This window comes from Euphorbia lathyris, chromosome 9 (genome assembly GCF_963576675.1).
Source record: "Euphorbia lathyris chromosome 9, ddEupLath1.1, whole genome shotgun sequence".
Taxonomy (NCBI): domain Eukaryota; kingdom Viridiplantae; phylum Streptophyta; class Magnoliopsida; order Malpighiales; family Euphorbiaceae; genus Euphorbia; species Euphorbia lathyris.
Genome location: NC_088918.1, coordinates 17940482 through 18050766, shown reverse-complemented (window position 1 = coordinate 18050766; position 110285 = coordinate 17940482). Strand labels below are relative to the sequence as shown.

General features: G+C 33.4%; 2 protein-coding genes across 4 annotated transcripts in view; both read left to right on the top strand.

Annotated features, from left to right (window-relative positions):
• The first annotated feature begins 8148 nt into the window (after positions 1–8148).
• LOC136207274 (polyubiquitin-like) lies at positions 8149–95440 on the top strand. Its single transcript, XM_065998564.1, has 7 exons — positions 8149–8553; positions 16050–16061; positions 19225–19669; positions 24250–24266; positions 35051–35509; positions 66820–67275; positions 94769–95440. The coding sequence occupies exons 1-7, from the start codon at positions 8173–8175 to the stop codon at positions 95438–95440; spliced, it is 2442 nt and encodes an 813-aa protein (XP_065854636.1). The 5' UTR covers positions 8149–8172.
• A 9196-nt stretch (positions 95441–104636) lies between these two features.
• The window catches only part of LOC136205508 (uncharacterized), an 8096-nt gene continuing 2447 nt past the window's right edge, over positions 104637–110285 (top strand). For 2 of the 3 annotated variants that reach the window (XR_010675981.1, XM_065996134.1), the window contains exons 1-3: positions 104637–104971; positions 105521–105615; positions 107191–107453. Coding sequence is in view for 2 of the 3 variants with exons in the window: in XM_065996134.1 (XP_065852206.1) it covers positions 104942–104971; positions 105521–105615; positions 107191–107453 (388 nt within the window). In the remaining variant the exon portion in view is untranslated. Of the gene's footprint in view, positions 104972–105520; positions 105616–107164; positions 107454–110285 lie in introns of all 3 variants that reach the window. The other variant, XM_065996135.1, reaches the window with a different exon arrangement.

Below are 110285 nucleotides of genomic sequence, written 5' to 3'. Positions count from 1 at the left end.
CTAAAAAATGCTCAGTCCAGGTCCAGCCAAACCCGCTGTTAATTTAGGGAGGTCCGGGCTCAAAAATTAAATCCCAAGCCCAGTCCATATAAGCCCACCTAATATACATGTATAATTTTTACTAATAAAAATTAAAATTTGTACTTAAAAATGAATATTAGTAATATATAAATATCTAAATTTATTAATTAATATTAATAGATGGACCAGGCTGGGTCGGCCGTGCTATTTTTATAAATCTCAAACTCGTCCAAAATATAAACAGACTTTAGTGGGTTTGGGCCTTAGGATAAATTTTCTTATCCAAATCCGATCTAAGGGACACGGACCTGGATGGAGCCGGGCGGGTACCTGGATCCATGAGCAGGTCTAATTCTGAGCAAGCAAATATGATATTTTTATAATTTTAATATTTTTCTTATATGTTTTTTTTTTGTTTTCCCTAGTGAAGATCTTTTCTTAAAATGATAAATTATAAGATTCAAACCTGAGTTAGATCGAATACATTTGAACCTTCGTATCAGTTTAAACTTGCAAAACGAAATTATCGCCAGAAATTCAACCGATAATAATTATCAATAGTAATTAGCAACATAAAGAAGAGCGACTAGTTAAGATGATATCATATTGACACGTGGTGCATAAGGATGAGACTTCTGGTCTAAGAAAAGCTATGTGAAAGGTTGTTCTATTTCCAACGATGGATAGCTGGAAAACTCCATGGAAACTATGTATGGAGCTTTAATTTTTTTTTTTCTGATAAAACAAAAAGAAATATCAATTTAGTACTTATTGGTCATCAGAAATATTGAATCTGTCACTGTTTGTTAGAATTTATATGACTTTGATATATTGAAGTTATTATATTATGGCCCTATGTTTCATGGAAATTCTTCCTCAACAGTGTTTTCATTTTTGTTTCTATTTTCATTTCATATATATATTTTGAAGATTATATTTTAAGAATAACGTTTTCCAACAGTGGTGTTTACCTGGCTAGTGACTTATTAAATAAATTTAGTTAATCTTAGATTTAGTCTCCTAAAATTCTAGGATGAAGATTAAAATTGTGAGATTCTAATAAACTTGGATTTGTAGTGACTAGACTTATGGACTGTGCTATGCTAGGTCCAACAAACTTTTACAAAAAAAAAAAAAACTGTTACTTCTAGTTCTGTTCGTGATCAGTGGGCCTGTCCACCACCGTTTATTATTGATGTGTTATCTTCTGATTTAAGTAATAAAAGTCACTTTTTGATTCAAAAAAAATAATTTATATCAAGCTAGTAAAATCAGTATTTTTAATATATTTTAAGGATTAGAATTTATAAATTAGAAATCTAAAATATATTTTATTATATAGGGTTTATGATTTATGAATTGGAGTCTACAATTTTTAAATTATGGTGTAAAATCATAATATATAGAGAATAATGGCATATTAAGAATTAAGTTTGGTGATATGACTTAGTTGTAATTTTGTACTTAATTATGATATTCATGTATTTTACCCAAAAAAAAAAAAACTTAGGCAAGGCCCAGTGCAGCCCGTTGTTATTTTAGAAAGGCTTAGTTTCGGACTTAAAAATCAAATCCCAAGTCCATCCCAAATAAAACCACCTATATATATATATATATATATATATATATATATATATATATATATATATATATATATATATATATATATATATAGTTTGTAATAATAAAAATTGAAATTTATACTTAAAAATAAATATTTAATATAAAATATATAAATTTAATAATTAATATTAATAAGGGGGTGGGATGGATCGACCCGTGCTATTTTTATAAAATCCAATTCCGTACTAGACATAACGAGCTCTAACGGACCTATATTTTTATAAAATCCAATCCCGTTCTTAATCCAATCCTGTCTTATAAATTCTATGTAAAATAGTCTTTTATTTTGCTATTTTTTCATATAATCCAAAACACTTAGAAGTCATCAATTTTACTGATTTTTTTTCCCGATTAACAGACAATAAGTTTTATCACTACAAAAAAATCTCTTCCCGGTCAAAGAAATTGATCTGGCCTTCTCCAGCATCGGTTCCACTAAGGCTCCTGGGATTGATGGTATCCCCGCTAGCTTCTATCATAAACACTGGGATACTGTGAAAGAGGGCATTTACAGCTTTGTGTTAGGTGTTTTTGGTGGTTCTAACGATATCAGGTTGGTTAATAAGACCCTCCTTGTTCTGATTCCTAAGGTTGATAAGCCATCTTTCTTTCTTCAGATGAGACCTATCAGCCTTTGTAATGTTTTGTACAAAGCTATTACCAAGATTGTGGCTAATAGAATCCGGAAGATCCTGTCGGATATTATTAGCCAGAATCAAGGGAGCTTTGTTCCTGGTAGACAAATGATGGATAACGTTGTTATTGCCCAGGAGGTTGTCCATTCCATGAAAATTAAAAAAGGAAAGAAAGGGATTGTGGCTCTTAAACTGGATCTGGAGAAAGCCTATGATAGACTTAACTGGAGCTTTCTTCTGGATAGTTTAGCCAAAGCTGGTATCCCGGAAAACTGGAGGAATCTGATTGAGAAATGCATCTCCTCTCATGTGTTCCAGGTTATGATTAATGGGGACATGTCTGATGAGTTCTCCCCCTCTAGGGGTATTCGTCAAGGGGATCCTATGAGCCCCTTCCTTTTTGTTATTGCAATGGAAAGACTGTCTCACCTGATCCAAGAGGCGGTGAGCAAGGGGACTCTCCACCCTGTTTCCATCAGCAGACATTGCCCCCTATTACCCATTTGTTCTTTGCTGATGATGTGATGCTTTTCGTGGAGGGTAATGTGGAGCAAATTAAGGTGGTGATGGATATCCTTAATTGCTTTTGTGATGCTTCTGGTCAGAAGATTAACATCCAAAAGTCCCGTATGCTTTGTTCCAGGAACATGGACAATGGCTTGTGCAGAAGACTTAGTGAGCTCTCTGGCATCCCCCTGACTCAATCGTTGGGGAAGTATCTTGGGGTCCCTCTTCATAGTGACAGAGTCTCCAAAGCCTCCTTTAAAGACATTTTGGATAAAACTAACGGTTTGTGTGCTAGCTGGAAAGCTAGTTCTCTTTCCCTTGCAGGTCGCCTTACCTTAATCCAATCTGTCAACTGCGCGGCTCCGAATCACATCATGCAAGCCTGTAAACTCCCTGAGCCGGTCCTTAACGATCTTGATAAGATTAATCGGCGTTTCCTTTAGGGAGAGTCTGGTGAGGGGAGAAAGGTTCACCTGGTCCCTTGGAAGGAAGCCTGCCAGCCTAAAAGCAGGGGGGGTCTGAGTATAAGGCAAGCTAAGGACAACAATAAAGTCCTTTTAATGAAGCTTCTTTGGAGAATGTGGCAATGCCCCTCCTCTCTTTGGGTTCGTATTCTGTGCGGCCAGTATCGGAAAGATAGAATTTTTGGTGGCCCAAAGGAGAGGGTTGTTAGCTGCTCCTTCCTTTGGAAAGGGCTTAGCGCAGTATTTGCTGAGTTCTGTACGGGGATTGGCCTGGAGGTGGGTAATGGTAAATCCATTAGTTTCTGGGATGACACCTGGATTGGTGATAAACCGCTGATTGAAGTGTGTAGCTCCCCTCCGCCTAATGATATCCGTCCCTGGAAGGTTGCTGATGTGGTGGACTCAGAGGGAGACTGGATCTGGTCTAAGTTCGAATCCTTCCTTAGCCTGGAGATCTTCCTTAAGATTAGAGGAGTTAAGATTAGCAATCAAGAGGAGGATAAAGACAGACACTGCTGGGCCTTGACTATTAATGGCATTTATTCTTGTAAATCGGCCTATGAAGCTTTTTCCCCTAATAGGGCTGATCCTCCCTTGGAGATTTGGAAAACCATTTGGGCCCTTAAAATCCCTTATCGCATTAGAAGTTTCCTGTGGTTGGGGGTCAAGGACAGGCTGCTCACTAATGCGGACAGGCACAGAAGGCACTTGGCTGAGTCAGGAGCATGTAGTAGGTGCAGAGGTCATGTGGAAACCTTGTGCCATGCTCTGAGGGATTGCCCTAATAGTAAAAAGATTTGGGAAGGGATTCTCCCTCACCACACCCTTCCTTCTTTCATGACTTATTCTGTAGTTGACTGGTTCTCTGATGGTGCCAATGGGAAGTTATTGGCCAACATGGAGCATGGTGACATTCTCTTCGCTATTATCTGTCACCAAATTTGGAAATGGAGGAATGAAGATGTAACACCCCTTTTCAAAAACAATAAATATAGAGACAATAATAAAATTTTATTCAACGCATTATCAAATTGATGCTCCCAAACAAACAAAATCCTTTATGAAATAAAAGCAAACACCTAAGAACAGATGACTCCACACACTAGCCGATCGGAACGAGCATTGCTAAGCATTTAATGACATTAACCTGAAAAGAAAACTGGTGGAGGGTGGGGTGAGCTTGGGGGGCTCAGTAAGATAGCTAACTATATACATAGTACAACCACATGCGCAAACAATTCAGTTTACATGCATTTAATATTTATTAATTATCAAGCAAAACATCTCATAATTAATAAATTACTATTAATTATTCAAAGGGCCCTGCTTACTCTAGTCTAGTAATACTCAATGGTTGTGTGGCCATAATATCTATATCATGGGCATACCCTACCGTAACAAATACCCGGTAGCCCAATAATATACTCTCGGTACCCTATCGTAACAAATACCCGGTACCGGACACCCTATCGTAACAAATACCCGGTGTTAATGTTTCATGTAATCACAATATTCACTTTTCTCATTTCAATCGCAACCATTGAATATACTATCCTAGTTTAAGCTCTTATTCTCATATCTCTAACATTTTCTATACTCCAATTTACATTTACCATATATATATATATATATATATATTTCTCATTCTCATGTCATCATCGTCGATATCATTCTCTAATAATTTCCTAAACATGATCATCATCAACGTATCACACACACATACACACACACACACACACACATATATATATATATATATATATATATATATATATATATATATATATATATATATATATATACATATCAAACACATAGATCAAATCAATTAAACAATTTATATCAATTAGCCCGTATAGCACCAAACATACAATCAAATGTATCATATATTTAATTAACTATTCACGTTCATCCTAAATATATCAATCAATTACAATAGACATACAAACAAGCAAACAAAAAACTATGTATGTAATTAACCACTTACTTGTATTTTCGACTCATAGATTAACCGGTAAATGATCCCTCACCGATGACACGCTTAATCATCATATTCTCAGTACATATTTTACCTTTGCAAAACTATATTTTCAGCCGGCGGCTTATTCTCAGATATATGAATAATATTTTCCCCCCTCCCTCTTTCTTAATCTAGGTATATGTATATATCCACTAACTATTTTTGTTTATTATCCATATTTAAAAAAAAAATCGTTGAACAGCCCAACAGTTATTGAAATTGGAATGAGAACAAAATCTTCCAAAATCCATTTCTTTTCCTTTTTTTTAATCAAAATAAAACTTAAATAATAGGTATAAAATCATATCTAAAAAGAAATACACAAAAAATTGAAATAATCACTTATTTTATCCATTTAAAACTAAATTATATTCTTTGGAAAAATGTTACTAATAAATTTTTTTTTCTCCATAGAATTTTAATGCTAGAAAAATTAGTGAAATATTGTAATGCATGAATATAATTAATATTTATATGAATTATTTTACGGGCGTTACAGAAGAGTTATTTGCTGAGAAGACTATCCTTATCCCTGACTTACTTGACTACTTTTCGAAAAAGCTCTCTGTTATTATAAAGAGTTTTGAAGGGGAGCCCCTTGCGAGACCTTCCCCGGATAAATTGGTCCATTTAGTTGGTTGGAGTAAGCCCAGAGAAGGGGTTGTGAAGCTGAATACGGATGGCTCCTGCCTTAGCAATGGCAGAATTGCTGCCGGAGGTGTTCTTCGAGATGCTGGTAGCGCTTGGCTGGCTGGGTTTACCCATAACTTGGGGATGGGCTCGTCCTTTTCTGCGGAGCTCTGGGGTATTCTTTCAGGTATTAAACTTGCCATTCGCATGGGTGTTAAGAGGCTTTCGGTGGAGTCTGACAATTTGGAGGCAATCAACAGGATTTCTGATAGCCAGGCTTTTTGTCTTAATAGCCAGAATCTGATCAAAGCTATTTTGAGGCTTCGTCCTGCCTTTGAGGCTACTAGTTTCTCCCATATTTATAGAGAGCAAAACCGCGTGGCGGATCGCTTGGCAGCTGCTGGGCATGGGGGGATGTTAGGTGTTTCTACCCTTTCTATTTCTCCCTCTTTTCTTTTGTCTACTCTTCTTGAGGATAGGGTTGGGGTCAGCCTTCCTAGACTGATCCCGGGTTAGGTTTTTTGTTCGTTTGTTTTCCTTTCCTTTTCCCACCAAAAAAAAAAATTGGAAAAAAACTCTCCCGTCACATCATTTGTTTTTGCTAACATAGAAAAAACACAAATATCATTTTGTTATAAAAAAAAAATCCATAGTTCTCGAAGTGCCAAAGTACAAAATTACAAGGTATCTTTTTGAACTTTTTCCAAAGTAAAATATTGAAATACAAAAAGTCAAATCCTATTAGAAACCGAAGACTTGTAACCATGGTTGTCAAAACTGGTAGCAGTAAGAAACTATAACATGAATAAAATAATCATTTCTATTAAATTTAAGAACAAAATAATAAAAATTACAATGAACTTGAAATAATAACACTTCAGATGAACGAAAGGAACATAAAAAGAAGATTCCAAGATCTGATGACATTAGTCTCGTTAAGACAGATTTTGCCGCAGTTGGCGATCGTCTCCTAGGATATAATAGAAGCGTAAATCAAACTCTAACCGTGCATCATCAGAGCAATAATATAGAAGAAGAAAGATAGGAAAAATGAAAGTGTAAGGACCAAATAGAATTTCTACAGTCTGATTTTCTCTATGTTTTCGGACCGAGGGAGAAAGTCAAAATGTAGGGAGAGAAGAGAGATATAGAAAACGTATCGTATCATTGATTTTAGAATCAATTTTTTTACTTAACGGGGAATTGATTCCATGAATTAATTTTTATTAATGAGATATAAATCCCAATTGTAACAACTGAAACGTTTTATTCAACTTTCAAGGTGTAGTTTGATAATTAATTAGAGACCTAATTATCTTGTAAGATATATAGGTTAGGGAATAATTAAACTTTAAGTCAATAGTCAAATAAGGAAAAAAAAGTCAAATTGTACGAGAAATTGAAGACATAATTTGAAACTGTATGGAGATACTATAACTTACAAATTGGATTTAATGAAAAAACTTATGCAATTTAAAAAAAAAATAATTAGAGAGTTTCAATATTAAAAAATGTTTATGTTACAACAACTTGAAATTGTAAGGCACGTGATGTGGGATAACTATAAATAAGTGTCCAATCCATTTCTAGGTTGTGATATAAATTGCTATCTATATAGTTCTTCAACAAGTCTCTTATCTCTTTCAGGATTAGTCTCTATTCCACTTCAATTTTCACTTTCATTTATTGAATTGCTCATTGGATTCGTAGATAAATCAAATATTCTATTTGCTACAACGGGGAATTATACCTTAATTTTGATTAGTTATTGGATAATTAGACCAGATCCTTTATGATTTTGTGGATAACTTTTAAAATCTTAAAATTAGATTTTGGAATGTTTACTAGCTCAAAAAGATGATTCACATAATATATATATATATATATATATATATATATATATATATATATATAATTATTTTATTTAAAGAGTTCCTTTGTTTGATGTGAATCGTGTGTTTGTAGAGTTGATTAATGTAGTTATTTTCTCATGTTTTTGTTTGTCATGAGAAATATGTTTGTGGAGCTGATTGATTACTGAAATTCTAGTAGAATCTTATTGTTCTTTGTTGAATGTTGTTTGAAATCATACTAGATTGGTTGGTTATTTTCAGGGATTTTTTTATTTTGATTTGATTTATAATATATATTATTGATTTATATTTGAAATTTAGAGCAATTAGTCTGCATATGATTTCATACTAGTTTGTAGAAGTGAAATTTACACGATTTATAGTAATTCTTATACGTGTTGTTGTATATTTAATCTCAGATGCAAATCTTTGTGAAAACTCTTGACGGAAAGATAATCACTCTTGAGGTGGAAGGCTCGGACACCATTGACAATGTAAACGCTAAGATCCAAGACACACTTGCTAATTATAATATTCAGAAGGAGTCTATGCTCCACCATATTGTTCGTCCCAGAGGTCGTATGCAGATTGTTTTGGTTAACCTGGTTGGTCGCAAAATAACCATGGAAGTTGATATGTTTGACACAATTGATGATTTAAAGGCTAAGATTGCAGACAAGGAATTTGTGCGTGCAGACGAGCAAATTTTATTCTGTGGTGAAGAGCATCTTAAAAATGGAAATATGACTTTAGCCGACTACAATATTAAAAAAGGGACTATTATTCATTGCTATATTAATGTGGAGGGTTCTCTTATACGATGGGTTACGATGAAGACAATTAAGATCCCTGAGGAACGTAATGCAATAATTGAGGCGGCAAATGAAAAAAATGCGTTTTTGACCGCAATGATGGATCTCATGAAAGCACGAGCAAAGAAGCGGGAAAACAAGGCTAGAGCTAAGCGGGAATCGTGCGAGGATGGAGCAGAAACTTCACAGAACTCACCCTTTGACACTGAGGTGGACGATGAGCTCACCCTTCGACTCTGAGATGGATGTTGAGCTTTTTGGCGTGAGATTATTATTAAAGAAAAAGACATGTGATAATATTTGTTAAAAAATTTCATTTAATATGTATTATGATATTAGAATAATGGGTAAATCATAGTCGTGATATCTAAACTTTAGCGAGTTTTACACTTTGATACATGATATTTAATTTTTATACATAAAAATATCAAAATTTAATAGTGACTAAACATTGTGGTACATATATGTCCTACTAATTACTCATACCACATAATCATTTAATCATTTTACAACTTAAAAGTACATGATACACTAAGTGTCGGTTTGGTACATTATAATGGACGTTGTAATTGTTGGATCAAATAAATAATCTTTCAGAGGTACATAGGAAGAGTATAATTGATGGAAGAAACTCTCTTATAATTCTCTTGCCTTACTACTTTGTATTGATAGGTATTTATAGATTACAAATATGACTCTTGGTAAATTATATTAACTCTCTATAAATGCAGATACAGATACAGAAATGACTCTTGGACAATACACTGAACCAAATTAAACACTATTAATTATAAGTTTATTATTTCAACACACCCCTTAAACTTATAATTTTTTTTTATCCCTTAGTAACACCAATAATTTGCTACATTTTCGAACTTCATCGTTATTGACCTCTTCACTCCGGGCTTTCATCATTCCCATTATTATCTCCATTGTTTTCTTCGAATTTGATTGTTATTGACCTTTTCACTGAGTATTCCATCATCGACATTATTATCTCCATCCTTTTCTTCTTCCTCATCATCATCGTCATCCCAATCATCTTTGTCAGTACCATCAACATCACTATTATTATCGTCAACTGGTATTTTGGGGTTTGGATGTGTTGTAGTGCACCTTCTATATGATATTGACATAATACTACTCATGTCAATTACTCCGAGTTCTTTCACTCTTTCCTTTCTCTTTTCAACTTCCTTGACTTCTTTTTCAGATGCTTTTGATGACAATCCTTCATTGAAAAATGTCTCCTTCAATTCCTTCATTAGCTTGACCTCACATTTGTTCTCAGGCACTTGCTTGATTTTATCAAAGGCTTTCTCAATACCTTCCGCACTTGTGTTGTCCTTTACTTTTTCTTCCACAAGCTTCATGTGCTTCTTGCATGATGCTTTGACTTCTTTTTCAAGCCTCTTCCTCTTTTTAGATACTTCAGAATTGTGCACCTTTTCCTTTTCACTAATTATCTTCTGTGCATCTTTATCTTTATCGTCCTCATCAATCTCTCTTTCTAAAGACTCTGAATTCTCATCAGCACATAGAACCACCTCAACAAACAGATTGCCTATATATTTCTTATATGGATCAAGTGCAAATTTATCAAGTCCAAAATCTTCCTCTAAAATTCGACAAAAACTGTTCGTTGTAACTTCCTCACAATTGCCTTTAATGTAAGAATCTTTCTTCAATATGGCTGTGGTAATGCTGCTCTTACTTGGAAGTTCTTTCTTCTTACTGATTGGATCAGTTTCTGGCAAAAGACCCATGACAGGAGAATCTTCCATTTTCTCCTCCTCATCTGATACATGTTCTTGAACCTTAATTTCTTCTAAATCCTCAGAATTCTCATCATCATCATTTTCTAAGGATTCCACCAAACATTGCATGACAAATTTCTTCTGTCCATCCAATGTATATTTCTCCAATCCCAATTCCTTCTCCAACAACCTCCTGATCTCCTCGAAGGTTAAAGAATCAACTTGTTCTTTGATGTGATCTATGCATAAGCGCATAGCTTTCCAAATCTGGGGCTTGGTCTCCCATGAACCAATCATGATTTCTCTTTTCATCATGATTTTCAATTTTTAGGAGAATTTTTGTCTGGCGCTGATACCAATTTGTTGGATCAAATAAATAATCTTTCAGAGGTATAGAGGAAGAGTATAATTGATGGAAGAAACTCTCTTATAATTCTCTTGCCTTACTACTTTGTATTGATAGGTATTTATAGATTACAAATATGACTCTTGGTAAACTATATTAACTCTCTATAAATACAAATACAGATACAGATACAGAAATGACTCTTGGACAATACACTGAACCAAATTAAACACTATTAATTATAAGTTTATTATTTCAACAGTAATGAAATGCCAATTATAATGAAGGCTCATTACCATGTTTGGTTACTCATACCATTTTCATCGTATTATGAACAAAAGATGCATGAATCCTCATTACGATTAACCCTTGTATTTTTATTACTAATGACGAAATATGAAGAAAAAAACATAAAAACTGAAAAAGTGCGAAAAAGAAAAAAAATGTGAAAAAACGGAAAATGAGAAAACATGTATTCAATCTTTATTTTCCATCTTCATTTTTTTTCTAACCCACTAATTCATTTTTTAGAATATTCTCTACTTTATAATTTATTTCATTTCACATAATATTTTTTTTATCAATTTTATCAAAACTTTCAATAATATTTCACCTCAGAAACAATTTAAACTTTTTCATGTTACAATAATAAAATTGTTGAAAAAAATGTATTTTTTTTTGGTAGAAAATGAAAGGAAAGCAAAACAAAACAAGCAACTACACCGGGATTAGTCTAGGAAAGCTAACCCCAATCCTATCTTCTAAAAGAAGAGGAGAAAGAGCGATAGGGGGAACGGTAAGGGTAGAAACACCTAACACCCCCTCATGGCCTGCCGCCGCCAAGTGATCTGCAACACGGTTCTGCTCCCGAAAAATGTGGCTGAACTCAAGGATATCAAATGAGGGGTTAAGCCTCTTAATAGCTTTAATAAGGTTGCGGCTATGAAGACCCATGACATGACTACCCAAAATCATATTGATGGCCTCCAAGTTATCTGACTCCACAGAAAGCCTCTTAACACCCAGCCTAATCGCCAGCTGGATCCCAGAGAGAATGCCCCAGAGCTCCGCAGAGAAGGAAGAACCCAAACCCAAATTCTGGGTAAACCCAGAAAGCCAGGCGCCTCCCGCATCCCTAAGAACACCTCCGGCAGCAATCTTACCATTACTGAGGCAGGAACCATCAGTATTCAGCTTCACAACCCCCTCTCTCGGCCTGCTCCAGCTCACGAGGTGGACATCACTACTCGGGGAAGATCTGGCAAGGGACTCACCTTTGAAACTATCAATAATAGAGGAGAGTTTCTTCAAGAAGAACTCAGCTAAGTTAGGCAAAAGCACAGCTTTATTATCAAAAATCTCCTCGTTCCTCCAATTCCACACTTGATGACAGATAATGGAAAAGAAAATGTCCCCATGCTCCATATAAGACAATAACTTTCCCCTAATACCATCTGAGAACCAGTCGTTCATAGAATGGGACATGAAGGAAGAGAAAGTATGATGAGGGAGAATTTTCTTCCAAACCTCTTCACTCTTAGGGCAATCCCTAAGAGCGTGGCACAACGATTCAACATGGCCTCTACATCTACCGCAAGCTCTAGAGGTCGCCAAATGCCTTCTGTATCTATCTGAGTTAGTAAGTAATCTGTCTTTAACGCCCAGCCACAGGAAGCTCCTCATGCGGTAGGGGATTTTAAGTGACCAAATGGTCTTCCAAATATCCGAGGGATTATCAGTCCTGTTAAGGGAAAAAGCTTCAAAGGAAGATTTGCAAGAATAGACTCCATTGTTAGTCAGCGCCCAGCAATGCTTATCCATGTCTTCCTCTTGATTACTCACCTTCACTCCTCTAATTCTAAGGAGAGTCTCAAGGCTAAAGAAAGAATCAAATTTAGGCCAAACCTAGTCCCCTTTAGAGTCCACCACATCGGCTAACCTCCAGTTTTGGATATCACTAGGCGGGGGGAAGTGCACACATCCACTAAAGGTTTATCCCCAATCCAGGTATCAAACCAGAAGCTTATGGACTTACCATTACCCACATCCAGACCAACCCCCGAGCAAAACTCAGCAAAAACGGCGCTAAGCCCTTTCCAGAGGAAGGAACAATTGATAACTCTCTCTTTCGGGCCCCCAAAGATCTTATCTTTTCGATACTTACCACAAAGAAGGCGAACCCAGAGAGAGGAGGGGCATTTCCACATACGCCAAAGGAGTTTCATTAATAAAACTTTATTATTATCCTTAGCTCTCCTAATGCCCAAACCCCCTGAATCTTTGGGCTGACAAACCTCACTCCAAGGCACCAGGTGGATCTTTCTTCCCTCCGCAGCTTCCCCCCACAGGAACCTTCGGTTAATCTTATCAAGATCATTAAGCACAGGATTCGGAAGCTGACAAGCCTGCATGATGTGGTTGGGAGCAGCGGAATTCACAGATTGAATTAAAGTCAGACGGCCAGCGAGGGAGAGAGTCTTGGCTTTCCACGTGGCACACCTCGTATTGGCTTTGTCCAAAGTATCTTTAAAAGAAACTTTAGACACTCTCTCACTATGGAGAGGAATCCCCAGATACTTCCCAAGAGAATTAGTAAGAGGAATACCAGACAAATCACTTAATCTTTTACAAATTTTCGGATTCATATTCTTAGAGCACATCATCCTAGATTTCTGGATATTAAGTCTCTGACCAGAGGCCGAACAAAAACAATCCAGAATATCCATAATGACACTCAACTGCTCCTCATTACCTTCAAGAAAGATAAGGACATCGTCCGCAAAGAATAAGTGGGTCACCTGGGGACAGAAACTGTTGATGGCCACCGGGTGGAAACTCCCAATATCAATAGCATCTTGAATAAGGTGGGACAGCCTCTCCATAGCAATAACGAAAAGGAAGGGACTCATAGGATCACCCTGACGGATGCCCCGACCCGGAGAGAACTCCTTCGACATATCCCCATTCACCATAACCTGAAACACAGGAGAAGTAATACAAACCTTAATAAGATTTCTCTAACTGTCCGGGATCCTAGCTCTCTCCAGACTCTCCATCAGGAAGTTCCAGTTGATGCGATCATAGGCCTTCTCCAAATCCAGCTTAAGAGCCACAATGCCTTTCTTCCCTTTCCTAATCTTCATAGTGTGCACCATTTCTTGGGCAATCACCACATTATCCATCATTTGTCTACTGGGTACAAAACTACCCTGATTCTGACAAATGATCTCCGGAAGAATGCCACGGATTCTATTAGCCACAATTTTTATAATCGTCTTGTAAAGAACATTACAAAGACTGATGGGTCTCATATGCAAAAAGGAAGAAGGCTTATCAATTTTAGGAATAAGGACCAGGAGAGTTCTATTAACCAGCTCAATATCCTTAGACCCATTGAACACACCTATGATAAACTCATAGATACCCTCCTTCACAACACCCCAGTGCTTGTGGTAGAAGCCAGCTGGAAGACCATCAATACCAGGCGCTTTAGACGCCCCAATACTGAAGATGGCATGGTCAATCTCTTTTTGAGAAATAGGAAGAAAGGCACTCTGACTGATATCCTCACTGATCAAAGGAAATGTAGCAATAGAGTGAGCCCTCTCCAGCTGAACAAGATCCTCTTTGAAAAGCTCCTTATAGAACTCCAGAGCCAAATTCCGAATCACCTCATCTTCATACACCCACTCCCCATCAGAATCTTTGATAGCCTCAATTCTATTCCTCTGCCGCCTGATCATAGTAGACAGATGGAAGTACCTGGTATTACGATCCCCATCCCTAATCCAGGATTTCCTAGACTTCTGGAACCAGAGAAGCTTCTCCTGCCTAAGCACAGCTTCCAACTCCTTCTGAAGGGTTCTAAGGAGGCCATCTAAACTATGATCAAACCTCACATCTAAATTTTTATTATTTTTTTTTGTCAACTTGAGATTTCAATATATAATGGATAAATGGAGTTTAAAATAGCTTAAAAAAATACGTCAATGTATATCATGAGATCTTTTTAACGGTATATTATAAGCTCAAAACGAATAAATGATAAATGAGAAATTGATTCTCAAAGAATGATTTTGAAGAGGATAAAATCACTAAAGCTAAACTACACTTCCCGTTTCTATATAGGAAAAAAAACGAGACTTTTCACTAGTTTATAAATTAAAGGGGTTTACAAGCATTTAACTAATTACTAGAGGAAAATCTCTCTCATGCGTAGAGAATTGAAGCCTCACCGGATTAGGGATACACCCGCACAACGTGAATGTGAACCAAAATGGGGCCCTTGGCCCATTGTACTTTTGTTTCAGCCCATTATTTTTTATCCTCATTATTTTATTTTTTTAAATTAATACACCCTTGTGGTGGGACCCCTCCCTGGACCCTCGCTCAGCGGGGACGCGTAATGCGACCGGGCCGCCCTTTTTAATATATATTAGAACTGACACGTCCCTTCATGAATGGTCGTCTCTATTCGTGAACAATCGTATTCGTTCATGAACAGTCGTCTCCGTACGAGTTCTATTTATGATTTGAACTGTTTAATTCCAGACATTAAAAACGAAAGGGAAAAGTACAAAAATAAACCATGTGGTTTGATCGGTTTGCAAAGACATTTCTCGTGATTTAAAAGTTTGCAAAAAAAAAGTTTGTACTATGTTTATTTTGCAGTTAAAGGATATGTGAGTCAATTTTTCGGTCAAACAACTTGTGGTTTAGTTAATAGGTTAGGCTATGCTTACTTTGTTTTTGACAAAGTTAGACCTTGAATTTTGGATAATTTGCAAGGTCGGTTTTTTTAATTACTGCAAATCGTTCTAAAAGAATAAATGTCATAATAACAATTTTTGAAGGAATGACCAAGTTTGTAAACTGTAATATTCAGTGTATTTTTCGTCCTCCTCTTAAAGTTGTCTAAGAGCTGCTATTTATATACATAATTTTGAGGTTTTTAGGGTTAGGATAGGAAAAAAAAAAGTAAGGGTTAAAAATGTATTTATACCTTTAAGTTTGAAATTCAATAAAGCAAAGGCCTAATACACAAATAACCCCCTGAACTTGTTCAAATGTTGCAACTGTCCCCTCCAACTTTCAATTGTAATAACTTACCCCTCAAACTTGTCCAATTGTAACAACTTACCCCTTAAACTTGTCCAATTGTAAAACACAATCCCAAATTGCTGACATTGACTGCAATTAAAGAAACACGTGAAATACAAAATCTGCAACGCTCGTGGAGTATGATAATCAGATCTTTGGCGTGATACAAATCTGAGAAATTTTTTTTACGGTTGCTTCAAATACGGGGTAAAAAAATTCCCAATTTGGGGTTATGTTTTACAATTGGACAAGTTTAAGGGGTAAGTTGTTACAATTGAAAGTTGAGGGGGGCAGTTGCAACATTTAGACAAGTTCAGGGGGTTATTTGTGTATTAAGCCTAAAGCAAAAGAAGGGAAAGATTGGCCGGTGTCTGGCATGCCGCCTGCCACTTGTTAGGCGTGTGGTTGACGCATGCCAATCAGACGTCGACACGTGCTACCTCTCTTTAAACCTTACACATTTACATTTTAATCCCAAAAACATCTTCTTTACCTGCTATTTTGACGATTTTTCTCACTCGTTTCGATGAAACAGACATTTTTTAATTTCACGATCTAAGGCTAAAAATGACTCTGTCTAAGGTTATTATTGAATTTCATCTGAAATTTTACCTAGTCACAACTTCTTCATTAGACTTCCAAATTGAGCCGAGAAAATGCGTTATGATACTCTGGAGACACACGACTCACTAAGATATCCTGAAATTCAATTTGGTTTTGAATAGGAGATATTGACTTTGACTCTCTAACGAGTAATTTTTTCGCGATCCATTTTTTATCATATTTTCTAAACATCTTTTAAAGGGTTTCATCATAGAACTCTTCCGGTGTCTACAAATATCTATAATAATTTTTTTGCTTCATCGTCTCAACATCACACCAAAATTTTAGATCCATGGAAAATTAGTTATCTAGTCTGATAAAGAATGTGATAATGAGAATAAAGGGTAAATTAGGAATTCATGGCTTAGAGGGAGTTCTGTGGGAAGGATATAGTAGTATAGGTTAGGCAAAAAGCGTTTTGAGGTTTTGGATTTTTTATTTTTTGGTTTATGAAGTCTCTCATTTTTTATTTGGACACATTCAATTAAGTTTTGATATTTTATTTTATGTCACATTAAGTCGTAAAATATGCAAACTAGGTAGACGTTGAAAGTTTGACTCTTCTTTGCTACAAAAATTCCAATTTTAAATTAAATATATGGGTGAAAAGCTAATTGGATAATCTCATTTAACTAGAATGGTTCAAAGGGGTTCATGGTTAATCAGACCTATTTGAATGGTTTTGTTCAGTTTTCCTAGGTAGAGATATAGATATTTAACGTCAACCGAACTAGAATATTAACTGGCTACAATTGCACGGAGTCAAACCAAATAGCCCGTTCTGGCTCTTACTAACATGTCCCTACACAATGAAAAATTTGAACAAACTGAGTTAACTGTTACTTTTATCACATCACATCATCCAAACAAATTTAAATAGTTTTGTACATTTTGGCAGACTGTTTGTAAACGTGTTAATAAAACAGTAAATATTTTGGCCACTTTGACCTTTTTTTTATGACTAACCTATATGATTACATATTTTTTCCTTAATGAAAAAATTAATTCCGTGAATTAATTTTTACTAACGAAACTTCAGATGAACCGAATGAACGAAAGGAGAAGATTATGATAGTAGTGTCCTTAAGTTAAGATAAATTTTACCATAATAGGCAATCGTGTCACAAAATACAACAGAAGCATAAATCAAACTCTAATCATGCATGTCGAATTATCATCGGAGCAAGAATACAGAACGAACAGAAGGATAAAGATAGGAAAATGAAAGTGTATGGACCAAATAAAATTTCTACGATCTGATTTTGCTCTATGTTTTTAGACTGAGGGAGAAAGTCAAAAGAAAGGCAAAGGAGGGAGAATATGGAAAACGTTTTGTACCATTGATTTAGAGTTAATTTTATTATTTAATGAATAATTAATTCCATGAATTAATTTTTTATTAGTGAGAATTAAATCCCAATTGTAATCACTGAAACTGAAACGTTTTATTCGTTAATTAATTGATAATTTTAAAAGGTTAGACATCATTGACTTTCAGAATATCAGTTAGCGAACTAACTAAACTTACATTCAATAACTTAGGTACGGGCTCCTCCTTTACTGCGGAGCTCTGGGGGATCTTGTCTGGCATTAAACTCGCTATTCGCATGGGTGTTAAAAGACTTTCGGTGGAGTCTGACAATTTGGAGGCTATCAACAGGATTTCGGATAGACAGGCTGTTTGTCTTAAGAGTCAGAATCTCATTAAAGCCATTTTGAGGCTTCGTCCTGCCTTCGATTCTCTTACCTTCTCCCATATTTATAGGGAGCAAAACCGCGTGACGGATCGCTTAGCAGCTGCTGGGCATGGGGGATGTTAGGTGTTTCTACCCTTTCCGTTCCTCCTTCTTTTCTGTTACATTCTCTTCTTGAGGATAGGATTGGGGTCAGTCTTCCTAGACTGATCCCGGATTAGGTTTTTGTTTGTTTGTTTTTTTTCTTCCCTTCTTACCAAAAAAAAAAAAAAAACTTACATTCAATACTCAAATGAAGCCAAATCGTACAAGAAATTGAAGGCATGATTTGAAAATGCAGGGAGATTTTAAAACTTACAAATTAGATTTAACGAAGAAAACTTACATAATTAAATAAATTCTAAGTTTAAAGAAAATTTACAACTTACAAAGATTTAATTAAGAAACTTACATAATTGAAGAAATCTTAAGTTACAACAAAGAAAGTTTCAATATTTCTTCAAAGAAATAAATAAATAAGAGAGTTTCAATATTAAAAAATGTTTAAGTTACAACAACTTGAAGTTGCAAGACATTTGAGGCGGGTAAGTATAAATTTCCAACCAGTTTCCAGGTTGAGATATCAAAAATCACTATCTATACAATTCTTCAACAAGTCTCTTATCTCTTTCAGGGTTAGTCTCTATTTCTCTGACATTCTTTATTGAATAACTCCTTGGCTTCGTAGATCAACCAATTGTTCTATTTGCTACAAAGGAAATTTATACCTTAATTCTAAATAGTTATTCAATAGTTAGAAGAGACGCTCTACGATTATGATTAATTAGTAATCCCCTTTGCAGAGCTGATTCATGTGGTTCTTTAGTCATGTTTTTGTCTGTTACCAGAAATATGTTTATATGGCTGATTGATTGTGGAAATCCTAATAGAATCTTATTGTTCTTTGTTGAATGTTGGTGTTGTTGTTGTTGTTGTTCTCCAAAATCACACTAATGTGGCTGGTTATTTCCAGGGCATTTTAATTTTAGCTTGATCTATAATATATGTTATTGGTTTTTATATAAAATTTAGAGAAATTAGTCTGTATATGATTTTATAGAAGTGAAATTTACATGATTTATAATAATTCATGTGTGTGTTGTTGTATATTTAACCTCAGATGCAAATCTTTGTGAAAATTCTTACCGGAAAGATCATCCCTATAGAGGTGGAAAGCTCAGACTCTATTGAAAATGTAAAAGCTAAGGTCTCGCAGAAGGAGAAAAATATCCCCCCAATGCTGCAAAGGTTCGCTTTTGGAGGAGAAGAGCTTAAGGATTATCGCACACTTGCTTACTATAACATTCAAAATAACTATATACTCCACCACATTCTTCGTCCCAGAACTCGTATGCAGATTGTTTTGGTTGCCCCGATTGGCCGCGGATTCGCCATGGAAGTTGATATGTATGAGACAGTTGATGATTTGAAGGCTAAGATTGAAGACAAAGAAGGTGTGCCCGCACGCCTGCAGGTTTTGTTGTGTGGTAAGGAGTATATTAAAGATGGAAAGATGACTTTAGCCGACTACAAGATTAAAGATGGGACTGTCATTCACTTCGATAGTTATCCAGAGGGTAGTGTTATGCACCGGGTTATGATGAGGAAAGCTAAGACCCCCGAGGAACATTATGCACTAACTGAGAGAATGCATAAACAAACGCCATCATTTTGGATTAAAACGAATAATTCCACGGAAATGCGAAAATTGTTCTAGGATGAGGTGGAATGTGCATCCTCATTCTGACCGGTTTGGGGATTTTGGAGTGGTCTTAAATGTTTAGTCATTTTTCTTAACTTTTATTTTTGAACTGTGATTCTGTTTATCAACATTGTTAAGCAAATATCTCACAATTTTTTAAATACGTAAAGAATTGCATATTTATTTATGTTCTTTGAGAAATTAGGGTTGATTATAACATTACATGTATAAAATACTTTATTTTAACAATCATTTTGCTTCAAAAAAAAAAAAAAGAAGAAAAATTCAATATCAAGCTTAAGCTCAAAATTTCTTTAAGAACTCCTTAAGTTAGTTTTCATGATATGGAAAGCTTCAAAAGTTATTACTGTATAGTCAGTAATTAGCGTTAGAGAACAAAAGCAAATTGTGTATCTTGTATAAGGTTTGAGGGAACATTTTTTTTTAGGTATAATACATATTTGACCTCTAAATTAAAAGATTAATATCAATTAGAATTTTAAACTATTAAAATTATCGATTAGATCACTGAATTAAGCAAAAATCATTAATAGAGTTTTCATCCTCTCCTAAAATTAGAAAATGTGACTATTTGACATGGATTAATGTTTTCTGTGTTGGCTCAAAATGAATTTGGGAAAGAGGATTTAAAACTGGTCAGTCAAATGATTTTCGGTGAGAACTCAACTGATAATTTTTGCTAGGATGAGAATCCAATTGATGATTTTTTTTTATTAATTTAGGTATTTAATTGATGATTTTGATAATTTAAAGACCTAATTGACTTCGAAAGTTTAGTTTAGGGAGTCAAACGGGTGTTATGGTTTTTTTATATATAGAACTTTTATAGTCCAAGAACTCTAACAGTATTTTTATTTATTGTTTTAGTTCTTGGACTATAAATATATTTTTATATGTAAAATAATTTAAAATAAATAAATTATACAAGGTATGAAAATAAGTCTACGATTTTTGGGGAGTACCGTTTTAGGCTCCACATATAAAATAACATCAATGTAAGCTTAACGTTTTGTATAAATTAGGTTTTCATAACGAAATGTAACACATCATTCATATTACTCTGTTAACTTCTGATTTCTCTCTCCATGTACAACTGGCAGAATTTAACGCAGTAATATAAATGAAGTGTCACATTATGTTATCGAGTCCTAAATTGGTTATCTTTTATAAATATTAAGCTTACATTGGTGATATTTTATACTAAATTAATACTTCCAAAAAAAACCTTATACCTATTTTAATATATTGTTCCTATTTAAAATAAAAGTCAATCGAATCCAACTCTATTAAGTATTTGTGGGGTTAGACTAATTTTTTCAAGGGTCAAATACATGAATATCATAATTAAGTATAAAATTATAACTAAGTCATATCACTAAACTTAATTCTTAATATGTCATTATTCTCTATATATTATGATTTTACATTCTAATTTAAGAAATTTAGACTCCAATTCATAAATCATAAACCCTAAAAAAATATATTCTAGACTTCTAATTTAAAAATTCTAATCTTTAAAATATATTAAAGGTACTGATTTTACTAGTTTGACATAATCCAAAATTATGATTTGATATAGTTGTAAATAGTTTTTAAAAGATGAATTTCTCTGTAATTTTCCCTTTTTTCAATTCGTTGGTTGTATGAGATGATCCAAATACATCCCTATAGTTTTTATCGAATAGTTTAAGTAAAAATTATACTAAGGTTTTTTTATTATTTTGATTTTGAAAGATTGAGCCTTTGATTTTTTATTCAATAGATCAATATTCTGGTATTTTATTTTTTTGGTCATATTAACTAATTATAATAAAAAAAAAACTTTGAACATAAAATTAGTTCACAAAGTGTTATTTATTTCATTTGCATTTAAAATTTATATTTTTTTTCACCAATTTAAAAAAAAGTTTTTTTTATGTGACGAGACTATAAAAAACTATAAAAACTTTATTTTGAATTGTAAAAAGTATAATTTCGGACACAAATGAATGTGTAACAATATTTTCATTGAATTATATATTCACATTTAACTAACTAGCTTTCATCCCGTACAATATACATATGATTTTTTATAAATCTTATAATATTATTGAATATTTAAGTTGTATTTATATAAAAAAAATCTATAAAAATTTGTCAATATTAAAATATTATAATGTTTTTAACATTGTTAAATGTATATATATATAATGGTTTTTACCTCGTAAATGACGAAATAAATTTGATAATACTTATTAGAATTTCACCTTAAAATAATTTTAATCCAACCATCTAATTCTAATAAGGCTAAATTTAACAGTGAACTCCAGTGAACTCCAATGGCTGAATATATAAATTGAAAATATAGATTTGTACAGCCTAGTGACCAAATTCATTTAGTCAATCATTAACCAAGTGAACAGTGAACTCCACTATTTATTTGTAGATATTTCTAATTGAAGAAAAATAATTAAATTTAATATAATAATCACTAATAATATTTAATACTATTATTATTACTGTTTATATTAATGTACAAATAATCGTATATCAAATAAAATTTAAAATGATTTCCAATAGTTCATAAACAATTGATACATATGTTTCAACACAGTGTAGTTGTAAGACTACCACACATTATCATCAATTACAGTATAAAATGAGTATCGACCCATAAAGAGTTTTGATAGGTATTTGTATTCTATTCAGTTAGATTTAAGAGGAAATAGTAACCAATTAGTGTTTGTAAAATGTTGTTTTGTGAAAACAAATTAAATGCAATAAAACATTAACAAAAGCACATGATAATAAGGGGTTGCTAATTTGGTAAAACGCATGGGTTAGACTGCACAACCAAGGCATAGATAAACTTATACATTTGATGGGGTATTTAATAAGCACCAAAGCAAGATATTCATAAGGCATTATTTCCACATCTATATGGTAAAAAAAATATTCATACCATACTGAAGCCATATCTCTATGTACTTAAGCATTTATCCAACTTAAAATAGCATAGTGAATCAATAAGTCGATAATCTCTTAGTCTACTCATCATCTATTTAGTCTAGGATTAACATCTCCGTTTAATCATTTACTAAACACCACCCTAAGCTCGATTCTAAATGAGTTATCCTTCTCTCGAATGGATAACTCAAGAATAAACAATATTAATGGCCAATTAATATTACTCTAAGCACAACTTAGGATTACTTTAAAAGATAAATACCACATATTAAATGCAAGTTTAGCTTTCCCTGTTGCTAACGTCTAACATATGCAAATGAATATATTCACTTCTTATAACGAAAGGATCATGAAGAACCAGTAGACTGCACAACTTTGTACTCGAAATAGCAAAGCAAAAGGAGCTTCCAACTCCTTCGAGAAGACAAAGATAAAAAAATAGATAATATTATATGGAAGATTCACAGGAAATTGTATATCTAATAAGGCCAAAAGTGCCTCCTTAAATAGCCTTACCTCCATGGTAGGTTAAAACACCTTTATGATTAAGTAAAGGCAAAAATTGTACCGAAATAAACAGACAACAGGTATTACGCTGCAAAACAAGGTGTTGCAGAATTATTCTCTAGTTTACAACTTTTCCTTGTGGTATTTTGTGCCCCTATATGTTCATCCATACTTTGGCCAACTTATTCCTCAAGAAAAGCTCTCCCTCATGGTAAGTTAATCATTAAGGTCGATTCAGAGATTTTGGAGGCATAGGAGCGAAGTACTAAACAATGGCCCTAATAAATAAGTACAAGTTAAAAATAAAGTAAAAAAATCAATTATGTAAAAGAAAAATTACTTATAGCTGACAGTTTTTTATTACACTTAACAAGAATCTAATAAAAAAAATCAAATTTCAAATAAAGAAAACATTTTATTTCACATTAAAAACCTAATTACCCATACAAAACATTATCTACGAACATTTCTAGACGCATAATCACTAATGTTATCTAATATATTTATCTAAATACATAAAATTGCAAAACCATTTAATCTTTCTTGAGACGTTGATGATCTCAAATATTTTTCAATAATTTTAACTCCGAAAAAAATTCTTTCAGCCAATCCAACGGTCACTGACATAGTTAAGAGGATTCGAAATGCATTTGAAATATTTGGATAACAATATGCTGTTTTGAAAAACTCAAGAATTTCAAAAACTGACATTAATAATTTTGGCCAAAGAATTTGCAACACTTTCATTTCTGAAAAAACATCATCTGCATCAATATGCGAAAAATTATTATAAGAAAATATAACCATAAATTTGTGTATTGTAACTGTTTAGGCCGATGAATTATATTGTAATTGCATCTTTTGAGATTTAATTTCTGTATTTTTTTATGAAATTTTATTTTTGAGCCCCTCCATCTATTGTGCCTAGATGTAAAAGGGCAGCCCGGTGCATTACGCGTCCCCGCTAAGCGAGGGTCCGGGGAGGGGTCCCACCACAAGGGTGTAATGGGGGCAAGCCTTCCCTTGCCAATTTTTTTTGGCAAGAGGTCGCCCCTAAGACTCGAACCCGTGACCTTCGGTCACACGACAACAACGTTTTACCATTGCGCCAAGGCTCGCCCTCCTATTGTGCCTAGATGTACGTAGTAAAATTATTTCTGTAACCGTTGCATCTTCTAAATTTTAATTTTTGTATTATTAATTTTTTTAATATTATTTTTGGACCCCTCCAACCATTAGACCCTGGGCAGGCGCCCCTCCTGCCCATGCCCAGGGACGGCCCTGTTAATCATCCATCACCCCTAAGCATGCAATCATGAATTTACAAAATACGTCCATATATTTAATAGTTTTAGCCCATTTAAGCTTGCAAGCACATGTTGTTTCATTGAGTTTATATGCACAATTAGACTCACATCAAAACCCATCAAACTTGAACAATGTTTGCCCTCAATTATTGAAGTTACTCCATCAAGGTTTGTTTAAGGACTATGCATCGTATTTCATACATCCTACTTACTACGCACATTATCAAATAATCAAACCAACATGTCGTATACTTAATATTGAAAACATCAGCAGGGATGTTATAGTATTTCAAGGATTTCCTACTTCCCTAGGTTTCCAAGGTTTTTCACAAACATTGTCTATTCAAACACATCTCTTGGTTAATTAGTCACACGCACAAGTGGTCACTCATTCACTCGAAATAATTCAGTTTGGTGTTTCAAGTTAGGTGTATAACTTTCATCAGTCCAAACTAGACTATTAGTACCATAGGCTTGCACGGGTGTCTAAAATCTCAACTGTCAAAGCTTTCAAATTAATCAAGAGGTCTTTCTTCACAGATGTAACTCGGTTATGGTATATGTATGGAATGGAAGATGTTTAGAGTTTACAAACATTGCTAGCAGAATACTATTGAATTTATTTAAGGGAGAATTACAAAACTAGCATATTTTAAGGGGTTAGTTTTCTTTTCTAACTCCTTTTGAAAAACTCACCAAAACTAACACATTTCAACAAATAACTTCCAAGTTTACCCTCATCTTCTTCCTTAACATAACTGTGTCTTTGTCTTTCCTCCTCTATCTCTTCTCACACTAGAACAGAATAATCTACAGAATGACTTGAATACTACAACAATCAATCCAACTCACAGTTTATATAACAAAATTTCTACAATCATATAAGTTTTTCATTGGGTTTTAGTTTTATTGAAAAGATTTAAAGCTTAGTACATTCATCGTTATGGTGAACGGCGAACGGAAGAGGAGGAAGAAGCGACCATTTTTTTCCGGCAATCTCGTCCCAGTATATATTGTTTCTCTTCCCTTTTCATGTTTTTCCTGGTCGTGCAAATCCAAAAAACAGTGGCATTGTTATCTGAAAATGGATTTGAGTTGGAATATCAATTTCAGATTTTTTCCCCGACAGTGTCGATATCTGTAGATATTTGTCGTATCTACAAATATCTACAAATATCGACACTGTCGGGAAAAAAATCTGAAATTGATATTCCAACGACCAAGAAAAACATGAAAAGGGAAGTGAAACAATATATATTGGGACGAGATTGCCGGAAAAAAATGGTCGCTTCTTCCTCCTCTTCCGTTCGCCGTTCACCATAACGATGAATGGACTAAGCTTTAAATTTTTTCAATAAAACTAAAACCCAATGAAAAACTTATATGATTGTAGAAATTTTGTTATATAAACTGTGGGTTGGATTGATTGTTGTAGTATTCAAGTCGTTCTGTAGATTATTCTGTTCTTTAGAGAGAGAAAGCGTGAGAAAGAGATAGAGGAGGAAAGACAAAGACATAGTTATGTTAAGGAAGAAGATGATGGTAAACTTCGAAGTTACTTGTTGAAATTTGTTAGTTTTGGTGAGTTTTTCAAAAGGAGTTAGAAAAGAAAACTAACACCTTAAAAGGTGCTAGTTTTGTAATTGTCCCTTTATTTAATAGACTTTTTTACACAACATGACCAAAATATAACTTGGGGAACTGAAGGCTTGAGTGCAAACTCTGCTTATTAAAAATGCAAAATAACAAATTTGGTTTTCCAACATAACGCAGAGTTAGAATTTTTTTAAGGAACATGAGCCTTTTTGTGCTAAAATTCGCAAGACTCAATGTTTGTAAGTATTTTTATTTATGATATGATATAAACCAATCTTTGTTTTCTTTTTCTTCTATAAACACGTTGGAAATTGAGACACGGTTAGGTACATTGTGCTCTGATTCTAAGCACAGACTTGTTATCAATTAATAAGACTATCTACGCAGCAGTATTTACAGGGTATTTTGTGGAGGTTCAAAGTGAAGTTGTCTTATAAGTAAAACAATTTCATGACTTATAATATCCCGGTCCAATACCATGTAGATATTGTCCGCTCTGGCCCAAATCCAATACCTTGGGCCTCGCGGCTTTAAAATGCGTCTACATGTATTGGATTCACATCTTACTAATAAGCCTCAATCACTCCCTCTCCATTTCCGATGTGGGATTCAGTTCATTCCTGTCCCCATCGTCATTCCTTAAGGCCGCTCTTTGCTCAGGTCTTCTACCCCGGCGCCACCCACTCCGGACCGGGTCGTTACATGCCCACCAGCTTCTGTCTGGCTCGTCCCCGAACCACACATCGTACGTGGGGAGTCGGCTCTGATACCAATTGTAACACCCTGCCCAATACCATGTAGATATTGTCCGCTCTGGCCCAAGGTCTTGGATTTGGACCAAAGCGGACAATATCTACATGGTATTAGACCAAGGTGTTACAATTGATATCGGAGCCGACTCTCCACGCACGATGTGTGGTTCGGGGACGAACCAGACGGAAGATGGTAGGCCTGTAATGACCCGGTCCGGAGTGGGTGGCGCTAGGGTAGAAGGTCTGAGCAAGGAGTTGCCCTAAGAGATGGCGATGGGGGCAGGAATGAACTGAATCCCACATCGGAAATGGAGAGGGAGTGATTGGGGCTTATTAGTAAGATGTGAATCCAATACATGCAGACGCATTTTAAAACCGTGAGGCCCAAGGTATTGGATTTGGGCCAGAGCGGACAATATCTACATGGTATTGGACCGGGATGTTATATGACTGGCCAAAGAAATTAGGTTGTAACAAGGCTGCAAAATGAAATCTTCAGGAAACAAGATATATCCTATTCTCAAAGCTCGTTGTCTATCAGAATGACTTATTGTTAATTCGCACAATCCTCCATTTAACCAGATTTTCATTCAACACTTTATAAGCATGCATGTTCATTATTTTATAGTAAAACAACTAAGATCAGAGTATGTAGTTCTAATATTAGAAAAGATATGTTTTATAGTTGAGCAAGTAATAACTTCATTTTTAATCTATTTTTGAATTATGTAATAACATTCTAAGATGCGTGGAATACATCTTCCGCGTTTAACATACTTTTTTTTTGCAACCGAATGATCAATTGATTACATTTTACGCAAGTTTAGGGGGCTGACTAAACATTTTATGCAAGTTGAGGGAGTTATCGAGACACTTTGAAAGTTTAGGGGGCCAATCAAGTTTTTTGGACAAGTTCAGGAGGCAAACGATGTATTAAGCCTTTATGTTATTAAGCACAGGTCTATTTTACGACTATTCTCAAAGCTCGTTTTCTATCAGAATGACTTATTGTTAATTCACACAATCCTCCATTTAACCAGATTTTCATTCAACACTTTAGGTTTTAACAACTTACTTGTATCATCATTAATCATTTGATGCTCTAAAAAGGAAAAAATTTAACCAAGATACAAGGTATAAATGTCCCCCATACTTAAATCATGCATTTCCTTCAATGATTTCACCAACAACATATCACATGTGAATATAGACAAATAAGATTGAAACTATTCAAAGCACAAGGAATACTCACTCTTAGGTAGCACAATTGTAAATTTGAGTTTAAAAACATATCGGTCGGATTGAACTTCCTTAAGGTACTTTAGAGGCTAATTCATCCTCTTTTGAATCAATGGAAGAATTAGCATCTCAAACTCATAGGGGGTTTTGCATTTAGGGAAACAAGGGTTGGTTCAGTAGGGTTTTTAATCTCAGGACCGGTCCTGATAATTTACGGATTCTAGGCAGAATAATAAATAAAGCCCCTTTAATAAAAATATTTTACGTAAACAAATTATATTTCAATACATGATAAACAAAAAATATTTTATTAATAATTATACGGTACATATTATTACGTTTACTAAATACAATTGTTTATATTTGAGAATTTTTTTTAAACTCATTATTATTATGGATTAAACTCGTATTTGCCTCATGTGGTATCCAAAATGTTATCATTTGGTTAATGTGGTATTGTTTGATAACGTTTGCCTCTTGGAGTATTTCCATAAATGACATTAATAAAAAAACGAATTGATTTGTTAAATTTTTTGCCAATAATTTTTTTTTACTTTTTTCTACATAGATTTAATACATGGATAAATAAGAAAAAAAATTAATTCCTTATTTATCTATGTGGTAAAAAAATTAAATCAATTACTACGTTTATATATCACGTGTCAAAAATTGTATCATGTGGCAAAAAAATTTAACAAGGAAAAATGTTACCAAATTATATGACAAAATTTTGGATACCACAAAGGCCAAATATACGTTTAATTTTTAAATTAACCCGTAATCTATATTCAAATAAATTTAAAGCTTTTTACATAAATATTACAATTGATTACAAAATTACAATTAAAATCGAACATAAGACATTTCAATAGGAATTGTGTGCTTTAACCAATAGGAAACTTATTAACTTATATAAATTGTTTTTTAGTCCATATATATACCTAATATTAAATTTAGTTCCCTACAACCTTAGGCCCTAGGCTTTGGGTCGACCCTAAGCGTAAGTTCCCAGAATGCTTCCTCTCGAAGTTGGATGAACCTTTCGAAGCCCAACACGTTTAAATTTCTCCCTTACATACTCATTGAACCTGTTCATTCCCAATGGTGGTGTTCCATAATATAAACCTAGATAGATGCTTCACCTTAAATTTTTCAAGAGCCACCCACATGAACCTTTGATTGTCACCCAAGATGTAATCTCCGTCAAGGGCACATCCACATGGTCTGATCATCCGATAGCTCGTTCCGAAGGCTTTTCCATTGGTCAAAAAAATGAACACCAATCCATCTTCGATGTCGAATATGGAAATCAACAATGTAATGGCTCAAAAATATCTGATTTCTCTTGCATCCACGAACAAAAAAGTTAGGCTGAAAACCTCTAAAGAGGCGGTCTAAATTAAAGGAGAGATAGAGAAAAAATGTGAAAGGTTTAAAAGCTGAATTGAAAATCCATAAGGGTCAGCTCAGGAAAAATAAGAGATAGAAAAAAACTATGAGATCGATGTTTAGAAGCTGGATTTAAAACCCATAAGGGCAGTTTAGGCAAAAAGAAAGATAGAGAACAACAAAGAGATCTCGTTGAGTTGATGAAAACCCAAAAGGGGTGACTCGGGCAAAAATTAGGGGAAAATATGAACAAGTTGACACTATCTAGAAAAAGATATGAGCCTCGCCAAGCTAAAACCTTATCCCTAGAGCTTCTCAGGTCAAACCTATATATCCTCATCATTTGCAGATAGTCTAAGCTCTCACAAGCTGGGCATATCGCTGAAACATCATTCCTTGATCCTAAAGGTGTCACATCTCTTGAGTCTAGAAAAGGAAATCTATAATATCATTTCATTCATACATACATACACATCTCTCAATGTATCCCTACAGAGTAAAATACACATGTAGCACACACATACATTCATACATATATATTTATGGGGTAAATTACATACGTGGTGTACAACCTTTACCATTTTCACATTTTGGTGTACAACCAAAAATTTGTCACACTAAAATGTACAAGCTTCAGGTGACCTCCCACGAAAGTGTACAGCCGGTTTTTGTGACCGGTCAACGCTGGTCAACTATGCCACATCAGCATTTGTCATTGTAGAATTAAAAAAGTGGGCTCACTCTTTATGGAATAACTAATATAGCCTTATTCCTAATAAAATTACTAAAATACCCTCATCTTCTTCCTTCAACCCTTCTCTCCCATTTCTCTCTCTACATCTTCTCCCTCACTCCTCTCTCTCTACAATTTCTCTCTCACTCCTCTCTCTACAAATCTAAAATTAGCCCTAATCCCTCTCTGGTACATGAAAGAATACAATTCAATATCAATTCCCTACTTGTATGTTCATTGCATGTGAGAATAGAAACCCTCGCCCATGTCTTCCCTACATATTCATTAGATTGATTATTAGAAAACACAAAATTAAAAAAAGGATTGCCTTTTCAAGTGCTTCACCTGAAAAAGCCTTGGAAATTATAACATCACGAAGACAAACATGGTTTCGACAATTACAACAGCTGTATAAACCAGGACCCACCAATTTCGCCATTAATCAACAAGAAAAATCCCAGTTGGTGAGGATCAGATACTACAAAACCAAGTTTTGCTTCTTAGAATTCTTTTGCTGAGTATATGAGAATTAAAAAATGAATAATAAAGGAAATACCTTTACCTACAAAGAGGTTAATGATGACCCAAAAAGTCTTCTTCCCACAGATTTTTTTTTTAAAATAGAAACTATTTCGTGTAAGATTTAACAAAAAATATAGAAATATATTACAAAGGGGAAGTGTAGATTCCCTTAAATATTAAAAACGAAGGTTGATTGTTGATTGAGACGGGAGGATTAAAGTGGTAGGAGTAGGATAAACAACAAGAATATGGAATACAATGAAAAATGGGATTAGGGCTAATTTTAGGTTTGTAGAGAGAGAAATGGTAGAGAGAGAGAGGAGTGAGAGAGAAGATGTAGAGAGGGAAATGAGAGAGAGAGGGGTTGAAGGAAGAAGATAATGGTATTTTAGTAATTTTTTAAGGAATAAGGCTATATTAGTCATTCCATAGAGAGTGGTCCCACTTTTTTTAATTCTATAATGAAAAATGATGATGTGGCATAGTTGACCAGTGTTGACCGGTCACAAAAACCGGATGTACACTTTAGTGAGAGGTCACCTGAAGCTTGTACAGTTTAGTGTGACAAATTTTTGGTTGTACGCACCAAAGTGTGAAAATGGATAAATGTTGTATACCACGTATGTAATTTACCCTATATTTATGCATACATGTATACACACATATTTGCACATATCACGGATTAGGACACATCAATTTGCATGCATATGCTTACATGCATAACTATATATAGTCATTTATCATTTGATTCAATGTTAATTCCATGATAGAATGGACCTCTTGCTTTAATACAGGGTATACTTGAAACTCCAGTATGATAAAAAGGACAATTGTCACCAAAGGCGAGGGGCAAATACTGTATAAATCAAAAAATGGTTGATGGGATACTCAATCTATTCGTAGAAATAAAGGCAACGATGTCTCAAAAAGCAATGTTCAATACATTTTTCAAGTTGTTTTGCAGAGCATCTCGACTTGAAGGTACACCAAAGAAATGTCTTTTGAAGCAAGAAAACCCAGGGCCATTGAATGAGGTCATCAACTTAAGGTTGTTGAATAAGATCATCAACTGAAGGTCGTTAAATATGATTGTCAAATCAAAGTCATTGAAGAGATGGATAGGGTCAATCCCTCAAAAAATAGATCTCAAATTCGAGAATGCTTGGATAAAGCATGAGCTATGACGAATCTAGAACAACTCTAAAACTCCATATAAGTATTCAATTTTCTTTATAATTTATTTTTAAGACTTCTTTCAGAAGCCGATAGCCTTCCCGAAGGGCAGCTAAGCTAAATATAATTTAACCCCCACGAAGTGGGTCATGGTTTGTTCCCTCTATGCAGAAAATTTAGCCCTGAGCGAAATGACAAAATTGTCAACAGATAGATGGACTTTACTAAATAATGGCTTGGAGAAAAGTCGACTCATATGAAGAGTTCCCATCAATTATTCAACAAAGCGAGATGGCTCTCGAAGGGAGAGTACAGTTTTTAGCTCATAATTGGATCGTTTAACAAAAGCAATCAACTTATATGAGAGGTCACTACAGAGATCTACAATCTGAGATTGCTGAAGGGATCCATAATTATACGTCATTGAAGAGACCTACAATATGAGATTGCTAATATCAGCCACAACAGGTTGTTCAAGAGACATACAAACTAAGATCGTTGAAGAGATTAACCACAACAGGTCATTCAAGAGACTTATAATCTGAGATTGCTGAAGAGATCAATCATTACTGATCGTTGAAGAGACCTACAATCTAAGATCGCTTGATAGGGGTCAAAAACCCCTATATTTTGGTATGGTTTTTAGGGTAATTTTACACATATTTCAGTGAATAAATAGTAATTTCTCATGCTTTATTTCATTTATGTCATTTATTTAATTTTTATTTCCATTTCAACACTTTTATCACTTTTTATGTCATTTTTTATAAAATAACGTCAAGTTAACGTGCACCTAAGCTCTCCCTTAATTATTTTGGCTAATTGATTCACCAAATGTCACTATAAAATGGTTTGGAACTTAAAATCTAAGTTTGGTGAATCAATTCAGTCCTCGAATAACAACTATATCTTTTATTAAAAAGTACTTAATTTGCACATTTATCTAATTCCGCAAATATTTGTATAAGGGTGAAAATTAATAATATTGAGCATATTTTTAATAAGCTAAATATATAATTTTTAAAAGGCTAATAAATACTATTTACCCTCTTCTAGCATTTATATTATCATATCGGGCCAAAAAAAATAGGCAAGCTAGTAGGTAGAGGTGAACGTTTGGTTCTCTTTTGCTACAAAAAATTCCATTTTTAAATTAAATATGGATGAAAAGCTAATTGGATAAAATCGTTCAACTGGAATGGTTCAAGCAGTTCATTGTTATCCAATCGATTTGAATGGTTTTGTTCGGTTTTCTTAGGTAGAGACATTTAACTTCAACCAAACTAGAATAATGACTATAATTGAACTGAGCCAAACCAGCTTGTCCATTCTAGTTCTTACTACCATGCTCCCTATATAACGAAAAATTTGAACAAACTAATTTGACTGTTATTTTTTTATCACGCCATATCTTCCAAACAAATTTGAATAGTTTTGTATATTTTGGCAGACTGTTTGTAAACATGATAATAACATAGTATATATTTTGGACAGTTTGACCTTTTTGGTGACTAACCTATATGTGACATTTTTTTCTTAATGAAAAATTAATCCCATGAATTAATTTTTATTAATTAATGAGACTTAGATGAACTGAATGAATGGAAGAAAAAGATTTTGAGATCTAAAGACATTAATCTCTTTAAGATAAATTTTACCGCAATCAGCAATTGTCTCCTATGATACAACAGAAGAGTAAATTGAAATCTAATTGTGCATGTTGAATTACCGCCCGAGAAAAAATACAGAACGAACAAAAGAAGAAAGATAGGAAAACGAAAATGCAGGGACCAAATATAATTTATACGGTCTGATTTTTTTTGTACCAAGTATTTTAGAGTTAATTTTTTTACTTAATGAAGAATTAATTTCATGAGTTAATTTTTTATTAATGAGACTTAAATCCCAATTGTAATCACTTAAAAGTTTATTTGAAAGTAAAAGTTGATTAATAGATAATTATAATAAGTTAGAGATCTAATATATTTTTTACAGTTTGAAGTAAGGTTTTTACAGTTTTTTTATAGACACGTTACACATCCAAAACTGTACAAATTTCCAGTGCATGTGCAATGAATAACAGTCTGTTAACCGAATTTTATGTTTAAATTTTGTTTTTGTCATCAAGGGCTTAATGAGATAAAAAAAAATGATCAGAGGTTTAATGCATTCAAATAAAAAATCAATGGCTTAATGAACCAAAAAATGAAAGATCAGAGACCTAATAATGCTTTTTACCTTAAAAAATCTTTAAGTTAAGCAAATTTATAACTTACATATTGGATTTAATGAAGAAACTTAAGAAAATTAAATAAATCTTAAGTTAAGAAAATTAATAAGAGAGTTTCAATATTAAAAAAATATTTAAGTTGCAACAACTTGAAATTGCAAGACATGTGAGGCGAGATAACTATCAAAGTCCTACTTGTTTCTAGACTGAGATATCAGAAATCGCTATCTATACACTTCTTCAACAAGTCTCTTATCTCTTTCAAGGTTAGTTTCTATTTCTCTTCGATTTTGACATTCGTTTATCAAATAACTCCTTCGATATTCGTAACCAATTATTCTATTTTCTATAGAGAGAAATTATACCTTAATTCTAAATGGTTATTGGTTAGAAGATACACTCAGTAATTTTGAAATTAACCTTTAAAATTTCAAAATTAGGTTTTGAAATGTTTAATAGGCCACGATGATGATTCACATAATGATTTTCTTTTACATATAATTTTTTTTATTTAAGGAGTTCTATTTGTAGAGTTGATTCATGGAGTTCTTTTGTCATGTTTTTGTCTGTTATCGAAAATATGTTTGTATGGCTGATTGATTGTGGAAATCCTAGTAGAATCTTATTGTTGTTGAATGTTGACATTGATTCTCTGAATCACACTAGTATTGTTGATTATTTTCAGAGCATCTTAATTTTAGCTTGATCTATAATTTATGTTATTGATTTATATATGAAATTTAGAGAAATTAGTCTGCATATTTGTAGAAGCAAAATTTACATGATTTTATAATAATTCATGCACGTGTTGTTGTATATTTAATCTCAGATGCAAATCTTTGTGAAAACTATTCCTGGAAAGATCATCCCTTTGGAGGTGGAAAGCTCAGACACCATTGACAATGTAAAAGCTAAGATCCACGATAAGGAAGGGATCCCCCCAAAACTGCAGAGGTTCATTTTTGCGGGAGAAGAGCTTAAGAATTATCGCACGCTTGCTTACTATAACATTCAGAAGAACGCCATGCTCCACCATATTTTTCGTCCCAAAAGTCCTATACAAATTATTTTGGTTACCCCGGTTGGCTACAAATTCACCATGGAAGTTGATAAGTGTGACACAATTGATGATTTGAAGGCTAAGATTGAACATAAGGAACATGTACCCGTACACGAGCAAGTTTTGTTGTGTGGCAAGGAGCATCTTGAAAATGGAAAGATGACTTTAGTCGACTACAAGATTAAAGAGGGAACTATCATTCACTTCCATAGTTATGTGGAGGTTGGTGTTATGCAACCGATTATGATGAAAGCTAAGACTCATGAGGAACATGATACAATAATTGAGGCAACGAATGAAAAAAATGAACTTCGAATTAAAATGATGAATTACATGAAAATGCGAGAAAACAAGACTAAGTCTAAGGGTGAATTTTTTGAGGATGAGGCGGAAGCTTCATCCTCCTACTGACCGGTGGGGATGTTGGAGCGGTGTTAATGTTAGTCATTTTTCTTGACGTATATTTGTGAATTGTGATTCAGTTTATGGGCATTGTTAAGCAAATGTCTCATAGTTTTTTAAATATGAAAGGAATTACATATTTTTATAGGACTAACCATCAATATAATTTCCTCCGAGATTATGATGCTAAATTCATCACCGAAAATTATATATTTAACAGATTTTTTTTTTTTGTCATTCTATATTTATTTCTGTACATATTTTAAGGATTCTGATCAATTATTTTTCCACATTGAGCCTATGATTATTGATTTTGTTATGGATTTGACATTTATTTAACTTTTCTGTCGAGTTTGGGAAAAGAGAATATCGATTTGGCAATTCTAATGCTGAAAATCATAAAATAGGAGCGGAGAATATCGAGTTTGGAAGAACCTATTAGAAATTAATTTCTGTAATTTCTTGTTATTTTTTACTCTCTATATATCATAGTCAATAAAGTCTCGTTTTTATTTGTCCACGTTAATAAGCCGAATCACCCTAACGATGTGTACCGTCCAAACTCGATAAAAAAAAGTTAAATAAAGATCGAATCCATAACAGAATCAATGATCAAGGGTTCAATGTGGAAAAAAATAATTAATCAGAGACTTGATCTTTAAAATAGATTAAGTTAAGGGGCTTAATTATGCTTTTTGCCGTAAAAAATGATAATAATTTTAAACTTATGCTAATTATGGTGTGGTTCTTATGGTTTCTCCCATATGAAATTATTAAATTGAAAATGTTCAAAACATTATTACAGCATGAGCAAACAATTATGCTCATGTATATCTTAAGTTAACAGGTCATTTTACAGTTTTAATATCTTTTTTACACGGGGATAAATTATAGAGATAAGGTGAAAAAACCGTCTAAATGTTGCTATTCGAAAGCAATTTTATTTTTAATGTATAAAATAGTGCGATTTTACCCAAATGTTGGCAATCAATAGCAATTTTATCATTAACTTATTGAATCATTACTCAAATAAATAAAGTTGTCCGGTCAGAACTCTCATCTATTCAGCGACCTCGCAACAGTTCAAGAATGAATAATCTATGACTCTTTAAATAAGTCTTTATTGTCATAAATTCCTCAGTAATCATCCAAGAAATTTTGTGACTATTTAATAATTTATTAAAGAGTATTTGAATGCTCAAGGGGAGATTATGCTACTTAATGTTCTCTTTAATTGCATTAAAGTTGAAAGTTACGAGGAAGAATTTTACCCTACATTAATCCTCTCTTAATTGCATTAAAGTTGGAAGATACAAGAAACAATTCATAAAGGCATTTGCAACTATAAATATCTATCCCTGGGAAGTATGAAGCCAGATCTCAACACAGATCCGGAACAAACCTCGAACACATGTCACTTGATTCAATCAAATCAATAGCGTAATAATTAATTAATTAATATATATATAATTAATTTAAAATTCTTAATTATATATGTCACTTAAAAATTGAAATTGTTTTTTTTTCCCATTGGAACCTAATAAAATATATTGATTTATTACCACTGTGTTTCATACTAATTACAATAATTTTCACATCAAACTATTATTATTTCAAAGCTAAGTTTTTTTTATTGTTTAGATAGAAAGAAAAAAAGTCAATAAATAAAAGAGACTTAAAATCCAAAGGTTTCCAATATTTTTATTATCTTTTTACCTTTTTCTATTTTAAAAAATAATAAAAAGTCAAGGTCAATTCGGATCCCGGTTGAACCGTCGGGTCTCGAGTCAACGTTGGTTCTTATTGGATAATTAAAGATTAACAAATCTAACATGAACTAAATCGGCCTGTTTTTGGTCCAACGGTCAGACCAATCAGTCCAGGTTTGATCATAGTGTTGTTATTAAGCTTTAAATAAAAATAAGTAATCCCAATTTGAAATATGATTTATTTGTGAAGTATCCAAATTGAAAAAACGTAAGCTTACTTTGTCAAAAACAAAGTAAACATAGCCTCTATTTAACGGACTTGATTCTCCTTTGCTACTAAATTCTATTTTTAAATTAAATATGAGTAAAAGCTAATTGGATCAAATCGTTTAATGTGAACGGTTCAAACAGTTCAAGGTTAATCTCATTGGTTTGAGCAGTTCTATCTAGTTTTCATATGCACATATATTTAATTTCAACTGAACTAGAATAGCGATCGGCTACAATTGAACGGGGTCAAACTGGCTGGTCCGGTCTGGTTTTTACTATCATGCCTCTAACTAATGAAAATGTTAAGTAGGTGTAAATTTATATTGCTTGCAAATGTTATGGTAAAATTTTATAAATTTGAAGGATAAATTGCACCAGTGATCACTAAAGTTTTGGAGTCTGTTTCGCAGGCTTCTTTGTAAACACAATAAATATTTTATACATAATTTATGTTTGAAAGGTCTCATATTACAATCAAATAACATTAAATTAGTTCATCCAATTTTTTTTGTTCAGTATGTATAAAATTGATATAGCTTGAAAATATTTTTGAGTTAAATTTTATAAAATTTGAAGGGTAATTGCATCCGTGACCACTAAAGTTTGGGGTTTATTTTGCAAATGTCACTAAACTTCTTTTACTTTCAATAAAATGACTAATTTTTTTTATTTTAATATTTCAATCAATTCAGACATAAAAAAAATGGATTAGAATAGGGACATAGTAGCCACATGGAAAAGTAAATGAATATTACGTATAATGTGGCAACAACGTTATAATTATAATGAAAAACATATATTTTATTTGATGTTAGATACTTAGGGTTAAGATTAAGAAAATAAAGCATTGCCACATCATACATAACATTCATATATTACCCATGCGATTTTTAAAAAAAATTCAAGTGATTGTTACGTGATCAATTTTTTTTTATGTCTGAATTGATCACTATTAGCATATTATAAATGTAATAGTTAGTAAATTTAATCTTTTAATAAAAATATTATTAATCTTATGACAAGACAAGTGTCTAAATCTGAACCATGAAATAACTCTGATTGAGATAAGTGGTGGTGATTTATTTAGCGTGCGTTTAGTATGACGTAATGCAATGTAATGTAATCAAAGTTGTAATGTAATCAAACTTGTAATGTAATGGAATGGAATGGTGATTCTATTACTATGTTTGGTAAAAAAAATGATGAAATGTAATTAGTATTACAATACTTATGTTTGCTTAGTTAAATGTAATCGCAAAACTTTATTTACATAATTAAAATCAACAAAAAAAACATGAAAATCGTGAAATTAGTATATAATTTTCCGTGTTTTCATAGTATTTTTTTACATTTTTCGTTTGTTCGTTTTCCATTTTCTCCGATTTTTTCTATTTTCTCATTTTCTTATTTTTCATATTTTTTTCGTTTTTAGGTTTTTTAGTTTTTGCATTTTTGAGAATGATGAGAAGTGAGATTTGACAAATGTAAGGTTAGATGGAACTTTAAAGATAAAAATTAGGATTACTTGTTGGATGTAATGAGAATTCAATCCATTTTTTTATGTAATGGGGACTACAATAGTTGTTAAACAAAATTTAATCTATGGATTTCTCATTCCATTACAACAAAATTTTAAAGTGCAACCAAACATGGTAATGACCCTTTAATGTAATGGGCATTCCATTACAAAGCCTATTACATCTACAAACGGGCTCTTAAGGCATTGGTTGAATGAGGGAATGACCATCACAAGGAATGGACTGCTTCTAGAATATACCATCACTGGCGAAATGACCAAGATGCCCTCATTACTGTGCAAGGACGAAAATATCCTTGGCAACTTAAGGGTCAAGTTGGCCTCTCTTTATCATTACGGAAGATAAGATGTTATCTTCATTTGTTAGGCAATCACTTCACCTTTCTTCTGGAAACCCAAAAGTCTTCTTCTTCTTCTTTGCAAAGCTTCATCTTTTCTGTAACTGAACTTCTTCTTTCATGGATATTGTTTCAATAGTTTCAATACCCTCCCTTAAACTATGCTTGGCATAAATTCCTCAAGCCTAGTTTGCTGATTAAAAACCTAAGTTGTGGAGAGTGTTGTGCTTTTGTAAAAAGATCTGCCAACTGCAAGGCAGACGGAATCGGGATCAAACGAACAAGGCTGACTTGGGCACGTTCTCGAATCACATGACAATCAATGTCTATGTGTTTCGTTCGTTCGTGGAAAACTAGATTCTGGGCTATGTGCATGGTCGATGTGTTGTCGTAGAACAAGAGAGAAGCCGTCGATGATGGCGTTTTCATGTCCCGCAAGAGATTTGTGAGCCAATGGAGCTTGCAAAACGTCGAAGCCATGTCCCTATACTCTGATTCTGAGGAAGATCTGGAGATGGTATTTTGTTTCTTCGATCTCTAGGAGATTAAAGCAGATCCGAGGAAAACGGCATATCTGGTGACCAATTTCCGTGTTTCATGACAAGTTGCCCAGTCCGAGTCCGTGAAAGTCTGCAATTGTAGATCGTTGCATGCAGGGAAAAATAGACCCAGGCCAATCGTCCCCTTGAGGTAACGCAATACTCTCTCTGCTCTATTTTGATCTTCCATAGTTGGTTGTATGAGATGCTGGGATAATTGGTTTACTATATATGTGATGTCTAGTCTCGTGTGTGTGAGATAGAGCAATTTTCCTATCAGCTGCCTATATGATGAGTTTTCTGAAAGTGTTTTGTCATTGCGGTTTGGCTTGTAGTTTGGTAAGGCTATGGATGAGGCTGGTTTGCAGACATGAATCCCATATCCTGTAATAATTCTAGTACAGACTTTCTCTGTGACATATGGAGCCCCTGACTACTGCGGGAGAACTCGAAGCCTAGGAAGTAGTGTATAGTTCCGAGATCTTTGATGCTAAATTCATCATTCAGGTGTCTCTTGGCCAAGTTGATGGCTTGCATGTCATTTCCTGCGACAACTAGATCATCAACGTATATCAGCAATATGGTTACCTACTCTGTTTCTCCCTTTGTGAATAAAGATGGGTCAGCAACTGACTGAGTGAAGCCCATCTCCTTAATGGTGGCCGTTAACTTGGCGTTCCACTACTTACCTGCTTGTCGAAGCCCATAAAGGGCTTTGTTGAGTTTGCATACTTGTTGTGGGTTCTGCAGAGTCATCCCTGGCAGCATCGTCATGTAGACATCTTCACTTAATTCCCCATATAAGTACGCGTTGTTGATATCTAATTGGTGTATGTGCCAACCCTTTGCAATAGCCACTGTTAAGAGAGTTCTGATGGTTGTAAATTTTGCTACAGGGGCGAAGGTGGTTGTGAAATCTACTCCTTCTTGCTGGGTGTATCCCTTTGCCACTAGTCTGGCCTTAAACCTTGTAATGCTCCCATCGGCCTTGTGTTTGATTTTGTAGATCCATCGACAGCCTATGGGTCTTTTGCCTACATGCAAAGTAACCAAGTTCCAAGTTTGATAAGTTACCAAAGCAGCTAACTCTTTGTTCATTGCATCTACCCAATTCCTCTATAACTTGGCCTCTTGATATGTTGCAGGTTCCCAGTGGCATGTGAGATTGATTGTGAAGGCCCTTTTTGCTGGAGAGAGCCTATCATAAAAAAGATGTTTGGACAAGGCATGTGGAGAGTTGGTGAGACATGGCAAGGTGGAGCCTTGCACAAACGCTATATGATAATCCCTGAGATAGGTCGAAAGTTTTCTTGTTCTTTGTGGTCTTGTGTTGCCTTGTTGATCTTCATAAATCTCTTCAATTTCTTGTATTTCATCAACATACTGTGTTGTTTCTGGTATTGCTTGTTGTGAATCTGTAATGCATGGCTCATCTTCATCTTCACTCATGCATACTCTGTGAAGTGAGTCCAATTCTTCCTCACTGCAACATGATATTTCCGCCTTTTGATTCCCTTTTGAAAGAGGAAAGAATTCCTCAAAAAATTTCACATGCCTGGAAAAGAAAATAATGTTAGTGTTTAGATTCAAAAGTTTGAAACCTTTGATGTCGTGTCTGTATCCTAGGAATATGCACTTGACCGCTCTTTCTGTGAATTTACTTTTGTGTCTGTCTAGCATTGAGGCATATGCCAGGCATCCGAAAACTTTCAAATCTTCTAAGTTGGTCCTTTCCCCATATATGTGCTCATAAGGTGTTTTCCCCTGAATGGGCGCTGATGGTAATCTGTTTATGAGGTAGACTGCATGACTAACTGCTTCTGGCCAAAAATCCTTAGGTAGTGAGCTTTGGAACATGAGTGCCCTTATGGTATTCATGATATCCTGATGTTTTTGTTCCACTCTGTCGTTTTATTGTGGCGTCTCTGGACATGATGTTTGGCGTGTGATCCCACGGTTTGCATAAAAATCCTTCATGATGAACTCAGGGCCATTGTCTGTCCGTATCGTTTTTACATTTTTATTGAATTGTTGGTTGACATACTTGCAGAATTGTTGTAATGTTGTGCTTGATTCCCCCTTTGTTTGCATTAGTGTGACCCATGTATACCTGCTGTGATCGTCAAACATGGTTAGAAAATATCTTTTATTTGAGTGTGACTCATGTGTTGGACCCCATATGTCTACGTGTATCAAGTCGAAGCATTCTTTTGCTATGTTGTGACTTAATGAAAATGGTAATTTTTTCTATTTAGCCTTTTGACAAATATCATATGGTATTTCTTTAAGGGAATCAAAATCATTACATGATAGATTGAGGCCCTTCAACCTCTCACGAGAGGGATGACCAAAATGTAAATGCCACATACTGGCTTTAATTGAAAAAATAGAAATGGTGTTGGGTAATGGGTATTCCAAGTAATATAGACCTCCATGCTCTCTAGCCTAGCCAATCTTCTTCCAACTTGTTGTGTCTTGTATCACACACATCAATCCCGTTATCACAACACATAGTCCACTAGTATTCAACAGTTTACTAGTTGATATTGTTGAAATACCTTTCCACATGATTTTGATTTGACAAAATTATTTAAGTTAATCCCATGATTAAGACAATTAAATTTAAGTGCTTTGATTTAATTGTACTAATGTGGTTGTTCAATGTTGAGTATATTAATAAATGAGAACAGAAATAAAAAATAAGACAGAATGAAGTCAGCATGAGCCGTAAAAGCTGAGTAGAACACAACTCAAAATCATAGAAGAAAAGTCTTCTTCAGAACAAACGCTTGAAGACGAAGCTGATCGAAGAAGCTGAGTAGAACATAACTCAGCCCCGTCAAAAGAGATTTTAAAGGCAGCGTCAAGCTGAGTGTTCGTCAGGACAGCACCAATGATCCGTTAACTAAAAGACAAAGCCCGAAAAAGGTCTGCACCAATTCAGAAGCCTCGGAATTACGTCTAGAGACCTTTTCGAGACGCATGGATCAACTGGCGTTTAGCAAGAAGACAAACCTGGCGCTAGAAGACGAAACCTGATGCTAGAAGATGAAACTGGCAAGCCTGGCGCCTGCTAAATTCAGACGATAGGATTGGCCTGCAAATCTGAATGCTGACCAATGCATGATGAAAGAAGACCGTTTGAATTCAACGGATATGTCCGAATTCAAATCATTGAAGCTTTAGAGTTTGCTATAAAAGGACAAGTTCATCACTTGGATCCTTTGCCGAATTACAAAAAGAAAAAGCAAGTACAGACAGAAAATAAAATCTTCACAAGAGTGAAAATCCAAAAGAGAAGCTGTCTGATTAGAAAAGCAAGTTCTTACACCCAAATCCAATCTGTGTGTAAAAGTCTAAAGTGAATTTGTATTCATCTAAAGTGTTCTTCATCTAGAAAGAACAAATTTGTATCAATTATAAAGATTGAGAGAATGGTGCTGAGTACTCGGTTTTAGTACTCAGCGGTAGAGAAAATCTGAGTGTTCGGTTATAACGCTCAGTAGGATTGAGTAGACGAATAGAGGACGGTACTCTTGCATACTCAATTGCTTTGTAAACAGTTTGTGCTCTACCTTTAAAGAGCTCAGTAGTGGATTGAAAAAGCCCGGAAGGATTCTGGGGACTGGACGTAAGCGGTGAGGCCGAACCAGGATAAGACTGCTGAGTAATCTCTAACCCTTCTCTTGATATATATATGTATGTGTTGCTTGCTTAAATTACTCAGTATATAAATTGTTTAAGTCGACGCTGAGTAATCAGAGTGTTGAGTTGGAAGCTGACCTAAAGGGTTATTTCCCAACTCGCAGAATTGAAACAGCTCTAGTCAGTGTCTGATTAAAGCTGTCTCACACTTCACTCAGCCTTGCTGACCTAAGCTGAGTTAAATTATTAAATATTCAATTAAGTCAGCATAATTAAGCGAAAAAGTTATATTAGTTTCTAACCCCCCCCCCCCCTTGGAACTAATCCTATTACAGTACACGGGACCAACAAGTGGTATCAGAGCTCAGTAGCTCACTACTCAAAGATAAAAGTATCTTGAGGTGATCCCTGTAAATGGCTGAGAACAGCACTCATTTCCTGCCAGGAAATCAAACAACACAGATACTCCCTGAGGGATTATCTATTAGTCGGCCTCCCTTGTTCTTCGGGTCAAATTATACATTTTGGAAGAACAGGATGAAAAATTTTATTCAGGCAACAAACATGAGTGCATGGCTTGCGATAGTCCAAGGCCCGTTTGTTCCTTACAAAATTGTAAACAACGAGAAAGTTGTTAAAAGTGAGACTGAGTGGTCAGAAGATGACCTTAAGAAATTACAGAATAATGCTTCGGCTATCAATATGATTCACTGTGCTTTAGATGCTGCAAAGTACAACAAAATTTCAGGTTGTGAGTCAGCACAGGAAATATGGAAAAAGCTAGAGGTGACCTATGAAGGTACTAGCAAGGTCAATGAGTCCAAGGTGAATCAACACATGAGACTGTACGAGCTATTTGAGATGAACGAAAATGAAGACATCTCTGAGATGAACTCAAGGTTCACCAATATCATAAATAAGCTTAAGAGACTCGGCAAGAACTTCACAGAAGAAGAACAGGTGAAGAAAATCTTGAGGAGTCTTCCCAAGAGCTGACAAGCTAAGAAGACAGCTGTGGAAGAAGCTCAGGACCTGACCACATACAAATATGATGAGCTCATATGATCTCTGCTGACCCACGAGATCTCCATGAAGAATTTTGAAGCTAAGGAAAAGTCAGAGGACAAGAAGCAAAAATCTCTTATCATGAAAGTTGACTCCACAGAAGCTGACTCATCAGACGATGAGAAGATGGCCATGTTCACCAGAAAGATGAAGAAGCTGTTCAAAAAGAATGACAAGAACAACAAAAGACCATTCAAAAAAAGCGATAAATACAAAGCTGAGTCCAGTGATAGCAGATATAAGAAGGACAGCTCGAAGCCTGTCACTTGCTTTGAATGCCATCAAACTGGGCACATTAAATCAAGCTGTCCCACACTGGAGAAAGAAAAGAAAGGTAGAAGAAAAGCTATGGTGGCAACATGGAGCGATAGTGATGAGTCAACCTCATCAGAAGCTAATGCCACTGAGTCAGCAAACATATGTTTCATGGCTGACGAATCTGCTGACCACTGCCGATCTGAGCAAGCTGACCTCTCAGATGGATCTGACCAAGAGGAACACTCCAATGAGGTAACATCTCTTCTTCTGCTCAGAAATGAAATGGTTAATTCCCTGAGTGATCTCTATACACTGACCAAAAAGTGTAATAAGAAAATAAGAGCACTCAGCAGGCGATGTGATGAGATTGAAGAGGTCAAACTCAGTGACCTCCGACATCTGCTTCAAGACAACACCAGGCAAGATGAAAATATAAAAATCATGCATCGGTTTGTCTTGGAAGTCCAATTAGACTCTAAGAAGCTGAGAAAGGACATCACATCTATACAAAACCAGCTGAGTACATCGGCTAAGAAAAAGGTTCTATCCAAATTCTGAGTATCAAGGTACTGGTCATCATAGACAGTACACTCAGCAGAACAGTCAGTGTGACTGTTGTGGAAAAAGAGGACACGCTATAAATGTGTGTTGGTATGCTCAGCACCATCGTGCTGACCAAAAGAGGAAATACCCTCAAAGGGTAATGTTTTGTGACTATTGTGGTAAAGATGGCCACACCATAAATGTATGCCGTCACAAAATAAAATATGATACTTCACCTGTTCATGCTAACCAACGAGGACCCAAAAACAATTGGGTACCTAAAGATATGAATAGTTTAAATTGCAGGTGAGCCTGAGGTGCGCGGAGAAGTCAAAGCTATGGTACATTGACAGCGCATGCTCGAGGCATGTGACTGGTGATGAAACTCAGTTCATCACACTTGTGCATAAACGAGGTGGAAATGTAAGTTTTGGAGACAATAAAAAGGGTAAGATAGTAGGATCAGGTACTATCGGAGGAAATCCTACTATTGAGTCAGTCTCCCTAGTCAGGGGTCTCAAATATAACCTGTTGAGCGTGGCTCAGCTGTGTGACAGCGGTAGAAAGGTTGTATTTGATGCCACTGAGTGTCGGATACTCGAGGGAAAAACAAATGATTTGATTTTAACTGCCCCTCGCGTAGACAATGTCTTCATATTGAGTTTAGAAAAGAAGTTTTTGAAAAATATATGCTTAGTGTCAAAGGAAGATAATTCCTGGCTATGGCATAGGAGACTTGGTCATGTAAGCATGGACCTCCTTGCCAAATTAGCAAGAAAGCAATTAGTTGAGGGTTTACCTAAACTTAGATTTGAGAAAGATCAATTATGCAATGCTTGTCAGCAAGGTAAACAAACCAAAAAGTCTTTTCAAAGTAAAAATATTGTCTCAACCAAACGACTACTGGAATTACTACACTTGGATCTTTTCGGACCAGTCCAGAGCTTGGGTGGTAAAAGATTTTCCTTGGTCATTGTAGATGATTTCTCTCGGTATACTTGGGTCGTCTTGCTGAATAGCAAGGATGAAGCTTTTGAGATGTTTTCAACACTGATTAGAAAACTTAAAAATGACAAAGACCTAAAATTAGCTCACATCCGAAGTGATAATGGCGGCGAATTCAAAAACCAATAGTTTGATGAATTCTGTGAAGTCAGCGGCATTGACCATAATTTTTCTACTCCTAGAACTCCTCAACAGAATGGGGTAGTTGAGAGGAAAAACAGAACCTTAGTCGAAATAGCTAGAACAATGTTGAGTGAGAATAGGCTTTCAAAGTATTTCTGGGGTGAAGCTGTCAACACAGCATGCTATATACTCAATAGGGCTTTAGTTAGACCTATACTTAAGAAAACCCCTTATGAACTTTGGAAAGGACGAAAACCCAACATTGGATATTTTCGTGCCTTTGGTTGTAAATGTTTTATACTCAATACGAAGGACAACCTTGCTAAGTTTGACTCTAAAGCTGACGAAGCGATCTTTCTAGGGTACTCAACTAACAGTAAAGCATATAGGGTGTTCAATAAACGAACTCAGGTCGTAGAAGAGTCTGTACATGTTGAGTTCGATGAAACTGACCCTGTAGGAAAGTCAAGTCAGTCTGCCGAAGATGACCCATGCTCAGCTTCCGCTGACCAAAATGGAGCCGCTGAGTCATTACCACAAGGACTAACCAAATGTAAAAACGAACCTGAGATTACCTTTGCTGACCAATCTAAAACTGCAGAAATTGTTGAAACACCTATTCCGGAAAACTCAACATTGCCCAAAGAAATCAAAATTCCAAGAGGACACTTGGAGAAGTCCATTCTTGATGCTGCTGAGAACACCCTGATGACCAGAAATCAACTTAGGAGATATCTCAGTAATGTTGCGTTCGTCTCAGTCCATAAACCAAAGAACTTCACCGAAGCTGAGCACGACGAATTCTGGATCAACGCTATGCAGGAAGAGCTTGATCAATTCAAGAGAAATGAGATATGGGATTTAGTGCCAAAACCTAGGAATCAAAAGACCATAGGAACTAAATGGGTCTTTCAAAATAAGCTAGATGAACAAGGTAATGTAGTCAGGAACAAAGCCAGACTCGTAGCTCAGGGCTACAGTCAGCAAGAAGACATTGACTATGGTGAGACCTTTGCACCCGTAGCTAGGTTAGAGGCTATAAGAATATTGTGTGCATATGCTAGCTTCATGAACTTTAAACTATTCCAAATGGATCTCAAGAGTGCATTTCTTAATGGAGTTATAAACGAAGAGGTATATGTTAGTCAGCCTCCAGGGTTTGAAGATCCAAAATTTCCAAACCACGTTTATAAACTTAAAAAGGCCCTGTATGGCCTGAAACAAGCACCACGTGCTTGATATGAAAGGTTGACCAGTTTCCTGCTGACCAGGAACTATGTCAGAGGTAAAGCTGACACAACCTTATTCATTAAGAACAAGGGTAAAGTTACCCTGTTGGCACAAATATACGTAGATGATATTATTTTTGGTGCTACTAATGAATCTATATGCAAGGAATTTAGTAAACAGATGCAAACTGAGTTCGAGATGTCAATGATGGGCGAACTCAACTTCTTCCTTGGACTTCAAATTAAACAAGGGAAAAATGGCATATTCATTAGTCAGTCTAAGTATGCCAAGGAAATATTGAAGAATTTCCATGTGGAAGAATGTAAGCCCATATCTACCCCAATGGGTACTGACACTGTGCTTTGCGCTAACAAGAAAGGTAAGTCAGTAGACAGCAAGTTATATCGAGGTATGATTGGCTCTCTACTCTATCTAACTGCTAGTAGGCCTGACATTCAGTACTCAGTATGTTATTGTGCGAGATATCAAGCTGGCCCCAGGGAATCTCACTATATAGCCGTGAAGAGAATTTTTAGATATTTGCAGAGCTCAGTTAATGCAGGTTTATGGTATCCAAACACAAATGACTTCACACTTATTGGATACACTGACGCTGACTATGGATGAGATAAGCTAGAGCGTAAGAGTACTTTAGGAGGATGTCACTTCCTTGGAAGCTGTCTAGTATCTTGGTTCAGCAAGAAGCAGTCGTCAGTTGCCCTGTCAACAACTAAAGCTGAGTACATTGCCGCTGGAAGCTGTGTGGCACAAGTCCTATGGATTAAGCAACAGCTAGAGGATTGTGGAGTACAAACAGAAACAATCGAAGTCAAATGCGACAACAAGAGTGCCATTGACTTATCCAAAAATCCAATCCAACACAGCAGGATGAAGCATGTCAGCATAAGACATCACTTCATCAGAGATCATGTACTTAAGGGTGAGATTAAACTGACCTATGTTCCAACCGGTGAACAGCTTGCAGATATCTTCACGAAGCCATTGGCTCGTGAGCAGATTAACATACTAAGGGAAGCTATCGGTATGTCTAATCCTCTTCAATAGATTTCTGCGCTTAAATGAATGCTGAGTGATTATTACATGCTGAGTGATTATTGCTTGATATGTAACTAACACATGCTGAGCTAACATGTATGATATATATCACTTCATGCTGAGTAGACATATATGTTGAGTGATTACTATGTGCTGAGTTACTAAGCATGCAAAAAAATTCCTTCTACGCAAAACTGAGCACTCAGAACTTCAAACGTTTAGTATTATAGATGCTGAGTAAAGCCACTTGCACAATAAATGCTAGCACGCGAGTTAAATAGCCACCTAGGATGACGTAAGCGTAATAAATAAAAAAACACATGCACCGAATGTGTCATAAATGCCAGAGATAACGGTCAATTGATCAACTCGAGATGAAACCGCCATTCCGACCTATCGGATCAATTCAAAACGACTATAAATAGTGGATGATTTCCCACTAAACTCTCTTTACACTTGAAATCTTTGGCATTCGATTTCTCTCTCTCTCAAATCCCAAATCCTCTAAACTCTCTCAAGAATCCTCAAGAACACCATGTCTAACGATTCTCAGAACATCTCCGGTGCCGATTACGATGACAATCGCTCTGACCAAAACCCTTCGTCTCCTGCTGAGCAGGACTATGAAGAGACTTCCACTGAGTCTCAAGAACAAGGTCGGCATGACCAATCCAAGGTCAGCACTCCTAGCAAAAACCCCAAAGCTGACCAAGCAACTCCGTCAAGAAAGAAGAAGGAGAAAAAGAACAAGCAGCCTAAGGAGAAGGTATTCCTCCCAGTATACAAAAGCGTAAAGAATTGTAAAGTTTGTCGTTCCCGTTGGTTCTCAAAAGGGTTCGTAGAAGCTGAGAAACCCTTTTGCGAGTGGATCTCCAAAAACGGCTGGACCGAGCTCTACTCTCTCCTCGGTACCACTTATCCACAGTTAGTGAGGGAATTCTATATGAACCTCAGAGTTGTCGAAGATGATGTTGACCACTTAGTGACCAAGGTCAAAAATAAGGACATCACCATCACTCCGTCCTATCTTGCTAAACCGTTAAAGCTGAAGGCCAAAAGATCAGAACTCAGGTGCACGAGTGACTACACGCGCATTGATTATCCCGTTGAGTTCTGTAAACCAAAGAACCACAAAGGCGAAATTGCCAGCACCTGCATGGGTCAGCCTCAGAAGATGGCACACTATATCCTGACCAACTTCCTGTTCCCTAAGATCAACGCCTCCTCCTCAGCTTCTAACTTTGAGCAGTGCTTCATCTGGCACATGCTGAACTATAAGCCGCTCAACATGCCCGTCTTTCTCATCGACGCGTTCCAATGAAGTACCGGGTCACTCAGGATGGGCTCCCTCATCACAAAGATTCTTCAGGATCACCAGGTGAGCTTAGTCGAAGAAATTGAGATTTGGGGTACAGAAATCACAGCAGCGGTGCTATTCGGCTTAGCGTACAACCAACCCATCAAACCCAAGAAGGGAAAAGGGGCTATTGAAGAAGATCCCACTGATGAAAATGAAGAAGGGGATAATATAGTTGAAGAAGCACAAGATGTGCCGACCAAAAAGGGGAAGAAGGAAATGGTTGAAAAGGAACCCGCTGACCGCACTAGACAGGACAAAAAGAGGAAAGCTGACCAAACCTCAACCAAAGATATAAACACAGCTCCGAGGAAGATGAGAATAATATCAAGTGCGAAGAAAGCTGCTGCTGAGCAAGCCCAAGGGGAACCTAAGTCAGTGGAGAAACGGAAAAGGCAAGTTGAGCCTGAGGAAGAAAGTGAGGAAACCCCTGATCAGCCTCTAAAGAGGAAGAAAACCTCTGGGTTGAAGCCGATAGAAGCTGACCCACTTGACTTCGTGATTAAAAAGGAATCACACTTCGCGCGGAGTCAAGAGATTGATCTGGAGAAAATTCCCTCTGGTCAGGAGGAAGAACAAGGCTACACTGAGGGTCAGCCTCAAGCTGACGTGATGGGTCATGCTGAGCAAGGTAAACCAGTTGATGCTGAGCAAGTTGAGCATCTCGCTAAGTCACCAGTGAAGGACAAGGTTGTGGAAGGCCTTAATACTGACCTTAACTCCTCCTCTGAGTCCCTTGAGTCTATTCCTACTGATCCTTCTCCACCAACCAAAACTCCTAAGGACAGTACGGACAAGCGTTTCAAACGCAAAGCTCAAAAGCTCTCCTTCAGGATATTCATCAAACTCACACCGATGCTGTTGGGCCTGTTCCTGCTGAGCCAACTCAAATCTCCTCTATCACTGAACTTCTGACCGAAATCAAGGGTCTCAAAGACTTGATGAGTGTCATGACATCTTTTGTATCTCAACAGCCCAAGCAAGAGTCAATAGTGAAGCTGGCTGAACTCCAGCTGATGATGGTCAATCATATGAACTCCATCCAAGGTCAACTCAATACCTTATCAGCTGTGAACTCAACATATGCAACCTCTGTTGAGGTCAATCAACATTTTTCCCAGCTGACTTCTGAGCTGACTAGAGCTCGTGACCTTATCTCCTCCTCCTCTCAGTGCTCCATCGAACAGATTGGTGAAGCCATTCGCCTACTCAATCTGAGTAAAGAGGAAATGGACACTGACCAAGTGACGACCAACGAGATTCTGCAGTGCACTCAGTCCACACTTGCGCAAGTCCGGCATACAAATGCTCAACGTCAGTTCTATGATACTGCGCTGCTCAAAATGTACCATCAATCCTATGCCCGGACGACAGAATCAATCAATTGGATCGGGAAATCTCAAGAGTATCTGCTAAGTATGCTCAGTGCCAACATTAAAATCCCTTCTTCCAGTATGGCCGATGGCATGCAGGTCTTCCAAGGACTAAGGGAAAGTACGAGTCAACTCCAACTGTATTCCTCAAAAATGACTCGTGCTGTTCAACGGGGAACTTTCTCTGCTCCTTCTCCTCCATCTCATGATGCTGGCAAAACGGGGGAGAAAGAACGAACAAAGCAAGCTGCTAGAACTCAGCAAAAAATGGGGGAGATATCTAAGCCAGCTGCTGGAACTCAGCAAAAGCCTGGTTCAACTTCTGCTGACCCGAGCACCCACACTCAGCAACAACGAACTGCCCAAACCAAACCCAAGTCGAATCAAGTTCAAGCCAATATTAGGAAATATTGTTAGCAATAGTCTATAGTGTTTGTAACTTATAAGCATCTTTTATTCAAACTGACTTTATATATGCGATGCTTACTTGTTGTGCTTATATGCTGATCTGTCATACTTAACTATTCATTGAACAACAAATTAAATCTTGTGAACATAAGGAATATACAAGTAAAATATGCTCAGCACACAACTCTGATACCTATATGCGACACTGAGTAATAAATATATATTCCAAGAAATTGACCAACTTCTGAAAGCTGACCTTAGGCTCATCGAAATTGGATCTTGGAAGGTCTAGAATTGAACTAAGTCAGTAAAGGCATGTCTTGATTTCACTCGATTAAATCTTAGAAGGTTTAGAGTTAATTTAAGTCAATAGATGCAACCCTTACGGGGGAGTAACTTCAGAAGAATAAAAGGTAAATCAATCATGGGGAACCTCAATGCTGAGTTCCATAATTAAATACTTTTGCCAACATCAAAATAGGGGAGTTTGTTGAAATACCTTTCCACGTGATTTTGATTTGATGAAATTATTTAAGTTAATCCCATGATTAAGACAATTAAATTTAAGTGCTTTGATTTAATTGTACTAATGTGGTTGTTCAATGTTGAGTATATTAATAAATGAGAATAAAAATAAAAAGTAAGACAGAATGAAGTCAGCATGAGTCGCAGAAGCTGAATAGAACACAACTCAGCATCATAGAAGAAAAGTCTTCTTCAGAACAAACGCTATATGACGAAACTGACCGAAGAAGCTGAGTAGAACATAACTCAGCCCCGTCAAAAGAGATCTTAAAGGCAACGTCAAGCTGAGTGTTCGTCAGGACAGCACCAATGATCCGTTAACTAAAAGACAAAGCCCGACAAAGGTCTGCACCAATTTAGAAGCCTCGGAATTACGCCCAGAGAGCTTTTCGAGACGCATGGATCAACTGGCGTTTAGCAAGAAGACAAACCTGACACTAGAAAATGAAACCTGACGCTAGAAGACGAAACTGGCAAGCCTGGCGCCTGCTAAATTCAGACGATAGGATTGGCCTGCAAATCTGAATGCTGACCAATGCATGATGAAAGAAGACCGTTTGAATTCAATGGATATGTCCGAATTCAAACCATTGAAGCTTCATAGTTTGCTATAAAAGGACAAGTTCATCACTTGGATCCTTTCCCGAATTACAAAAAGAAAAAGCAAGTACAGACAGAAAAGAAAATCTTCACAAGAGTGAAAATCCAAAAGAGAAGCTGTCTGATTAAAAAACAAGTTCTTACACCCAAATCCAGTCTGTGTGTAAAAGTCTAAAGTGAATTTGTATTCATCTAAAGTGTTCTTCATCTAGAAAGAACAAATTTGTATCAATTGTAAAGATTGAGAGAGTGGTGCTGAGTACTCGGTTTTAGTACTCAGAGGTAGAGAAAATCTGAGTGTTCGGTTATAACGCTCAGTAGGATTGAGTAGACGAATAGAGGACGGTACTCTTTCATACTTAATTGCTTTGTAAACGGTTTGTGCTCTACCTTTAAAGAGCTCAGTAGTGGATTGAAAAAGGCCGGAAGGATTCTGGGGACTGGACGTAGGCGGTGAGGCCGAACTAGGATAAGACTGCTGAGTAATCTCTAACCCTTCTCTTCATATATATATGTATGTGTTGCTTGCTTAAATTACTCAGTATATAAATTGTTTAAGTCAACGCTGAGTAATCAGAGTGTTGAGTTGGAAGCTGACCTAAAGGGTTATTTCCCAACTCGCAGAATTGAAACAACTCTAGTCAGTGTCTGATTAAAGCTGTCTCACACTTCACTTAGCCTTGCTGACCTAAGCTGAGTTAAATTATTAAATATTCAATTAAGTCAGCATAATTAAGCGATCCTAACCCCCCCCCCCTTGGAACTAATCCTATTACAATGTACGGGACCAACAGATATAAGGTTGTAATCAAATGCAGGTATACATAAAACATTATGCAAAACAAGTTGTGGGCTTAAAGTCACAGTGCCAACATATTATGCTTTGACCCTTTCCCCATTTGGCAAGTTTACCCAACATTTTTCTATTTTGTTGTATGAACTGTACATTTGCTTGTCACAAATGATATGATCTGTAGCTCATGTGTCAATTATCCAGCATGATGAGACAAAGTTAGGGTTAAGGCTGTTACTAGAACTGTCTCCTTTTACAAAAGTGCTGACGTTGCTGCCTGAGGTCGGAATCTTCCCTTGATGATTTATTGGCAATAGGGAAACAAGTGTTTGGTACTGGTCTTTGGTTAGAGTAAACGGTTATGTGTTTGCCTGTCTGTTATCTTCCTGTCCTAAGTCTCCGTTCTCTTTGCTTTGATTCACTACTGAGTTTCCCTTGGATTGATTAGTTCTGAAAGGATTCTTGCTTCTGTTTCCGTAGTTGGGTGGATAACCATGCTTCTTGAAGCATATCTCTTCTGTGTGTCATGTGTTGCCACAAAAAGTGCATAAAGATGAGCTTTTGCCATTGTTTTTGCGGTTGTTATACCTTGGATTGTTCTGCCTACTTTGCTTTCCATTTGTATTAGTAAATCCCGCGAACATATTGCCTTCACTTCCTTCATTTCCTTTGACAGGGGCAAGGTCGAGCTGCCTTTCATGTTGTATAGATAGAGCGTGCGTTTTGTTCAAGGAAGGTATTGGCTCAATCAGCAAGATCTGCAAACAGACGGTGGAGTATGATTCATTGAGCCCTTGAAGAAAAATGATGACCTGATCCGCGTCTTGCTGATCACGCAAAACTTTGAAAGCATTACAACTGCATGCCTGCCTGCAAACGCATTTTGGCATTGGCCTAAGGTTCATCAACCCATCATGTAAGATTTTCAAGTTGGTATAATATTCAGTGACACTTCCATTTCCCTGCTTCATGTTGTGTATCTCCCTTCGCAGCTCCAATATCCTCAACGAATCTGTCTGTGTGAAACGCTCCTTCAGATCTTCCCAGACATGTTCCGCCTTGTCAAGCCACATTATGCTCCTTGCGATAAAAGGTGAGATAGCATGATGTAGCCAAGACATAACCATGTTATTACATCTCTCCCATTGATTGTACATGTTGCCATCTATTGCAGGTGCAGTGATGGTGCCATCCACAAAGGAAATTTTGTTTTTGGACATTAAAGCTACCTTGACAGCCCTAGACCATTGGTGGTAGTTTGGCCCGGTGAGGACCTGCAAGACCAGAGATAGTGCTGGTGTTTCCTTTTGGGGAAGATGGTACGGACTGCTGGACGTGATCATCGTTCCAGTCATGCCGAGTGAATAAAAGGATAGCCTTTTAGGTTAGTGTATTCTCTGATACCATAATAATTTGAATGAGTGAATCACAAGATTAATAATATTCTCATTAAAAGATAAAGTTTCCTAACTATTACATCTATACTATACTAGGTGTGATGGTCAAGCAAACTTCTTAGCTAAGGAAATAAAGGACAGGACAAGTATCTAAATCTGAACCATGGAATAACTCTGATTGAGATGAGTGGTGATTCATTTAGGGCATTGGTTGAATGGGGGAATGACCATCACAAGAAATGGACTGCTTCTAGAATATACCATCACTGGCGAAATGACCAAGATGCCCTCATTGCTGTGCAAGGACGAAAATATCCTTAGCAACTTAAGGGTCAAGTTGGCCTCTCTTTATTATTACGGAAGATAAGATGTTATCTTCATTTGTCTTCTTTTGTCGGGCAATCACTTCACCTTTCTTCTTTCTCCTGGAAACCCAAAAGTCTTCTTCTTCTTCTTTGCAAAGCTTCATCTTTTCTGTAACTGAACTTCTTCTTTCATGGATATTGTTTCAATAGTTTCAATAATTTTTTATGTCTGAATTGATCATAATGATTTTATTGAAATAAAAAGAAAAGTTAAATGGTTTTATTAAAAGGAGATAAATTTTAATGATCTTTACGTAACAACCACAAAACTTTAATAACCACTCATGCAATTTACCCAAATTTCGATTTTATCCCATATACAAATAATATAGAGAAATTTACACATGAATTCAGATTTGAAAATTTATTTACAACTATGTCAAGTACTAATTTAAATAATGTCGACTTAAGAAAATCATTGATTTTCATATATTTTAAGAACTATGTTTTATAAATTAGGGGTTTAAGATATATTTTTTAGGGTTTAAGATTTATGAATTGAGGTCTAAAATTTATAAATCATGACATAAAATTGTACTTTATTTGTGATATATAGGAAATGATGACGTACAGTATTAAGAATTAAGTTTTGTAATATAATTTAATTATAATTTTATAATAGATATGATTTTCAATGTAAATAGCCCAATAATATACACTTGATAACAAGCATTTAGTTCTTTCTTGGGAGGTCATGAGTTCGAATCACATCCGGATTTGGTGGGGATTTTTCTTTCTTCTTTAATGTAAGCGCACTGCGTAAATTTTTTTTAAAAAAACAAGCATATAGTTCTTTTATATAAAATTGTAATTATGCCTCTTTATATTTTACATTTAATTTTTACGTTTATATTATGAAATCATACCATTGTAAAACATGTGTATATATATATATATATATATATATATATATATATATTAAAAAGACATTTTTGTATTATGCACATGTTGAATAAAAAATTAAAATCCAAATATTTTATCGAATTAAAAAATATTTCATCTTCAAATCTAGTATGAAATTATAAAAAGTGCAATTTTTTTTTTCAAAACCAACTGATATGCAACTAGGATAAAACATGAAAAAAAAATATGCATGTTTTTAATAATATCTAAAATTAGTTTAACTTATCAATATTGCATTAGAATAAAATTACATCATTTTAAACGTTAAAAGTAAAATTGTTTTTTGCCTTAATAGTATAGCTACTCTTATAGCTTAACCAGGGGTGGATACAGGGGGGTTCGGGCCCTCCGGCCGCCGGAACTACAATGGTCACGAGTAGTTTCGTCCCCCCCCCCCTCTCTAATCTTAGTCTATATAGACTATATGTAATAATATTTCATTGTTTAAAAGTAAATGAGATGGTTAAAACACTTGCTTGTTTTTAAAAGATCCTAGGCTCAATTCCTCAAACCTCAATTTATTTTAGAAAGTGTTTATTTATTTAAATTTTATTTTTAAATAATTATAAAACTATGTTACCATTATTAATTAATTTATTTATTTTTATAACACTTTTGAACTCATTTTTATTATGTCTTTTCCATTAAAAAAAATTAATTTCTTATTTTTGAGACTCAAACAACTTAATTTCTAAATAAAATTTTAAAATTTTAAAACTAAAAATAAAAAAATGTAAAAATGTTATAGTTTTTTTAGAAACTAGTATTGAACTAATAAAAAAATTAAATATATCCCATTACGTGTTAGGCTTGTCCAAAATTTAAAATTTCAATATTTTGGACCTATTCCCTAAATCCAAATTTCTAATTTTTTTTTTGCCTATTAAACTTTTCTAAATCCAAATTTCTAATTTTTTTAGGGGTTCTTTACATGAAATTCATAAATATAATAGTATGTATTGTTTAATCAATATTTATAATTTAATTAGTATAATATCAAAATATGAATCTTTTTTCTGTAAATGTCAATTCTTTAAATGCTTTAGTTGGTGAACTTACGGTAGAAATTCCGTTAACTGCCAACTTGACACAATTCAAATTTTTTATTGACAAAACTTTAAATAATTTTTAAAATTTGAATTTCCATGTAAATTCCCCTTTTTTTAGTCCGTTAGGCCTCCATAAATCCAAGCCTCTTAAGCCTCCTTAAATCCAAATTATTAATTTTTTGGGCCTGGTAGGCCATCTAAAATCAAAATTTTTAATTTTTTTACATGTTTAGCCCTTCCTGAATCCATTTTTTTACATGTTAGGACTATAAACGATATCTAGCTTAATTTTGAGAAATTGTACATTAATACTTAAAATTGGTTCTTGACCATTCAAATTATAACACACATATATATAAAAAAAAAATTAAACAAGTTCGATTTAGCAAAAAACAATTTCCCGAACGCACGTGTAAAATCGGCTCCCCCAACTGAGTAATCTTGTATTCGCTACTGAGCTTAAAACCTAAGTATATAATATATGTTAATCATCCAATGAGAGGTAATTATGGGCCTGAGATGATTAAAGGGTTAGTTACATTAAGCACATAATTTATCTTAAAAAAATACAAATGTCTCATAACTGTATAATTTATTCTAAATTTGTTAAGTTTACTGAATTCACAGTGTTTATATCACGAAATATATTCTTCTCATATTCTTCAGTCATAGTATCATATTTTTTTTTATGATTTATCGCCTGAGATTTTAATTAATTGGAATCATAAGAAAACTAGATATGAAATCATGACATAATCAGAAATTATATATATTTATACAAGATTCTGCTCTAATTTTTAGGATATGTAAATATCCATAGAATAAGAAACAGAAATTCATGCATAAGACACTGCGATGATGAGAAAATTTAATGGTTTTGTGAAAAGTGAAAACTTGAAAGTGGAAAAGTGAAAAGTTAATGGTTGGAATCACTCTTGCCATGGTGGAAGATGAAGAAATAAATAAATTTTAAATTATTTCAAAACTCTTGCAATGGTAGAAGATGAAGAAATAATAAATTTTAAATTATTTTAAAACGGTTTTGTGAAAAGTGACAAAAGTAAGATAAATACATGTGCTGTTGATAAAGAGCAGAAGAAAACCATTATTATTAATTGTAATATTTAATTGATACACGATATTCCATGTAATTTTTTCATGATTAAATGGGCTAATAATATGAAGCAACAGAAATAAAAAGAATGGTTGAATCGTGCATGATTTCTGATTAAATCTTCGAAATTCAACAAGAATTTTGTTCTTAGTCTTCAAAATTGCTCCCCTCTTAACTGAATACTTTGCTAGTGCTTCCCTAAACTCATAAACATCCTTAAAAACCATCCCAATCTCAAAAACTGGCATGTCCGTGTTAGGATCATAGTGAACTCTTCTCCCTCTTCTCCTCTGTGGACCGTCTTCATTTTCACTATCAGAATCAAAGCTATCTACGTCTGAGGAGCCAATATATTCCTCATCACCTCCCAATAGACCTTCCCTATTTTGCACAGGGACATAATCCCTCCCATCAGCTCCTTTGTCAGTTCCTAGAGGACCTAGTTGAACTTCTGCTGGAGGTTCAGGCCTTTTCCTTTTAGATCTGTCCCTCTTCTCAACTAAGATCTTGGCCCTAACCTGTGCTAGTTCTTCATCGAAATCACTCGCATTAGAATCCTCATTTGGCTCAATGTAGTTTTCATCCTCATCTGAATCTGACTCTCCTTCAAAGCTTGAACCCGAGTCATCTAGATCTTCTCGGTTTGAATATGTACTTTCCCCCTTCCCTGGGTCTGCGTTGCTCTGTTTTGCTTTTATTTCCTCATTTAAGTCTTCAGTAGATATAGGTGTTGTGTTAATACACATGTTTGCCACACTGTCAATCCCACCCATCTCAATTTGCTCATGGGTCCCACCCTCTTTTGCATCCACAGTTTTATCCACAAATATCTCGATTTCATCACTTACCCCCTTACAATTAACCAATTTCATCAACTCTAAGTCATTACTCACAACAACTAACTCCCCAGACAACCCATTCTTAACGTAGATAGAACCACAATTCTCATAACCCAGATATCTCACACTCCACAGTATTTCAAGCCTACTAAATTTATCTTCATCTACATCTTCATCCGAAATACTCCCACCTACGTATTTCAGACAACTTCCTTCTTTCACAACCCTCCCATCATGATGCAATCTTATATAAAGATATCCCATCTGAAAAGTACACAAAGGAACAAGCATTACAGTAAGATTCTCATTTCTGAAAAGGCAATAAAGTAATAGCTATACAAGTAGTAACAGCTATACAAGTAATGCACATGCTATTATTCCATAGCTACACAAATTCCAACTCAGAAAGGAAATAAACGGACCCTAAATTTTATCAGCCAACCAACTAATAAAGTGAATGAAACACATTATATCAGCAAACATCAAGCATGCAGAGCTAACGTATCATCATACATAAATGGCAACCAACCTCAATCATTCCAACAGAGAAATTCCATAAAAAAAACCTAACTTTCATCAACCAACCAACTGATAAAGTGAATGAAACACATTTTATCACCAAACATCAAGCAACTAAGAGATAACGTATCAAAAACAGGAAAGGAAACCAACCTCAATGTCGTAAGTTCTGCACGGGATGAGTTGATACTGAAATTCGCGATGAACTCTACATGAACCCTAATTCGTTTTCCACAGAAGCTGATCGAGAGAAAGAAGTTGAGGAGATGAAGAACTTTGTGAATGATTCGACTGAATATGGAGAAGAGCAACGAACTGAAGAGTTTGTTGGTGGGAAATGAAGAGACTTTCGAGTTTCACAGGTTCAATCGTCTTTTCACCCTAAATGGACGAGGGTATTTTAGACTTTTCAGTTCCCATGCTGGCGTGGAAAAATCGTTTGCCAGTTGTCTAGCGCGTGTCGTTCAATCCTATGAGATCAACTCATAGTTTCGATTATTGTGGCCAATGATAGCGTTTTTATTGAGTTAAGGGGGCTAAAAGGATGTCCCTTAAGTTGAGGGGGTTAAATGAATAAAATGGACAACTTAAGGGGGCTGCGTATGTATTAAGCCTATGATAAACTATCTAATAGATCTGAATTACGGCTGTATATAGTAAACCCTAAAATTTAGTGTACAAAAGGAAAGAAAATAATAAAATTATATAAAAGGCTCAAAAATAGTAATTTGCATTTTTTTAGGTCCTAAATGATGGATTTTGACCAAAAGCGAAGAAAGTCACAGCAAAGCGGTGAGTTTGAATCGTTGGCTCATTTTCAATCGAGATAGTCTTCGAAAACATAAAAAACTGAAAGTCACAGAGTCATCATTGAATCGTTTTTTTTCATATTTATCCAAAAACTTGCAAGCCAATTCCTCCACTTCATCATAATGTCTTGAGTTGAGAAAAGTTTTTGAGCTTTTACATGAATATCATAATTGACAACAAAATTAGAACTAAATCATATCATCAAACTTAATTCTCAATATGTCATTTTTTTATCAAATAAAATATGCTTTTACACATAATTTAAAAAGTTTAAACCCCAATTCATAAATCCTAAACTCTTGATAATATATTTTAGACCTCTAATTTATAAAATTTAATCTTTAAAAATAATTATTTTATTAGTTTAACATAATTTAAAATTACAACTTTGTAAATAGTTTTCCAAAAATAAAGTTTTATGTAAATTTCCCAAAGTTGGGCTTTAAGTGCGCAGTTAGAAGGACAAGGTTTAGTCGGCCTTGTTTGCCGATTAATCCAGGCCCAATTTGAAGCCTAGAGGAACAGAAGCCATGCGAATTGGCGTTTATCTAGAAAATAAAAGAGAAAAGATTAAAAAGAAATCCTCCAACGCTTGTAATTTTCAATGTTAATAGAAAAATGATTTTTTTTCAGTAATCTATACTATATATAATTCTAGAAGCAGAGAGAATTTGCAAGAAAAGTTTTAGAGGTTTTTTTGGCTTAGTTGACATCGTAGGAGCAAAGAGAATAAATGAGTTAATGAGTTCTAATTGTCTATATATAATTAGTACTATATTAATACATTATTTATTTTCAATTAATAGTCCATCAAGTAATAAAATAAAGTAAGAGTTACAGGAAGATGAAAAAACATAAAGCAAAGGAAATCCAAAAGTCCACAAATAAACCTATATATAAAGCATGATAGATAGCATTCTATCATTATATTCATTGGCCACCGAAAATCAAAGTCATCATCGACCTTTATTTTTTTTATTATGTATTAGTTTTGTTCTTAATCATATAAATTTTTTTATATAATTTTGTTCTGATTTCATTAAGAGATTCATATTTATTTAAGAGCGATTTCCATTGATTAACTGTATTAATAGTATTTTCTTCAAGAATTGTCAAAATTTAGACTTTGGTATCTCCAATTGAAGAAATCTGATGGAAATAAAAGAGACATGGACAACTGAAATCGCAAAAGAGTAAAAATTCACAGGAAATCGTTATGTTTCCCAAGGAAATATTCTATCATTATATTCATTGGCCACCGAAAATTAAAGTCATCATCGCCCTTTATTTTTTTATTATGTATTAGTTTTGTTCTTAATCATATAAGTTTTTTTATAATTTTGTTCTGATTTCATTAAGAGATTCAGATTTATTTAGGAGCGATTTCCATTGATAAACTATATTAATAGCATTTTCTTAAGAATTGTCAGAATTTAGAATTTGATATCTCCAAATGAAGAAATCTGATTGAAATAAAAGAGGCATGGACAACTGAAATCGGAAAAAACAAAAGAGTAAAAAATTACAGGAAATCGTGATGTTTCCGAAGGTAATATTCTATCATTATATTCATTGGCCACCGAAAATCAAAGTCATCATCAACCTTTACTTTTTATTATATATTAGTTTTTTTCTTAATCATATAATTTTTTTTATATAATTTTGTTCTGATTTCATTGAGAGATGCATATTTATTTAGGAGCGATTTCCATTGATAAACTATATTGATAGTATTTTCTTCAAGAATTGTCAGAATTTAGACTTTGGTATCTCCAATTGAAGAAATCTGATGGAAATAAAAGAGACATGGACAACTGAAATCGGGAAAAGCAAAAGAGTAAAAAATTACAGGAAATCGTTATGTTTCCCAAGGTAATATTCTATCATTATATTCATTGGCCACTGAAAATCAAAGTCATCATCGACCTTTATTTTTTTATTAGGTATTAGTTTTGTTCTTAATCATGTAATTTTTTTTTTACTTTTGTTCTGATTTCATTAAGAGACTCGGATTATTTAGGAGTGATTCCATTGATAAACTGTATTAATAGCATTTTCTTCAAGAATTGTCAGAATTTAGACTTTGATATCTCCAATTGAAGAAATCTGATGGAAATAAAAGAGACATGGACAACTAAAATCGGGAAAAGCAAAAGAGTAAAAAATTACAGGAAATCGTTATGTTTCCGAAGGTAATATTCTATCATTATATTCATTGGCCACTGAAAATCAAAGTCATCATCGACCTTTACTTTTTTATTATATATTAGTTGTTCTTAATCATATAATTTTATTTATATTTTTTTTCCTGATTTCATTAAGAGATTCAGATTTATTTAAGAGCAATTTCTATTGATAAACTGTATTAATAGCATTTTCTTTAAGAATTGTCAGAATTTAGACTTTGATATCTCCAATTGAAGAAATCTTATGGAAATAAAAGAGGCATGAACAACTGAAATCGGGAAAAGCAAAAGAGTAAAAAATTACAGGAAATCGTTATGTTTCCAATGTAATTATTCGATTTTTTATATTTAATAATTAGTTTGTTCTCAATTGATGTTTTCTCATGATTACTATTCTAAGTTTCTTTCTCATTTTAGTAATGGATTCTATGTCACGTCCGTGTCTAAATTTCTAGAATTTATACCTTGATAATAATACGTTATCATGTTTTCCGTTCATACCCGATGCTGTTTGGGGTCGGGTGTGACATTCTATATATATATATATATATATATATATATATATATATATATATATATATATATATATATATATAATAGTGGAATATATATATTTTTTATATAATAGTGGAAGTAGAGAGAAATTGTTGAGGAGAGTTTTAAAATTAATATAACTAAAAAAAGTTATAACACATTTAATTTTTCGTTGTAATAATTAACACAATATTTAAACCTCCAAACTACTATATAAACTAAATAAAATTTAAAAAGAAAGACATACTTATTTCAAATTCATGGATTTATCAAAGGATTTAGAAAGCACGTGAATTTTTTTTTTTTAGAAGAGCTAGAATTTGATTGAAAAAATATCGCTACAAAGTATAGTAAATATTTTAAAATTACAAGATTATATAAAAAAAATATTATACAAGAACACAAATGAAGGACTATTGCAAACATGTCAACATGGCCAATTGGTTTCAATAACTTTCAAAAACTATTATCAAGCAATTATAAACGGTTGTTAGTTAATTTATTTACAGTTTTTAAATTTAAATTATTTTAAATCAAAATATTAATATCACTATATATAAATGATACAAAATTTTAAAAATATTAAAATGTTAAATTTATGTACAAAACATTTATTACCCGCGCAACGCGCGGACACAATGCTAGTATTGTTAAAATTGGATGATATTTTTCTTATTTCGTTATTTTTTCAGAATTCAAAACACTTCAAGTCGTCAATTTTATTAAAAAAAAAATCATTGAGAACATAGAATGAGTTTTATCTCGACTATTATTTTGAAATTTCTCTTATTGTGCATTATTTTTTATTTATAAATAAATTACATGAGTTAATATGAATCGGAAAAAAACTATTCTGCCATATTTTTTAACTCAATAGTAATACTAAAAATAATATCCAACTTTAACCATGTCACTAAAACATTTTTTTTTTTTGTAACATAAAAAAACACAAATATCATTTTATCACAAATCCATAGTTCTCGAAGTGTCAAAGTACGAAATCACGAGTATCTTTTTAAACTTTTCCCAAAATAAAATATTGAAATATAAAAAGGCCAAATCATACGTGAAACCGAAGACTTTCAATCATGGTTCTCGAAAGTGTTAGCAATATCAATTCATAAAGAAATTATAGAACAAAATAATAATTTTATAAAATTAAAGTATAGAAATAATAAAAATTACAATAAATTGGATATAATAACACTTTAGTTGAACTCAATGAACGAAAAAATAAGATTTCGAGGTTTGATAAAATTAGTTTCTTTAAGACAGATTTTACCGCAATTGGCAATCGTCTTCCAAAATGCAATAGAAGTATAAATTAAACTCTAATAGTGCATATTGAATTATCACCGAAACAAGAATACATATCAAAAATAAGACGAAAGATGGGAAAATGAAAGTGCATAGACCAAGTAGAATTTTCACAGTCCATTTCTTTCTATGTTTTAATCAAAATATAGGCAGAGAAGTGAGATTATAGAAAACGTTTTTTTCATTTGATTTTATAATTAATTTTTTACTTAATGAGGAATTAATTCCTATCAATTAATTTTATTAATGAGACTTACATTTCAATAGTAACCACTGACGTTTTATTTGACTTTCAATGTATAGGTTGATAATTGATAATTTTAGAAGATTAGAGCATCTCCAATAGAGATTGCTCTAAAGAGTGTTAACATTATATTAAAATATAATATTTTATTGATTTAGTAATACACTGTTGACAACTTTTATTTAAAAATGTTCCAATAATAAAGCAACTTTAAAAGTTGTCAAATGACCTCACAAATCATTACTTAATATATAATTTATTTAATTATAAATATTGTTAACCAATAGTGAAATGAGAAAGAAATTCATCAAAAAGGTAAACCAATAGTAAGTAAATCAATTTTTTTATATTAAAATTTTTTTTGACAACCTTGCTTCAAGGTTGCTAAAAATGGGCAACCCTTTGGCAACTTTTTTGACACCCATTATCACTCCAATAGTAGGCACACTTTTAACTAAATGCCACATCAGCTTAGCACTCTTTTTAGCACCCTCTACTGAAGATGCTCTTAGAGGCCCAATTAACTCGTAATATATGGGTTAGCAAAATAATTAAACTTTAAGTCAATATTAAATAAGAAAAAAAAACGTCAAATCTACAAGAAATTGAAGACATAATTTGAAAATGCATAGAGATTCTATAACTTACAAATTAGATTTAACGAAGAAACTTACATAATAAAATAATTCAAGTTAAACAAATTAATAAAAGAGTTTCGATATTAGTTTTTTTTATGTTACAACAACTTTGAAGTTGCAAGGCACATGAGGTGGGATAACTATAAATAAGTGTCCAACTCGTTTCTAGATTGAGATATCAGAAATTGTTAGCTATACAATTGTCTAACAACTACCTTATTTCTTTCAGGGTTAGTCTCTATTTCTCTTCGATTTTCACTTTTATATAATAGCTCTTTGGATTTGCAGATCAATCAGATGTTCTATTTGCTATAGAGGGAAATTATACCTTAATTATAACTAGTTATTGGATAGTAAGAAGAGATTCTTTGAGTTAACTTTAAAATTTTGATATTAAGTTTTGGAATGTTGACTAGACCGTGATGATGATTCACATAATGTTATATATATATATATATATATATATATATATATATATATATATATATAATCTTTTAATTTAATGAGTTCCCTTGTATGATGTGAATTGGGTGTTTCCAGAGTTTATTCATGCGGTTCTTTTCCCATATTTTTGTCTGTTATGAGAAAAATGTTTTTAGATCTGATGGATTGCTGAAATCTTAGTAGAATCTTGTTGTTCCTTGTGGAATGTTGTCTGAAATCACACTAGTGTGGTTGACTATTTTTTATGGCATTTTTATTTTAGATTGATCTATAATATATGTTATTGATTAATATTTGAAATTTAGAGAAATTAGTCTGCACATGATTTTATACGAGGTTGTAGAAGTGAAATTTACATGATTTTTAATAATTTTTGTATGTGTTGTTGTATATTTAATCTCAGATGCAAATCTTTGTGAAAACTCTTACCGGAAAGATCACTCTAAAGGTGAAAAGCTCAGACACCATTGCCGATGTAAAAGTTAAGATCCAAGATAAGAAAGGGATTCCCACAAACATTCAAAGGCTCATTTTTGCAGGACAAGAGTTTGAGGATGATTTCACGCTTGCTGACTATAACATTCAGAAAGATTCTATGCTCTACCATATTCCTCGTCCCGCAGGTCGTATAACAATTTTTTTGGTTACCTTTCACGGATATAGAATCACCTTAGAAGTTAATCAGTCTGACACAGTTGATGATTTACAAGCTAAGATTGAAGTCAGGGAATGTGTACCCGCACACAAGCAAGTTTTATGTAATGGTGAGAAGCATCTTGATGTTGGAAATATGACTTTAGCTGACTATAAGATTAAAGAAGGGACTGTCATTCACTACCATAGTCCTGTGGAGAGTGGTGTTATGAAAAATATTTGGATGGGGGTGTAGATATCCATTTTGTCCGGGTAAATTCTCATTTTTTCTATAATTTTATCCTTTTAATCAATTTATTTCTTAAATTTTGTATGTATTATAGATATCACACAATGTCTATATTTTGTTATAAGTCATTATAAACTATGCAAAAGAAAGAAAAATTATATTTATAGCCCTCATAACTAGTTAAATGTTTATACCATAAAAATTAAATCAATTAATTAGAATATTATAAGAAACAAATGTTTCTTCTTTAGTTATATACGAATGGAATGAAGTTCAATTTTATTTATTAAGGGTTATACTCGTGTAATCAGTTATGGTAATACAACCCCGTGATAATTGAGGTTGAAATCACAAACATTTAGTTAACTTGTTCTTGGAACTAAAATGAAATAAAAGAAAGGCAAATGATATATACAGCCCTTAGAGTTGTATATAAGCGTTAATTATTCACATATAACAATAAAAAAGAGAATTTTGATTCTAAATTAAGTATTTATTTATATTGGAAATATAACAATCTATTATGAATATATTCATTTAAATATTTAAGCATTTAAGTATCAATAAATTTTATGTATTGAAAAACTAAATGAACACTAATAATAGGAATTTTTGGGTTTTATTTACGGCCCTAAGGGCTATAAATATCGGAACCCTAAAAGAAAAAACAGGATTTTATTAAGGCTTAATACACAAATAACCCTCTGAACTTGTCCAAATGTTGCAACTGCTCCCTCCAACTTTCAATTGTAACAACTTACCCCTCAAACTTGTCTAATTGTAACAATTTACCCCTTAAACTTGTCCAATCGTAAAATATAACTCCAAGTTGCTGACATGGACTACAATTGAAGAGACACGTGAAATGCAAAATCTACAACGCTCGTGGAGTGTGATAATCAGATTTTTGGAGTGATACGAATCCGGGGAAACGCTTTTACTGTTGCTTCAAGTACGAGATAAAAAAAATTCTCAATTTGGGGTTATGTTTTACAATTGAACAAGTTTAAAGGGTAAATTGTTACAATTGAAAATTGAGGGGGACAGTTGCAACATTTAGACAAATTTAGGAGGTTATTTGTGTATTAGGCCTTTTATTAATAATTTCAGCATTTACAATTAAGGGCCGATGTCTCTAAAGCCCAGTATAATAAAATACACAAATACATCACAAAACAAAAATACAATCCAAAATACAACCAAAATACTATTTATAAGTAAGCTTTGTGATACAAAGGCCCTATTTGGTAAAGAGCATTTTGGGATAAAAAGATCGGTTTTGACCAACTTTAGCGGTTTGACACTGAAACCGCTGATTGGAGTGTTTGGTGGAGAGAGGTTTAGGAAAGAGTTTTGGAATGAAAACGCTAATTTAGAAAAAGCTTTTGTTAGGAGCTTTTTCAATTAGCGTTTTGCAATATTAAAATTAATGGACTTCTTTAACCCTTATTTTAAATATATTGATATGTATATCTTTTTGCACAAACCGCTATTATCAATCAGCTAATTTTTATCAAACAGGTCTACACTATTCCTACCAGTCTAACTCTATCTTCTTTCTCTCACAGCAGCTTCTTCAGGCTCCATTTCATCTGCTCCACTTTCTTTTCTTCTTCTTGAATCTTTCCATTTTTTACGTTTTGGAGATTGAATTTCCTGGCAAGGGCCTATGTTATAGGCACTGCCCGGAATTCTTTAAACAAACCGAGAAATCTATGTTATATTCATACAAATCACTCTGTATCAGAAATTCATTTTTTAAGCATTTGTTTAACCAACAAACAAGTTCCCAAAATCAATTAACACAAAAAAAAAAAATGAATCAATAAACAAACCATTCTATTTTTCCTCCTTCGGTTTGCTTTTGATTCTACGAAGTGATTTCTACCAGAGTTTAGAATTTCAGATCTGCAAAAAGAAAACAAATCAGTGAGTAAGAATCAAATATTTGAATCAGAAGGAAGAGAAAACGAGAAGGAAAACAACACCAGATCCGAAATAAAAAATGAAAAAAAATCTGAATCAATATACACGGAAGAAACCGAGAAGGAGAAAAGCAAAAAAACAAAAAAAAAAAATTGAAAGGAGAAGAAAGAGAAGTATTTACCCAAATAAAGGAACATATCAGTAGAAGATAAATGATACGACACTCGTGCTCTTCATCGGTGTTGGAGTAAACTGAGAAAACTCTGATTCGGGATCCGCCGTCGTCGTAGGAAAGCCGCCGGTCACCAGAGATCATTAGATAAACAATAGCCACCACGACTCAAGCTCTATCATTTCCGTCGAAGTAGAATGCCACAGATGAGCAAACCGGCCTCCATAGGAGAACCTTGTAGTTCACCGATTTGAGAGAGAGATAGCCGGAGAGAGACGTGGAATCACCGGAAGCCATGGATGGAGGCATGGAAGCTCTGAATTTCGATGGCCAGACCATGTAAGTATTCTAAGCCCATCTCTTTAATCCATTCATACATATATATACTTTGTTAATTGGGTCAAATACATGAATATCATAATTAAATACAAAATTACAACTAAATCATATCACCAAACTTAATTCTTAATATGTCATTATTCTCTATATATTATGTTTTTATACTATAATTTAAGAAATCTAGACTCCAATTCATAAAACATAAACCCTAAAAAATATATTCTTGACTTCTAATTTATAAATTCTAATCCTTAAAATATATTAAAAGTACTGATTTTACTAGTTTGACATAATCTAAAATTATAACTTGATATAGTTGTAAATAATTTTTAAAAGATGAGTTTCTGTGTAATTTTTCCTTGTTAATTTTATATTTAGTTTAATGCTAATTTTTGCTTAAATCGATTTGTGTAACATACACGTGCTATATCATTAGTAAAACAATCATTTGTTTTCATTTGGTTAAATTTAATCTACATTTTTTATTTTATGAAAATTAAATCACTTCATTTATAGTCCTACGTCATAGGGATATAAATCAAACGAGTACAAACTAACGAAGTTAGGAGAAATCGATTTATACCTTCTACGTTATAGAGGTATAAAAACGATCAAAAAAAATAAAACTTAACTAACGCAGAACGGTTCAATTTATACGTTTGTGATATAAGGGTATAAAAAAATTAAGAATAAATAAAACGAACGAATTAATTCATAGCTCTATGTCATAGAAATATGAATTAAACGTTACCAAATAAGTAAACAAAAGCCGGACGAATTAATTCATAGCTCTATGTTATAGAAATATGAATTAACCGTTAAAAAATAAACAAAAGCCGAACGAATTAATTCATAGCTCTATGTTATAGAAATATGAATTAACCGTCATTAAATTAATAAAAAATACAATCAAACGAGTTAATTCCTAGCTCTATGTTATAAAAATGGGAATTGACCATTACAAGATAAAAAAAAAAGAGGTAGTTCTATATAGTAGAAATACAAATTAAGACGTCGTCGGATTAACAAAAACGAACGAATTAATTCATGGCTCTATGTCATAGAAATATGAATTAAATGTTACTAAATAAATAAAAACTGAACGAGTTAATTCACAGTTCTATGTTATAGGAATATGAATTATCGTTAACAAATTATATAAATTAAAAGTTTTAATTCGTAGTTTTATGTCATAGAGATGCGAATTAAATATTACCTAAATTATTAAAATTAAAAGGATACAATTAATGATCCAACGTTACATAAATATTAAATACCTACGACATTAATCATGTAACAAAATTATATGCCTTTTATTATATTATAAAAGTACAAATAAAATTGAGATAAATCAAGTAAATTTAACACAAAAATCATATCTTTTAGTACCAATTGACAGGGTAAGGTGTTTAATCAAGTTTTTCTTCCCTACACGTAACCGACAAACGAACCAAAAATCTCTATTTCGCAGACCTCCTTATACGTTAAAATTCAACCATTTCCGGTGTCCAATCACGCCTTAATTTTGATTGGTGGCGACTCTAAAAAATAGTTTTAATTAGGAAAAACTATTAACCGATTTAGCTTCCGGTGCTCGTGCCCGAAAAATCCGGGTAGCGACAGGGGGGACCTCGGAACCTTGAGGAACATTTTGAAAGAAAGACATTTTTTAAAATGGTGAATGGCAAGAGCAATATACGACTAACCAAGCGGGAAAACAAAGCTATAGCTGAGCAGAAATCGTCCGAGGATGGGGTGCAACCTTCGCAAAACTCACCCTCTGACTGTGAGTCGTCCACGGAAACTCCTTATCATTAGTGTTTCCACATTTTGTGTTCGTTTTTATTCCGTTTCTTTTCTATTTGCATTATTGTTTCCTAGCTATATTTTTTTTCAGAAATAATATTTTCCAGTGTCTATTTCTGTTTATGTTTCTGTTTCCGTGCAATATAGATACTAAGCTATGAACTTTGTTATTTGAAATGTGTGTCTGGTGATTTTATTAGTCCGTAAATAATTCACTTTTTTTGTTCTATTCTTGTACAAACATATTCATTGATCATTCTATATATATTTTCTTTTATTTCTTTATGGACTCTTCTCTGCCCATATTGTAAGATCATTCTATGTATATTTTCTTTTATTTCTTTATGGACTCTTATCTGCCCATAGTAACAATCCAGACCGGATCGTTATAGGCCCACCATCTTTCGCCTGGTTCGTCCCCGAACCACACATCGTATGTGGAGAGTCGGCTTTGACGCCAATTGTAACACCATGATCCAATACGATGTAGATATTGTCCACTCTGACCTAAATTCAACACATTGGGCCTCACTGCTTTAAAACGCGTCTGCATGTATTGGATTCACATCTTACTAATAAGCCTCAATCACTCTCTTTCCATTTCCGATGTGGGATTTAGTTCATTTCTGTCCCCATCGTCGTCCCTTAGGATCGCTCCTTGCTCATGTCTTCTACCCCGGTGCCACCCACTCCGGACCGTGTCGTTACAAGCCCACCAGCTTCCGCCTAGTTCATCCTCGAACTACATATCGTACATGGAGAGTCGGTTCTGATACCAATTGTAACACCTTGTCCGCTCTGGCCCAAATCCAACACCTTGGGCCTCACGGCTTTAAAACATGTCTACATAATTCACATCTTACTAATAAGCCTCAATCACTCCCTCCTCATTTCCGATGTGGGATTCAGTTCATTCCTGTCCCCCATCGCCATCCCTTAGGACTGCTCCTTGCTCAAGTCTTCTACCCCAACACCACCCACTCCAGACCGGGTCGTTACAGGCCCATCAACTTCCACCTAGTTCGTCCTCGAATCACACATTGTACGTGGAGAGTCGGCTCTGATACTAATTGTAACACCCTGGTCCAATACCATGTAGTTATTTTCCGCTCTGGTCTAAATCCAACACATTAGGCTTCACGGCTTTAAAACGCGTCTGCATGTATTGGATTCTCATCTTATTAATAAGCCTCAATCACTCCCTCTCCATTTTCGATGTGGGATTCAGTTCATTCTTGCCCCCATCACCATCCCTTAGGGCCGCTCCTTGCTCAAACCTTCTACCCCGGCGCCACCCATTCCAGACCGGGTTGTTACATATTGGATAGTTAGAAGAGAGTCTTTGTGATTTGTGTTATCTTGCATTTTCATATAATTTGTAATATATTTTTATTCTATTAACCATGCATTCTAAGATAGTTTTTAACACTTTAGAGGTGTTTTATGTTTAGTTTTATATTTTAAGGGCTAATGCTTATTTCATGTGGTTTTAGGTATTATTTGGGGGCAAAAAGGTAATTATTGAATCATTACTCAAGTAAATAAAGTTGTCCTGTCAGAACTCCTAGTCTGCGACCTCGCAACAGTTCAAGAATAAAGAATTTATGACTCTTTAAATAAGTCTTTACTGTCATAAATTCCTTAGTAATCATCCAAGAAATTTTGTGACTATATTAAAGGGTATTGGAATGCTTAAGAGGATGTTATGCTACTTAATGTTCTCTTTAATTGCATTAAAGTTGAAAGTTACGAGGAAGAATTTAACCATACATGAATTATCTCTTAATTGCATTAAAGTTGGAAGATATCAAGAAGAATTTATAAAGGCATTTGCAACTATAAATATCTATCCTTGGGAAGCATGAAGCCAGACCTCGAACACAGACTCGGAACAGACCTCGAACACATGTCACTTGGTTCAATCAAATCAATAACGTAATAATATATATATATATATATATAATTAATTTAAAATTATTAATTATATATGTCACTTAAAAATTGAAATTGGTTTTTTTCCCATTGGAACCTAATAAAACATATTGATTTATTATCACCATGTTTCATACTGATTACAATAATTTTCACATCAAATTATTATTATTTCAAAGCTAAGTTTTTTTTTATTGTTTAGATAGAAAGAAAAAAGTCAATAAATAAAGAGACTTTAAAATCCAAAGATTTCCAATTTTTTTTTATCTTTTTACCTTTTTCTTTTTTAAAAAATAATAATAAAAAATCAAGGTCAATCCGGATCCCGGTTGAACCGTCGGGTCTCAAGTCAACGTTGGTTCTTATTGGATAATTATAGATAACAAATCTAACATGAACTGAATCGGCCGGTTTTTGGTCCAACGGTCAGACCAAATGGTCCGGGTTTGATCATATTGTTGTTATTAAGCTTAAAAAAAATAAGTAATCCCAATTTGAAATATGATTTATTTGTAAAGTATCCAAATTGAAAAAAAAAAAAAAGTTTACTTTGTTAAAAACAAAGTAAGCATAGCCTCTACCTAACAGGTTTGATTCCCCTTTGCTACTAAAATTCTATTTTTAAATTAAATATGAGTAAAAGCTAATTGGATAAAATCGTTTAATGTGAACGGTTCAAACAATTCAAGGTTAATCTCATTGGTTTGAGCGGTCCTATCTAGTTTTCATAAGCACATATATTTAATTTCAACTAAACTAGAGTAGTTATCAGCTACAATTGAACGAGGTCAAACTGGCTGGTCCGGTACCATGCCTCTAACTAATGAAAATTTTAAATAAATTGGTTTGACCATTATTTTTTGTCACATCATATCTTTCGAATAATAAAAAATATCGTTATTTTCTATCATATCTTCCAAATAAATTTATCTATAAATTGAAGTAGTTTTGTTCATTTTGACATATAGTTTATAAATGTGTTAATAACATAGTAAATATTTTAGACACTTTGATATTTTTTTTGCGATTCACCTATAACTGATATAGATTTAGTTATTTACATTTTGGTTGATTGTTAAATAAAATTTTAAAGTTAAAAATTTGGATTACATGTTTTGAATGTAATAAGAATTCAAGTCATTTTTGTATGTAATGGAGATTATAAAAGTTGTTGAACAAAATCTAATATATGAATTTCTCATTTCATTACAACAAAATTTTAATATGCAACTAAACATGGTAATAGACCTTCAATATAATGGGCATTCCATTACAAAGGTTATTACATCTTACCAAATGAAGCCTCACGGTTAAAGATTAAGAAAATAAAGCATTGCCACATCATACATAACATTCATATATTGCCCATGTGATTAAAAAAAATAGAAAATTCAAGTGATTGTTACGTGATGAATTTTTTATATTCAAATTGATCACTATTCTGATGAATAATGTTAGGAAAAATTACAAAATTGGATCAAATAATTTTTATATCCAAATTGATCACTATTCTGATGAATAATGTTAGGAAAAATTACAAAATTGGATCAAATAAGAGATTTATTTATATTTTTAGATCCATTTGGAACCAACTTACATACATAGACTATATATCGGTCATTTTTCCAAAGTACCCTATATATATATATATATATATATATATATATGGGGTTGTTTTCAATGGTGAGCACTAAATTATCTCCATGGGTGGTGAGTGTTTAATATCCATTAGATCAAGATCTAATGGTCCATAATTTAAGTTGGCATTTAATATTGAAAAGGCTTTTACCTGTTGACATGTAGGTTGTAATTTAAAACCTTGTGCATTTTAAAAAAACGAATTCTCTTTCATCAATTAATAACCAACTTCCAAGAAATAATTTTTTTTCCGTATGTTTTTATTTTACATAAGAAGACGTCTTCTTTTAAGTAATTTTGTATCCGTCTAATCAATGTTATAGGCATAAAATCTTAATAAATGATTATTCATTGGAAACACGAAAAGCTTGACATTGAGAATATACAACATTATTTATGATAACCAAATACAATATTAATGATGTTCTAATTAATTGAGTTGTCCCCCTATTTATTACCTTAGAATTGTAAGCTCAATTTATAAATTTCTAAGATTGTAAGCTCAATTTGTAAATCCTTAGGATTCCAATATCAATTTGTAAATCCTTAATTTTGTTTATTTCTTTAAGCATTCATTTATTTATAAACAATCATTAAACTTACAATCTCTATAGTTCATATATTCTAATGCCACACTAATGACAACAATAAATGTCTAATGTCATCAATTTAGATGCCGTATTAAATATTACCCCCTTCATGCAATTGATTTATATCCTCACACAAACGTAATGTAACGCAACGTAAATATCACTGAACATAAAACTTTACGAAACTCAAACATCACTGCACAGAAACATTATTAAACTGAAACATTACTAAAATGAAACATCACTGAACTGAAATATTTTGAATTGAAATGTCACTCAACTGAAACATCACTCAACTGAAACATTACTGAACTGAAACATTACTGAACTAAAACATCACTGAACTGAAACATCACTGAACTGAAACATTACTGAACTGAAACATAACTAAACAGAAATATTACTGAACACAAATATTACTGAGCTGAAACATCACGAAACTGAAACATCACTGATCTGAAACATTACTGAACTCCAACGTTACTGAATTGAAACGTTACTAAACTAAAACATTACTGAACTGAAGCATCACTAAACTGAAATATTACTGAACTGAAATATCACTCAACTGAAACATTACTGAACTGAAATATTATTAAAATAAACATTACTAAACAAAAACATCACTTAACTGAAATATTACTGAACTGAAACATTACTGAACTGAAACGCCACTGAACTGAAGCACCACTGAACTGAAATATTACTAAACTAAAACATTACTGAACTGAAATGTCACTAAAATGAAATATTACTAAATTGAATATCACTGAACCGAAACATCACTCAACTGAAACATTAATGAACAAGACGGAAACATCATTGAACTGAAATACTACTAAACTGAAACATTATTCAACTGAAATATTACTGAACTGAAACCTCACTAAACTAAAACATTATCGAATTGAAACATTACTAAACAGAAACATTACTGAATTGAAACATTACTGAACTGGAATATTACTGAACTAAAACATCATTGAACTAAAATATTACTGGACTGAAACATCACTAAACTGAAACATCTCTGCACTGAAACATCACTGAACTGAAATATTATTAAACTGAATATCACTGAACCAAAACATCACTGAACCGAAACATCACTGAACTAAAACATCAATGAACTAAAACATCACTAAACTAAAATATTACTAAACTGAAACCTTACTCAACTGAAACATTACTGACATCATTGAACTGAAATATTACCGAATTGAAACATTACTAAACTGAAATATTACTAAACTAAAATATTACTGAACTAAAACATCAATGAACTCAAATATTACTAAATTGAAACATCACTAAACTGAAACATCACTAAACTGAAACATCATTGAACTGAAATATTACAAAACCGAAACATCACTAAATTGAAACATTACTGAACTAAAAGATTACTAAACCGAAACATTACTGAACTGAAACATCACTGAACTGAAACATTACTGAACTGAAACATTACTGAACTGAAATATTACTAAACTAAAATATCACTGAACTGAAATATTATTGAACTGAAACATCACTCAACTAAAACATCACTAAATTGAAATATTACTGAACTGAAACATCACTGAACTCAAATAGTACTGAACTAAAACATCACTCAACTGAAATATTACTGAACTCAAAGATTACTAAACTGAAACATTACTGAACTAAAACATTACTAAACTCAAATATTACTGAACTGAAATATTACTGACTTCAAACATAACTGAACTCAAACATCACTTAACTGAAACATTATTGAACTGAAATATTACTAAACTGAAACATTACTGAACTAAAACATCACTAAATTGAAACATTACTGAACTGAAATATTACTGAACTAAAACATCACTGAACTGTAATATTACTAAACTGAAACATTACTGAACTAAAAGATTACTAAACTGAAACATTACTGAACTGAAACATTACTAAACTCAAATATTACTGAACGGAAATATTATTGAACTCAAACATAACTGAACTCAAACATCACTCAACTGAAACATTACTGAACTAAAATATTATTAAACTGAAATATTACTAAACTAAAACATCATTCAACTAAAACATTATTGAACTGAAACATTACTGAACTGAACGTTACTGAACTGAAACATCACTAAACTGAAATATTACTAAACTGAAACATCACTTAACTGAAATATTACTGAACTGAAACATTACTGAACTGAAACTCCACTGAACTGAAACACCACTGAATTGAAATATTACTAAACTGAAACATTATTGAAGTGAAACATCACGAAATTGAAACATCACGAAACTGAAACATCACTAAACTGAAACATCATTGAACTGAAACATCACTTAACTGAAACATCACTGAATTGAAACATTACTCAACTGAAATATTACTAAACTGAAACATCACTAAACTAAAATATAACTAAACTGAAAGATTAGTCAACTAAAACATAACTAAATCGAAACATCACTAAAATGAAATATTACTAAACTAAAACATCACTTAATTGAAACATTACTGAAATTGAACATTACTAAACTAAAACATTACTGAACTGAAACACCACTGAACTGAAACATTGATGAACTCAAACATTACTGAATTGAAACATTACTAAATTGAATCATCAGTCAACTGAAACATTACTAAACTGAAACATCACTCAACTGAAATATTACTGAACTAAAACATTACCGAACTAAAACATTAATGAACTCAAATATTACTGAACTCAAACATCACTGAACTTAAACATTACTGAATTGAAACATTACTGAACTAAAATATTACTGAACTGAAACATCACTCAACTGAAACATCACTCAACTGAAATATTACTGAACTGAAACATTACTGAACTCCTACACCACTGAACAGAAAAATTACTGAACTGAAACATCACTAAACTGAAACATTACTAAACTAAATCATTACTGAAATGAAACATCACTCAACTGAAATATTACTGAATTAAAACATCATTGAACTGAAATATTACTGAAATGAAACGTCACTAAAATGAAACACCACTAAACTGAAACATCACTCAAATGAAATATTACTGAACTGAAATATTACTGAACTGAAACATTACTAAACTGAAACATCACTGAACTGAAACATCACTAAATTGAAATATTATTAAACTGAATATCACTCAACCGAAACATCACTGAACCAAAACATAACTGAACTGAAACATCACAAAATTGAAACATTACTCAACTCAAACATTACTCCACTTAAACATTATGAACTGAAATATTAACATAAAGTAACGTGACATAGCATAATGTAACGTAACGTAGCGTAACATAATGTAACGTAGCATAACGTAATGTAACGTAATGTAACGTAACGTAACGTAATGTAACGTAACGTAACGCAACGTAACGTAAAGTAATATAATGTAACATAACGTAACATAACGTAACACAATATAACATAACGTAACGTAACGTAACGTAACTAGGAATGGTAACGGGTAGTGTACCCGCGGGTACCCGGCACTACCCGACCCTAATGGGACTACCCGTACCCTGTATAAAAGGGTATGGGACGGGTATGAGATCAAAATCATTGTCCGTTAGGGTAATGGGACGGGTATGGGAATACCTCTTAGGATACCCAGTATCCGTTACCCGTCATAAAAAAATTATATTAATAAATATCATTGTTTTTTAGATGTAAGACATGAAATTTAAAGCCCAACCATTTATTTTTCAACAATTGAGTGAAACCACTAAGCTACTTTATTCTTATTAATTAAGGTTCAATTTATTCAATTTTTATATTGATGATTTATTAGATTTATAGTTTGTTAAATTTGTAATATTTTTTATTTATCTATTGATTCTTAACGGGTAAGGGTACCCGCGGGTACCCGCGAATTAAATGGGAAGGGTATGGGATGCAAAAAGTATACCCGTTAGGGTAATGGGACGGGTACGGGTAATTACAAAATAAAAGGGTAAGGGTTTGGGAATGGCATTACCCACGGGTACCCTACCCGTTGCCATCCCTAAACGTAACGTAACATAATGTAACGTAACGTAATGTAACGTAACGTAACTTCATGCAACGTAACGTAACTTCATGCAACATGACGTAACTTCACGTAACGTAACGTAACTTAAGGTAACGTAACGTAACCTAATCTAACCTAACCTAACATAACGTAACTTCATACAACGTAACGTAACTTCACACAACGTGACGTAACTTCACGTAACGTAACGTAATTTAAGGTAACGTAACATAACGTAACGTGACATGACGTAACGTAACGTAACGTAACTGTTAAGCCCAAAATATACCTAAAATATCATTAATATTTACGTCAGTTTTGCTATGAATTCGTGCTGTTTATACTTGTTTAGAATACTTTTACGTTTGAATATGTTTCTTTCATGCAAGGTACATAAATATTTGGTAAAATCCAAATAGGAACGAAAAGAGCTCAAAAACAGAAGAAAAACCCTACAAAAGGAGTCGAAGACGACGAAAACGTTCCGTGCCGCGACCACGGCCCCCCAATTCTCGGTCGCGACACGCTCCCTTCAGCTTCTCCTTCCCTTCGTTCGAAGACCAATTGATGCTCCCCCATTCTCGGTAGAGAATTAAATATTCTCGGTAAGAGCAGGAGTCTGTAGAAGCCAAATTGCACATTTTCATTTTTGATGAAACGCGTTCGTTCGGGTGGATAGAAACGACCCTCCACAATGGACACGACACTTCAATCACGACTCTTCAACATCTATAAATAAAGTATTGATTTGAGAGTTGAAATATATAGAGAGAGTTAGATTTTAAGATTAGTGCAGAGTTATGCAGAAACTCTGACTCAGAAATGAGTCAGAGATTAGAGTTCATTTCTGTTCAAAGCAATATGATGTACACACATTGTTTATTCAATAATAACAAATTCAGTAGCGTTTAGACATTGTTCCAATTTAGTTTTCATTTTGGTAGTAGACCGACCAAGTCTCTATTACGAAGATTCAACGAGAAGATTGAGTAGAGGATCTGCCCCTGAGCCTGACAAACTCTAACGAAACCCAAGGAAAGGATTGACAACCCGTTCACTTGCAAGTCGTCGAATGTTTCCATGCTCCATGTTCTATGTAAACTTGTATCAATTTATATTTCATCTAATAAAGTCCGTTCTATTCGATAGATTTTTATGCAGCACTTTGGTAAAGGATCCGAAGTGGATTGATGCTGGTGTTTTCATTAAAACGTATTTAATTCAAAATCTTTACAAGGAAACTTTATTGAACACTTAGGCAAATTATTATCTCGGAAGAGTTTTAATTTGATTAAAGGCAATTATCCCGGATAAGGGTTTTGTCATGTTCAAAGCCTAATAATTAGAGGTTCTGTCATTTATTTCATCTTTATAATTCATACAAAGTTTAAAGTTGTTTTCTTTGCTTAATGCAAACAAATACATTTGTTTACTTTTCTAAAAAGTACTAAACGTTCATGTCTTGCAAATTCATTCTTAAATCAGAATATTTTCTAACATCTTCATACTCTAATCTAATTCTTATTCTAGCAATTTCAAAACCAAAACCGATTAAACGATTTTCCATATTATAAACCTTAAAAGTAAATTTAACCGATTCAAAATAAGTTTTTGTTAAAAAACGTTCCCTGTGGGATCGATATCTTTTATTACTACAAGCGTATACCGTGCACTTGCGGAAATCGCTCAACAGTAACGTAACATGACATGACGTGACATAACGTAACGTGACGTGACGTGACGTGACGTGACGTGACGTAACGTAACGTAACATGATGTAACGTAATGTTACGTAGTAAATACAAGATCAATTTATAAATCTTTAGGATTGTAAGCTCAATCTGTAAATCGTTACGATTGTAAGCTCAATTTAAAAATCCTTCGCTTTTTTATTTCTTTAAGCTTTCATTTATCTATAAACAGTAATTGAGCTTACAATCCCTAACGTAACATAACGTAACCTAACATAACGTAATGTAACATAATATAATGCAACATTACCTAAACAATCATTGATCTTACAATCCCTAATATAATATAACGTAACATAACGTAACATAACGTAATATAATGTAACGTAAATTAACACAACTTAATGTAATGTAACCTAAATTAGCACAACTTATCGTAACGTAACTTAACATAATATAACTTATGATAACTTAACGAAACTTAACATAATACAACTTAGCACAACTTAACATAACGTAACTTAGTGTAATGTAACGAAACGTAAATTAGCGCAACTTAACGTAACGTAACCTAAATTAGCGTAACTTAACATAATGTAATATAATGTAACTTAACCAAACATAACATAATACAACTTAGCCTAAGTTAACGTAATGTAACTAAGTTGTAAAAAGATTTAATGTAAGCTCAATTTATAAAGGGATAAGTACAAAAAAAATGCATGTGGTATACCGGTTTTGCGAACTCGAACCTGTGGTATTTTTTTTGCAAACAGAGGTCTGTGTTACAAACCGTTAGCAAATAGAGGCTAAATTGACTAACGGTGTTAAAATTCAAAGAGAAAAGAGTTAATTTGGTCCTTATATTTATTTATTTTATAAATTAACCCCCCTAATTATCTAATTATCACAAATAAACCCCAAAATCAAAAATAAAAATCAAAAATACCATTTTTTCCATCTCTTTTTCATTTTTTATTTTCATTCTTCTTTCTCTCTTCTTCTTCTTCTTGTGTGATTTGTTAATTATGAGATTTGTGTGATTTGTTAATTATGAGATTGAATTAACTCAATTTCTCATACTTGTCCTTCAATTTCATACAATTCGTTAAAAATCAACATGGCTAACCAAGAATTAGATTTTGATTTTTACCCAACACCATCGTCACTGAATCTGGAAATTTCCAGAAAAATTCTAAAATTTCTGGATTTTCCAGAATGTCTAAGAATCCAAACGTTCATTCTAAATCCTCCTCCTTCTCCTTTCGATTCTTATCCTTTCTATCCGACTCCAAGATCGTCGCTTCCGATTCGCTTACCTTCGCTCAGTCCGTAAAGATCGCCGGCGATGAGAAAGACGCTTGGGGTGCAGCAATCAGTTCGAACTTCATCAATGCAGTTCCAACCTCATCAATCCAGCAAAAATCATTCTTCAATAGTTCCTAGCCATCACAAGTTCCTAGCCAGTTAGCACATTTAACAAAGATATGAGCCGCCATCTGTAAAAATAAAAGCCCTTTCTGTTTTGTTTTTCACATTTCTCAGGTACTCCACCATCTTTGTTTTCTTCAACCTCAACAATCAATCAATCAATCGATCAATCATCAATGGAGGAGAAAAAAAATTATTGATTACACATTAGTTCCAGCAAAACTGTTATCGGTGTGAATGCCGTGAACCGCCGTTTCTGGGTTCGATTCGAAGAAGAGAAGAAGAATAAGAAGAAGAAGAAGAAGAAGAGAGGAGAGAGAGAAGAGAGAGAAAGAAGAATGAAAATAAAAAATGAAAAAGAGATGGAAAAGATGGTATTTTTATTTTTATTTTTGATTTTGGGGTTTATTTGTGATAATTAGATAATTAGGGGGGTTAATTTATAAAATAAATAAATATAAGGACCAAATTAACTCTTTTCTCTTTGAATTTTAACACCGTTACAATTTAGCCTTTGTTTGCTAACGGTTTGTAACACAGACCTCTGTTTGTAAAAAAAAAAATACCACAGGTTCGAGTTCGCAAAACCGGTATACCACAGACATTTTTTTGTACTTATCCCATTTATAAATCCTTAGGAATGTAAGCTCAATTTATAAATCTTTAGAATTATAAGCTCAATTTGTAAATCCTTAGAATTGTAAGCTCAATTTGTAAATCCTTAGAATTGTAAGCTGTAAATCCTTAAATTTTTTTATTTCTTTAAGCTTTCATTTATTTATAAACAATCATTTAGCTTACAATCCCTAACATAACGTAACGTAATAAATATAAGCTCAATTTATAAGTCTTTAGGATTGTAAGCTCAATCTAAATCCTTGGGATTGTAAGCTTTTATTTATTTATAAACAATCATTGAGCTTAAGTTACCTAACGTAAGTAACTTAACGTCACGTAACTTTACGCGACGTTAACAAATACAAGCTCAATTTATAAATCCTTAGTATTGTATGCTCAATTTATAAATCCTTAAGATTATTAGCTCAATTTGTAAATTTCTAGTATTGTAAGCTCAATTTATAAAGGGTGTTGTTAAACCCAGCCCCAAATTCCCACCCCTAGCCCCGTGAAAGGACGAAAATGCCCTTTCATGGGTTTTGGGGAGGGGAATTTCTGTTTTTTTTTTGTCAATCCGACACGCGGGCGTGTGGATATCACGCCTCACCGCGTGGTCGAGCATATAGATATAACGCCTCACCATGTGGTCGGGCGTGATAGCCCCACGCCTCACCGCAAGGTCGGGTAGTTGGCTATCACGTCCGACCACACGGTGAGATGTGTGTCTATCACGTCCGACCACACGGTGAGGCGTGATAGCCACACGCCCGCGTGTCGGATTGGCAAAAAAAAATAGCTTTTTAACCCCGTAAATAGTTCGTTAAACCCGTAAATAGGCCGTTAAACCCGTAAATAGACCGTTAAAACCGTAACTACAGAATTGTACTTAAAACCTAAAAATACCATACAATTTAGTCCTAAAATCAGTAAAAATAATATAAGTTAATTAATAAATATTATTAAGCACAACATATAAAACTAATATAATCTAGTCTAAGCCTCTCTCCTTTCAGCGTATAGATTCTCCAAGTGACGAACACTCAGATGACAAAATAAACGCCATTGGGTGGCAATGGAAGGCACTGGAAACGTAGGATGTAAATAAAGACGTATGTAGTGATGATAACTCCCCAAATGACAAATCACAATTTCTCGCTCTGGTGGTCTTCCATCGTCTGAATGCATCGGCAGTATAGTGCAACATCCTAACTGTTGTGTAGTAAAGAGGAAAATTACTGCGTTCAATACAGATGCAGCAGCAAATAAGTCATCCGGACTCACCATCCAGTGGGACTCACCACAACCCGGTCCTGCCCATTTAATACGTGTGAGGACAGCATCAAATCCGTTCCCGTACATTGGCGCATACAGATCACGGTTTGCCCGCATCTCATTCTCTATGAGCACTCTCATCAGCTTCCACTCCTCTTGGTTATAGGTGATGGCATCAGCTAAAACAAGAAATCCACAGTTACCATCTGCTACAACATCATGGAATCCAGTAATAAATGGTACGATGAGACCTTGAACCCGATGTAAATGGTGGTAACCGGCGATATCCGCATCAAATCCGACTGAAAATATTAATATATGAAATTTATCAATAAAAATATATTTACTTTAACTTCAACATATATATATAAATGAAATAAAATATACCCGGCATCTGGCTGTTATGCACAGATAAGGATGAGGAACGGCCTCGCTACGACTACTCCTCGAACCTGAGGACCGTGCTCGACCTCGTGGTGCCTGACTGTACTCCCATGCACTCGGATTTCATTTCATCGATGAATTTCCCTTTGGTCTACCCCTAACAGTGTCTTTGACCTCAGGTTCTTTGAAGCCACTCTGTTCCGGGTTTATCTGATCATGAATGTACATCGATATGTTACGCACCATTGAAGGATCTAATTTTTCAACCTTTTCCACAAGAGATTGAAAAAATCGGTGATCCTCAGACCCGTCAGCATATACTGGAGCAGTAATTGGTATGTTACTCAACCCTTCAAACGCAAGAGATCTCCAAAAAGGATGGATACGGTCAATACGGACCGATTCATCTGTGTCAATATATGTTTTAAGCTCACATGCACATGGAATGCCATGAGTCATGGGCAACACGCATCCGCATTCACTTACCACATCCATACTCAATCCGCGCATCCGCTTGAGCTCAGCATTTAGTACAGCCAAGCAGTAATGTGAAACGTGTAAGTCGAGATACATGAAAGGTGCTCCATAGTGATTCACCGCAGATCTTCTTCTCGAGTCCTCGAGTGAGTATCTGATTATATACAGTGAAGGATTACAAAACTAATGTATTAAATTTTAAAAGATTAAAGCAAATAACAGAATAAATGTCTTACTTGATCGCCTCGATCTGAGCCTTAATGTCCTTGTGCACCTTCGCCCACACTGTATCGAGTGCACCAGTAGATGAATTCAACCACTGTTTCAACTGTGCATGTGACTCTCCACTCGACAGGTTGTGGTGTTTCCTAAGTGCAACACCTTGTTCGTCCATGCTCGACAAAACTTCTCTTTATGCACTAGCCATGTGGTCTCCACGTACTCTATCACATGAGGCCAGTTGACAATAGTATTCTTCATGGCTACCACTGTCGCCTCATATTCGGCTACTTTCGGGGCTTCAATTATACGTTTCCATTTGGAATTCTTAAAAATTTCACCAAACCTCTTCATTCCACTCAACTTGTTTACTCTATCCTCACATGAGGCCAGTTGGCAGTAGTATTCTTCATGGCTACCACTGCCGCCTCATATTCGGCTACTTTCGGGGCTTCAATTATACGTTTCCATTTGGAATTCTTAAAAATTTCACCAAACCTCTTCATTCCACTCAACTTGCCTACTCTATCCTCCACATCTTTATTAATATGCCATGTGCACAATAAATGATGACTATGAGGAAATACCTCACGAACCGGTCGCATCAGTCCTAACTCCCGATTTGTAGCAATGGCTGTCGGATGCACATCAGGTTGGAGCAAAAGCTTCAATTTTTGTAACACCCACATATAACTACCCTCAGTTTCATCCTTCATGATTGCATAGGCGATCAAGAAGTTTTTGTTTGAAGGCGTCATTCCAATGATTTCAAAGAATGACATCTTATACTTGTTTGTTTTATATGTTGAATCCATACCAACAAACAAGTAATAAGATCGGAACAGTGTGATCGATGTTGGATGTGTCATAAATAAGTGAGTCACGACATTGCTGCCCGGCACCGCTTGCGTCCAATGTATGTAGTCCTTATCTATAGCAAGCCGATAAAACTGCGAACTGTAATCTATATCGTTTCCGTCAAATTATTCCCATGAAACCTTCTGTAAATGATAAATAACGAACATTACATTCCAAAACGTGACATTTGTACAGCGTTTCGGTGTCTAAACCCAAAAAACAGCCACAAATATGCTCGGACATGTGAGCATCACGCCTCACCATGTGGTGGGGCGTATGAGTATCACGCCTCACCATGCGGTGGGGCGTGTGAGCATCACGCCTCACCATGTGGTGGGGCATATGAACATCACGTCTCACCTCATGGTGGGGCATGTGGCTATCACGCCTCACCATGTGGTGGGGCGTGATACTCATACGCCCCACCACATGGTGAGGCGTGATGCTCACACGCCCGAGTGCCGAACCAGATTTTTTTTAATTCAAATTACAGAAATGCAAGGAAGTTCAATCGGAAAAATACCTAGAATTCAGACATTGCATCACTCCCGTCTCCTCCCGGTGATAACGAATTGCATTCCATTAAACGTGTTGTCTTTGATTCGGATGAAAATGTATTTGGGAGACTTTGAGAGAGTTTGGGAGGGATTGAAATTTTCAGTTTTTGGTTAAAGGGCGGTTACGTCTTTTTCCGGGGCTGGAAGTGTGAAAGTGGGGCTGGGTTTAGTAAACCACTTTATAAATCCTTAAAATTATAAGCTCAATTTGTAAATTCTTAGTTTTTTTTTATTTCTTTAAGCTTTCTTTTATTTATAAACAATCATTAAGCTGACAATCTCTAATGTAACGTAATGTAATAAATATAACCTCAATTTATAAATCCTTAAAATTGTAAACTCAATTTATGAACCCTTAGGATTGTAAGCTCAATTTGTAAATCCTTAGGATTGGATGCTCAATTTGTAAATTCTTAGGTTTTTTATTTCTTTAAGCTTTCATTTATTTATAAACAATCATTAAGCTTACATGTCTAGGATTCATATATTCTGATGCCACATTAATGATAATAATAAATGTATAATGTCATTCATTTAGATGTCGTATTAAATATTACTCCCTCTATGTAATTGATTTATATCCTCGCATAAACGTAATGTAATATAATGTAACATAAAGTAACGTAAAAAATATAAACTCAATTTATTAATGATTTTCAAATCTGATATTTCCATTATAATAATTTTAGAATAGTACTATTTGAATAGAAAATTCTTATGAATAATAGAGAGAAAATAATTTGACCATACATGAATATTTGTGTAGATGAAATATAATTAATAGGTTTGTTGTATCTCCTTTTCTTCATTTTCACTATTTCCAAAAGATTTTATGTGTTTCTCTTAACGATGGCATTAAATCCAAATCATTGGAAACAAAGTTGTTTTGGTTCCTTTTTTGTTCATCAATTTTTCATTTTTCATTTTATTATTTAAAACACAAAACCATCTTTATGGTTCTTTACTATAATTTTACTACACTATGTTAATATAATTTTATGGTTTTAGTAAATTTTCATCATATTATTATGATTCCAAATTTTAACATTTAATTTTATTTAGAAACTTTGATATATTAGTAAATTGAAATATTTAAATTTAGTCAAATTATTACATCCAGAATTTTGATATTTAATTTTAGAAAAAAATATGAAAATAAAATTTATGATTTGTTCAATTTGTAAAAACAGTCATGTGGTTTGAAAATTTATTAAAAAAGATTTGAAGTTTATAAATATTTTAGTTAAAAGATATATGAGTCATTTTTTGTTTGGAGATAACAGCCAAATTTAACCTTAACATTTTATGGAAGTGCAGGGATGTAAACGGGGCAGGGTGGGGGGATGCATTTCCCATCCCCGTCCCCGACTAGTCGAGGATTCCCCATCCCCATCCCCGCGAGTTAGATGGGGACAAATTTGTCCCCATCCCCATCCCACGGGGAATCCCCGTCCCTATGGGGATCCCCATTCCCGCTTAAAAACATTTTTTTCCTATTTCACATCCCTGTCCTCGCAGGAAATCACCATTTATATTTTTAAAAAATCAGTATATGTTTCTTTTCTCCTTTCTAATTATAGGTTTTGTTCGAAAAGAATGACAAAGATATTGTGTCTTTCGTCTAGTTTAGGTTAGGAAAAATATCCGTTTAGTCATTGGCTAATATTTTATTTATCCTATTTAATTTTTTATTTGAAAATAAGTCTAATTAATTTAAGTTAAATGTTACAAATTATAATATTTTAAAGTACAATTTAATTATAATGGAGAATAATTGGGGATCCATATGGGATTCCCCATCGGGGATTAATGGGACGGGGTAGGGGATCTCCACGGGGCGGGGATACCATTTCCTATCCCCGTTAAGGGATATAAAATTATCCTCATCCCCGTCCCATGGGGATTCTTATCGGTGATTCCTCGTCCCCGTCGGGATGGGGAATCCCCACCCACTTGCATCCCTAGGAAAGTGCATATTAGCTCTAACATATAAAATGATGCAAATTAACCCTCATGTGTCAAAGAAATCAATTTTAGCCTTATTTTACTAAAAAAATTTAAAAAATTGATTTTATTGTTATTTAATTGTCATATCGAACCTTCCAAAAATATTGTTATTTAATATGGAATGAATTTAAATTATCATTGTAAAGTCTTCTCCTTTGTATTATTATGTATAATATAATGTAAAGAAATAGAAAAGCTACTGGTAATAGTTTTTCTAGTTCGAATATTAGTGTTGTGTAAACAATTCATATTATTAATATTGATAGTTATTAATAAAATATTATATTAAAATTGTAAAGCGAAAACTTGAAAGGTGAAACAAAAATAAAAAACAAAAAAAGTGAAAATCGGTAAAAATATGAAAACAGAAGTCAGAGCCGGTTCTGACAATTTAGGGGTCCTAAGAAAAATAATTAATAAAGCTCTTTTTAATAATAAAAAGTTTATACATAATAAAATAGGCCTTTTAATTTTTTTTATTAACGGAGTTTCGAAAAGAAATAGGCCATACTATATAATTTTATCACTATTTATACTAAAAAAAAAAATTTCATATATACATATAAAGCTAAAAAAAAATTTTGGGCCCCCTCCAGCCCTGGGCCCTAGGTCGGCGCACCCCCAGCCTAAGCCCAGGACCGGCCCTGACAGAAGCAAACACGGAACAAAAACAAAAAAGTAAAAACGAGAAAAACGTGAAGTGCAAAAAATGCGAAAACATGAAAACAAAATATAACATTATATACTTTAAGTTAGTGATAGAAAAGTATTTTATATGACAAACAAACATCGTAAAATATTTTCTAGTATCGTTGTCAAACAATGAAAAAGAAAAATATACAAAACCAAATTATACAAAACCAAATTAAAATTAAAATAAAATCAAAACTAGCGAAACAGTACATAATACTATAAATAATAGTAATCAATACAGTTAATGAAATATATAATAATTTTTCTTAATTTTTTCAATTGAATTCTTTCTCAGCACTCAAATTCGTGTGTATAGTACTAATTACTTGCAAATACAAAGTTTAAGTATTTGAATAGATTAATAAAAAACAGCAATGAAAACAACATTATATTTTTGGTCGGATATCCAAATAGATTTATTGACAATTTTATGTACCAATTATTTTTATGATGAATTTATTATGGAGAGAGTAAGTATTTTTGAAAAATGTGGACAATCATTTATTATAGAGAGAGAAACTTTCTTAAAAAACAGAAAATAAATTTATTAAAGAGAGAGAAATATGTTTTTAGTAACCTGATAACCTTTTAGTAACCTGCTATAGCAGGTCATTTAATCAGATTTTATTAGTCTCCATCCATGGAGAGTCACCATTGAGAACTCTTCCATATATATATATATATATGCATTTGGAACTTGATGTTTTCACGCGAAGCGTTTCTGCGAATTCGAACTCGAACTCCAACCACCAATCTTTGCATTTCTTCTTCTAGAGTCTTCCAAACCGATTTCAATGGTAAGAACCGGCAAGAAAGTATGTTATTTTGCGATTTTGGATGAGGTTCTAATGTTTTCTGTCTCTACTATCGTATATTACTTCTCCTGCAATTTATCAGTAGGGTTTATACTTTTTCTGTGTTTTTTCGTTAGTTTATAGCTTCATTTGGAACCATAACCGGTTTGAGAATAGGTGATCTGCTACCAATTTTAAAATGGATGAGTAAATACAAAAAGGAAAACATATTGAGGAATCTGTACTTCGGGGGTAGATCGAGCTTAACTCACAGAAATATATTTGAGACCTTCTTGGAGATTAATTGGGAGAAGAAAAACAACAATGATGCGGTGGCCATGGCTATATTGTTCATTAAACATAGGTTCCTATTCACCACCGATCCATTAAAAAGGTTGATGACAATATCATCAAACTCACTGATTTTCCCACGGTGTTTAAGTCATTTCCATAGGGTGTGCCTACTTGGGATGGGCTGTATAAGACGATGGAACGAGTTGTATCCTCTCCAGCTAGGAGGAACGCATTTTAGGAGTTCCATAAGCAACAACAGAAGAAGAAGGTCGTCCCATACCAGCTGCATGGATTAGCACAAGCGTTCCATGTATGTTTCGTATATTCATTTGATTTACTTGATGTTAGATTTCAACTGGATTGATTTACTTCAAATACAGATTTTACAAATTTCTAACTAAAAAAAACACATAAACATGTTAAAAGGGATTTATATATGTGAAACTAACATAATACTTACATGAAAAAACTTGAGCTTGGATTGAGGTATTCAAATGAAGGATCCCGATAAAATGAAGAATAAGAGAGCTGTAGATAATGGAAAGAGCGAGCAAAGAAGATAGGAGGTATTCTAGCTAGTTTGTTATATATATGAAGGGTATTATGGGTATTTCATAATGAAACAGTCTATATATGTAAGTTGGTTCCAAATGAGTCTAAAAATGTAAATAGGTCTCCCATTTGACCAAATTTTATAATTTTCTCATTTTTTTATGTCTATATTGATCAGAATGATTTTATTGAAATAAAAAAAATTTAATGACTTTATTAAAAGGAAATAAATTTTAATGATCTTTATGTAACAAGCATAAAACTTTGATGACCGCCCATGCAATAATGCAATTTACCCAAATTTGGATTTTATCATTGTTTTTCATATATTTTAAGGGTTTAAGATATGTTTTTTTAGGGTTTAACATTTATAAATTGAGGTCTAAAATTTATAAATCATGGTATAAAATCATACTTTATTTATGATATATAGAAAATAATGACGTATTAAGAATTAAGTTTGTAATATGATTTAATTATAATTTTATAATAGATATGATTTTCATGTAAATAGTCCAATAATATACACTTGATAACAAGCATTTAGTTCTTTTATATAAAATTGTAAGGCTTAATACATCATTTGCCCATGAACTTGTCCAAAATGGTTAATTGGCCACTTGAACTTTCAAAGTGTCTCGATAGCCCCTTGAACTTGCATAAAATGTTCAGTTAGCCCCCTAAACTTGCATAAAATGTAATCAATTAATCACTCGGTTGTAAAAAAAAGTAAGTTAAATGCGGAAGATATGTTGAGTACAAAATTACAACTAAATCATATCATCAAACTTAATTTTCAATATGTCATTTTTTTTATCAATGCTTTTACACCTAATTTAAAAAGTTTAAACCCCAATTCATAAATCCTAAACTCTTGACAATATATTTTAGACCTTTAATTTATAAATTTTAATTTTTAAAAATAATTATTTTATTAGTTTGACATAATTCAAAATTATAATTTGACATAGTTATAAATAGTTTTTCAAAAGTGGATTTGTGTGTAAATTTTTCAAAGTTTGTTGGGCTTTAAATGCGCACTTAGAAGGACAAGCTTTAGTGGGCCTTGTTTGCCGATTAATGCAGGCCCAATTTGAAGCCTAGAGGAACAGAAGCCATGTGACAATTGGCGTTTATCTAGAAAATAAAAAAGAAAAGATTAAAAAGAAATCCTCCAACTCTGGTAATTTTCAATGTTAATAGAAAAATTATTTTTTTTCAGTAATATTGTTAAAGTTGGATGATATTTTTCTTATTTTGTTATTTTTTCAGAATTCAAACCACTTTAAGTCCTCAATTTTATTAAAAAAATTTGATTGAGAACATAGAATGAGTTTTATCTCGACTATTATTTTGAAATTTCTCTTATTGTGCATTATTTTTTTATTTATAAATAAATTACATGAGTTAATATGAATCAGAAAGAAACTATTCCGCCATATTTTTAACTCAATAGTAATACTAAAAATAATATCCAACTTTAACCGTGTCATTAAAACATTTCTTTTTGTAACATAAAAAAACACAAATATCATTTTATCACAAATCCATCGAAGTCTCAAAAGTACGAAATCACGAGTATCTTTTTAAACTTTTCCAAAATAAAATATTGAAATATAAAAAGGCCAAATCATACGTGAAATCGAAGACTTTCAATCGCGGTTCTCGAAAGTGTTAGCAATATCAATTCATAAAGAAATGATATCATGAACAAAATAAAAAATTTACAAAATTAAAGTATAAAAATAATAAAAAATACAATAAATTGGATATAATAATACTTTAGTTGAACTCAATGAACGAAAGAATAAGATTTTGAGGTTTGATGAAATTAGTCTTTTTAAGACAGATTTTACCGCAATTGGCAATTGTCTTCCAAAATGCAATAGAAGCATAAATTAAACTCTAATAGTGCATATCGAATTATCACCGGAACAAGAATACATATCAAAAATAAGACGAAAGATGGGAAAATGAAAGTGCATAGACCAAATAGAATTTTCGCAGTCCGTTTTTTTATATGTTTTCGAACTGAGGGGGAAATCAAAATATAGACAGGGAAATGAGATTATAGAAAACGTTTTTTTCATTGATTTTATAATTAATTTTTTACTTAATGAGGAATTAATTCCTATCAATTAATTTTATTAATGAGACTTACATTCCAATAGCAACCACTGAAACATTTTATTTGATTTTCAATGCTTAGGTTGATAATTGATAATTTTAGAAGATTAGAGACCCAATTAACTCGTAATATATGGGTTAGCAAAATAATTAAATTTTAAGTCAATTTTCAAATAAGAAAAAAAAAATCCTACAAGAAATTGAAGACATGATTTGAAAATGCATTTCACCAAAAAAAAAAAAAACAAATGCATAGAGATCCTGTAACTTACATATTGGATTTAACGAAGAAACTTACATAATAAAATCAGTCAAGTTAAACAAATTAATAAGAGAGTTTCAATATTAGTTTTTTTATGTTACAACAACTTGACGTTGCAAAGCACGTGAGGCGGGATAACTATAAATAAGTGTCCAACTCGCTTCTAGATTGAGATATCAGAAATTATTATTTATACAATTGTCCAACAACTCTCTTTATTTCTTTCAGGGTTAGTCTCCATTTCTCTTCGATCTTCACTTCCATCGAATAATTCGCATATCAATCAGATGTTCTATTTGCAATAGAGGGAAATTATAGCTTAATTCTAACTAGTTATTGAATAGTTAGAAGAGATCCTTTGAGATTTTACGGTTAACTTTTAAAATTTTGATATTAGGTTTTGGAATGTTTACTAAGCCGTGATGATGATTCACATATGCTTTTTTCATATATAATTTTTTTAATTTAAGGAATTCCCTCGTATGATGTGAATTGGGTGTTTTCAGAGTTTATTCATGCGGTTCTTTTCTCGTGTTTTTGTTTGTTATGAGAAAAATGTTTTTAGATCTAATTGATTGCTGAAATCTTAGTAGAATCTTGTTGTTCTTTGTGGAATGTTGTCTGAAATCACACTAGTGTGGTTGGCTAGTTTTATGGCATTTTATTTTAGATTGATCTATAATCTATGTTATTGATTTATATTTGAAATTTAGAGAAATTAGTCCGCACATGATTTTATACGAGGTTGTAAAAGTGAAATTTACATGATTTTTAATCATTTTTGAATGTGTTGTTGTATATTTAATCTCAGATGCAAATCTTTGTGAAAACTCTTACCGGAATGATCACTCTAAAGGTGAAAAGCTCAGACACCATTGTCAATGTAAAAGTTAAGATCCAAGATAAGAAAGGGATCCCAACAAACATGCAAAGGCTCATTTTCGCAAGACAGGAGCTTGAGGATGATTGCACGCTTGCTTACTATAACATTCAGAAAGATTCTGTGCTCCACCATATTCCTCGTCCCGCAGGTCGTATAACAATTTTTTTGGTTACCTTTCACGGATATAGAATCACCTTGGAAGTTAATACGTCTGACACAGTTGATGATTTAAAGGCTAAGATTGAAGTCAGGGAACGTGTGCCCGCACACAAGCAGTTTTTGTGTAATGGTGTGAAGCGTCTTGATGTTGGAAATATGACTTTAGCCAACTATAATATTAAAGAAGGGGCTGTCATTCACTACCATAGTCCTGTGGAGAGTGGTGTTATGAAAAATATTTGGATGGAGGGACCTCAGAACCTTGATGAACATTTTGAAAGAAAGACATTTTTTAAAACGGTGAATGACAGGAACAATATACGGCTAACCAAGCGGGAAAACAAGGCTATAACTAAGCAAAAATCATTCGAGGATGTGGTGGAACCTTCGCAAAACTCACCCTCCGACTGTGAGTCGTCCACGGAAACTCCTTATCATTAGTGTTTTCACATTTCGTGTTCGTTGCCATTTCCGCTTCTTTTCTATTTCCATTATCGTTTCCTAGCTATATTTTTTTTTCAGAAATAACATTTCCTAGTGTTCGTTTCTGTTTCCATGCAATATAAATACTAAGCTATGAACTTTGTTATTTGAAATGTGTGTCGGGTGATTTTGTTAGTCTATAAGTAAATTATTGAATTATTAAATTTTCACATTTTTTTAAATATGTAAAGAATTCCATTTTTTTTAAATATGTAAAGAATTACTATTAATCAACATAATCATGATGCTAATGATGCTAAGTTCGTCACCAAAAATTATATATTTAGCGACTAACATATTCATTGATCATTCTATATATTTTTTTATTTCTTTACGGACTCTTCTTTGCCCATAGTGTAAAAGCATTATGCAGTTTTCACTTAAATTTTGGATGAAATTGTTGAATTGAAATATTGTACAAAACATTAAAAGAGCATGAGCATGCATTTATGCACAATAACGCCTGCCTACACCGTCCACCCACCGTTGTGTCGAGATCAGTGGCGAATACATGATTACTCGGTTGGTGGGGCGATTTTAGACGTGCGTTCGTAAAAAAAAAATTTACTAAATCAAACTTGCTTAATTTTTTTTTTGTATATATGCGTGTTATAATTTGAATGGTCAAGAACCAATTTTTAAGTACTACTATATAATTTCTCAAAATTAAGCTAGATTTCGTTTAATAGTCCTAACATGTAAAAAAAATTTGGATGTGGGGAGGGTTGAACAGATAAAAAAAATAAAAAATTTTGATTTCAGATGACCTACCAGACCAAAAAAATTAGAAATTTGGATGGGTCATTTACATGAAAATCATAAACAATAATAATATTATTATTTTATCAATTTTGATAATTTAATTATTAATATATTAAAAATATTAACTTTAATTTTATAAATGTCAGATTAACTTTTGAAAAGGTCAATTGGTGAGATGGGCAACCGGAGGTATATTTCCTCTAACTGCCAGTGTCATTAAGTATGATACAATTAAAATTATCAATTGACAAATCTGTAGATAAATTTTAAAATTTGAATTTCCTTATAAATTTTTCAATTTTGATTTAGAGAGTACCTAATAGACCCAAAATCTTGAAATTTTGGTAATGGGCATTGGGGAGGAGGGGAGGGGGCTAATTCAACAGTCCAGTAATTTTTTTTTGTGAGACGGGGGGTCGAAACCACCCGGGATCAAGGTAGTTCCGGCTGCCGGAGGGGCCGGGCCCCCCAGATCCCCCATGTCTACGCCCCTGGTCGAGATTGACCTTAAGCTTATTGGGGTCCGGAGGAAACCAAACAGACCCTTCAATACACTCATTAAATTTATATATATATATATATATATATATATATATTAAACACCCATCCTCTAGTCTTTGGGGGTAAAACCTCCCCGACCCGTTGGTTCGGGTCCTCACCTTGTTGTCACCTCTAGCCTTCGGTTAGCTCTACCAAGCTCAGATTATGATGTCGTCAGGTGATGCACCTTGCCATGTAGCAAGCGTAATGTTAGATGTCCTCATTTCATTAGGTTTGAGGTCTTTGGTGTGTCAAACGACGCACTTTATCCCTTGTCCGTTGTTCTTTGTATAACCATTTATCTTGATCCAACGACTGTTCCTTCTTAGTCGTATGGCTATTGGGACGGACGATGAGGATTCTTCCACGTGGCTGAAGGGTGTTGTTCGAATCATTAAGGAATATTTCTTTCTCTAGATCAGACGGTTCTTGTAACTCTACTAAATTTGAAGGATGACATTGATCCACTTGTACATAAAGTTTTCCTAGAATATTCCATAGAGTTCATAAAAAAAAATATTCCCCAGACCATTTTATATATATATATATATATATATATCATATGATAGACATTTGACTTATTTTTACGACTCAGATAGTTGATGAATTAAATTTATGTTTAAATTTATGTTTAAATTCATTTTACATAATTGTAATTTGATTTGCGGGGTATATTTTGTTAATATGTAAACATGATTTTTTTTTTAAAAGCTAAAAATGTTTTTTTTTTTTGAAACATTTAAATCACAAATTTATATTGCAAATAGGACAATCCATGTGTATTTTTTGTCATTCTCTCTAAATATTATATATACACATATAATTTTTTTTTTTTGTATAATATATTAATTTTGTTCAATTTAGCCGAATTTATTTTACAAACCGATGAGCGAAAACTAAAATAGCAAACAATACTGACTGAACCGAAATCCAATTGACGGTTTCAGCATATATTAGGGATCTAATTGGTGATTTTAGAAAGTTAGCAATGCGATTAACTTTTAAATTATAAGTTGAGGGTCTAATTGATAATTTTAGAAGGTTAGATGTACGTAGACCTGTTCATGAGCTAGGTCCGGTCAGATTAGAGTTGAACCTAAACGAACTTGACACCTAATTATCATGTCCAATCCCAACTCAGTCCACATTATATTTACTTCGGGCTTAGACCAGATTGGACAAGCTACAAAAACTAATTTTCAAGTCCAGCCCTTTTAACTAATATATTTATATTAAAAAATAAATTAAACTAAAATTAAAGGCTTAATACATCAGTTGCACCCTGAACTTATTCAAAAAGATTAATTGGTCCCTTGAACTTATATGATATCTCATTAGGTTCCTAGAGTTGCTTAAAGTGTTATGATTAAGTCCATACATCTATAAAAACACCATAAAAATGTACAAAATAAAAAGTTAATTTGTTTTAAAAAACTTAAAATCACGAATTAAGCCTTTACTTTTTAAGTTTTGAATTTTTTTACGGATTTAGACAAATTGCAATGTAGATCACTTTAAACAAGTTAAGAGGACAAATGGATCACTATAAGCAAGTTCAGGTGACCAATAGGTCATTTTAAACAAATTCAGGTGACCAATTAATAGATTATTTTAAGCAAGTTGAGGGAGCTAACGAGAAACTATGTATTTTCAGAGGGCCAATCAATTTTTTTGGACAAGTTCATGGAGCTTTTGATGTATTAAGCCAAAACTAAAATATGATTATAAATAATAAAATATAATAAATTAAAATTTAGTTTTATATATATATAAACAATAGAAGCTAAAAGGGCACTGATATATTAAGCAACGCGCGACATAATACACAAGAAAGGCAATTAGCTTAGTGGTAAGTAGGGATGACAACGGGTACTCTACCCGCAGGTACCCGACACTACCCGACCCTAATGGGACTACCCGTACCATGTATAAAAGGGTATGGGACGGGTATGGGATCAAAACCATTACCCGTTAGGGTAATGAGACAGGTATGGGAAGACCCCACAGGGTACCCGGTATCCGTTACCCGTCATAAATTTGTTATATATTAAAAAAATTTATTGTGTTTTAGATGTAAGATGTGAGATTTGAATACTAACCTTTTGTTCTTTAACTATTAAGTGATACCACTAAACTATTTTATTTTTATTGATTAATATTCAATTTGTTCAATTTTTAAATCGATGATTTGTTAAATTTATACTTTGTTAAATTTATAATATTTTTTATTTTATTTATTGATTCTTAACGGGTAAGGGTACGCGCGGGTACCCGTGAATTAAATGGGAAGGGTATGGGATGCAAAACATATACCCGTTAGGGTAATGGGAAGGGTACGGGTAATTAAAAAATAAAAGAGTAAGGGTTTGGGATTGGCACTACCCGCGGGTACCCTACCCATTGTCATCCCTAGTGGTAAGCAATGTAGAGTGTAAATGAAGAGGCTATGGTTCGAACCCCACATGCAGCAGCGTTTTTATTAAATTTTCCTACTCAAAACGACGTAGTTTTGAGTGTTCTCACCATAAGGAAGTGTCCTCATCTAAAAAAGAGTTCTCACAAGAGCCCTCCTATATATATATATATATATATATATATATATATATATATATATAGTTTGTCCGATTTCTCGATTTGAAACTCGTTAGATACCATTTAGATGGATTCTCTCCTAATTAAAACTTTTTGTGTACGGTAGGACTCGAACTCAAAATCTAGTTTAAACGATTTGAGGCCCTTAACCACTAAAATCGATTTAATTGGTTAAAATTTAGTTAATTAATTCAATAAAATTGAATGAATGTAATTTTTAATAAACACAAAAACAATTAACAAAATAATCAAATGTAATCTATAAACAAAATAAGTCATTAAATAAGAAAGAAGATGACATTTGGGATGTAATCTATAAACAAATAAGTCATTAAATAGGAAAGAAGATGACATTTGGGACAATGTTCTTTACAAAATAGAATGAGTTGTTATAGAAGTAGACATGAGTTAAAAGGGACTGATTAGACTTTTAATTATTTGTTATGATCAAATAGCACCGGAAAAAAAAGTATAATCAAGTAATACACAATGATATAATAAATAATAATAATAATAATAATAATAATAAGGTTTAATATATCATTTGGCCCCCTGAACTTTTAAAATGATCTGATAGCCCCCTCAACTTGCATAAAATATTCAGTTAGCCGCATGAACTTGCACAAAATGTAATCAATTGATCACTCGGTTGCAAAAAAGTAAGTTAAATGAGGAAGATGTATTGCACGAGTATTAAAAAAAAGTAAAACGACCAAAATCGGGGTATACGGTTCTTAGATTAGAGAAGACAAGTTGTATAGTTGAGCAAGCAATAACTTTATTTTTAATCTATTTTTGAATGTAATAACATTCTAAGATGCGTAGAATACATCTTCCGCATTTAACTTACTTTTTTTACAACCGAATGATCAATTGATTACATTATACGCAAGTTTAGGGGGCTAACTGAATATTTTATGCAAGTTGAGGAGGCGACCGGAACACTTTGAAAGTTCAGGGAGCCAATCAAACTTTTTGGACAAGTTCAGGAGACAAATAATGTATTAAGCCTAATAATAATAATAATAATTTGTTGGGAAAAGTACAAAAATAAACCTTGTGGTTACGTATATTTTCGAACAACACCCATGTGGTTTAAAAGTTTACAAAGTGGTACCATGTACTTCATTCCGTTAGCAAACACATACCAAATTGACTAACGGTGTTAAAAATTAAAGGAAAAAGAGTTAGTTTGGTCCTTATATTTATTTATTTTTATAAATTGACCTCCTTATTATCTAATTATCACAAACAACCCCTAAAATAAAAAATAAAAATCAAATATATCATCTTCTTCATATCTTTAATTTCTTATTTTTTTTCCTTCATTCTCTCTCCTCTCTCTTAATTTCTCTCTAAAATTCAATATTTTGATCAATAATCTATGATTTTCTAAATTCCATTTGGTTATTTAACACTTCCAATAGAAACGAATGGAATTTCAATGAGTTAGGTCCATAAGAACCATGAAGTTCAGCCCAAAATCATTACCATGTATTTTCCTGGGTTACAGTACAAGCATAAAGGACAACCACAATGAACTAGTTGCTTACAACCCCGTATGCTGCAAGCTTGGGGCGAACGGGATCGGAGCAAGAAGGAACGCCTAGACAGATAACAAAGCAAATAACAAACACTCGCTTCCGCCGCTCACCATGTCGTCAAAATTTCGGCATTTCATCTTCAATATCTCACTTCTGCTCGCTGCCGTCGTATCCAATTCATCTCCGTTCGAACCTCTACCTTTGTTCAGAGAGGCTCCGGCTTTACGAAACGGCCGGGAATGTCACGCAAAATGGTCATCCCTTTCGAGTATCCACATTGCCATGACTCTGGACTCTAGTTATCTCCATGGTTCTGTCGCCGGAGTTTTATTCGTTCTTCAACACGCCTCTTGTCTAGAATATTGTTTTCCACTTCATCGCCACGCACCGCCGCGCCGAGCTCCGCCGCACCATCACAATGACTTTCCCGTACCTGAGCTTTCACCTCTACCATTTCGACTCCGGTTTAGTTGAAGGAATGATATCGTCGTCGATAAGGCGAGCGCTGGATAATATACTTGGATTCTGATCTTACAGTGGTTGATGATGTTGCCAAATTTTATTTTTTATTATATAATTTGCTTTGTTATTTGTTTCTGTTAGAAGTGTTAAATAACGAAATGGGATTGGAGAATTTAAGATTATTATGGTGTTTTTTTAATCAGAAGATCATACATTATTATGATTAACACATTAAATTTTAGAGAGAGAATTTAAGAGAGAGGAGAGAGAAGGAAGAAAAAAAATAAAAAATTAAATAGAGATGAAGAAGATGGTATATTTAATTTTATTTTTTATTTTGGGGTTTGTTTGTAATAATTAGATAATAAGGAGGTCAATTTATAAAAATAAATAAATATAAGGACCAAACTAACTCTTTTCCCTTTGACTTTTAACACCGTTAATCAATTTGGTATGTGTTTGCTAACGGAATGAAGTACATGGTACCACTTTGCAAACTTTTAAACCACATAGGTGTTGTTCGAAAATGGGTACAAAGTTTATTTTTATACTTTTTCCTAATTTGTTTACACACTGCTAATGCTAACTCAAAATGTGTTTGATTACTTATTTTCATGCTTCTGTTTGCCTTTTTACTTTTACTTTAAAAGAGAAAGTTTTAGGTATTTGGTTAGTGATATTCTTTTTGTTTTTTACACATGAAAAATAGTCTTTTATAAAAGCAAGGAATCTCTGCTTTTTAAAATAGCAAATATTTCAAATAACAAACTGTAACAAGAAACAGTAGATAAAATAAATGGACCATCAAACTCATTAGATTAATTATCATTTTAATGCTAATCAATATGATGAATAATTTGAAAAATATAATAAAAAAATTAGAAATAATATTAAAGTGCAATTTAAAATGTTAAATAGAATAAAGTATAATTTTATAAGAATGGGCCGGACAAGTGACTGATTAAGGGGTCAAATACATAAATATCATAACTAAATACAAAATTACAACTAAATCATAACACCAAACGTAATTTTTATTATGTCATTATTCTCTATATATGATGATTTTACACCGTAATTTAAGAAATCTAGACTACAATTTATAAATCATAAACCTTAAAAAATATATTCTAAACTTCTAATTTATAAATTCTAATCTTTAAAATATATTAAAAGTACTGATTTTACTGGTTTGACATAATACAAAATTATGATTTGATATAATCATAAATAGTTTTTAAAAGTTGAATTTCTGTGTAATTTTCCCCTGATTAAGAGGAGTAGATGGATCTGGCCATCTTTGATAAAATACTGTTTGTTAAATAGCTGTTAGCTTATTACATGAGCTGTTCGTTGATTATTTTTTTAGTTAGTTGATTATGTAAATTTATTCAATAAAATTTAAATTGCGAATAGCTATTTATGTAAAATAACAAATAAAAACATGACAAACAATGTCTTTATTTGAGGTTAAATGGTAATAATTATAGATAAAAATGTCATTTAAAAAAGATTGAGCAATAAGCTAATTGAAAAAACTCTTAAAACCAACAATTTAGACCCAATAAGCTCTTTCAAACCTCTATTCATCAAACACCAGTATTAAAAATTTGACTAGTTAAAACCTCTAAAGTGGCTCAAACTTATAATTTTATCTCAAAATATTATTTACCAAACATGGCCAAAACGTAATATATCAAAAGACTTTTGACTTCTTAAACATGCCGAGTGTTTCATTATTCTCTGAAACATGCTTAAAATAATTTATTGGACATCTAAATTTATTTAAAGTGACATATTAACTTTTTGAACATGCTTACAATGATCAATTAACCTCTTGAATTTGCTTAAAGTTATATTCGTTTTAATTTATCTAAATTTGAATAAAAAATCAAAACTTCTATTATAAATCTTTAAAACAAATTAACTTTCTAATTTTAGACTTGTGTTATAGATTTGATGAGAACTTAATCATCACACTTTAAGCAATGTCAGTGGCTAATGAGACACTATATAAGTTCAAGTGAACCACAAATGTTTTTTTTTTCTTGGTATAATACTCATTTTGATCCTTAAACTAAAACTTCAAAATCAATTAGAATATTAAACTATCAAAATCACCGATTAGATCCTTGAACTATGCAAAAACATCAAATTGAGTTTTTATTCTATCCTAAAATAAAAAAATTTGACTATTTGACATAGACTGTATTAGTTCAAAATGAATTTGGAAAAGAGTATGAAACTTTTCAACCGAATGATTTTCGATAAAAACGTAATTGATGATTTTTACTTAGAATAAAGACTCAATTAACGATTTTTACTTAATCGGGGACTTGATTGGGAATTTTGATAGTTTAAAGTACTCGTTGAGCCAAATTGGTGTAATGTTTATTTATTTATTTATTTTTAGGCACAATATTCATTTGGCTCCTCATACTAAGACTTCAAAGTCATTTAGAACTTTAAACTATCAAAATCATCAATTGAGGTTTCATCAAAATTCATTCGGTTGAACAGTTTCACTATCTTCCTCAAACTCATTTTGAACCAACATAGAGATTATTATAATGTATATCAACTCGTAAAATTTTCTGATTTTAAGATATGATAGGACTTAATTGGTGAGTTTTGCTAAATTTAAAGACCTGATTAATAATTTTAATAGTTTAGGGTCCTAATTGACTCTGAAGCTTTAGTTTGGTGACTAAATGGATATAATGCCTTATTTTTAAGTAGAAAGCAACTGATGTATGAAGCCTTCGATAAATTTGGTGGTACAGTAAAACCTCTATATAGGAATACGTTTGGGACCGGACAATTTATATAACAATTGGGAGGTTATTCTTATATAGAGTTTGGTACCCAAAAAAAAAAATCAACACTTAAAGTTTATAAATTTAACAACAATAAGAACTCTCTAATTTTTATTATTCAAAAAGTAATTATGCAACGTTGTTTAATCTCAATAATTTTATGGGAAAATGGTAAGAATTTATAGTTAAAGTTGGAATTTGTGTGCCAACTCATATTTAATCTCAATAATTTTTAAATTTTTTAATAAATTTTGTTTAAATCCTTAATACATATATACATTATTTACATAATTATTCGGTATAGTTTCTAAAGGTGGAACTTGGATTATGTATAACAATTAATATTTGGGAGGTTATTCTTATTTATAACCGGCCCAAGTTGGGACCGAAATTTTTTATAACAAGTTGGATGTTATTGTTATATAGAGTATTCCAATACAGAGGTTTTACTGTACTTGCTTTGTGGCCGGTTGGTTTCTCTCTTGCCTAGGCGGCGGAGCTTGATGAGTTGAAGAGGAGGTTGGCGTCGAGGAAAGCTGTTGTTTCATTGCGTTTTGATCTTCATCCCTAATTCCGAAGCAAGGCACCGATGAAGAAGAAGTAGCAATCTATCTTGAAACGGAATCGCTCTTCTTTCTTCTGTTGCTGAAATTCTTATCAATTTCTCTTCCTGTTGAGACATTGAAGTAGCAAAACAGTAGAGGATTCAGAAAGCTGACTCTATTTTTCGGTTTCCACAAGCAATGGCTTTTCTGTTGAACAAATTTCTAGAGGTATCAAACTAATCTATCACTTTTAGCGTAGTTTATCTATTTCTTTTGTTTGATTCAGTTTAGTTACACGAAGAACATAATTGATCTATTTGGTGTTTTCTTTTTAAAAGCTAGGGATATCAAAACAAAGCCCAATTTTATCTCGCATTTCCTAATTTTCTGTATTTAAAGCAGTAACTGGAAATATGTTGCTAATGGAAGAAGCAGATGTAGACAGTAAATGTAGTAGTTCTAGTCATTTTATCTCATTATTTGAATTTGCTGAATAATGTGTCCTTTGGGTGTTGGGTCTACCGTAGTCATTTTTTATTATCCAAAAGAGATCGGGATTTCTATTATTTCTGTTTTGTGATTCTGGTATTAGGAGGTATTTTCAATTTTCAATATGTATATGATATATGAACTCCAGTTATCAACAACAGTATTAAACTATTGGTGTTTATTTTAGCAGTAACTGTACACACACATTGAAGCTCGTATGAGTATTAGTTTCTAAAGCACTTTCATATTCTTTATGTAAATTTGTAAGCTCTCTTCTGTAATTTTCAGGCTGCCAGAACTTTGGCTAAGAGTCCCACTTTTGCTAAAGATCCAAGGAAATTGCAATTTGAAGCCGACATAAACCGGCTTTTCCTATATACTTGGTCAGTCTCTTTTTTTTTTGTATTCAGATTCAAAATGTGTGCAGACGAAACTTCATTGACATTAATAATCACTATTTGCATTATCTTGATTTGGAAGTTGATTCTAGAGGCTACTTTTGTTAACTTCAAATTGCATATGATTTTTATTTGTTAGAAATTGTTAATTATGTTATTCATCTTTTTATGCATGCTTACGATTTCATTTGAGTCACAGTTCAACTTTCCCTTTCTCATCTGGGATTTGCTTAGTAAGCTCGTTTATTGTTTCCTTGCTCTATGAGTTCCTAGTCCGAGTGAAACTATAATATGATAGTTTGGCAATGTTTAAATTAATATGTATTGGCATTGAAGTGTTACTGTAAATTTTTTGTATGAAAGCTGTATTTTTTAAAACTAAAATTGAAAAAAAAGGATTTCTAGTTAGTTAGAATAAGTTTTTTTTTTTTTTTTTTTTTTTTTTTGTTTTCTTACATCTATTTTAGTCATGGGTTACATGCTACAAAAACAATTCAATATAATTTTTCTAAGCACCAAATATCCATCAGGCGCCTATTAGCTATTATTAACTACCAGAAACTGCTATTCTGCCATTTTATAAGTGATAAATTATTTGACTTGATGTATGATAATATCTCATTATTGCCCTATTTCTGCTTTCTTACTATGCCATTTATTATGATTGTTTTTAACCTATATAGAAAATTTCAAAGAAACCATAGTAGCATGACTTCATAAAATAAAATCTATTTTTGTGATTTTTGTTTATCTTAGTTGGTAGTTCCTCTTGAATATTGGCAATAGAGATTCAAAGCAGAAACTCATTAATTCTTTGTAGGGCATCTAGGTTGGTTAAAGTGAAATGCGTAGTTCTATTTATTTATTTTTTTCCATTTTTTCAATTTCTATAAACATTTAACAACAAATCATGATCTCTGATATGCCATATTTCAGAGTATGCTCAGTTATTGATAGCCATTGTGTCATTTGCTCATGACATTTTCTCTTTCTCTGCTTCTATTATCTTTTATGAACCTGAGAACTTGATAATACCCTCTTGCTTTATTGTAGCAACTCTCGAACGATTTTGTAAAATTCATCTGGTTAAATTTTATCCATTTGCATCTTCTGAATTTAAACTTCCTCAGAAAAGCTTGTAATGTAACTATTTTACAAATTCACATCGGAGGTGAATGTATATTCATGGTTCTAAGTTGTTAGTCCTACTCCTGCGATAAAGTATAGAAAGTGAAAAAAGGCGAGTGTCTGCTAAGCCGAGCATTGTTGATAACTGAAGACATATTCTTAAGGTTTTGATGACAATGAGCTCTAATTTCTAATGATGTATTCAAAACTTATCTTGTTACTTCTATTTTACATGGATATCTTGTTACGTTTTTTTTTTTCCAGAATGTTTAACAAACAAGCATTAATATTTTTTTTTTTAGAATTTCTTTATGTATAAAATGGTTTTTGTGATATCCTGTGGTTTTCACAACTAGATACCAACTTTATCACCTATACTAAGTACTATCTGTTCATTACCTTGAAGAACACATGACATTTTCCTTGCTTTAGCTACAATCGGTTGGGAAGGAACGCAGAAGAGGCAGATATAGAAGAGATCATTGAAATGTCTAGTAAGGCTTCAGTTGCTGATCAGCAGAAGCTAGTACAAGAAAATGTCCATTACCAAATTGAAAACTTCTGCAGATCCATGGATGACATTCTTCTATCTGATGTGAAGAAATTTGAACCAGGCGATGCTCCAGCTGCCGCTCCTCGCCCAAGTGGCCTTAGTTTTGCTGTTGGAAAGAGTGGCTCACCAAGTTCTGTTCCTGGTAAGTTTACTTTTGTACTTTTATTTGTTAATATTCTGGCAGCCTTTTCCCTAAATTTATCAATGGGTGTAAGAATGCATCTTCACACACTTCTGCAGATTCAATATAATTCACTTATTTGACTTGTCTTACTGTCATTCATGGTTATAAGCATCATGATCAAATATGAATGTGTTCTTTTTCAGTATCAAATAAAATAGATATTATCATATTGTTTACTTGTTAGTGTAAAAAGGAGTCTTTATATGAGTGCAAATGAGTCCATGTATATTTTATATATATGATGCTTGTAAAGCATTTGTTACCAAGTATTTCTGTTGGAAATGTTGGAAGAGGGATGTACTTTGACATTAGAAAATTGTAAGAGAACAAAGTGTAATTTTATGAATCTCTAATTGCTCTTTGGTTACTATTTCTCTTGGAATTGTGTTAATAATTTTTGAATTTAAGCTAGTTTATTTTTAGCATTGAGCTCCTCTTTCTTTTAATTTTATTTTTAATGCTAGTTTCTGAAGTAAACTAAAAGAAGCCTTTTTATATGAGTCCAAAGCTTGTAGGTATTAGGGGTCCAGACACTTAGTACTATATGGATGGCTTTTGACCATCTATAAATTATATATAGGATGCTTGTAAAGCATCGTTATCGAATATTTCTGTTGGAAATGTTGGAAGAGAGGAAATAGTTTGACATTGGAAAATTGTTAGAGAAAGAAGTGACTTGTAAGGTGATGGGCAAATCAACTAAATAAAACTTGGGCCTTTTTGGTGAAAGATGAACTCATCAATATGAAAATTCTAAGGTAATTGTTTGAGTCTCATAAGCTCCCCAGGTCCACAAAGATATAACGTGGTATTAGAGCCATTTGAAATCCTGATGGTTGTTGGATTCTAGGCTCAATAACATGGTATGAAAACTCATATCTTCGAAAATTAATATTCATGAATTAACATATTATGAAATCTTGTTAAATCTGAAAAAAAAAGATGAAAAACATAAATGTTCTTACTAATGAGTCTTGCTCTACCCTCACTTCCCATCGATCCTGGTGACGTTCCAAAGAATTTCTTGCTATGAAGTACTCTTCATTATCTTCATTTCCTCGACATGTGGTGATAAATACAACTTAAGTTTTGTTATTTGAGTTTAGCTTAATTGGTACCTCTTGCAAATTGAATTGAGCAAGTGGAGGTCATGGATTGGTTTAAGCTCACAGCCTTCTACACACCCGACTTAACAAAAAAAAGTTATTTCAGACATTATTTTGACTAGTTTAACTTTAAACTATGGGCCAGTTTTCCCAGTGCATAAGGCTCTCGCCATGTTGGGGTTTAGGGAGTAGTGGAGCTCATTTGGGCCTATTGTATGCAGCCTTCTGCATTTGTTTTTGCAAGAGGCTGTTTCTGCAATTTGAACCTGTTTCCTCATGGTCCAGTAGTGGTAACAACCTTATGGTTATGCTGAGGCTCACCCTCAGCCGGTCAATTTGTTTACAAGGGTTTAGTTGTGAAGTGTTTACCTATTGTATAAGGCTTTTAAGTGCATGTATCTTGTTAGTTAATCTTATTTTCAATGCATGTTTAGTTATAAGGCTTATGAAATGCATGAACATAGTCTTCCAGCCTTTGCTGGTTGTGGTAGTGTCAGATATTAATATGAAGTGGACCATTAACTATCAGCTTGAGCTTTTAGTTCAATCGGTTCCATGACATGGTATCAGAGCCACTTTGACCAAGTGGTCTAGAGTGGGCATTCGCATGTGGGGGTATCTTATAATTTTTTGTTTTTGGCGTTTTTTTTTTGGCGATTCTCTTTGGTAAATGCTATGAGGTGATGTTTTTTTTTTATTAGAAGTCAAATCAACCAATAATACTAGACTACTACTTTGTCATGATCTGATGCTCCTTAAACTGGGATCATTAACAAGAAAGTTGAGTTTGCTTTGATAATGTGGCATTTAACCAAGCATCATGGTCCATAGTATCGAATTTGATTAAGAAATGGTCAGTATGAGCAGTGAATTTGTAAAGAATATATATGAAGTTTTAAGTACCAATTAAAAGATTTTAATTGCCTTAAGGAATGTTTAAATATATACAAACATGTATTTCAATTTTATTGTGCATCCATGTGTGGAACACATACAAAGGCGTGGATCTTAAAGCACTGAACTCTTGAACTTTGATTAGAATCTAAACTCTACTGCATAGGATAGAAAAATATGGTAACTGTTAAACTAATTATCATAATCATAAACCAGAATTCCTAAAAGGATACTGAACCTAGATTTGCTAAACATAAGTTGTACATAAAAATCAGAATAAGCTTTAAGTTCCGGAATTATAATTTCCTTGAATGCATAACTGATAGTTCTGGTAGTAGTAGACAGTTTGATTTACCCACTAGGACACTAGCATATTCCTGACTTCTTCAAACACTTTATATTTCCAATAAGAAGTGCTTCATCAGTAAAATGAAAGATCTGATAAGTTTGCATATTTGCCCCCCTGCAATTTGTGATCTTACAAGTCTTTCTTGTCATTCTTCTTAGGGAAAATGTTCAAATTTGCCCTTAATTTTTTTTGGGAAACTGTAGATATATCCTTAATGGAAGAAATGGTAAAATTATGTCCTTAACGTTTCCAATTTGGAGCAATTTTGGCTCAGGTAACAGAACCCATAAAATGGGATTTTTACATGGGCCCAGAGGTGGAAGAGGGGGCATGGGTGCTGGTGCACCCTGACCGTCGGCAACCACCTACCTCAGTCTTCATCTCCAGAGTGCAAGTCAGCACCCCTGCCATATGAAGAGTTGTTCATCTTACTTTTTTCGC

Bases quoted from the DNA above. Each gene is read 5' to 3' on its own strand.
- LOC136207274 (XM_065998564.1), top strand. From the start codon at position 8,173: ATGCAAATCTTTGTGAAAACTCTTGACGGAAAGATAATCACTCTTGAG. The intron at 35,510-66,819 runs GTTATGCAACCG...ATTTAATCTCAG, and splicing joins ATAGTTATGTGGAGGTTGGT to ATGCAAATCTTTGTGAAAAC. The intron at 67,276-94,768 runs GTTATGAAAAAT...ATTTAATCTCAG, and splicing joins ATAGTCCTGTGGAGAGTGGT to ATGCAAATCTTTGTGAAAAC.